This window comes from Rattus norvegicus, chromosome 18, assembly GCF_021556685.1.
Source record: "Rattus norvegicus strain SHRSP/BbbUtx chromosome 18, alternate assembly SHRSP_T2T, whole genome shotgun sequence".
Taxonomy (NCBI): domain Eukaryota; kingdom Metazoa; phylum Chordata; class Mammalia; order Rodentia; family Muridae; genus Rattus; species Rattus norvegicus.
In genome coordinates, this window is record NC_141551.1 from 24,100,144 (window position 1) to 24,243,587 (window position 143,444).

The following is a 143,444-nucleotide window of genomic DNA, read 5'->3' on the forward strand; positions in this document are numbered from 1 at the left end:
GTTATATTCCAATTTGTCTGTTTGTTTACTTATTTTACGTTATTATTACTTTTATACTATATTACATAATACTATATTATTACGTTTATATTTCTTAAACGCCTGTTTGTTTTCTAATAAGAGACAGAGAGGGTTTGGATCTGGATGGGAGACAATATAGAGAAGAAGTGGGAGGAGTAGGGGGAAGGGAAACTATAATCAGAATATAGCTTATGAAAAAATTATTTCAATAAAATGGAAAAAAGAAATGGAGGCCATGAGCGTGTGAGAGAGTGAGGGGAAACAGGAGGGGGAGACACGGCAAGGGCTGGGAAGACGAAAATGAAGGGAAATGTGATATGTCTATATTTTAGTTAAAACATTTAAAAAGTGGGTAAAGGTTGTCAGAATCTTTTTTCCCCTTTTAAATCTTGGAAGTGAGCCAAATTATACAATCTTGGGAAGTATATATTCAAGAGCAGTGGCTGGCTTTTGGTTAGAAGTGTAAGCTTTGATTATATCTTCCCAAGTAACCTTAAAAAGTCACAGCCCACATTCACAGTAAAATTATCATCTTAGCAACCGCCCAAGGGAATGGACATGCTCGTAGGGCTTTCAAAGTCCCGGTACCAAATGTCTACCGTTCCACGGCTGTCAAGCAGTCTGCCGAAAGCTCACTTGTGGGGATGTCTACCCATAACCTCTTTCTGGCTTGCACAGAGGGAAAGGCATTGTTGTTGCAAGGTGTCTGTTGAAAACAGTTGCAGGCACCTGTGTAACTTCCTAGCTGTCTGGCTCAGTGACTAATGGACAGCAGACTGCCCGATATCTTTGAGAGGAAAATCGGGGAGATGAGATGCCCATGGGCCATTGGACATCTTGGAAGTAACCTTGGTAACTGAGGAGACTTCAGGCTATAATAATAAAAAGTCAGACCACATCATCAGCTTTATAAAGTATGCAAAACAAAACAGCAAAACCAAAGCCCTCTGGGGATGCAGAGAATCTGGTTGTCAGAGTAGTCAACCATGTGCACTATGAATCACCCCATTTTAAACAAAGCAATACGAACACTGAGAGAGACAAAGGCACGGCCCATTGACAGGAAAATAAAAATCACCAGAAGACACTGCTTTCAAGGAAGTACAGATGCTGGACTTACCAGATAGAGGCTTCAAAGTAGCTGCTTGGATCCAGTTTGGTGCTCAGGAGGCTGAGACCGAGGATCTTTTGAAACCAGGGACTTTAGGCTCACTTAGGCATGAGTGAGGCCATGTCTCTTAAAATTCAACTATGTTTAAATGACGAAACCAGACAAAGCAAGAAGTTAGGCCATACTAACCAAAAGAGCAATATTCCGACAAATAGAAAACATCAATAAAAACATAAAAGTGGTCTATCTATGTCCATAAAGAAAATCCGAAGTCGGTGGTGACACCCTTGAAATCCCCGCATTGGGAAACTCGGTCTAGAGGAATGATAGCTCTGGGCCAGCCTGAGCTATGTAGTGAGACCCTGTCTCTCACTCCTCCATGAAAAAAATATTCTGGAATCAAAAAATATGGCAACCAAGATAAAAAACCTTATCAGTGCAACTTGACAACAGATGTGCCCACTCAGAAGATAATTAAATCCATGCCTTCAGATGGCAGCCCAGGGAGACAAACACATTTCAAAAACAGATTGAAATTAAGAAGGACTAAGCCACAGGCCAGAGTCCAGTGGGCACCATCAAACATGCCAAACTATGTGCATCTTGGGTTTCAGACAGGGGTGTTGATGAAATAGTAGGTGGAGCTCACAGGTATTGATGAACGTTGGCCTATACGTTCTCTGCACACTTCAAAGAGGATCGGTTCAGAGTAACCCACAGCAGTGACATCATAACCGAATGTCAAAAGGTAAGGACAGCAAGCCTCAAGCTCAAGAGGGGTCAGAGAGCAGCATGGATGAGGCCCCTGACTTCTGTAGGGCCAGCACCAGATAGCGTCATGCACCTAGGCCTCCAACCTCTCTCTGCAGGATCAGAGATGCACTGGGTAGTTTTATGTCAACTTGACAAAAGCTAGAGCCACTGGGGAAGAAGGAATTTATGCCCCCATCAGATTGGCCTGGGCAAAAACCCGTGGGGAATCGTCCTATTTGATCATTGGTATGGCAGGGCCTCTCCCACTGTGGATGGAGGCACACCAGCACTGGTGGTCCTGGGTTCTTCTGTTAGAACAGACTGAGAAAGCCATGAGGAGCAAGCCAGTCAGCAGCACCCCTCCATGGCCTCTGCATCAGCTCTGCCTCCAGGTTCCTGGCCTTGCTTGGTTGCTTGTTTTGAGTTCCCTCAGTGATATATAGACGTGTAAGCTGAAATGAATACTTTGCTTCTGAGTACCTATATTCCTGGTGTTTCATCCCCGTAATAGAAACCTGACTAAGGTAGAAATTAGTACTGGACAATGGACTATTGCAATGTCAGATTTGACTATGTTTGGGGAAAGATTGTAAGAGAATTTTTGACCTTTGGATTAGAAAACCCTTCAAGTGTTCACAGGTTACTGAGCCATTGTGGAAACTTAGAAGATAATTCTGAGTGCGGTGCAGATGACAGAAGCCTGGTTTGCAAAGTTTCAGAGGGAAGTCTGACAGTCCCTCAAAGACTCAATTAGGATCATTTTGAATTGAGGGTCACCAAAGTGAAACCTTTCTTTTGTGTGGACAAATGAAACTGGTCAGCTTGGGCTGAAGAATCAGCTGTGATTTAGAAGAGACCAGAATCACTGATATGAAAATTTCTGGGAAGTGTTTCCTCATGGTCAGCACACAGAAGCTGTAGTTTTGGGGTGACCAACATTTTACCTAGAGCTGGCAGAAGAACTGGATAGTGTTTCCCAGGTGGTCCTGGTTTTGAAGGCATGATGGGGTCATGGACAGCAGTTGAGGCTTGGTACTGAGAGGGGTCAGAAAAGGCCAATGGTGAAGGTACAGACTCAGTTGCAGTCATAGCCCCAGGTTTGAAGAGGTCATGGAGAGAAGCTGAGGTTCTGCACCATATGATAGGGATAGAGTCCTTGAAGAGAGCCTAGTAGAGGAGATTGGTGAAGGTACAGCTCTGTTGTGGTGGAGACCCCAACAGTTTGGAGATACCAGTCCTATCTTGGGACAATTGCCAATATCAGCATCATCCTGAACCTAGGGTTCACTGCCTATGCTGTGGATGTCAATCAGAGACACACTGCTGCCAGGGCCCTTTGGAGCCCGCATGATCATGAGTGAGTCCCATATGTCAAGCACTAAGCTTTCCACGATGTTTAACTTTGATTTTGCTTTGATCTCATCATGATTCTGCCCTGGTTCTTCCAGTACTCTTAGCTTGCTTGTGTTACTGGAACCTACAGAAAGCTAAGAGAGACTTTGGAGTTTAATGATACTAATTTTAATGAATTAGAGAATTCTGATGTGTGCCATTGAAACAGACGACAGCAGAACACAAAACATTATTAACAAACACTTTGCTAACTTACATCAGGAAAATCTAGATGAAATAGAAGAACTTCTAAATGTGTATCATCTACCAAAATTAAAGGCAGATGATATAAATAACTTAAACACACTCATTGCAAACAATGAGATTGAAACCATAATCAAAAGTCTCTCACAAAGGAAAGCCAAGGATGTGACATGATTCTATTAAAGTTTCAAGGAAGATTTCAGATCAGTTCTGGTTAATTTGTTCTTCAAAATACAATGTGAAATTTCTAGATGTAAACATAGCACATACTCTTGAAGACACTGGGGTAGGCAAGGACACTAGTAGCACAGAAACTAGCCCCAAGTATCAACAGAGGTGACTACATGAAAACAAGAAGCTTCTAGATTCACAAGAAGCTTCTAGAGTCTAATAAAAAACACCCTAGAGCACATACTTACAGAGTGGGGACCACCTTTCCCAGCTACGCTTCAGACAAGGGGCTATAATGTCTAGAATTTACAAAGAACTGCAGAAATCAAATGCAAAGGAAGTAAAACTGCCAATCAACAAATGGACTATGGAATTTAATAGATGGTTTTCAAACAAAAAGTTATAAATGGCCAATAACTACTTTTAAAAGTTTCCAATATCCTTAGCCACCCAAGACATTAAAACTATTTTGAGATATTGCCTCACTTGTCAGAATGGTTGTCATCAAGGAATTTCCCACAAGATTTGGAGGGGACACGTGGAGAGAGGAACTCTTATTCATTGTTTGGGTGGAAATGAATACATCTATTGTGGAAATCAGTTCAGAAATTCTCAAAAAAGCAAAACTAGAACTAGCACATGAGCTATTTCACTCTGGACAATATCCATAGAGAACCTCACCTTGTAGAGATGTTTGTACCCCTTGTTTATTGCTCTTTTAGTCACTGTAGCAAGGAAAGGGAACCGACCTAGCCTAACAATAGTGAGAATGAGATAATGAAAAGCTGGTGCGTACGTAAAATGTAAGAGTATTCTGCTCTAAGGAAAGTCGAAATCATAAAATTCACAGGGAAATTAATTGACTTGGGATGTGTAATACTGAGGTCACTCAATCTCAGAAAGAAAAAAAAACACTATATGCTCTTCCCCCATGTTGACCTAAAATGCATACAGGCATAAATGCAAACAAATATGTGTGTGGGCGTAGTGTAACATTTAGAAAGGAGAATAAGAAAGGGTAACCAAAGAAAGGCAAAATGCTCACAAGTAAATTCACATAAACAGTACACCTTGTGCAAGTCCGTTGAAGACTCTCTCAATGTCCTATGCATTTCCAATGTAAAATAGTCCTTAAATGGGTACTGTGCACATGTGATTGCATGGAGGGCTATTACATTATGACCTAAATGTTGAAGGTTTTTATTGACTATTCTTGTAGGATACAGTTTTTGAAAGTACTAATAAATGTGGAGTACTTTATTCTTTAAAAAAATTTTAGACATTCAAATTCAAATTATAGCATGTGAAGATTGTTAGAAGTATGCTTGAAATATAATTTTGAAAATTCTGAGAATAATTGGTAATACTGATCAATTGTTCCTTAGTCTCAGAATATCAGAATTCTTCCCTCTGCCCCCTGTATGTCACAATTCTAAATCATGTCACTGTTGGTGAATCAGCATACTTTCTTAATTGAAAAAAAAGGAAAGGACAAAACAAAGAGAGAGTCTTGAAGTCAATGAGGGAGAAGTGAGTCATGCGTGAGCTGTCTGCAGTGAGCTTAAAGGTGGACTTCTCAGCAGAACAGTAGCTGCCAGGAAGCAAAGGGTGACAGATTCAAAATGGTGAAAGGGGACGAGAAGGAGATAGATGACTCAGTGGGAGAAGCACTTAGCACCTAGCCTGATGACCTGAGTCTGATCCACGGGACCCACACAGTGGAAGGAGAGAACCGAGTCTTACAAGGCATCTTCTGACCTCCATATCATATGAGTCACACACACACACACACACACACACACACACACACACTCACACGAGAGAGAGAGAGAGAAGAGTAATTTAAACATTAAAAGAACCCCACCTTGTAGAACAAGAACTCTACACCCACCAAAACTGTGAATCAAAATGAAATCTCAAAAAATATAAATCAAACCACTCCCAGGTAAATAAACTTTATCACTGCGGATCACCCAGTGAGAGATACTGACAGGAGTCCCTCAGAGCAAAAGAAAAGAAACCAGAGGCAGTGAGAAGGAGAGTTCTGGAAAGAAGCAGTGTGCAAGGCTGGTGGACTGATCGAAACCTTTGTAGTGTGGAGTTTGGAAGGGTCCAGTCTCAGCCTAATTTACAGTTTACCTCGGGGTCTTTAGTCTAAAGAGCCAGTCCACCTGCTTATCACATCTAATATTCTGATAAATAGATACAGACCTGTGCAATGTGTTAATCAAACTCTAGTTTACACCAAATGGAAAGGCCGAGAACGTCCTCAGATAACAGCTGAGGGCTGTTTGCAGGTCGATGACTTGTTTTCTTCAGGGTACCCACCAGTGTGTTTTAAAACTGACTTGATTCATGACTTTCTGTGCTCGGCCACATGAAGCTTCCTGAAACTGCTTTTGTGTGGCAACATGGAACCATTTTTCAAACCGTGGTCTCTCGACCTTGACTCCAGAATAAACTCTCTTATTTCCAGAATAAATTCTCTTATTGTTTTGAAGCAAGAGCCTGTTTGTTTTGTTTTTTGTTTGTTTGTTTGTTTGCTTTGTTTAGTTTGTTTTTTCAGGGATTTGTTTTACAGCAGTAACTTGAATACAGGTGAGGAAATGAAGAACAGAGGAAAATTGAGAACCACAAAGGACAGGATGAGTCACGGTACAGCCTTTCCCTCTCTGATCTAAAAGAGGGCAGCATGAGGAGGCATCTGTTTGCAGCCTGGAGTGATGGGCACACAATGTAAACCATAAATAAATTCAATTCTATGAAAATAGCACCACAGGGAGAAGGGAACAGAGCTTTGTAAGGACAAAGATCTGGAAACTAACAAACGAAGACAGCAGTAATAAGAGATAGGTGATTTAAATGTAAGGAGTAGATATAGTGATCAGAGTAGACACTGAACAGAAGTCTTGAGAGAAGCGTTAAGGAAAGTTCTGCACTAGAGACATCGTCTTAATACAAAAGGAGACAGGGACAGAAGAACAACGAGACCAAAGTTATAAGAAATACAGGAAATAAGAAGGGAAATGATAGAGACAATCCTAATCATATCAGTGATAATATTTAACACACTGAGGTTAAACAAGTGAGACAAAAGACAGAAATTGTCAGGCTAGTTTAAAAGTTAAAACTAAAACCACTTCCCCAAACATGAGTGATTAACAATGACCCTTGACTACAGAGTGAGTCTTAGGACAGCCAGGGCTACCCAGGGAAATCCTGTCTCAATCCCTGCCCCCCCAAAAGAAACAAAAGATTCAACAGTAATAGTTTGAAACTTGTACAAGTAATATTCAGTCATGGACAACAGAAACCAGGAATGGCACAAATAGTTCTGAGCGTGCTTAGCAAGCACAAGGACCTAACTTGACTCTTCAGAGCCCATGTCAACTCAGGTACTGCTGTCATGGGTTTACAATCCCAGCATGCCTATGGTGAGACAGAAGGAGAGATCAGAGAGCCCCTGGAAGCTCACAGGCCAGATAACCTAGCATAAGTGACAGAAATCCAACAAGAACTGACACTCGATGTTGTCTTCTAAACTCCAGATATGTATACACACACACACACACACACACACACACACACACACACACACACAGAGGAAAAATAATTAGAGGTAACAGACATTTCTAGAAGTCGCCACCCAATAAGAGTAGAATCTATTTTCTTAAGGGTATATACAAATCCATTTCGGAGAACTGAGTATGTTTGGTCACAAAAAGAAAATACTAATTAAGCTTAGAAAAAACTGATACGCCCCTAAATATATTTTCACAGCAGAACGCAATGAAAGCTGAGGTTGTAGCTCAGTGGTGGAGTAGCTGACTTGCATGTGTGAAGCCCTAGTTAACCTATAGAACTGTCAGGAAAACAAACAAACAAACAAACAAACAAACAAACAAACAAACTATAAGTCAGCAACAGAAGTGCATTTGAAAATGCATAAATGTGTAAACAGCAAAAGAAGTCACAAGGGAAATTGGACAATGCTTTGAAATCAAAATCAGGATGAGACAAGGCTGTCCAATGTCCCAACTCCTTGTCAATATGGTGCTGGAAACTCAGCCTGAACCATAAGGGGAAGAAATTAAAGAACTACAAATAGGAAAAGAAGTCAAACCGACCCACCCTGTAGAAGGCATGATATTGTACGTCATATTCGCACAGAGGACAATTGTTCAGCCATCAGAACACCCTGACTCATGACAGCGCAGACGACTCTTGAGAACGCTATGTGTGTGTGATGTAAAGGAAGTGAACCAGGGAAGTTGCACAGTGTATGATCCCATCCTCAGGGATGGAGAGAAGGGCTCACTGGGAAAGGGCTATCTCACTGGGGAGATAGTTCAGTTAGCAAAGAGCTTGCCTTGCAAGCATGAGGACCCAAGTTCGATCCCAAGAAGACATGTTTTTTTTTTTAAAGGTGTGGTGAGGGGTTGGGGATTTGGCTCAGTGGTAGAGCGCTTGCCTAGGAAGCACAAGGCCCTGGGTTCGGTCCCCAGCTCCAAAAAAAAGAACAACAACAAAAAAAAGGTGTGGTGACACATACCTGTCAAGTAGCACTGAGGAAATGGAGACAGGTGAGTCATTGCAATTCACTGGTTAGTCAGCCTAGCTTACTTGGTGATGAAAGCTCCTGTTTAAAAACAAGGTGAACAGCAGAGGAAGAAGACCTGAGGTTCTCCTTCAGCATCTGCACACATGCACACATGCATACACCCCCCCTCTCCATATGCACAGTTCATGCCCCAGTACCCACAAGGCTTACAACTATCTAGCATGCATATGGGCACATATATACATGCAGACAAAACACTCATATACATAAAAAGGGGGTATATAGATGTTTCCAAACAATTCAGCAGAAACATCTAGTGTCTTAGTCTGTGAGGGAAAGGGTGTGTTTCAGAGTCCTGGCAGCTGACACAAGTTTTGTTGCAGGGCATTTGACATAATGGGAGCTAACGTGCCCAGCAGTTGGGCTAGAAAGCCTTTGGGGCTATCTGGATGTACGCGCTGGGACCGTGGCACTTTAGGCTCATGTCGGCTGGACACACTTCCAACTTGGGCATTGTTGGGATAGGATTCTTGGAGCCCATGAGATTTAATTCCCAGCTGCAATGTGAGCTAGGCTTGGATGTTAAGCAGGGCAGCGCAGCTGAAGGGCCGGCTCATCTTTCCCTCAAGACATGTAGCCACAGGGATCCTGAGCCCTTCCCGAACTCAGCATGCAACTAAGAATAGCCTGAGTACTGTATGTGTGCTCCAAGGAAGTCCTGAGTATTTATAGCTACCCCAGGAGACAGCGATCCATGGACTTGCAGTACCAGGGCTCTATGATTCAGGCTGGCCTTGTACTCACAATCCTCCTGCCTCATCTTTCCGAGCACTGGCTGGGGTTACAGATAAACACTACCATACCCGGAAGTTATAACATTGGCTGCCAATGACAAAAAAACATAAACCGAGCTTGGGCAGTAGTCAGGGTGATGGGAGCAGACACAGCATCACCAGGGTGTCTTTCCCCCTATGGCCTCTTCCCCTTCACTATGCCTGCTATACACAGGGTAGCACATGGCCGCAGACACTTCTGATGTACCTCATCTGTATTTGACACCCGATGACCCTCCTCCTGATTTCCGGTTCCGATTGGCTTATCCTGGGTCAGGTGCTTATTTCTAAGCCTATTACAGAAACCAGAGAGGCTGGTCAGACAACAAGGTAAGAGAGGGCAAGAAAGCAAGGGGGTAGAAGGGAGAACATCTTCAACTCCTCTCCTGATGGAAGAATCTTTGTAGATGAGTGAGACAGTACTGGACGGAGAAGTGAGAATGCCGGATAGCACTGCGCATGCTCCCTGGCGCTTGCTAGGTGCTCGGCTGCAGAAACTGCTCAGGATTATGAAAGCCTGGTTTTAGCAGAATCAGGATAGTGCTCATTATTTGTCATTTGCCCAACATTCCTTTTGTCACAGCAATCCTGACCACTGGGAGACACACTGCTCTTGCTTTCAGTCCGTGTCGTTGGTTGCCCCTCACCCCCAGGTATAGAACATGATCCAGAGAAACTATTCAGAAAAGTCGATTCCTTGCCATCCCAGCACTGGCTCTTGGTTGACTCAGAGAATCTCAGGGGAAGGGTTTAGAATCCCTCTGTAGGACAATGAACCATACCATCAGACCGAAGAACTGGTAAGGCTGAGCAAGCCTAAATCCTGGGAAATCTCAGAATTGAGAATGGTAGCCATGAGGCCAGCTCTCTGCCAAACTACCTGATCTGGAATACAACCATGACACCCCACTGAGAGGACCGGGCAATCGGTCACATAGCATAAAAACCTGGAGTTCTCCATGCTAATGAGGTGTCTAGATCGGCCCTGAGTGTTCAGCCAATGAGTTTCCCTTCCTGAGCATCCCTTCCTGCAAAAGGTATTTAATCCCTGGATCGCTCTAAGTAAACTGTATGCATTCACCGTCAAATAAAGAGGTTTGGATAAGCAAGGACCATCTCTGTCACCAAGGATCACCTTGGATGGAAGGGCCTTCATGGTAAAGAGCTGCGCCTAAATCTCCCAGAGAAGGCCTTCTCCCCCCCTCCTGCCCTCCACCCCCTCTCGCAGAACCAAACAGGATATGCCTCTGCCCTGGGCTCAGCTAACCCCTTCCTGACTGGCGCATAGGGAAAGCAATGACTCGCGGAGCCAAGGGCCCGTGGACCCCTGTCCCTGAGGTCCGCAGAGGCATCTGGGTACACAGGAGGTCAGGAACCACAACATCTGTCCCAGACCCCGCTCTTTCTCCTCCAGGAAAACACAGGCTGGGACCCCTATCACGGAGCGACTTGCTGGCCGCACTTGGGCACCCCAGTGGCAAAGCAGACACACAGCCCAACCAACATCCCTCTACTCTAGATCCTCCACAGCTGTGGTGCTCAGACCGCAAAGACAGACAAAAACCTAGGGGCCCTCGGCTAGACGCACAGAATCACTGTGCTGTTCCTAGGCATTTGGGGGTAGGTGTGTGTGTGTGTGTGTGTGTGTGTGTGTGTGTGTATCACTGTGCTGGTCCTAGGCATTTGGGGGAAGGTGTGTGTGTGTGTGTGTGTGTGTGTGTGTGTGTGTGTGTGTGTGTACGTGCGAGGGTCTTTGCCTTGACAGCACCAGGATTATAAGCTTCTTCCATCAGCCCTGTACTCTTGCTTTTGGAGACAGGGTTTCTCTGTGTAGCCACTGGATGTTCTGGAACTAGCTCTGAGGACCAGGCTGGCCTCCAATTCAAAGAGATCCTCCTGCCTCTGCCTCCCGAGTGCGGAAATTAAAGGCGTGCCCTACCACCACCGATGCTGACTTGTACTTTTAAAATATAGACTCTAGAAGTGTGGAACTCAAGTCCTTGACCTTATAAAATGCGTACTTTACTAACGTAACTATCCTTAGTACGGCTCTGTATTTAATTTTTTAGAACTCTGTGAGGGGGTTGGCGGAGATGGAGAGGATTACACGTGTGACATGATTTACATATGGAAGTCCTAGGACAACTTGTGGGAATCAGTTTTCTCCTTACAGGATCTGAGGCCTGGAGATCCAACTCAGGTCAGTAGGCTGGGTGGCAAGCTCTTTAGTCATTGACTTTAGTCACCTCCCTGGTTGAGTATTTGCATTTTTGGTGAGATGTTTATTGAAGGTGGATGATTAGGTTTGGGACTCTGTGCAGCACTGTTTACATACGCTAGGTGATTCATAAAGCCCTGGAGTGGGCTTTCTAAACACCACTCACCGGTTCCCTTGAGTGATAACAGGAGTGGAGCTGTTTTAAGGTGGTTGTGTTGGTTTTGGTGGTAGCTGGGCCCTTCCTGGTAGCCAGAAGGTACACACACACACACACACACACACACACACACACACACACACCCCAAAGCATGGCGATTTCAGGAGCTGGCAGAAGCTCAGAGGTCAGGACACTAGAGAAGACGGTGTTGAAATGGACCTGCTTATTCAGTTCCAATCAGGCCACATCAGAATGACTCAGATAGAATGTCAGAGTCTTCTAAAATTAATCACAGCCCATAGAGCCAGCCCCCAGCACGCACAGGGCTTGGGCCCTCGGGGAGGAGGAGTGGTGTGGACTGGCTCTATCCCTCAGCCCTCAGACATCTGTCAGATTTTAGATCCATTAGCCAGCACTTTCCCTTCTTCTTCCCCCGCCCCCCTCTGTGACATTCTCTCTGTCTAACTGCAAGCAAAAGGCTATTTTTATAAGGCCAGGGTTTCATCTCTGAAAAGAAGGAAGGTAGATATTTTAGTAGGGTGTCTTGAGCTTATTAATAAAATCTGAGGCCAAACTTTATCCAGAGTATTTAAGGCTTTCTCCCCCAACCAGATGAAAATTTAAGCCTTCAATAGGCACGCTACAATCTGTATAGCCATAAAGGTTGGGTGTAGAGTAAGGGAACGGGGAGGAGACAAGAATCTTGCAAGAAAGGGAAAATGAAATATATAGTTGTAGAGAAGCAGAGAGGAGATTGGAAAAGAAGGAGTCAGTGGAGATGGGAAGGGAAAGAGAATAAGGGAGAGAACATGGGGGAGGGACAGCTAACATTAAGGGCCATTTGAGGGACACATGGACACTTATTACAGTAGAAGCTTCTTAAGCTATATACAGAGTTGAAAGAAACCTAAATGGAATCTCCAAGCAATTGTGGGGACAAAGTCCCAATAAGATATCTCTTGACATCATGTGGATGGGTTACTTCTACTTGAGTTGTTGCCTAAAGGGGCCCCAAGGAAACCCCCAAACAACTCAGGTGACTGCTAATAAGGCTACAAATTGAAGGTAAAGCCCTATCACTGAAAACAGCAGTCACATATTCCACTGATCACAGAGAAGTTGTGCTGGTGCTGACCTCGAGCCTTCACCAGTAATGACTAGTGTTCCTGGCACTGGAAAGCACTCTGTACGCTACCAGAGGAGAAAGGTAAACACGAACCCAGCTACAGCCCCTGTCTACAATGATGACTTCCGTACAAGATCTGCTGGTCTAATAGTGGCACAAAAACTATGGGGGTAACCAACCACTCTTTGATTGAATGTAAGCCCCATACACGACATAGAATTTATGCCTGACACTGCTCAGACTAGATAGGTCATTGCCATAGGGGGAAATCAAATACTATTGCTATGTTGAAGGAATGTAGCAGTAAAATGACTCCTAATGACATTCTGCTATACTCATAGATCAATGTCTTTCTCAGCCATCATCAGAGAAGCGTCCTCCTGCAGGAGATAGGAGCTTATACGGAGATCCACAACTGGACAGTGTTTTGAGAATAAGAGACCTTGGATCACTCAGTCATAAACGGGATGTCTTCATCAAACTCCTTTCCTCGGGGCTCAGGAAACACTGCAGCAAAGGAGGCAGAACGGTTGTAAGAACCAGTGGGGAATGTAAGACACCAAGGAAACTATGCCTTCCAGACCTAACAGTACATATGAACTCAGAAAAACCATGCCATGTAGGGGACCTGGATGGGTCTAAGTCAGAGGCGCTCCTAGCACTGTGAGGTAAGTAAACATTAGCCCACATTCCTAACCCAGAAGCTATCTCCAGTTGTCAACAGCTCCTAAAGGAAAATTTAATTTTCTCCAGTGGAGTCTCACTGGGTATACAAGCTACATTTAAGAGGAGGCCACATGCCCAACAGTAGGTGGCCAACACAAACAAACTCAGCGGTATTTCTGGAGATGTTTTGTTTCATAATATACTTTATTTAGACATTTCTTACCTTTTCTTAGTTTTTTTAAAATATCTGTTTGTTTTGTTTTATTCTGGTTTGGTTTTTATTTCCCTGTCTTCTAACGAGAGAGGGAAAAAGTCATGGAGTTGGATGGGTGGAGAGGTGGGGAAAATCTAGGAGGAGATGAAGGAGGGAAAATGATGACCAGAATATATTGTATAAAAAAAGAAATTTATTATTAATAAAAAATGGCCAGTAGTTGGAGTTCGGGGAGAGATCAGATAGATCCATGAGGAGTTTGGGAGAGGTGGCTATGACAAAAATACATAATATGAAATTCTCAAGTAATTAATAAGATCACTATACTAAAAAATTGAGGCTGGAAAGATGGCTTAGTTAATAAAGTGTTTGCTCACACAAACCTAAGGACCCAGTTTTACTCCTCAGCACTGATGTTGAAAAGCTTGGCATGATGGAATATTCTTGTAATCCCAGCACTGGCAATGTGGAAACAGGTGGGCCTGAGTCTTGCTGACTAGCCAGTAGCTAAGTCACTGAGTCCAAGGATAGTGCGAGGTCTTGTTTCAAAAGATAAAGTAGATGGTTCCTGAGGAATGACAGCTGAGGTTGACTTCTGGCCTCCACATGCACGCATACAGAAGTGCACATAGGCAGATCCCCATGCATGTGCACCTGTTGTTGTAAAAATATAAAAAATAAAAAACTGTCTTTTCCCACTTTAGGTCCCGCACCACAGTGCCCCAAGATATCTGCTACATATCTTAATTCTCAGTCAGCAAAGCCTCTCACCCGCTTTGCTCCATCTCATACCACACTGCCGAAGGCCTCTCTCTGAGCCTGGCAGCAAGGTCTCAGAGTTCCCAAGGCAGGTTTCCATGCCAGAAACACACGTCTCCAGCCACTGCACACTTTCCTACATTCAATCCGTCACATAAAAGAACACACAACGCAATAACCTTTGACCCAATTGATAAGATATAATTGCCCACCTAAACATACAAAGTCCAGTCCACATCCATCCCTTAAGAACATTAATAACAACCTGTAAATACACAGAGCGGAATCTTACCATCAGCTTCCATTTTCTCTCTGTCTCAGCTACCCTCTCTATCCGTCTTGTCTCTTGCACTTCCCATCCCAGTCTCCTCCTCTTCCTTCAAACTTTTCTGCCACCCAGCCTTCCTTCTAGTCCAGTGACAGGCCTCTTTCTATCCTGTACCTGCCCTCACCTGTATTTTACAAATTAAAGGGGGAGAAGGTTCTGGTGAAGTCACCTGAGTCCTCAGTGACTAGGTAGCCATCATTGGGGCAGTGGAATTAGCATCAAAATACAGATAACTCCAGGGCAAACCACAAAATACACCCATACACATGCTCACATGCCTGACAGACACACAAACCCACACACAAAGTTTGAATGCAAATGTTGTAAAGGATTCAGATAATACAGAGAGATGTAGAGAAGGAAACAATTTCTTGGAGACTCCCATGTAGAGCAAACATTACCATGTTGATGCATTTCTTCTGAATGTCAGCATGACAAATGCCCAAGGTCTATAGATGAAAAGGAACTGAGCACAATTTGTATATGTGCAGACAAATAGTAATTTCAGGAACGTTCTTAGTTTCTTTACAACAAGGAAGTCTCGAAGGGAGGGTCTGGAGAGATGGCTCAGTGGGTAAAGCACACTCAGCAGTATTTCTGGAGATGTTTTCTGGCCTCCACATATACATCTGTGCTCATACACCTCCACGTATGTAAAATACACACATGTAAAATATATACACATAAGATATATACATGTAAAATACATCCTCATTCACACAAGATACTCAGTCAAAAAGGGACAAACATCAGCTGTGTGGATCTCTGTGTCAGTGTTACTTTTCAAATGTATTTGTTTTCATAATCTGATGGTTAGATTTTAGATGTTAATCTCTGGGCAGAAATTAGAATTTATGTATAGAAAGAAGTCAAACCCATCTGCCCTTTTATGGATCAAATGCCAGGGCAGGAATTTATCTGAGATCAGTTTTCCAAGTTGGTGTTTAACTGTTAGTTGCACAGGGTCACCCTCTGAGCCATGCTCTCTGCCATCTCAGGAATTCACCTGGGTCTCTCACCCACTGCACTGCCCCTAAGCTTAATTAACTCACCGGTCCCCAGAGTAAACTTTGGTGGACTCACACCTGGACTTATCAAGGGACCATACAAGGAGCAGGGAGATATTGTTACATCTCAGCCAGGAAAAGAGTTTTAGTAACTCTTGGCATAGTTGGCAGGACAGACAAAGCAGTGTGAGTTTGGGAAGAACAGTGGTGGTATACTGTTTTTGAATAAGACAAACAACCAAAGAGAAATAGCTTCTGTGTGTGTGTGTGTGTGTGTGTGTGTGTGTATGCCTCTGTGTGTGTGCCTCTGTGTGTGTGTGTGCCTCTGTGTGTGTGTGCCTGTGTGTGTCTGTGTTGGGGAGGGGGTGTTTGCAGAGTAAACTCAGACATGGTGGTCTGTCCCTGTAGGTCTTGTGTAGTAGAGGCAGAGGCATGGACAAGGCAGGGAGTAGTGAGTCGTGTAACTAAGGTGAGGCCACCCAGGAGGGAGTTGTCTGTAGGGGAACTCCAGGATGACAGTCTTCTAAGTGGTATGGTGTGAACATGCCCGCTTTACAGGTGGGGTCTACCTCAGAATATGGAGATTCTCTGGGACAAGCTGGAGGTATAGAGCAGACATTATGAGCCCTGGAAGTGGTGCATCATGGGTAGAGGAATCAGCAAGCGGCTGCAGAGGCAGCCTGCCCTCCACTATGAGTAATAAGATATCTATCAGAGGCTGAGCTGGCAGCCCAGAGGGAGTCTGCAAGGTGTGAGGGGGGAACTACAGCAAGACAGAGATATGAAGCCAGCAACTTCTGCACTGACCTCCAACTTAGGAGACAGATTGAATAAAAGGGAAGAAGAAACGGAAATGCTGGCCTGACATTTTCTTTTTTCAGTGATGGGGGTAAAAGGGGGAGAGTTCCTAGATTAGATAGTAATAAAGAGCCCTTCCTGAGACCCCAAAACCTAGTATCTGTACGAGGACCCAAAGAGGAAGACAGTGAACTAGAGGCAATAGAAGGTGTGCATGAGGCCTGACCTTTGATACACGAAAGGGAAAATCCATGATCCAGCATGTGGACAGGGATCATAACCACGGTCTGAGACGAGATTCCATGGTAATGGGAGAATCTTCAGCATTGGAATGACTTAGAGAAGCAACGAAAGATTCTCACAGCCTGACTTGTGATGTTGTGGGATACAGGGACAGGTGGGGCCGGTGTGAGTGATGCAGAAGCAGAGAGACTGAGGAATCTAACCATATACCCATCCTTGAGACACAAGCCGCATAGCCTGAGGCAGTGCCAGGGGACTCAGTCCCTGAAAGACTCACTCAGATGAGCGAGCAGAGACAATGGCCATCACCAGCCGATAGAAGCAGGTATGAGGGATGCAATGTGTGATGCCCAGTTCACAGAGCCCGACTTAAGGAAGAGCTGTTTTCAGCAAGGACCTGAGACGGGCATGGAGATTTAGTAACTGTGCTGCCCCATTGGTGGGGCAGGATCTTTATGAAGTAAGAAAGGCTCTGAAGGATCTCCGTGACTTAGGTCAGCATGTAAAGAGTGCCCATGATGTGTGAGAGCAACTCAGAGAGAAGAGAAAATGGAGAAGCAAGCATGAGAAAGAAGTTCACAACATGTACAAGGGCCAAGTGCAGCTATGCAATTCTTGGAAACTTAGGTTGGATAAGGCCCAGATGTGATGGGGGGGAGGGCTGTCAGGGGTGTGGGTGAGGGTGGGGAGCAGTCTGCCACAGCCTGGGTCTGTAAATGTTAAGAGTAAACAAAGGGTATTGTGTGAGGGGGAAAAAGCAGATGCTCCCAGAATTTATAAGGGTATTGGGTTACTAGGGGTGGGTTACTTCTCTAGACACTGTTGGCTAAGGAGGCCCTAGTTGTCCCTAAAGATAGACCCTGTTGACATTGCATTCCAGACGGTGAGACCCTTTAGCTAAAGACATCGTGCTTCGCTTGCAGGACCTGGAGAAACAAAGCTAGAGCTAAGCCAGCAGTGTCTCTTTCCTTCCTTCTAAGTCCCGCGGTGCCGGAAGTTGCTACTAAAGTTGCTGAGAAGGATTAGCACGGAAAGTCCTAACTCAGCTGTGGGTCCTGCTTGTTTCACAGTGAAAGCACCAGGCAAGCAGTGGTGGCTGTTGCAACAGTGGTATAAATGGTTATGGATAGAACCAACCTTTCCATCAGTCTGAAGGCCCACTTCACAGGGGGAAATTCGTAGTTGGTACTGGGAACGTAGACCAAATCCTGGGGTGAGGGAACTCAGGCTCCAGTGGAGAAACAACCACCATCGCTTTGTTAAACGATGTACTGGTTGAGGTGCTTCCCCACATTGGTGTCTCTAATCACAGGTTATTCCCACCATCCGTGCCCATCTGCTTATTTTCCCAATTCCCACTGTTTGTCTCTTTTCTCACTTGGGTTTTGTAGTAGGAGAAATAACCCTCACAGTGGCCATGAGCTGGCCAAGAACAAGGTTTGGTACCTAGCTGGTGAACAATTAGACTTGTATGTCGCTTCCTACAGCACTCAGGGATCCTTGCTCAAGAGGAAGCCAGAACTAATAGGATTGCTGAAGGAAGGGGTGGCTTCAGGATACAGGACTATCCATGAGTCAGACTACTCTGCTTTGGAGCTTGGCTGGTCCTGCTTACAAATGATCGTCAGAGTGAGACCTGTTTTGACCATTCTTTCATGCAAGGAGGGGATGCAGACCATCCAGAACCATCATCTGAGTACCTGGCCACTCCTCCCATCAGGTTGTATGCAATCCTTCCCTGATTGCACTTGGAGTTCTCATGGAAGGGCTAGAGTCTCCAGGTGGAGAAGGACTAGGGCTCCATCTACACAGGGAGTCATCATCTACGCTAGGTGCAGACCTTCCAGTGTGGATGCTTTAAGGCTGCCCGTGCTCTCACCAGTGACTCCTCCCCTGTCATCCAGCCAGTAAGCCAAATAAACTCACTGGTTCCCCAGGGTGGACCCACGCCTCAGCTAATTGTTGAGACCTTGGAGAGAGAGGGAGAGGGAGAGGGAGAGGGAGAGGGGGAGGGGGAGGGGGAGGGGGAGGGGGAGGAGCAGGGGGAGGGGGAGGGGGAGGGGGAGGAGCAGGGGGAGGGGGAGGGGGAGGAGCAGGGGGAGAGAGGGAGAGATATTACTTATGTCTCCCCCAGGAAAGGGATTTTAGCAGCTCACTGAAGGACTTTTTTCCCCCCCTAGGGTACTTTGTAATGTATGGTTTACATAAAATGGATGGTTTCATTTTCAAAGTAGTTATGTACAAAAAAAATAAAATCCTTTCCTCCTAATATCTTAATTATTTGAAAAATTATTTTCAAATCACATGATTTGATTTCTTTCTTCTTTCCTCCCCTCCCCTGTTTCTCTCCCTCTTTTCTTACTTTCTAGTCTGTTAAATACTTTCTTTGCAAGTGTGAAGACAAATTGGTTGTTGTTGTTTTTAGAACCTATTAAAAAACAAGATAGGTACTAGTAATCCCAGTGCTGGGAAGATGTGGGTCCCTAGGGTTCACAGGCCTGTTTGATCAGTAAGTTCTGGGGCAATGAGAGATCTTGTTTCAAAAGACAAGATGAATGGCTTCAGCAGAATGACACTTGAGGTTGACTTTTGGCCTCTACATAAATACAGGTTCCACTGTGTTCAAAGCATGTGCATCCACCTACTCCAAAACACGCACACACGCACGCATGCACACACACACACACACACACACACACACACACAGCACATGTACAACACATGCACATGCATACATGAAGAACTTGCTCTCTGTGGTGCTGACATTGAACACAGATCTCTGTTATCACTGATCACACCCCCTTTAAAGTTTGTGCTTGAGTGACATCAACTAGCAGTTGACGGAATGACATCTTCACTGTTCAGAGGGATGGCAGCTTGTAACCTGGAAGTCCATTCATTAAAAGTCTATGTGTGTTGGGCTTGGCATGGGGGCACATGCCTTCAATCACAGCCCTCAGGAGGCAGAGATAGTCAGATCTCTGTGAGTTTGAGGTCAGCCTGGTCTACAGAGTGAGTTCCAGGTCTGCCAGGGCTATGTAGAAAGAACCCATCTCAAAAATTAGTCTGTGTGATTGTGAGATTCAGGCCCAGGTTTTCAGTGCTTATCCTGAGTCTAGATCACTGTCCCTAATCTGTGAGGTTGTGCTGGACAGATAAACAAATGAATGCACCCACTTTGTCTGTCACTACACTTCCAGGGGGAATGAGTTCCGCAGCAAACTGGCATGGTGTCTACACTCCGTATTAATTATTAGCTATTGACATTAATGTTTAGCCTTTCAAGACTACCTTTGAGCTCTAAGACTTATCTGTGTGCACATTTACATATGTGCAAGAACATTTATATTAACAGGCACACACCAATCCATGTGTGTGTGTGTGTGTGTGTGCATGTTTGTGTGTGTGTGTGTGTGTGTGTGTATGTATGTATGTATGTATGTATGTATGTATGTATGTATGTCTATGTTCATTCATGTGTGGAGGCCAGAAGATAATCTCAGGTGTCCCATTCAGACTCCATCTACCTTCTTTCTTTGTTGAAATTATAATTACATCATTTTCCATTTTTCTCCCCTCCATTCAACCCCTCCCATCCATGTATCTCTTAGCTCACTCTCAAACCCATGGCCTCTTTTTCTTTAATTATTGTTTCATATATTTTGCTAAATACATAAATGCCACCTGCTCGTTCCTTATGATGTTGCTTATATCTTTATGATGACCATTTGGTATTGGGTGACCAGTTGGGGTGCTCTTTCCCAGAGGAGACCATTTCTCCTGCTCTCAGCATTCTCCAGTTGCCCATAGTTCTCTGTCTGAGGCTCAAGTCCTTTGAGCAATCCCCCTTCCACATCAGCAGGTCCGCTGGTGTCACTGCTGTTCAGGTCTTGTTTAGGTATCCATACTGATGGGACCTCATGGGTGTAGCTTCTCTGGTATTTCTAGGAGGCATTATCTATCTCGGGGCCGACTTCCTGTTCCTCTGTTTCTCACCGCCTTCCCTCTCCCTCTTCTGTGATCTCTGAGCCTTGCGTGCAGGATTCGTGCTGTGGGTGTGTCAGTTGAGCCTAGGCACTACGTGGTCATTTGTTTCCTGTACTTTGAAAGGTTGTGGTTTTCTTAATAATGGTCTCTGTTGCAAAGAGAAATGTTTTTTTTTTTTTTTTGATGAGGGGTGTGGGATACTCTTATCCATGGGTATAATTATGGATAAATGGTTAGATGGTCGTTAGGATTTAAGCTGATTTAATGGTTGAGGTGCTCCTTCAAGATCCATGACTTCAGTAGTCTTGGGTAGTTATGAAGATTTTCAGCACCAGGCATAAATTCCATCTTTTTGAGCAAGCCTTAAGACCAATTAGAAAGCTTTAGAGTGCTGCCAAGTTATGTTTGACCCAGCTGCACACCCACGGATTTTGTTCTGTGCTGGTCATTGTTTTAGCTCATAGGCATCATAGCTGGGTAGGACTATTGGCTACTTCCTCTCTTGGTTGGGGCATTACCGTTGTGGTGAAACACCGTGACCAAAGCAACTTGAGGAGGAAAGGATTTATGTAGCTTACATTTCCTCACAGCTCATCATCAAAGGAAGTCAGGACAGGGACCTAAGGACAGGAGCTGACGCAGAGGTCATGGAGAAGTACTGTTTACAAACTTGCTCCTCATGGCTTGTTCAGCCTGCTTTCTTATAGAACCCAGGACCATCAGCCCGGGGAGGGCACCACACACAATGGGCTGAGCCTTTTCCCATAAATCACTAAATAAGAAGATGTCCTACAGGTTTGCCTACTGCCCGATCTAATAGCGACAGTTTCTCAGTCAAGTCTCCCTCCTTTCTGAGGATTGTGTCAAGTTGATATAAAAATAGCCCGTATACTTTCTCCTTTGGAATCTTGCATGGCACTTTTTTTTAATAGACTCTTTGCTGGCCTGGAACTTGCTGATTCAGCTAGGCTTAGTAGCCAGCAAACTCTAGGAAGCTACTGGTACTGTGATTAAAAGCATGTGTAATCAAGCTTGGATTTTTTTCCCCAGTGTGGGTTCTGAGGATTAACGCTGGTCCTTGAAAAAGCAAGCACTTTATCAACCAACTGAGCTATCTTCTTATCACCAGATAAGATTCATGACATCTAACTCCCGGCTGAAGTTAAGCCTGTGGTGGCAGTGATGCTCAGTGGCCAGAGCCCCTACTACCTGCCCACTCTACCCCCAGCTCAAAACTGGATGACTCACCCCAGGTCCCTCTCTAACCTCTCTTCTAGTGTCTATCTCCATTCACTTTCTCTCCTGCTGTCCTGCTTTTTGCACCAAAGAGGAAGAGGAAGTCAACACTCTAACCTTAGAGAATTTATTTCAACAATTCTAAGTTGGGAAGACGACTGAGGTGAGGGGTGAAGTGACAGAGCAAGACAGTACCCAAGGAAGCCCAGGGTAGCACATGGAGAGGGTCTCATGGGAGTGGTCAATCTGAATATTTTTAAGTGACTATTTTTTTTAAAGATTTATTTATTTTATGTATGTGAGTGTTTTTCACTGTCTTCAGACATAGCAGAAAAGGGATTCAGATCCCATTACAGATAGCTGTGAGCCACCATGTGGTTGTTGAGAATTGAACTCAGGACCTCTGGAAGAGCAGTCAATACTCTTAATCACTGAACTATCTCTCCAGCCTTAATATTTTTTTAATTGTATGTGTGTGAGTATTTTCCCCGTATGTTTGTCTGTGTACCTCATGAGTGCCTGGTACCTGGAAAAGGCAGAAAGAAGAGGTATTGGACCCCCTGGGACTGGAGTTAGAGATGGTTGTGAGCTACCAATATGGCCACTGGGAACTGAACCCAGGTCTTCAAGAAGAGTTGCCATTGCTCTTTACTGCTGAACCAACTCTCCATCTCCCTTTCATTTGTTTTTTTGAGACTGGGTTTCATGTAGCTCGCTCAGGCTTCATGACATAGCTGAGGATGACTTTGAACTTGTGATCCTCCTGCCTCTACCTCAAAGGCATGGGAATTGCAGTCATGCACTACCATGCCCTGCGTTGAACTAACTTTGATAACAGACCCGCTTCTTTACTGATTCATTAATGGTTCATTTTATTCTTGGGGACAGGCCCATGACTCAACACCTGCCGAATCACTCCCACATTCCATTGGCATGTGACTTGAGGAATTGTGTTCCAACATGAGTGTGTTGGTCAATTTTTGTCAACTTGACCCAAACCTAGACATCCGATATGTCTTCCTAGATATGACTGTAGGTGCCACGGGACTCTCAACTGACGACTTGCTTTCATCAGATTGCTCTGTGGGTATGTCTGAGGAACATTTTCTTGATTTCTAATTGATGTGGCAGGACCCAGCCCATTGTGGGCAGTTCCAACCCTGATGTGGTCCTGGGAGGTAGCAGAATGTGTGCCTGACAGTAATATGGTAAGCAGAAGTCCTCCATGGCCTCTGCTTCAGTTCTTGCCTCCAAGTGCTTCCTAAAGTTCCTGCCCTGACTTCCCTGTGTGATAGACAGTGACCTCTAAGATGAGATCATTCAGTGTCTGCCCAGGTTGGTTTAGAGAACAGTTCGTCACAGCATAATTTAGCATAAGTTTAGGAATCAATAAACACCCACAGCACTGCAGGCTTTTTTATTCAAATTAGAGAGTGTCCTGCTGGGTTCCCTAAAGAGTCTCTCACCATCTTAGATTTGGGTTCCTTGAGGGTTTCAACAGGCGTTCCTGAGAGTTCTGTGTAAATTTCTCGGCTGGTAAAGCATGGGACTGCTTTACTTCCATGGCTACTCTAAAGTCAGATGCCACCAAAGGTGGCCATCCTTGCAAATGCTTTGCAACTGAGAGCTCAAGCTTGCATTTTCCACCCGTCCTTACAGAATCAGTCACCTTTCTTGTGGCTGTGACTAGACACTTGACGGTTTAGCTTGGCTCACAGTTTGAAGGTACAGCCTCCGGTACCAGGGAAGGCATGATGGTAGGAGCGACAGGCAAGTTGGTCACATCGCACCTGTAGTTGGGACGCAGAGGGGGATACGTGCTCGTGCAGCTCATGGTGAAACCCATGGGGTGATGTCAATCACCTTTAGGGAGGGTCTACCCACTTCAACCCAATGCAGAAACTTCGTTACGGACACACCCAGAGAACAGCCTCCTAAGGGACAAGTTGACAGTATTAAGCACCATACCTGGGCATTCCTCGATAGTGATAGGCGTTTGGTGGGGTCTCTGGGCTCGCCATCATCCAGGCAGTTGCAGTGAAGAACCGGGTCTGACAGCTTGGAGGTAGAATGTCTCCCAGTGTCCTAGGGAATAGAGGCTAGCCCCCCCGATTGGCACTCCTGGGGAGTGCTGAACCTTTGAGAGGTGGGACCTGGTGGGACAGTAGGGGGTGTGGAATTGTAGGGTCCTGGCTGCTCTCTTCTCTTCTTTACATTCCTTGGCCACATCTGCCACGGGGCGAGTGCCCTATCGTACACCTCCATCTTGTGCTCTGCCTCACCACAGCCCCGGTCAATGGGACCAACCGACCGGAGACTGAAACCGGGGACTCAAACAAACCTTTCTCCTTTTTAACTTAATTTATTCAGGCATTTTGATGTAGCAATGGAAATAAATACACTATCTCAGTTTGCTTTCTTTGGCTGCGATAAAGATCTCAGCCAAAGGCAAACCCTGTGTGGTCAGGGAGGCATTTGACCTACATATCCTGGGTCACAGTCCATTGAGGAAAACAGAAACAGGATCTTGAAGTGGGAACTGAAGCAGAGGCTATGGAGGACAATGCTTACTCCATTGCTCCCCATGGCTTAACTCAGCCCTTTTTTCTATACAACCCAGAGGTGCCTGCTCAGGAGGGGCACTGCCCATAGTGGGTGGGGCCTTCCCACATCAATCCTATCTTCTCAGATATGTCTATGTTTGTGCCAAGCTAGACGAATCAGACCACTATTCCATTAGATAACGACAAATCCGTATGCAACATTCAGCACACGATTCATTTCATTTTGTAGGTCAGGACAGGAAGACTTCAAAGTCGACTGCAAATCGTGCAGGGTAGCAAAGCTCATGTTGGCCACAGTTCTTATCTCATAATATGAGTTGGAAATCAATTTCGATTTTCAAAAATAAGGCATTGATTAGATAATATAGTACAACGTAAGGCCTGCAATGGGGCCCTATACAACAACTGAAAATGACGTTGTGGACAGACGAGATGACTCAGCAGGTAAAAGTACCTGACTGCCTGGGGCCCACATGGTGGAGGGAGAGGACTCGCTCCTGTAAGTTGTTGTGTACAAATAAACAATACACAAGTAAACAAATACAAGTTAAAAATTGAAGAGTAAATGTGGTATTTATTGACCTGGAACTACTTAATACAAATACTTTATAAAAAAGACAGATATGCACATGTCAACAGTCTGAGTTGTTGACCAGGAGTGGTAGGGTATACCCGAATCCCAGTACTGTGGAGGCTGAGGCAGGAGGATGGTGAATTTGAGGCCACTCTGGGCTATAAAATATGTTCAAAGCAGCTTGGGGAGTACAATGGGACCCTTTTCCATACGCATATGCAAAGGTGCTTGGTCCAAAGTGGGGAATACTCACTCTTACTCCATACACCATGCGGGTCTGGTTTTGCTTGACTTTTGCTGGTAGGTATTGAACCCAGGCAGTTGCACACTAGGTACACGTCCCTGTAGATTTTAAAGATTTGTTTTTATTTGTAATTAGGTATGTGTGTGTGTGTGTGTGTGTGTGTGTGTGTGTGTGTGTGTGTGTGTGGTGTGTGTGTGTGTGTATGTGTGTGTGTGTGTGTGTGTATGTTTACTGCTGCGTGAATTCTGGTGTGCTTGGAGGCCAGAGGCATCTAACCCCTCTGGTGGCACCGGAGTTACAGGTGGTTGTGAGTCACTGTGGGCCTCCATGAGGTCCTCTGTGAGAATGGTACACATTCTTAACCACTGAGCCATCTCTCCAGCCTCTCACATAGTTTTTACTCTGTGGAAAACACCTAGATCTGGGTCTACTTGCACAACCCAGCAAGTCTCTCATGTGTGTTCCGTTTACTTTCTGTTTGTTAACATGTTGAATTTCATAAATATAGTTGAAATTCATAAACTTTCTTTTATTTTCTTTTCAAAATTTGCTTTGTTGTTGGTTTAGTTTTTGGAGACAGGGTTTCTGTTTAGTCTTGGCTTCCCTGGGTCTTGCTCTATAGATCAGGTTTGTCTCAGACCCAGAGATCCACTTTCTGCCTCCTGAGTCCTGGGATTAAAGGTATGTGCCACCACCACCTAGTGAAATCCATTAAGAATTTCCATATGAATGTTTTAGTGAAAAAGAGTTACAGAACACATAGTTTACATGTATGAAGATACATGTAGAGCGGTAGGAGTCATACTCATGATAATCCTGTTGGAGCATCAGAGTTGGAGTAGTTGGTCTGTGTCACCATGCTCAGCTTTCAACGTATCCTAAGGAGAAATGACATGTAAAGTAAATGACTTCAGCTTCTGAAATAGTAAACAGATGTTCTAAGGCCTAGAAATACTGTTGGGAGACATATATGTAGTGTGCAATCTAGTTTTTCAACAATACCCACATATAATTTATTTTCAAAAGGCAGAGAGTATTAGGTACAAGTTTGTAAAAAGAGGAGACTGTCGGTCCTATAGTGATAATGTGATTTTTTCGTGGTGGAGGGGTCACTCCCCAGGCACCGTCTACCTTAATTTTTTATCACAGGGTCTGGGACTGCCAGATAGAGTCACTGACTGGCCAGAAACCCCAGGAACCTCTGTACCCCCATCTCCTCAACGTTGGGGTTTCAAGTGTGCGCCAGCTCACCCAGCTCTCTCTGCGCTTAAAATGTGAGTTCTGAGGATTGGCGAACTCTTCATCAGCCACACTGTCCCTCCAACCCCTCCCACTATGTTATCTTGGGAAGTCTTTTCCCTTTTGTTATCAGCATCTCCCTCTCAAAGATGAGGGACTGCTTGGCGCTTCGCTATGTGGCAGAGAGGTTCACAAGGATTGGAGCCAGGTCCCGCTTGCTCTTACAGAGTCTGCAACAGAGGCTATTCTCAGTGTATGATGTCATGAGCAGGGTGGACCAATAAATGGATGAGTGAATGAGTGAACGAACAAATGGAAATGGAGTGGTAGTGTTGGAAGGGCTTTGGAAACGTGGTGTACAGCCGGGGTCCGCATCTGTGTCCTAGGGCAGAGGATCCGGAGTTTGCAGGGACCTACAGAGTTAGATGAGACCACGCTTCACCCACCAGTGTGGGAGGTAGCTCGAGTTTCTGTACTTAGTAGCAACGCAGTGCTGTTCTTTGATCTGATCCATGACATCTTTCCCTCCCTCCCTCCCTCCCTCCCTCCCTCCCTCCCTCCCTCCCTCCCTCCCTCCCTCCCTTCCTTCCTTCCTCTTCTTCAGACAGAGTTTTTCTCCACAGTCCAAGCCATGTCCTGAATTCACCATGAATCAGGCTGGCTTCAGACTCATAGAGATCCACCTGCCTGGTATTGTGATTAAAAATGCATGCCATCATGCTCGTGGGTTTTTCCCCAGCCATGACATCTTAAACACACTACATACTTCTAGCTGTAACCTTGCCTTCTCACTGGTAAAACGAAAGTGATTATTAATATTTAATTCATAGGGTTGCGATGAGCATTCAAACAACCTCTTTAAAAATTAGCTTAAAATGGTAGATTGAATTTCAATCACCCTTTTTTTTTTTAAATCCCAAGTCCTTAAAACTGTTAGAGAAAGAATATGCACACACCATTACTCTGTACCGTAGAGAACAGGAAGGGGTGAGCTCAGCTGGTGCACATCTTGTTTTGTTCGAGCTTTGGTTTTCGGAGGCAGAGTATTATTACTATGTAGCCCTGGCTGGCCTGGAAATTGCTATTTAGACCAGGCTGGCCTCTGTCTCGGAGTTCTACTTGCCTCTGTTTCCTGCATGCTGGGACTGAAGGTAAGTGCCATCATGCTTGGCCTATCTTGGCTTTTTGAGACAGGGTTTCTCACTGGCCTGGAACTTACGAGGTAGGTTAGGCTGCTGACCAGCAAGCTCCAACTGGCTTCTGCTTCCCCCGTGTTGGGTGTACCATGATGCTCAGCTTTTGTTCTCAGATTTACTTTATTTGTATATGTGTTTGCCTGTATCTTTGTTTGTGTGCCTGGTGCCCATGGAGGTCAGAGAAAGTGCTGGAGCTGGAGTTACAGATGGTTGTGAGCTGCCATATGGGTGCTGGGAACAAAACCTGGGTCCTGAGGAAGGAAGAGAAATAAATGCTCTTAACCCTTGACCCATCTTTCCCGATCAGTTGACCAGCTCTTTATGTGGGCATTGGGGAATAATTTCTGGCTCTCCTGCTTGTAGAAGTAAGCACTTTGGCAATCGAGAAAGTGCCCATTCCTGAAGCTTTGATGATGCTCTCGTTTTAAAGAGAGGCAGTGTTGTTGGAGGGTGGATCCATTACAATCTGAGCAGGGACAAGATGTGGCTTTGCAGGTAAAATGATCGATGGGTGGGTGGTGGGGTTGGGGAGTTACAGACAGGGAAATGTGCTGGGGTGTTGAGATAGGAATGACAGAGACAACCAGTGGCCTTCCCCACCCCCACTTCCTCATTTAACCAAACAGTGTGCAGTAGTGAGAGGTGCAAGCTCTTCCCTTACAAAGGCCAAGCAACAGCCCTTCCCCCTCAGACAGAGACTGAGGAACAAGGATACATTGCACTGAGGTGCTGAGGACTCAGCAATGAACGTCAGGGGTAGTGGGCAAGCAGCCACAGTGACTCATCAGGACTTCGGTAGACACTTAGGGCTCAGAGGTGGCACTTGCTGCTGTTTCATGGTGGCCCAGAGGCCAGTGTATCCAAGGTCAGTCTATCAGGGCAGGAGCATCCACAACCTCCCTGAGGATATGGGCCAGACAGTGTGTGGAGATTCAACCTTCCTCTCCTTCCGACTGAGCTATGCAGATCTCTAACTGTTCCTCTCTGATTCTGCTGAAAGTAAAAGGAGAAAAGGGAACTTAAAAAGTGGAACTGGAATGTGTGCTCAAAAGTTTATCCCTATTTAAAGCTAAAGTCCCACCTCTGAGAGAAGTCAGCATACACGGACATCTCCTGAGAGGCTCTGCCAGAGCCCTACTGATACAGATGAGGATGCTTGCAGCTAACAACCATCAGACTGAGCATGGGACCCCTGTGGAGGAGTTAGGACTGAATGAGCTGAAGGGGTTTACAACCCCATAGGAAGAACAACAGTATCAACCAACCAGACACCTCAGAGCTATGGACGAAACTACCAACCAAAGAATACACATGGAAGGACCCATGGCTCCAGCTGCATATGTAGCAAAAGATAGCCTTGCCGGGCATCAATAGGAGGAGAAGCCCTTGGTCCTGTGAAGGCTGGTTTTTCCAGTATAGGGGAATGCCAGGGTGTTGAGGTGGGAGTGAGTGGGTGGGAGGGGGAGCATCCTCATAGAAGCTGGGGGGTAGGGAGGGGGTGGGAAAGGGGGGAACCAGGAAAGGGGATGACATTTGAAATGTGAATACATAAAATATCCAATATAAATAAATAAATAAATAAAAGAATTGCTGTAGCCACGGTGTCTCTTCAGAGAGAGAGAGAGAGAGAGAGAGAGAGAGAGAGAGAGAGAGAGAGAGAGAAGAGGAGAGAGAGATAAATCGGCATAAAGTTTGTTTAAGTGGGGATCAGCACTGATCCTAAAGTCCTTAAAGTCCTCCTATCCTTCCAGCTCCAGGAGTGCTCTTGGGGCTGGCCTCGGGGGTGGGGGACAGGATATGCTGCACTCCAGTTTTCCCTTGTGTCTGCAGGTCCATGTGCTCACTCTCCTCAACTCTGACTCTCTGCCACAGGCATAGCACCAGCCCGACTGAAAGTGCTGATGAAGCATGGTTTCACTTGTCACCTTGAGGTCCAGGATCACCTGAGAATATGGCCTCTGTTGGGGAGTATTTATTGGTTAATTGAGGTTAATTGTGAGTAGCATCATTCTCTGGGCTATCATCCTGGGCTGCATGAAGATGAGAAAGTGAACTGAGCATGTGCGTCCGTCATTCCTTCTGATTGTGTGATGTTAGTTACCAGCTGCTTCTAGCTCTTGAAGTTTGTCACCATGATGGACTGTCCCTTTGAACTGTGAGTCCGAATAAGATATGTCTTCTTACATTGCTTCTGTCAGGATAGTTTATCATAGCAAGAAGAAGAAGAAGGAAGAGGAGGAGGAGGAGGAGGAGAAGGAGGAGGAAGAGGAGGAGGAGGAAGAGGAGGAGGAGGAGGAAGAGGAGGAGGAAGAAGAGGAGGAGGAGGAGGAGGAGGAGGAAGAGGAGGAGGAAGATGAGGAGGAGGAGGAGGAGGAGGAAGAGGAGGAGGAGGAAGAGGAGGAAGAGGAGGAGGAGGAGGAGGAGGAGGAGGAGGAGGAAGAAGAGGAGGAGGAGGAGGAGGAGGAAGAAGAGGAGGAGGAGGAAGAGGAGGAGGAGGAAGAGGAGGAGGAAGAGGAGGAGGAAGAAGAGGAGGAGGAGGAAGAGGAAGAAAAGGAGCAACAACAAAAACAAATCAAGACAGAAGGCAGAACAAAGACAAACAAACAAAATTAAAGCCTTGTGCCTTCCAAGTATGACCTAATTATGTTCAGTAAAACATTCTCATTCAACATGTTAATTTGGGGAGAGAGGCACAAACATTCACTCTGTAGCAATGAGCTTGAAATGTTCGTGGACAAAAAGAAGCATCTGTGTTGGTGGGCTTTACGTATGGGGGGGTTGGACCCAGTGCTTTGTTAAACACAAGTAGAATCGGAGGAGAAAATTGTGTAGGAGAAATTGTATGACTGGCACACATAGTCAGTTGATGCCAATTACAAAGGCAGCCCATTGTAATGTGGGTGAGTCTCAGGTCAAGGCAGGGCTAGGCAAAACTATAGTCTTCTAGAATAGAAAACATTAGCTGGATTGTGACCAGAAATCTCAAAGGAATTCCCAGTCTGCTGGCCTACTCTAGAGATCTCAGACCTGGCCAAATCTAGGATAATTTGAGTATCAAAAGGATAAAGAACTAAATTGATGGAAAATGTCAAAGACAGAAAAAAAAGGAAAGAAAGACAGACAGACAGACAGACAGGAAGAAAGAAAGGAAGGAAGGAAGAAAAAAAGGAAGAAAGAAAGAAAGGAAGAGAGAAAGAAAGAAAGGAAGGAAGGAAGGAAGAAAGAAGGGAAGAAAGAAGGGAAGGAAGAAAGGAAGAAAGAAAGGAAGAAAGAAAGGAAGGAAGGAAGGAAGAAAAAAAGGAAGAAAGAAAGAAAGAAAGGAAGAGAGAAAGAAAGAAAGGAAGGAAGGAAGGAAGAAAGGAAGGAAGAAAGAAAGGAAGGAAGGAAGTTAGGCTAGGTGTGGTGGTGCAGGCCTGTAATCCCAGCACTCCTAAGTCTGTGCCAGGTCAGTCTGGGCTATAACAGGTGCTAAGATAGCCTGGGCTATATCAGGAGAATCTATCTAAAAAGCAAAGCAAAGCAAAGCAAAACAAAACAAAACAAAACAAAACAAAAGAAAAAATCCAAACCAAACAAAAAGCCCAAAGCAAACCCAAGCAGTCAATCAAAGAAAACAAACAAGCAAACAAAAACAAAACAAAATGTCCGCAGGGTAATAAATGGTAGTGGAAACTCTATTAAGGGAGGCAGCCAGGCTGGGAAGATGGGTGCAGCGTGCTCTTTGGTTGCAGGTCCCGACTTCTAAGTCTCCTATGTGTGTGTGCTCGTGAGATGTGAGTGTGTAGAGGCCAGGAAGCTAAAAGGGGTCAAGAGCCAAGAGGCTGGAAGGGAGAAGCTGGGGGGGTGATGATGTAGCATGTGACATGAGAGGGAATGCTGGGCAGAAAGCTTAAACAGGAACGAGGGAGCAGCAAAAAGGGTCAACTGAAACTAAGTGTGAAAACGCCAAAAGGAAACCAGCCACTTCGTAAGATTATTAAAAAAAATTGACCATACGTCAGTGCATTTACCGCCATGTTTGAAAAGAAAGCGAAAGTGGGGACACCCACTTCATCTGTCACCACTGGTGACAGTCCTCCCATTTCCTCATTCTAGGAATGAGGAGGCACAGTGGTGCATTCGATTTTTTGTTTGTTTTGTTTTTAAACAGAAAATGTAGAAAGGTGTTAGAGTTGGGAAATCTCTCCTCGTGGTTCCCAGTGAGAAATCGGGTCACAGAAGGGTCATTCTGGACACCGAGAGCTCCTATCAGAGAGTCACCGGGGGTCAGATTCTGTGCAGTGACAAACGACCTCCCCGCAACTCCACTGTTCACTGTGATGTGAAAACGACCCACCATGATGGAGCCAGGAAGTGTCATCACCTTAGCAACGGGTCCAGCCAGCATCAGACACTTCTCATGATGGCATGGCCAAGTGTGCCTGTTCGACGTGTGTAGCTCTATTTTCTTTTAATTCGGAAGTCGATCACTAGCGTTATTGATTTGTGTGTGTTGTGGAGGCAGGTCTGTGCTGTGTCATGTGTGTGGCAGTCAGAGGACAACTTTCAAGAACCCATTTTCTCCTGCCCCGTTGGTCCTGAGGATTGAACTCAGATTGTCAGACTTGGTGACAAGTGTCTTTACACAGACAGACCTATTTTCTATGGTGTGGTGATGCCAAGTCCAAGGCTACAGAACAAATCAAACCTTTGGGAAAACAGTTGTCTCGTGTTCAGAATATAGGCTACTCTGTAGATAACTAACTCCTTCCTTCCCCCTACCATTCCCTCTGTCTGTCTGTCTGTCTGTCTGTCTGTATGTCTGTCTTTCCATCCCATCCCTCTTTGTGTGTGTTTGTCTGTCTCTGTTGTTACTTCTCTGTGTATGTTAAAACAATAACAAACAAACAAACAAGCAAAAACCCAAAAAACCCAATAACACCAAACAAACAGCCAAGCTCAGAGGTGTGTCAGGTAGGTGGAGTCAGCTATAACCCTGGGGCTTGCAGAATCAGGCAGCCTAGGAAAATTAGGGACTTCCTTGTCTTACAAGCAAGGTATATGGCTCCGAGGAATGACATCTAAAATAGACCTCTGGCCTCCACAAGTACACACACACACACACACACACACACACACACACACACACACACACTTAAAAGAAGGAAAGAAAAGGGAGCCTTAAAAAAGGGCAAGCATTTCTTGGGCAGGGAGGATTGTGGGGCGAGCTACCTCTGACAACATCGCTGTGACCGAGGGCAGAGCCCGTTGAATTGGACATTGTCAGATGTTTACTCGGAGTGAACAAAAACAATGATTATGTTGTGTCCTCTTCTGTAAAATGCAAAATGCAAACCCCATGATTTCATTGCAAGAGTAATGCTGGCCACCTGCTCTTCGGTGAATGTGCGTCTGTCTGTCCCAGTGAGCCAGTCCTCAAGGTCCAGCAGGGCCAGGCCCAGCTGTGTCCCCAGAGCTCGCACCAGCGCCTCGAATTGTGTAGCCAGGCAGGATTAGTAGATGTTGACTTCAGAAGCACGACAGAGCATCAGGAAAAAAAAAAAACAAGTTAAATATGACTTAAAACCCTATGTCCTGTCCAGACCCACTTTAGCCAATGTTCCCAGAGAAGTAGGGAGATGGTTCGGGAGGTAGCTTAGTTGTTTGCAAGCCTGAGAACCTGGATTTACCCTTGAAAGCCCACATTAAAGAAACCCTGGGCCCAGTGGCTCATGCTTGTAACCCCAGCGTGTAGCTGATCCCTGGGGTTTACTGTCCTGCCAACCTAGCTTATTTGACAAGTTTAGGGCAATGTCTCTAAACATCTGACTCTAAAACCAAAAAAAGACAGTACTTGAAGAATGACACTGTAGCTGTCGTCTGACACCCACAGCACCCACACCCATAGGAATACACCCATACCTCCATGCCCACACACATATACATGCTCACACACATAAGCACAGGAGAGGAGGCCAAAAGAGCAGCCACAAATGAGAAGATGACTAGGTAACAAGGTTGGACAAATACACTTGCCATGGATGAGACCCAAGCTCTAGGGAGGCCATGGTTTCCCCATCTTCTGTCTAGTGCTGAGGGCCACATCTGAGCTTGGGCGAATGGTTCCTACAGCCTTTTCACAGCACATTTCCTGACCGCTTGGTCGGTGCCCAGCCCCAAGGATAGTACTGGGTGATACTGTTAACCAGACCCAGTCTCTGTCCCCCAACCTCAGAGTTGAAGGCTGTGGCAATTTAATGGATTCACTTCTCCTCAAGGAAAAACCAGTATTTTGCATAGTCTGTTAGAAGTTTTCAATATGGCACCCGGACAGGAAGTGATTTTCCCCCTAGGTGAGTGTCATTCCCTCTACGACTTTAACCATCACTTGGAGAAGAACCTGAATCCTCATTCAGTGTCAGGTTAAGAACAGGGCTGGAGCTGGGGACATGGATCAGTCACTAAGGTGCTTGCTGCTCAAACACGAGGACCTGCGTTGGGATCCTTGGTTGCTAAGGTGTGCATGTGTCCGCTTGTAGCCTCGGTGGTAGGAGGAGGGGCTGGGGCTGGGTGGAGGCCAGGCGTCCCTGGGGCTGGATTCTCAGAAATCTTAAAAGCCTCGTTCTTGCATCAGGACAGGACACCTTTCTAGTGTGTGGCAGGGGTGCTAGGTGAGCAGAGTACGGCAAAGAGTCACTTGTCCTAAGTTATGCAAGTCAAAGAATGCACTGGGGCATTGAGTTCCGGTTTTGCCTCCCAGTCCCATGATCCCAGAAATAACACTCAGGCTTAAATTATATTTACAAATACCTTGTTCCTATAGCTAGGCTCTACTCTGACTAGAGCATAACTAAATATTTATTTTACCCTACATTTCCCCCTTGGCTGGTTACCTGTGCCCAGGTACCCTGCGTCCATGCATCTGTCTCCTCCCCTCCTTTTTGGCTCCTCCCCTGCCTCCTTCTTTCTCAGATTTTTTTTCTTTGCTCCCAATGTCCCACCTCTATTTTCTGCCTAAGCCACAGACAAAGTGTGAGGTTGGGGAACCATCTCTATCCATCTAGGTGTGTTCCGACACACAGTCACTCTATCACACACACACACACACACGCACGCACACGCACAAACACACACAGACCCAGCTGCCTGGCATGACGTCTTTGGCTTTGGTATCAGCTCCCCCAGGGCAGAGAGATCATTTTGTGTATTGTGTGAATGCCCCACGTATCAATGAAAAAGCCTATAGCCTATGGCTTAGGCAGAAAATACTGACTCGAATGGCTTCATAATTGGATTTTGGATATATATGATGGATAGATGAAGAGACAGGAAAAAATGCTAAGAATGAGGAAAGACCCGTCCTGAAGGAAGCAGGAGGAACATGGGAGAGGGGAGGCTAGCTATGGTGGAATTCAGCTGAGCCAGGTTCTCTCCAACATTTGATGGTTTCAATCGTTTTCATCTAAGCTACTTCTTTCTGTGCATGCACGGTGTTAGCCCTTCTGAGTTTCAGCTTGACTTCCCCGGGAGATGAGGGAAAAGAGCCTCTTATATGTCTTAGCTATAGTTTATTACACCACAAAATATTCGACAAAAGCAACTTAAGGAAGAAAGGAATATTTATATTTTAGCTCATGGTTAAAGAGTACAGCCCATCATGGGGGAAGTGGGAGGAGCTGGTCACATCCAATCCTCAGTCAGGAAGCAGAGAGATGAATGGCGTATTTCCCTCCTTTTCTCCCTTTTTATTCAGTCCAGGCTTCCAGCCCATGGGTTGGTGTGGCACACATGTCAGGTGTGTCTCCCACAATAACAAACACAATCTAGACTCACTCACAGGCATGTCCAGAAATTGGCTTCTTAGCCGGTCCCGGATCCTGCCAAGCTGACGATCGATCAGTATTAACCGGCGTGCTGTGCAGACTGCTGGCTGCGAATCTTCTTTGTGGGAGGAATTATTCTTTGAATAATTTGCCTGCTTGTTTGTAGCAAGCTGTTTCTTCTGATTAGGGAATCGCAGTACATCCTTATGTATTCTATATACAACTCAGATCTACCTACCATAGGCAACTTATCTGTGTGGATTAATTCTTCATTTTCACAACAGTGCCTTGGGGAGGGAAAGCTTTCAGGGTTTTCAAGCTCCACTAAACAATCTCTTGTGACCTTGAACTTCCTTTAAAACCTTGATTCATGATGTGCGTGTGTGAGTACAGATGTGCCATGACTTGTGAAAGTCAGAGGGAAACTTTCTGGAGTCAGTTGTCATCTTTCCCCTTGTTTTGAGGCGGGGTCTCTCTTTTCTGTCACACTGCATGCTCCAGCCCTCAGGTTTCCGACCAGTTCTCCTGTGTCAGCCTGTCATCTGCTGTGGGGGTGGCGAGATCACACAATACCACCACACTGAGGGATTCCAAGGTTCCAGAGATTAAACTGTGTCATGTGTCATGAGGTTTTACCAGGCACATTCAGCTATTTTTAATGGTATTTTTCACCAAACTTAGACATAGCCAACTGCGACTTAGACATTTATATAGGTCTCACTTTTCACCTCAGTACTTACACTGTGCACAGCACAGCAACCCAGGACGCATACATTTGCTATAGACCCTGACGCTGCTGTCCTAAGGCTGCCGTGCCTTGTGCCCTGTAAGTCTGATCCAAGGAAGTGAACAGTCCTCTTAGATTCCCTATAGCTTATTGAGGTGTTTATGGATTAGTGAAATTTTAGCAATGCTTAGAAAGGGCAGGGGTAGTTTTGCCTCTGTGCTTTGTTTAAATAAACCCCGTTTTGGTTGTTTGGTAGCTAATTCAAGGACAATTGTAGTCAACATCCAGGAAGCATCTCCCGGGATGCTTTTTTGCCTCTATAGGATCTCAGCAGTGATTTGCTGCAGGAGTGCTGGGCAAAGGGCTGTTTGCTTTTCTGTACTTCTGTTTACACAATGCTAGAGCTGGCAAAGGTCGGACTCCCGCCTTACCTGTGAGCCAGGCCACACACTACACTGAGTAAAGAGACTAGGCATCGTGGTCATAATCACCATTCATTCATCCCCGAAGTATAGAGCCAGGGATGTTAGGTTAATTCCATCTCCTAACAACAGCCTGGTCAGACCAGTGTGATTGCTCTCTTTGAAAAGAGCAGGTAGTTATCGTCCCGGGGCCACATAACCAATGTGGATAGAAGAGCCATTCACCGTGCCACCAAGCACTGTTGTTGGGTAGTCTTCTTAACCTGCTACCTTTCAGGCTCACCACAGACTGAGAGGCCACAAAGACACAGAGGAGAAACGAGGAGACTGTCATCTTGAAAACTTTTCTTCTTCCGATTGTGTGCCTGAGGTTGATCTCATCAATCTCCTTACATCTTATTCTTTGGGGCAGGCTCTCTCAATCAAACCCAGAGCTCACGGATCAGGCTTCTCTAACTAATCAGCTTGCTCTGGGGTTTCCCGCTCTCTGCCTTCCAAGGCTAGAGTTACAGGTGGATGGTTTACATGGATTCTGGGGATCTGAATTCCTTGGGCTTGCATAGCTTTAACCATTGAGCAACATACTGAGCCCAGGCACCACCTGATTCGCCGCTCCCGTTCTCCTCCCACCCTCGCGCCCTTTAGAGGACTTCTTTTTGGTGGCAAAAGGACAGAACGGGTTTATATACTGTCAGAAGCTCTGTTGCTATCCTGGTGACCAAGTAACTGACGCACTGCTGAGACCCCTCAAAACATCTGTGCCAATGTCAGTAGGTTTGGAAGCTGGTGTGCAAGGAGAGAGGCTCTTCTGGAAAGCTCTTAGGATATTCATCTTCCCTCATCTATACGGATGGACACAAGGAAACTGGATAGACCCAGGGAACGATGTGTGGACAGCAGTGCTCAGCACCGACTATGAAGAGCTTGTCCTGAGCCCCTTTCCCCGCTCTGAGCGTCTGTCCCTCACCTGGGTGTGCGGGCACGCACATGACCCAATGTCTTCTTTACTTTTCTCTTTTATGTAACAAAATACTTCACAAAAGTGACCTAAGGGGGAAAGGATTAGTTTGCTCTCAGTTTGAAGGTATAGTCCATTATGGTGGGGGGAAGGCATGAAGGCAGGAGCTTGAGGTCAGCCTACAGTCAGAAAGCAGAGAGCAAGGGAGGGGTGTTTTCTCTGTTTTGCTCAGTTCAGGACCCAGCCTGATGAAATGGTGCCACTCACATTTAGGGTGTGTCTTCTCAGATCAATTAACACAATCTTTCTCATAGACATGTCCAGAGAGCTGCCTTCTAGGTGACCCCAGATCCTGTCAAGTTCATAATCAACACATCCTGTTTGCTTAGGATAATCAGAGTTGATGCGTACTTCTCAGGTATAGTCAATTTTCTTCTTATCACTAAAACCTGTCCCATGTTTGACATTACAAACAAAGAGCTGATGTAGAGGCACGAGAGAGAGAGAGAGAGAGAGAGAGAGAGAGAGAGAGAGAGAGAGAGAGAGAGAGAGAGAGAGAGAGAGAAGCTGTAGGACTAGGCAGGTGCTAGAGTTGCCTCTCAGAAGGACAGACCATATATTAATGGCATACGATGTCTCTTTTCATTACAAGTGACCTCTGATTGGATTTACCTATCTATCCATTTATTTTATTGGGACTGGGTCTCATGCATCCCAGGCTGGCCTAGAATTCAAAATGTGGTTAAGGATAACCTTGAACTTCTTATCTTTCTGACTTGACCTCCAGGATGTGTTCTCTCTCTCTCTCTCTCTCTCTCTCTCTCTCTCTCTCTCTCTCTCTCTCTCTCTCTGTGTGTGTGTGTGTGTGTGTGTAGGCCAGAGGTCAATGTTAGATCTTTGGATGTCTTCTTTAATCATGCTCCATCTACTCTTTTGAGCTAGTGTCTCTCACTGAACCTGGAACTCATGTACTTGAGCTATGCTGGCTGGCCAACAAGCCCCAGAGATTATTCTGTTTCTACTCAACCACACGACACTAGAGTTATGGGTGCGCACACATTTTTATGTGGATATTGGGGATCTAAGTCAGGTCCTCTTTCATGTGGCAAGCACTTTATTGACTGAGCCATCTCCTCAGCCCCTGCCCCCCAGAAAAGATCCTTAAACTCTCTGGATCACACACAGGTCCCTTGAAGCAAGGTATATATATATATATATATATATATATATATATATATATATACACACATATATATATATATATATATCAGGTGCAAGATATATATTTCCCCTAAGTCATACAATCTTAGTTGTTGTACAGCAACATACAGCAACATGTTACAGTGCTGTAATAGAATGTCCAATGCTGGGAAACACACACACACACACACACACACACACACACACACACACACACACACACACGGAGAAGCTTATGCAGTTCACAGTTTTAGATGGTGACTATGTAAGATTGGGCAGACCTGCCTGAATTGTAAGGCCATGGATTTGAGAGAGAACAAGGGCAGGGGGAGTACAAGGAAGGGTTGCTGGGGGGGTGGGGGAGGGAAGGAGGAAATGATGTCGTTATATTTTAATTTTGGAAAAAGAAGGCTTTTTGTCTTCCATGGCTTTCTTACTGTCCTTGTAAAGATGGGAACTCAGAAGTGAGTTTAACAAGGACACTTGGCTGGAAGATCCTGTGTGAGGATCTTTGTGGCTGTGTGGCTAGAAGCCACATAGGCACGTGACAGAGTCTCTTTATATCAACCTGCTCCCATGAGAAGTGACTAAACTGTGAGAGCACTACACTAATGCTTTCTAAGGACAGTGCTCTGTGAGTTAGTCACCTTGCCCTCGGCCCCGTCCCCTTAACCAGCACATGTCTTTCTTACCAGTGTTGCATTAAGCATGCTTCCAGGCCAAAGGTGTTAAGCAGAGGCAGGAGGATTGAAAGGCAAGATGGACTGGATAATATCTGGCATCTGCTATGTCTAGTCACCGTTTATCCTGTTTCCCACACTAAATTGAAAAGGACATTATATATAAAAAGTCCTATCTTACAGACAGGGTTGGAACAGATTGAGTGAGATTCTTATAAGTGGAATGGTAGTGCACAGAGAGTTCATTTCTCAACTCTTGTCCATCTGTCTATTCCTTCCACAAAACCTTTAGACTGATATTCGTGAAATTTCACAAACAAGGGAATGAGAGTCGTTTGAGCTCATGAATTCTTGAGCACCTTATCGAACTTTGATTCTCCGAAACAATTGACTCTGCCTGTAGATTAGCCTTGATCCTGGGAAAGATAACTCTTTCCCTATATTAAGAGGTTAATTCTACCATTCTAGTGTGAATGAATGAAGCTGGTCTATACCAGAGATGGCAGGGTACTGACTAAATTCACACAGGTTCTTCTAGCCAAGTGTCCTTGTTAAACTCACTTCTGAGTTCCCATCTTTAAAAGGACAGTGATAAAGCCACGAAAAGACACAAAGACTTCCTTTTCCAAAATTAAGATATAATGACATCATTTCCTCCCATCCCTTTCCCCCTCCAGCCTTTCCCTGGTACTCCACCACCCTTGTTCTTTCTCAAATTCATGGCCTCCATTTTTTGATTTGACCCTATGTTATACACTATAGAAATAAAACCTTCTCAGTCCATACAATGTTACTTGAATGTACATGAGTTTAGGGCTGACCACTTGTTATTGGATAGGCAGTCGAGGGTGGGGCTCTTATCTAAAGAAGGCATTTCTATAGCTCTCAGCATCCCATAGCTGCCTGAGGTTCTTTGCCTATAGACCTCCCCTGTCCATGGAAGGTAGCCTCTCCATTGGTGTAGTCCTTGTCCAGTCCTGCTTACGCAGCCATGTTGATGAGGCTTCATAAGGCCCATTCTCTGATATTCTAGGGGATGGACACTCACAGTAAACTTCCTGTTTCTCTGACTCTTTCTCTTCCCTACGGCCCTTGACCTTTGATGCAGAGGTTGTGTTACAGATGGTAACTTGTTCTTTGTATTTTAATCCATTCTGGTTTTCTGTAATTGTCTCTGTCTGCTGCAAAGAGACGTTTCTTAGATCGGGGTGGGATCTATATTTACATGTGGGTATAGATATTTAGAATGTAAGTAGGAATTATTCTGGTTTCGGCAAGTGACAGTTGTAGACTCTCTCTCAAGATCCATTTTCACCAGCGTCTGGGAGCTGGCTACTTGGTTCCCAGTACCAGGCATGATCTCCCTCTTGTCGACTGGATTTTAAGGTCAATTAGAGAGATGCTGGGTTCTGCAAAGGTGTGTGAGCCTCTATTGTACCCTTAGGGATTTCCTGCCATGGTGGTCACATTGTTTTAGTTTATAGGCATCAAAGCTGGCCTGAACACTTTCACGGCAGGTCCTGATACCACAACAACCTATTTTTAAATGCTCATTACTAAGTGAAAAAGGCTGAAAAGGTCATATGCTGATTATGGTTACATTGTGATAATCAGAGGGGTATAGATGTTGGTGATGCAGCAGTTAAGAGCACTGGGTGCAATTTCAGATGACCCAGGTCTGATCCCACTCACCCACATGGTGGCTCATGACCACCTATAACTCCAGTTTCAGGGAATCTGATGTACTCTTCTGGCCTCCTTAGGTTTCACACATGCATGTACTGTACAAAGTACACACTGGCAAAACACTTGTACACATAAACTAGAACAATATATTTTTAATAAAAATAGTATAAGTGGTAACAAAAGATGCTCAAATAATCTTCTTCAGCTCTTGAATTATAAAAGAAACAGAAGGAACACTGGAAAGACTACTCAGCCTTTAAAGGCTAGATTCACAACCTAAAGTATTAAAGAATCATAAGGAAACCCTGTTTGTCTGCAAGAAAAAATTACCGTCTTTAGTATGTCTACACAACAGACATCACCACATGTATCAGAACAACCAAACCCAGAGTACTAACAGCACCCACATGCTAGTGGAGGCGTGGATAGAGTGGTAGGATCCGGCCTTTGCTGGTAGGAATGCAAAGTGATTCAGCTACTTTAGAAGATAGCATGGGGAATTCTTTTAAAACTGAATTTATTCTTGCCACTTAGTCCAGCAATTGCATGTCTTAATACTTCTCCAAAGGAGTCCATAACTTATCTGTATGAATAGCCGAATACCAGGTACTTTCGGCTTCCTTATTTACAATTATCCAAAATTAGAAGCAAAAAAAAAAAAAAAAAAAGATGTCCCTCAGTAGGTGAGAGGAAGAGCTGTGGTGTCTCAGACATGGAGTGTTCGGGTGATGAAGGGCATGAGCTTCTAAACCATGGAGAGAAACAGGAACCTCACCCCTCATCTCCCATGCCCTGTGTGTACTATATCTGGGTATACGCGTGTCAGTGCATGTGGAGGGCTAAAGTTGATGTCAGGAATCATTCCTGGTTTCTTTTGCACCTTAGTCACTGAGGCAGGGTCTCTCCGTCAAATCCAGATCTTGCTGATATGGCTCACTGGCCAACCAACTCTGGGGACACTGTCTCTACTTTTTAAGGCTGGAATCATAGGCAGACTGCCCACCTGCCCAACATTTATGTGGCTTCTGCGATCCAAACTTTTCCCCTCAGTCTGTTGTGACAAACGCTTTAACCATTGAGCCATCTCTCTACCTATGTGACAGAAGAGAAGGAGGAATCTCAAATATATATTACTATACACATATATACATATATTATATACATATATATTACACACACATGTACACACACACACACACACACACACACACACACATATATGAAAGATGCCTAACTGTAAGAGTAACATACGTGCAGTTCCAACTCTGTAACATTCCGGAAGAGGCACACCAGTGCAGAGTGTGAACAGATCGTGTGTTGAGGGGAGGTGGGGATGAGAGGGGTGAATAGCTGGAACACAGGACACAGTGAACTGCACGAGGCTGTGATGGTAAAATGTTACTATACCCTTGTCTAAACCCATAAAGTGCACATCACCAAGAGTGAACCTAGTAGAGAAGTGAGGTTTTCAGGTTAATCAATGGTAATGAAGGGCCACTCTGATGCAGAGGTTGACAGAGAAGGCTATGTGTCATGGTTGGTGTTGTCAACCCGATACAACCTAGAATCATCTGTGAAGAGAGTCTTGGCGAGAGAGGGTCTAGATCAAGTGGGTTTGTGCGCATGCCTGTGGGACTGTCTTGTTTGCCTTAATTGATGGGACAAGACTCAATTCGAACATGGGTGGCACCATTCCCCTGTTGAGCCCTGGACTGTAAGAGTGTACAGAGCTAGCCGAGCACCAAGGAGACATCACTTTCTCTGCTTCTGATGTACTGGTTCCCTTAAGCATTTGCCACTGTTTCCATTGTATCCATATGTTTCCATTACGATAGACTGAAACTTGGGATTGCCAGATAAAATAAGTCCCTTCTCCCCACACTGGTTTTTGTCAGGGTAATTTATCACAACAGCAGAAACAAAACCAGGACTCTATGTCTGAGAGTGAGTGGCAGGAATATGGAGAACGACTGTGTCTTCGGCTCAGTTTTGTTGTAAATCTAAATCGTTGTAAAAGGAGCTGGAAAGATAGCTCAAGAATTAAGCATATTCTGCTCTGGCAGAGGACCTGTGTTTGGTTCCTAGTTCTTAGGTTGGGTGGATCAAAACTGCCTGAAATTCTAGCTCCATGGGATCTGAAACCCTCTTCTGACCTCTGTAGGCACCTGCAATCACATGCATATAGCCAGTGCCTGCACACACACAATTTAAAACAAATTAATCTTTAAGAAGCTGTTCTGAAAGTCTATTAGTAACATACAATGTTTCTCCGCCTCCTCTAAATTCAGGTCTACAGTGTATCTGTTCTCTCTCTCTTACCATATTTGTTACTCCCAAATAGGGTCCTAAAAATAGTTTCCTTGTAATTTTTTTGTGTTCAAAATTTTTGTATGTGTGTGTTCATATGTATGGGTGCACATGGAGACTGGACAACAACCTTGGATGCCACTCCTCAAGATACTGTCTACCTCCTGTTTTTGAGACAGGATTGCTCACTTTTACCTGGAATTTGCTAATTTGCTTAGGATGGCTGCCCTAACCTGCACAGTGCATATACTCTATCTCCTCTGCTGTGTGTGGGAGTGTGTGGTGTGCGTGTGTGTGTGTGTGTGTGTGTGTGTGTGTGTGTGTGTGTGTGTGTGTATGTGTGTAAGGGTGGTGAGAGGCTAACTGGGTATGATTCCTCAGGAGCTGTCCAGCTTGTTTTTGGGGTTGGGGGACAAGGTCTCTCACTGGCCAGCACTCCACTGTCAATTAGACTGGCTGGCCAGTGAGCCTGCTTCTTCATTTTCACTCTGAAGATGGAATTAGAGCCTTGGCATTCTTTCCTGATGTATGGTTGCTCTGAGTCTTTGATCCTGGGCACTTAATTCCTACATAGATTTGATGATAACACATGTGTATACTTGGCTGTCTTTTCATTTATAATTATGCCAAGGGCATCACTTTCCTCTTGTTTCCCAACTGTGAAAGATTCTTCAAAGGCCTCTCTCACTGCTGTGCTAGCATGGCCGGCCCTTTCCCAGTGAGGAACATTTCTGTTGCTTTGTATTTTTCTGTCATATTTTGAAATACCAAGAGTCCAATGAAGCAGAATCTTCTATTCCCAGGGGCTGACTGTAATAGAATTTGACTTCTGCTCATTCCTTTCCTCAAGGAGTGTTGGAAGAAATTGCTTTGACAGGCCTGGGGATGTGGATCAGTTGGTAGGGTACTTGTGTAGTATGCATGAAGCTCTGGGTTCTGTATATAGAACTTCATAAACTGGGTGCCATGGCACATACTTGTAGCCCCGGCATTTAGGAGACAGAGGCAGGAGGATCAGAAGTTCAAGGTCATCCCCAGCTACATAACAAGTTTCAGGTCAAGGGATATATAGAATTTGGGGGAAGGGGGAGGGGGGAGACGGAGGGAGGAGAGGGGAATGATTACTGAGGGAGGATGGTAGACAATTATAAAATTAGGAAAGAGACCATGAAGTAAAATATATACTTAGGAGAATGCTGTTTTAGAAACCCAGGCTGTTTAGATTTTGTTTGCTGGGCTCATAAATGGGGCATAGGTTCATAATGATAATTTGCATATCCACGTGTGTCTATGTGTGTGCATTTAAGTGTGTGGTGTGCACACATGTGTTTGCCCATGGAGGTCAAGGGTCAACCTTGGATATCTACCTCAGTTGCTCTCCATCATACTTTTACTGGTCTGGAGGTCAGTGACTTCAGTCAGTCTGGCTGACCAGCAGACTCCAGGGATCCTCCCGTCTCGAACACTGGCATGAGTCCTCCGTGTGCCAAGCTTGATATGCACTCTACTGTGAGTGTTCCATTGGTCTCACACCCTGGTTCCTGTACGTATGTTGGACACATCTAAGCTCCCAGGAGCACTCATTTCTCTTCAGCTCTACCTATATACGGTTGGCTCTCCCAGTTTGCAGTTCTGCATTGTAGGACTGACAATGTTCAGGGAAAATTTTTATCTGCACCGAATATCTGTATTGAATTCCATTTTTCTTTGTCCTTAGTCTCTAAATAATACTATAAACAGCTATCTACACAATATTTGCATGTATTAGACATCATGAAATCATAAGAAATGATTTAAAGTATGTGGAAGAAAAGGTGTTGGTTACATGCAAATACTGTCATGTGTGTATGTGTGCATAATCGTGTGTGTGTGTGTGTGTGTGTGTGTGTGTGCTGTGTCCACTCAAGGACAGAGTACAACCTGAGCTGTCATTTTGACACAGGGTCTCTGATTGGCCTGTAACTTCCCCAGTACAGTAGTCTGGCTAGATAACAAGCCTCAAATAACTGCCTGTTTTTGCTTCCCCGGGGGGTCTTTTGCATAAATACTCAAGTATTCTGAATTTTGTTGTTCACAGAGGTCATAGCAAGTCCCTCCCCCTCTAGTGATTACATCGTATGTGTCATAGGATAACCTTATCTTCAGGAATACTGAATGACTCTTAATCATTTTCCTACTACAGGATTAGGCAATCCTCCCCTCCCCCACCCACCGGTGGAAAGGCATGGATGCATTGGCTTCTTGGTGGTTTCATTTGTAAAATGAAAATGAATTGGAGCCTCTCCCTCATTGGACTGCTGGAGACTGTTAGAAATAATGCTTACCAAATCACTCAACTTAGCGCCGGGCACACATTAAGTATGTAGTTAAGGTTAGGTGATCTTTAGGATGATAGTTAAAGGCCAAACTGGAAAAACCGAGTGCTTAGATGTCATGGGGCTAGGCAAAGAGAAAGGGACAGAGAGACGTGCCCTAGGGTGCAGGAGGAGGCGGACGCTGGACTGCCAGCGGAGGGGAATCCCTGGAAGGGCATTTTCCCAGCCCGCGGGGACTCTGGGATTTCAGGGCCACGCACGCATCTATTCCCGCACAGAAAGCACCCAAACTCCGTCACCTGGTTACCTTTCTAGAGTTTCAGGAGGTATCTGCTTGGGAGGAGGGCGTACGCCTCAGGGTCGCGGTGGCGCTGAATTGAGGACACCTTAGGTAGTTCCCAACCCCAGGCGAAGTCGCAAGCTCGTCTGGGGAGTCCCTGACCCGCAGCCCCCAGTGCCCGCCCTCCAGGATCCCTCCTCCAGGGCGGTGAGATCCAGATCCCAGAATGGCCCTTTAAAAGGCAGTGTCGTGTCCGGAGGGGGCGGGCTGGGGGCGCTGACCCGCCCGCGGCTGGTCCCCTCTCCCCGCCCCCTCCCTCCTCCTTTGGCTCCCTCCCTCCCTGGATCCCCGCGTTGCTCACTCGCTCTCCCCGCGCACGCTCCGTCTCCGTCAGTCCCCTGAGCTGTTCTAGTGCGCGGCGTGGAGCCAGGCAGGGCTCAGGCTGGTGGAGCGACCGGGGCTGGAGGCTGGGAGTGAGGCGCTCACGGCCTCCCCGCGCCATTATCCGCGCTCGCTACGGGCGAGGCCGGCGCCAGGATGGCAGAGATGGGGAGCAAGGGGGTGACAGCGGGGAAGATCGCAAGCAATGTTCAGAAGAAGCTGACTCGAGCTCAGGAGAAGGTGAGTGAACGGTAAACCTGCCACACCTCTCACCCCTACCCCTGGGACCTAGCTGGTTACTTCCGGATGATCACCGCCAAGGAGTCCCCGGGTTTGGTCTCCTTGCAGTTAAGGTGCCCCCCTTCTCCCTACCTGGGCGCCGGCAGGGGAGAGCGCAGCTGTCCACCTTGTGTCCCCCTTCCCCCATCGTTTTGCACCTTCGGGCTCCTCTGCAGAAGTGGAGGCCCACGCTCCGGTTTGATCCTCGGACGCGGGGTCCATTCTTACCCTACCGTGGGGTCCAAGGGTCAGGAGGCCGGGAGGTGACCCCCAGCCTTCCAGACCCAGGCGGGCAATCCAGGCGGGGCTTGTATGGGGGTGGGGAGAGCCTGTCTCCTCGCCCCTGGGGCCGTTCGCGTCCCAGACTTCTAAGGCTATACTTTCTTTCCCAGCTGGCTAGTGCGTAGTACGCCCACTGCCCTCTTTTTCCTACCGCCTTTCTACCTTAGTCCCAGAAGGAGGGATCGCTTTCCTTTTTCCAAGAGGTGCCTGAGGCCTAGAAGGTCCCGCCCAGACCCGCCGGGTAGCAGATTCTGCACCCCTCTCCCCAACAGGGCTTTGGCGGTTCCTGCCGCTGGAGAGAGTGGTGGTGGGAGCTCAATGCTATCCGGTGGCCCAAAGAGGGGTGTGGAGGGCGCCGCGGGAAACCCTATCCCCGTGGTTTGAGAGTATTCTGGGGTTTTTGCAGGGGAAAGGATCAGAGCTTCCTGGGACACCCTGACTGTGCAGGAAATGCAGGGATTGGGGGTGGGGGTCCTTCGCTGGCCTGCCTTTTACCCCACGCCGTCCCTGGCTTATTGAATTGGATCACGCCAGCTGCTGACGCCACTTCCCCTGCCAATTCCGACTATGAAATCTGAGATTGTACAATCTGTGCTTCTGCCAGGGATAGCCCCTCACGGCTCTTATCTGGGCCGGGGCCTGGTGGGGACAGGGACAGGCTCGTCTTTTTTCTGCCGGTCTTGAGCTGTTTATAAACAATGACTTTTGCAGCTGAGCGAGCTCCCCAAGGGTGCAGACACGTGATGGGGGGGGCGGGTAGATCTTCCTTAGAGCCCTACTCCTCATCCTTGTGGTTACTAGCTAAGAAGAGGGTTACTGTGTCTGGGAAGGCTCTTGTTAATCCCCTGATCTGGCCAGCGCTCCTTTCCTCATCCAGCGCATCCAGGAGGAAAGGAGAGAGAGAGAGAGAGAGAGAGAGAGAGAGAGAGAGAGAGAGAGAGAGAGAGAGAGAGAGAGAGAGAGAGAGAGAGAGAGGAGAGACCTGAGTGACCCAACTGGAACAGTAGGCAGATATAACCACCCTGGCTCCCAGTGACCTAGTAATTTATCTAAGGTGCCTAGAGCCTGTTTCCCACTCCTAAAGGAATTAATTGAATGGAAATATTGGGAGTAAGCTGAGACAAGCTCCCTACCCCCACCACAGGAAACACCACTTCATTATGGCTGCTCACTATAGCCAGTGCGCACCTCTTTCCAGATGCATTTGTTTGTCCATCTGTTTTTGGCAGTAGCCTCCTTGATGCAACTCTGGGAGCCACGAGCATAGGCTATGTTCCTTTCTTGTAGATGGCCCGGTGTCACCGAGCCACTGAGCTGCCATCTCTCTTTTCAGGGCCCGCTCAGAGGCTTTGGACAGTTGGCTGACAGCTGGTTGGCTAGGGACCACGGCTGTGGCCAACAGCTGGCCTTGGCTGAGCCTGGACTTCAGGGACCTATACTCGTCTTTTGCCACGTTTGCTCTCTGTCCAATGGGCATTGATTAGGGACCCTTTGCCCAGGGGAAGCCAAGACAGACTGACAGACATCCTGAGACACCGGCCTGTTTCCCATCGTCTCCCTCCTTGGCCTGCTTCAGGGCCTGCTTCAGGAAGCCCTGTGCCTTACCTAGATGCTGTCCTCTTCCGTTTGTCTTTCTGCCACTTGGAATCTACATTGGTCACAGCTTGGGTCACCGATTGGACTGACTCTCCAGCATCTTCTGGTGGTGGTCCAATCCTATTCAATGGCCACTGCTAACCGGACCTCAGGTCCCTTGTCTTACAAGCAGTCCTGATCCTGGATCTACTTCCTTGGTCAAACTAGCCACAGGGCAATTTTAATCTTTTTATTTATATCGTCACCAAAGGGTGTTTTCTGAGCAAGGGTAGCTAGCATCTGCTATGGTGGAGAGCACAGAGACAGTTGGGGAGATGGCTCAGTTGGAAAAGTGTTTTCCACACAAATATGAAGGTCTGAGTTCCATTCCCCCGGAACTCGCATGTGAAGCTGGGAGCGGAAGTGCTGTGAGCTGTGTGATCCCAACTCTGGGATCACACCCTAGTGATAGGAGTGAGCTCCAGATTCAGCGAGAGACCCCGAGAGACTCTGGCCTTTGCACGCATGTGCACGCTCAGAGACAATTAGAAGAAAGCCTTCAGTGCATCTGCATAGGAAGAAGGCCCCATTCCCTCCGTTGTTTTTCTTCTTCCCAACTTCTCAGCCTTGACATCCATGGAGACTCAGTGACAAGAGAGGCCAGTGTGCCCTCTAGTGTCATGGGGTCCCATGTGGGTCATAGAGCCACCTTTCCGCTGTCTTCCCTAATGGGTTTTGGGTACCTTTGATTCATCTGCCTCCTTGGGTTTTGAGTACCTTTGATTCATCTGCCTCCTTCACGGTCCTGGGCAGATCTATTTGTACCCCTCTTGTGTCTGGCTCTGATGGGTGTTTAGTGGATGTTTATGAATGAATTCGGGTATTTGGGTGCTTGATCTGGGAGCCCTGGCTGGCCCAGACCAGGGAGTTAGCTGCTTGTGCTCTCCTCTACTTTCCTGGTTGCACACATGCCAGCTGCCTTGTCCTAGGTTGAGTCCCTGCGTGCTGCTTCAGGCAGGAAGCGTATCATTCAGGCCTCCATGGGACTTATTCAGTACGGCTGCTGTATGCCCGCAGAGAGCAAGTGTGCCTATGCCCATGGAATCATGAGGTCATCATCCCATTGCATTTGGCTTAGCTGACCCTCTATAAATGACTGTGTCCATTTTTGGGCCTCAGAAGGGTGGCTCGGCAAAGCCAGTTTAGGGTGGAGGCTGGGTCAGATGACAGGAGGATTAGAGGTTGGCCAGCAGGGGCCGTGGGGGATGGGGTGGTTGGGGAAAAGGACAGCTGGGGTGGGGGTGTGGAATCTTTGCCTGCCCTAGTCCAAGGCCTAGGAGTCCTCAGGGGAGAGTGCACGAGGGAGGCTGGGCTTCGCTCTCACAGTATTGGGCCAGTGGTTGAGCACAGGTAGAAGGTCTTGGGTTATGGTGGGAATGCACAACTAGGTAATCTTCCCTTGACTGTGGCTGTCCTTGGGCATGCTTGGAGGGGTGCGAACAAGAGCGTTTGGAACCCCAGTGGGAGTGGGAAGTCCGGGGCTGTCAGTGCACAGCACATCTCTGGCCTATGGAGCAGATGCTTAGCAAAGAAAGGGGCAGCCGCTGTCATCCGTAAGACCCTGACCCATGGCGGTGAACTGCAGCATCACGTCAGTCGCTGATATGCCGCCATGACACATGGCGAGCCATTGCACTGTGCTCCTCTGCGTGGTCAAGCTCTTCCCACGTGGAAGGCACATCAGACTTCTTAGTATGAGCTGGGTTTGAACATAACGCTTCTGGTAGTGACCCAAAGAGTAGCTTGGCTCCCTGGAGGAGCGTATGTTTGTTCCCTTTAACAGAATGGGCTTTTGCTGCATAATCCTGACTGCCTGCTCGAATCACGAATCACGTAGCCCTTGCAACTGAGGTCATCCGGGTCACTGGTTTTACTTACACCGGCGTCTCTCCAGTCTGAGGACCCAGGCTAAAGCTGCTGTGCTTCATGAAAGGCATCTTCAACATCCCCTTTCTATCTCTGTATTTCCCTCTACCCTGGAGATGGCTGGACCATCTCTTTTCCTCCTGAAACTCTCCGCACCGGGCCTCTCTCCTTGAGCTTGGGCACGCTCTGCTGAATCTTCCAGCCTAGATCAGATTTCCTGAAAATTCTTTATGTAAATGGTTTCTATTCTCTGCAAGGTCCTGCATCCTGTGTGGGGTGTTGGGTACTTGGGAGTGGGGTCAGGAGAGATGCTCTGGAGACACTGGGCTCAGGAAGGCGTTGAAGAGCTGTGAGTGTGTCCATGGGGTCTTCCTGAGCCCCGCCTCCAGGCCTGGCCGCCTCAGAACTCTACTGGCTGTGGCAGGTAGAAGTCAGGTAATTGCTATTATCTTGGGGGATGGTAGACAAGGGAGAGCCTGCTGGATGCTTAGAACACAAAGGCCTGGTGAGGTACAAAGGGCTAGAGAGGATGGAGAGAATTTCAGTGCCATGAGAGGGAAGGCGTGGCTGGGTAAAAATGAAGTTGCATGCTGGAGTGGGAATCTCTGCCCCCCCAGAAGTCCCCCAGCCGCAGAGGCAGACCACTTTCCCCACTGCCTTGCAGTTCATCTTCTGAGGTTCCCTTTCCACCCTCCTGCTCTGGCTTCTGCACTGGCGGCCTTGGGTACATTCTTTCCAAGTAGGGAAGCTGGGACAATACTGAGAAAGTTTCAGTCCTCTGTTGCATATAGCTCATCCCCTGAGGTAGATTTTCTATCCTGTATATCACCCTGGGTGGGAGCAGAAAGCATGGGGCCTCTAGGTCCCCCTGACTGGCTGCAGGACCTTAGTCAGGTGGCAGGTTCTTCCTGACCTCCCCACCGCCCTACTGGGCGATAAACTGGGGATAACAACAGCTCTCAACAGCTCTCATCATAGGCATGATTGATTGTGAAGAACAGAAAGCCTTTGACAGATGCATGGCTATATAGTACATGCTCACTACATGTCAGCTAAGAGGTAGACTGATGCCACAGAACCTCCTTGGAACCCTCTTTCCCTACAAGGCTCACTACTCAGATCGCTCCCTGGGAGTGTCTATTATAGGCCTCTGTAGACAGCTAATCCCTGCTGAGTTGTTAGCCGGTTAGGGCTTAGGATAACAGTCTGTGTGTGTGTGTGTGTGTGTGTGTGTGTGTGTGTGTGTGTGTGTGTGTGTGTGTGGTGTACATGCACACGAATAAGTGTTGTGCAGAGAGGCAGTCTTGAAGGTAGAAAGCTTGTACTTTGAATCAGAGTATTTTAGAGTTAACTCAGCTCCACTAATAAACTAACCTGAGTCCTTTCTCTGTCTCTTGACACTGTTGGCATGGTGATGAACTTGCACAGGATGGGACACGTAGCGCCCACTGTGCGCTAAGCACCCTAGCTGGAGACATACCTGGCTGTCACACAAGTGGCTACAGCAGGAGTGTGTTCCATTTATGGAGACCTATGCCTGAGCTTGGGTCTTTAGGTGTGACTACAGATGCAGGTGGCTGGCTAGATGGGAAAGGCTAGGGAGAAGTTCTGGTCTCCAGGTGAGAAGCCACCTCTGGTAGTGGGGACTTCCTGGTGGATGTCTGGTGTGTTGTGTTTTCCTAAAAGCTGCCTCTTTGGCCAGCTTCCACCAAGTCTTAAGAATGCAAAGAAAAGGATACTAATCCTAAAATGTTATACCACAGAGGGACAGGCTAGGACAGATGTGTGTCTTGGCTTGGGTGTTTGTGCAGGGCCAGGTGGGCTGGGGTGCCCGTTCAGAGCAGACTTTGGGAAGCATGGGAGAGGCACCTCAAAATGCTACCAAAGGTAACTGCAGGGGTCCCACACAGGCAATGTTGCAGTGGATGATCACAGGCTGAGTCATCGCCCCATAGCAACACTGTTCTGTCCTTGGGCAAATCACGGCAGTCTCTGTAACCTCAGGCTCCCCTTCTGAAACCGGGTTAATGAAACCTGCTTCCTCAGAAAGCCAGGCCTCTAAAGCCCCCTACAAGAGGTTGCCACCTCCTAATTTCATATGCCATTTAGCCATTAAGGGGCGGGGCTGATTAATGGAGAAGAGAAAGGCTGCTTTTCCTGCCCAAGGGAAGCTTGATCTAATATCGTTAATAATAATAGCCACGAATCATAACTACCTACGTCCTGCCACCATTGTTGCAGTGTTGTGAGTCCCAGTGAAGAAACTAAGGGGCCGGCAAGGTGGCTGGGGAAATAAAAAGGCACTTGTCATCAAGCCTGACCTCCAGCGTTCTATCCCAGATCCCTGGGGATTCCATAGGTTGGAAGAAGAGGGCCGACTTCCACATACGTGCCATGGTACATATGCTCACATGCACGTGTAGGTACACATGAATGAATGAATGAACGAACAAATACACAGATGTAATAAAATGTATTTTGAAAAGAAAGAAAAAGATGCTTGGTCCTGTGGTTGACATTTCAGACTCTGTCTCTGGCCCAACCAGACTTGCGGGTGACCACCTACCTCTCTTGCAGTAGAAAGGAGAGGAGACATATATAGGTGAGGTGGACTTTAGCCCCTGAAGCACTTGACCCTTAATTAAGATGTAGCCCTAATCCCACCTGGAGTGGAAGTTTGTACTGTTTGGTAGGTGGTGGAGGCCTGCGTTTCAAGAGCAAGACTGAAGGTGACAACTCAGCCTCACAATTGGTGCTGGAGGCCAGAGAACCTTAGTCTTGGGAACGAGGTGTCTCCTGGAACCCGGAGCTTGCTGTGCATGAGACCCCTGCGTCTGCCTCCTCCAGTGTCGGAGTTACTGGTGCGCAGTGCTGTGCCCCGGGATTTACGAGGAAGCTCGGGACCTGAGCTCTGGCCCTTACACTTGCATTCGCTTGATTGAGTCATTTCTCCAGCTCTGAAACACTTTTTACTCTAAATTATATACGGTGTATTTTATTTTCCATTATTTCTACAAAATTCCTCTTAAAATCACTGAGATACTAGGTTTTAAAAACTGTTCTAGGGAGGAAACAGCTATGCTGTTGACCCTATAGAAGCTAGAAGTTATTTCTCCGCGCCTGGCACTGCGCCCCCTGTGGCCTGGGCCTGGCACTGCACCCCATGTGGCCTGGGCCCAGGCTGCAGAGTAAATCCTGTCTCTATTCTCAAGGGCAAGGTACTGCCTCCTGCCTCAGTGATGTCTAGACCTCCAGCCCAGCACACAGAAGGTATTTTAAGCATGAAATCATTCCTCAAGGTCCTTAGAAAATGGATTTGAGGATACCCAGGGTGCCAATGTCCAAGTCTTCCAGCGGTCAAGCGTGTTACATAAATTAATGTAATAGTTGCATCAAAACTAACTACACACATCTTCCTATATGTGCCAGCTCTCTCTAAATGGTTTATGGTGGTCAATTTGGTGTGAACACATGCTACTCCGTTTATCATTCGGATACAACAGCAAGCAAAACCATCTGTGTGCGTTCAGACACCATTTTGCCTTTTGAAATGTTTTTGGTATTCAGTTTGTTGAATCTGGGGTTGTGGAATCGGAGGACCAGTTTGCCTATTGATAAAGGATGTATGGCTTCTGACACCAGGGGACAGTGCTGATGCCTGACAGGCCTGGAGGCTGTGTTTCGTGGTGGAGAAACTCACTGCAGGACTGGGGTTATCCCACCCTACTCTGCCACAGTAGGCTAATCTAGGCCTCCCTTCCTTCGTGGTCAGATGGATGAGTAAATAGCTTAGGCATGTGGTGGAGTCAAATCTCGGCAAGTGGCGCAGATCTGCTGCCTGGTCAGATGGTTCTCGTGGCTGGTCAGGGCGGTGTGTGTGTGAGTGTACGCATGTGCGTGTGCATGTGTGCGTGCATGCCTGTGTGTCTATCTGTCTCTGTGTGTGTGGTGTGTGTGTCTGTGTGTATCTGTCTGTCTGTGTGTACGTGCATGTGTGCCTGCCTGCCTGTCTCTCTCTCTCTCTCTGTGTATGTGTCTGTGTGTATCTGTGTGTGTGTGTGTGTGTGTGTGTGTGTGTTTGTGTGTCTGTGTGTTGGGGGGCCATTGCTTGCTTTTAGGTCAGATAACAAACAGGACCTTGGTCCTCAGCAGAGAAATGCCCTATATGAGCAAACTTACAAGAGACAGACGTACTTGGCTGTATGGACCAAGGGCTGGGGCAGTGTGGTTTGCTAGGCCTGAGATCTCATCTTGCAGCTACTGTCTCCATCCTTAGAGGTGGTTCTTAGGCTTTTTTTTTTCCTTCCAGACCCTGAACTTTTGTCCTACTCCCTGCCCCAGATCCCAAGTTTCACAGCAAATGGATTGGGGTCACAACATGGGGCTTGAAGTGAGCCTCACACTGTCTCCGAGTATTTCTGTGTCCCTAGTGTCCTTGGGAAGGATGCCCAGCTGCATCATCTTCCCGCTGCAGCGTGAGGGCCCTGCACTATGCTGAGCCCCAGGTCATCATGGGAGTGAGTGGGTGGCCACAGACAGCAGCTACTACCGGTCTAGTTAGGGAGGTGTCCCCCCTGTCAGAGTTGCTGCACGTCCCAGACCTTTCATTCTACCACAGGCTCTGCTCCTTGTACCACCACCCTGGCACCATGTCGGGACAGCCCCTGCGGACTCTTCACTTTGTATGCATCACATCTGACCTCAGTTAAAGTCTGGGGACAATGCAGCTCACTTGGTCTGAGGCTCTTTCTCTCACTGAGCATCTGGCCATTATGGGACAGGAGGCTGAGCGTGAGGAGCTGCCCACCTCTCACAGTGTCCCCTCAGGTCTGGATGATCTGCTGAGGCTGCGGAGAGAAGGGAGACCTGAGCTGAGCTCCAGGGCAAGGTGCCAGGTTCCAGGCAGTCGTCAAAGTAGACCTCTTATGGCTTGTTTGAGACGGAAGTTAATGCAGTTGGGGAGGATAAGGCCTAAGGCTGAGAAGAGATAAATGGAGGCCAGCTTGGGGAGGTAACTGGCTTTGCCTCAGACTAGGGCTGGCTTGTGCTAGCATGTGCGTGCGCATGTGTGGAGGTCAGAGGTCAACTTCAGGACTCTGTTCATCTTTCTTTAAAATTAACTTTTAAGTTCATGAATTAATCTAGAACTCGTATGTGTGTGAGTGAAGGTTTGTGTCAGGGGTGTGTAGAGGTTTGGAGATAACTTTTGGGAGTTGGTTCTCAACTTCCACTTTGTTGAAGATGAGTCTCTTGTTTCTGCTGCTCCTATGTGTCCTCCAGGTAGCCAACCCATGACCTTCCAGACACTTCTCTGTTCTTTTCTCCTCTCACTGTAGGCATGCTGGAATTACAAATATACATTACTACATCCGTCTGTCTGTCTGTCTGTCTGTCTATCACTTTATCTGTAACTATCTATCATCTATCTAGCAGTCAATCTATCTATCTATCTATCTATCTATCTATCTATCTATCTATCTATCTATCACTTTATCTGTAACTATCTATCATCTATCTAGCAGTCAATCTATCTATCTAACTATCTATCTATCTATCTATCTATCTATCTATCTATCTATCTATCTATCACTTTATCTGTAACTATCATCTATCTAGCAGTCAATCTATCTATCTATCTATCTATCTATCTATCTATCTATCTATCTATCACTTTATCTGTAACTATCATCTATCTAGCAGTCAATCTATCTATCTATCTATCTATCTATCTATCTATCTATCTATCTATCTATAACTCTATCTATAAGATCTATCTATCTATCTATCTATCTATCTATCTATCTATCTATAACTTATCTATCTATAACTCTATCTATCTATCTATCTATCTATCACTCTATCTGTAACTGTATGTATGTATGTATGTATGTATCCATCCATCCATCCATCCATCCATCCATCCATCTATCTATCTATCTATCTATCTATCTATCTATCTATCTATCTATCTTGTCCAAGGGTTTCAGGTGGCTATTGCCTTTAACCACGGGCCCATCTTCCTGGCTTGCTCTCATCTTGGTTTTTTGAGATAGGGTCTCGCATGGTTTGGAACTAGTAAGCCATGTGGCTGCCTAGTGAACCCCTGGGAACTGCCGGTCTCTACCTCCCAGAGCTGGGGTCATCAGTATATTCCAGTGCATGGGCTTGACACTTTTACGTGGGTTTCGAGGATCAAATTCAGATTCGTTTGCTCTTGTGGCAAACACCTCACCCGTTGACCTGCGCTCCTAGCCTCCCAGGTCAAGCCCTTTAGCCCCCTTCCTCAGGTGCATCCAGAAACATTTTATCTCCCCAGCTTGTGCTCGCCCAAGTATTCAATGTTTTGGTGTCTAATTGACTCCAGGCACAGGGACCTCAGGATAGCTGGGGAGAGGAAGTGGGCTCTTCATTCCCAGGGGGAGTAGCTTTGGCCAGAAAGAAGCTATTTCTGAGAAGCCTAAGGGCTTGGGTCAGGTGAGGCTAGTAGGCAGCCTCCTGTATGTTTGGTTCTGCTTATGCCTTCTTAAAGGCCTGTTGGAGAGGTGTGACGGTATAGGGGCAGGAGGTGTGTGACGAGGGGGTGGCACAAGTGGTTCTGGTGAGCAGGAATGTCAGGACCCATTCACCTTCCTTAGCCATTGACGTAGAAAGGCTTGGGCCTGTCTCTCACTCTTGGGTCCCGTTAGCTGTGACCATGCCTGGCTCTCGATGCAGGTCTGGGGGAGGAGGGAGAGCGGTGATGCATTCTGTTGTGTATGGGCTATAAAGTTGTTGGCTGGTGACAGGGTGGAGATTTCCATGGCCGCCTATGGTTAGAGGAGCTTTGCCGGGGTTTCAGGGCCGGAAGGGGGATAGGGTGCCAGGGCAACCTTCAACCTTAACAGTTCAACCCCCTTCTAACAGCTGCAGCTTCTTTCTTTGGACCTTTTTCTAAGTTCAGCCTCTCCCTGGGGCTTCAGCCAAGATGCCTGAGCTCTGGCAAACCTGGGCCTCACCACTGAGCCCTGGGCACTGGCCCGATACCCAGAGGCCTTCAGAGGACCCCATTTCCATGCTCTGGATGGCTCTGTTTTCCCTGCTTCTTAGGACTAAGAGTGCATGAGTTATTCTATTCCACGGGACTGGCTCAGTGGTCAGACATGTGTGGTGGGGGTAGATAGGGGCTCTGATTTAGGTGGGACAATGGGTGGGGAGGCCAGGGGATGGGATAAAAGGGAGGAGGGAAATGTAGTGACAACTGAGAGATAGTTGAGAAGCTCAAACTCTCAGAAAGGGGAGAGAATGTCTCCTGCGGATTTGCGCACTCTCTAAGTTCACTTTGCCTCTAAAAAGGGAAAGGAGAGAACCTATACCCCACCCTACCCTGTCCCCCTTCTCCTGACAGGATTCATCTGCTCTACCTGACGGAGTTCCTGGGAAGGCTGCCATGGTCTGCAGGTAGCTGCCGCTGCAGCCTTGCGTTGTCTCTGTGGTTGTGGCTGTCTCTAGGAATTGAACTCTGTGCTGTATGTGGCTCAGGCTGGGGCTGCAGGTGGAGGAGGCAGACGGGCGCTCAGAGTATGGTCTCCCTCCTTCCCTTTTCTGTGTAGGGAAGCCCTGGGATTTCCTTCTTCCTGAGTCTTATTTTGGGTCCAGGTTGGTTTTGCCGAGAGAGAGAGAGAGAGAGAGAGAGAGAGAGAGAGAGAGAGAGAGAGAGAGAGAGAGAGAGAGAGAGAAAGAGACATGGAGGTCAGAGGGAGGACATTGGGTGTCCTGGTATATCATCCTCAGCATTATTCCCTTGAGACAAGGTCTCTGAACTTAAAGTTGGGTTGGCAGTCAGCCTGCCCAAGTGTTCCTGCCGTATCTTCCATAGCCACCCACCCAGTGCTGGAGTTAGGGATTGGAACTCTGGTCCTTACACTGTCTCCTCCTGAGCTGCCCCCTTAGTCCTGACCCTGCCCACTTTGTGCTATCCTCTTGAATACAGGGGGTGAGAGGATGGGTGAGGGGAAGTGTCTACCCTAGTGCAAATGACAGAGCTTCTATGTTTATAGATGGAACCCCTGTGTGGGCTGCCTTTTTTTTCTGAGGCCCTGGTATGTGTTTGGGATGTGGGCTACCTTGGAGGCTAGCTCTCCAGAGAAAGTGAACTGCATGCTGAACTGTGTCAGGGATTTTTCCGTGAGGATCTCCTATCCACTCCAGAAATGTGCCAGGCTGAATAACCCGGGGTTTTCTTATGAATAAGGGTCCCCAGAGGTTCAGGGTTGGATATGAATAAAGCTGGCTCGATCCCTGATGTGGGGGTAACAGCTGGGTCAAGAAATACCCACCATCTCCTATGAAAGAAAGATGAGAAGCTCTAGGAGCCATTAGTGGCTGGCAGGAGACTTAAGGATGAGTTTCAACAGTACAGAGGTAGGAGGTCAGTGGCTTTTCTGGCCTCTGCACTGTCTTTAGTTTTCTCTTTGCCTACCATGCTTTCTAAGTCACTTTCTTTGCCAAGACAGGAACAATAGGGGTCTGGTATACAGCCCAGGCTGGTCTTGAACTCATGGTCCTCCTGCCTGAGCCTTCCAAGTATTGGGACCACAGACATTACCCCCACACCATTGATTATTGCCTTATAGGAAGAAATTATGGACAGTTGGAAGGAAAATATGAATTCCCGTGACTTTTCTTTCCCATGTGTTTGTGTGTTCACATGTGTGTGCATGCATGTATTGGTCAAAAGTCAACCCCAGGAGTCATTTCTTAGGTACCCTGTGTCTTTGAGACAGAGGTTTTCACTGGCCTGGAGGTCTCTGATCCAACTAGGCTGACTGGTTAGTGAGCTCCACAGGTCTCCCTCTTCTGCCCCCCTCCCCATGCTAGAACTATGGCGTGTACTACCATGTCGTATAGTTTTGGGGGAAGGAATTGAACCCAGGTCTTCATGTTTGCAAGGAAGCACTTTACTGGCTGAGCCATCTCCCCACGATTCACTCTTGTTGAGAAGGCAGGAAAGAAAAACAAAACAAACCAAAAAGCACGCTTATTTTTTTTTATGGAATAACGTAAATTTTCAGTGCTTCTGTTTGTGTTTTATAGTGCTGGGAGTGGAACCCAGGGCTGTGTGCCTGCTAAGACAGCTGGCACGCTGGGCCCATTTGTGTTCTTCCGTAGCAACCCAGGCAGCAGGTGCTGAGGGGGTGGGAGACGGTGGCTTAAGAGGCAGTTCCACCCCCATGCCTGGGCTGAGAATAACGCCACCCTCGTGTTGGGGCAAGGAGCGGTGGCTCTGATGACATATCTGGATAGGTGGGTACAGGGCTACAGCCAGGGGTAGGGCATGTGCCTGTGGGGACTGTGCCCCACCCAACATGACAGGTCCTGGGGTCACCTCATGCCATTCACATTCCACTGGCCATGCCTGGTTGCCAGCCTTTTGGCCCAGCTCTAGGGCCAGACTATTGAGGCCCAGTCAGGACTCCACACAGTGGCTGCTGCCGGTTCTGCAAGACTGTCCCTATGGGGGCAGTCCTTCAAGCTTCCCTCTCAATGATCTCTGAGGACTACCGTCTTATCTGTGTGTGTGTGTGTGTGTGTGACATGTATGGAGGCCTAAAGCTGATGTTGCCCTCTCTTCTACCTTATTCTTCTAAGTCAGGATCTCAGTCAAACCCAGGGCTCACCCATCTTCCTAGCCACCTTGCTGTGGGGAATCCTGTGTCTGCCTTCTAAGACTGGGGTTGCAGAAAGCTGCTTTGCCACCCAGCAGATACATGGGTTCTGGGACCCCGAATTTCCAGGCCTCTTGCTTTCATACTTAGCTCTTTAAGCCCTAGCCCATCTCTGTTCTTTGAGAGAGAGTCCTTCACTGACCTGATAGTCTAGGCCGACTGGGGAATCCTTTGACTCTGACCTTCCAGTGCTAGGATTACAGTGTTCCATCATGCCTGTCTTTTTGTGTGGGTTCTAGGATTTTAGGTCTTCATGCTTACCTTCATAAAGGAAAGCAGTTTATTAGCTGAGCTCTATCTCCAATCACTTCACCCTTTTAACCGAGAAGCAAAGGGCAAGAAGCTGGGGGTTCTTGCAGGACCCCGGAGAATTGCAGCCGAGAAGGCTGCTGCTGGAGGGAGCTCGGTCTGTGAGCTGTGGGCTTAGCTGCTGTCTATCCCCGAGGAAGGCTAAGCATGAGCTTGAGAGAGTCGTAGAGGTGTGTGGCCACATTTGGAGAGCTGGGTAGGGAGGGGGCTAGGTGGATTGGGATGGCTTGGGGAAAAGCAATCCTACCTAGGTTAACAGGAGGCGGAGATGACAGGTATGGAACCAGCCGTGACTCCTAGGGTGAGCCTTATGGCCCCTTAGACTTCTTGGCATCTCTGGGTACTTCTCTGCCCCATGTATCACCATCCTGGGGAAATGACATCCTTTCTCTAATTGTTCAAACCTGGATCCCCTGCCCTCATTTTTCATATCATATCTGGTTATTCTCTCCGTTTCCTGTCCATGTTCTGGCCACTGCAATCTCACCTGAATGTATTCCCTGACTTATCTACTCTTTTGAAGGATATCCCCACATAGCAAAACCTGACAGAACAGAAGTCAATCAAAATCAGGCTTGATGGGTGGGAGGATGGCCCAGTTGGTACAGTGTTTACTATACAGGCCTGAGGACTCGAGTTCCTTCCTTCAGAACTCAGTGCTCACTGATTTGGCTAGCAAACTCCTTGTCACTTCCCCAGTTATCTGCCCCTTGTGAAAGTCGGTAAGAAGAGAGAATGATGTTGGAGGGCTGGGAATGTGGCTCTGTTGGTAGATTACTTTGCCTGCGCATAAGGTCCTTGGGTTTTCTCCTTAGGACTGGTGGTACACACCTGTAATCCCAGCACGACAGGGGGGAAGAGGCTCAAGGATGGTGACTTAAAGAGATTCAGGAGCTGAACTGAGAAGACTCAGGTCTATCCCTTTAGGTAGCCTGAGCCTGTATATGGGGGAGACCCTTCTACCCCAGGTACAAATGTATGAGCTCTATCTTATGGGTGTCCATTACTTTGGGTCCCTCTGGTGGGGGTGGGGGGCTGTCTGAGGGTGGGTGAACGTTCTAGTCTTCTACAGATGGAACTCTGTCTCTGGCTTCTTCCCAAGACTGGCATCACAGACACTTGTGTTAACTTTGAAGATGGAAGGCAGCGCCAGATGGTGGCTGGCCAGCCGGTGCTACACTGCAGAAAACATCAAAGGTTGTTCCTGGCCAGGGTCTTCTCCATCCTGGATTTGCTTTCAGAGATTGAGCTCCTGCGTGGGAACTCGATTCTCTCTACTGAGACCATAGCTGGAGCAGGTGCAAGGCCCTGGGCCCAGTAGCCTGGCGCTCTCCCACAGGCTAACCCCAGTTGAAACCTTTCTCTCTTTGGTTGCTTTCCCTTCCTTCTTGGAGTTGGGGGTTAGGCACAGCAGTGGCTCCTCAGGCCTGAGCTGTCAGTCACAGGCTCAGTCGCTTTTGCTGGGGCCGCTCTGAAGGGACGGAGCATGCATTTGTTATGTACTGGACAAAAGCAACTTAAGGAAGGAAGGGAGGGAGGGGAGGAGGGAAGAAGGGAGGGAGGGAGGAAGGTAGAAAGGGAGGGAGGAAGGGTTTATGTGGTCCATTGTTGTGGAAGCAGCTGGTCACGTTTCGTCTGAGGTGAGGAAGCGGAGAAGTGAATGCTGGTGCTCAGCTCTTCTTGTCCTGTCTCTCTGGGATCCCAGCTTATGGGATGGTGCTCCCTGCATTCAAGGTGGACCATCCTACCTTAATTAGCCCAGTCTAGAAAAGTCCTCCACAGACACACAGAGGCTTGCTGCTGGTGATTCTAGATCCTGTCAATTTGACAGTCAATATGAATGTCACAGAAGGCTTAGACCTCAGTGTTTGAACTCAGGCTCTGAGGAGACCTTGGCAGAGCTTGGTGAGATGAGAAGCTACCCCTCAAGCAGTCAGTAGCGCAAGTCACAAGAGGCAAGAGTCACCTCCAGGGGCCACCTGGTGATGAAGCTATGTCCTATGTCACCCTGCTTGGTGCGACTCTGTCTGCTCTCTCACAAAATGGCTACCATAAGCCTGCTTGTTCCAGAGAAGAAGAGTGGAAGCCGTGGTTGAAGGTGGCTCAGATGGCAGCTTGGAACAAGAAAAGGGTCTGGACAGGCCTGTGAGCATCCCTCGGCCAGTCTCCTGTTGGAGGAAAATGACCTCTGTTGGAACTTATCACGCTAGCATTGGCCAGCGAAGCCTGAAGAAGCTGCTGCTTGGTCTTAGCCCCAACTGGTGACAGCCTGGTGACTGCTGATCCTGGTCTGTCTCTCTTCCCACACTGATAGATCTGAGCTGCACTGACTCATGTCTGCTTCAGACTCCTGGCTCTGTTCTGCTTAGCAATGTGCCCAGTAGTGTCTTTGCTTTGGTTCCCTTTTCTTGCTTAAAAAAATATTATTCGTGTGTGTGTGTGTGTGTGTGTGTGTGTGTGTGTGTGTGTGTGTGTGTGTGTGTGTTTATGTCCACTCTCTCCTACCATAGCTTCTGGGGATCAGATCCCCAGTCCTTAAGTCAATGCTGCAAGAGGTTCTTTCCCATCAAGCCCTTTGGTCTACCCTGTCTTGCTCTTCTTATTTCTGGCTAAGTTACTTCTTTCATTGGTGTGATAAAATATCTGGAACTTAAGGAAGGAGAGGTTTATTCCAGCTTATAGTTTGAGGAGATACAGTTTGTCATAGCAGGAGCCTGAGGCAGCCGGTCACATGGCTTCCAAGTCAAGAAGCAAGGAGAGATGAATGCTAGTGCTCAGCTCACTTTCTCCCAAGTTCAGCACCATAGCCTAGGGGATGGTGCCGCCCATGATTAGGGTGGGTGTTCCCACTTCAGTTAGCCTAGTATAGAAACTCTGTCACAGCCACACCCGGAGGTTCTTCTCCTAGGTTATTCTATCTCCCATCAAATTGACAATATTAACCACCCCAGAGGACTATAATCAGGAGCGTGAGACATGAAGTGAAGACTAAATGCCAGGGATTTCCAGTTCAGCGATACCTAATGGGAAGAAAGGACTGATTCTAGGGCGGAGGCAGGGCAGGATAGGAGGAGTCTGGAACATTTCGCAATGCTAGAAAAGAAGGTCAGGAAGATAAATGGGGATATGTCAGGAGGCTCCCACTGGTCACATTTGGAACATTTGAGCATGAAAAAAGAATCATGATGGGAACAGATTTGTGCCTCAGTGAATGCAGAGTGAAAGCATGAGTTCCTGACACCAGCCTTCCCACTTGCAGAGAGGTAAGCAGGGAAGGGCTCTTCAGAGAAGGCCAGGGTACATGGAGGAGGCTGGGCCACAGTTACAAGTGCTTCTCAGGCTTGATACATAGAACTCAGGGTGGAGGAGGGATTGCATGGAAGGGCACCTAAAGCAATTCAGCAGGATAGGATGGAGTCTGGAATTGCTTTTCTTCACCAGGCTTTTGGTTAACAGTTATGCAGCTGATCCATAGACTTCTTGCACTGACTAGTTTTATGTCAACTTGCCTCAAGATAGGGTCATTTGGAAAGAAGGAACCTCAAATGAGAAAATGCTCTCACCAGATTGGCCTGTTGGCAACCGTGTAGGATTTTCTGATTGATAATTATTGTGGGAGGTCCCAGCTCCCTGTGAGTGGTATTACCCCTGAGCAAGCAGTCCCGGATGCTATAAACAAGCAGGCTGAGCAAGCCACGAGGAGCAAGCCAACAAGCAGCATCCCTCCATGGCTTCTGCTTTAGTTCCTGCCTTGAGTTCTTGCCCAGACTTTCCTCAGTGATGGACTGGGCTGGAACTATAAATGAAATAAATCCTTCCCACCCTAAGTTGGTTTTGGTTATGGTATTGTATCACAGCATTAAAAAACTCTGAGATGCCTCCCTTTGATTAGCAAACCTGTGTACGTGCACCTACATGTATGCTTGAGTGTGTGTTTGGGTGTATGTGCATGTGTGTGTGTAGGCCAACACTAATCTTTTTCTCAGTTGCTTTCCCCCCTGTTTGGTGAGTCAGTTACTCACTGAACCTGGGGCTCCCGGATTCTGCTTCTCTAGCTCTCCAGCTGGCCAGCAAGCCCCAGGAATCCATCTGTGTCCCTGCCTCCCCAGCGCTGGAATCAGAAGACATGCTCTTTGACGCCCTACTTTTCTATGTGGTTGCAGTGGATCTGAACTCGTCTTTGATTCCATAATGGTGTGTTGGCCACAGAAGTAATCTTAGCACTTGGGAGGTAGAGGAAGGAGGATCAGAAGTTCAAATTTACTCTTGGTTACATAGGGAGCTTGAGGCCAGCCTGAGCTACATGAGACACTGTCACAAACAAACAACAAACAAACAAACAAACAAGGAAAAGGTCAGATGGCGGGTGTGGAGGAGGCGAGCACACAGTGAAGTGCTGTTCATTTTTTTGACAAGGTCGGTTCTTTCAGAATGAGAGTTCGAGGGGGACCTGTGGAGGCTGGTGTGACGCATGGGCCTTCATCCTCTCTTCAGAACTCCCTCCTTCTTACTGTCAGGAGCCTGGATGCTTGGTGGCTGCGTCCCGGCTCCTTGTGAGAGCCAGCCCAGGTCGCTCCAGTGTCCTAGCAGAGAGGGAGAGGAGAACCCCTCATCTTTAGGGCACAGCCAGATGGGCATGGGTGTAAGAGATGGGCTGGGAAGGATCTTGGACGCTAAGGGTCCTTGTAATAGAGAATGGGCCCTGTGGAAACTGTCGCTGGTCATCTTCACCATTGCCACCCCACCAGAGAGCCCTCTGGGACAGAAGGAGGAGGGGGGAGGACCCTGCACCCCTTCTCCTCCTGGGTACCCACCTCTGGCCACTCCCACATCCCTGGTCTGTCTTTTCATAGCTCTGTATTTCCCTGTAAGGCTTGCAGCTGTCATTCTGCCTCTGCCAACCTGGGAGACCCTTTAAGTTTGGGGTAGAGGGAGGCCCCCACTATGCTCTGAACCAGAGCACCTAGCTTGCTGATCCTAGCTCTGTGTGGTAGAGGAGTGTAGGGGTGAGGAGGGACCCATAGAGGAGTATCCTAGAGTATCAGGGAATCAGAGTAAAACTCAGGGGTACCTGGACAGATGGATAAACCTTTGGCCTGATTCTGGGGTCCCTTTCTCATTTTCGCTTCGCACAGGGGAAACCTGTCTGGTTTCTCACAGGGCCTTTTGCTTGCCTTCCTGTCCGCCCCAGTGTGAGTTTGTGAGGGCGTTAGAGTGTGCATCCTGTTTCTGTGGTCCCCAACCACAGCCTCTGCCGTGTGAAGATCGGCGGGGAGGGTGGAGGAGGCACCCTACTGACTGGATGAAACTCACTTGGAGACAGTTTCTTCCTGAGGCTCAGACTTGCTGCCCGCTGGGGAGGAGATGATGAGAAAGGTGAAGGCCTGAGGACTTTTTGAGGGTCTCAGCAAAGGAGTGGTGGGTCCTGGGAGGAAGGCTGGTGAGTGCATGTGCCCATGTCTGTCAAGATGGAGTCAGTGGTGGGTGGAGTTCCTCCTCTGCTTCCTACAGCAGGTGGGACGGCAGAGACCTTCAGCTCTCCCGTTCCCTTATCTTTCCTCCTGGAAATGGCTCCTGGATTTGACCCTGAGTTCTGGAAAAGTGCTTATTCCTGCCTAACCTCTACCATTAGACTGTGTGTGTGTGTGTGTGTGTGTGTGTGTGTGTGTGTGTGTGAGAGAGAGAGAGAGAGAGAGAGAGAGAGAGAGAGAGAGAGAGAGAGGGAGAGAGGGAGAGAGGGAGAGAGAGAGACAGACAGACACAAGCATAGAGAGAGAGGGGGGAGGGAGAGAGGGAGGGAGGGAGAGAGAGAAACGGAGATAGACAGACAGACAGACAGACAGACACCACAGAGGGAGAGAGAGGGGGAGTGAGGGAAAGGAGAGAAACAGAGACAGACAGACAGACAGGCACGCGCGCGCACACACACATACACACACACACACACACTCACACACACACACACTCACACACACACCACCCTCAGCACACCAAGGGAGAGAGGGAGAGAAAGAGGAAGAGAAAGAGGAAGAAAGACGGGCTCTTGCAGAGTTGCTCCAGTCTTTGGCAGGGTGTCTTACATACACCAGGAGAATGCTGAGCCCAGGGCCTCTCTTCTTACTCTTAGGGCTTAGGGAGGACTTCCTCCCTTCTCAGAAGCACAGGTGGCTCCAGTAGGCACTGGCCGCCACCCAGCCGCTCATCTCAGCCCTCCCAGGGAAAGTGGGCCGTCTCCTTTTACGGCTGCGGGGGGCTTTCAGCTGACGTTTGCGGAGGGAGGCCTGGAGCCCTTGCTGAGGTGTTCAGGCAGCTGTTGACAGACACTTCAGCCCCACTCACATCTGACCAAGGGCTGAGGATGTGAGGAGAGGAAACCCTGATAGGAGGTGGCATTCATTGAGTAGCACTGATAAGCCTTCCTGGACTGATGGCTCTGAGCCTATTAGTGACCTCCTGTGCTGACAAGCACATACATGTGGAGGTGTGGCCAGTCTGAGTCTTATCGTTTGTCCCACGTGAGAGCTCCTCTTTGTTCCTTGCTAAGTGCGACATTCAGGGTGAGTGTGTGGATCTCTTAGTGACTGAAGGTCTGGGGCTTCCCTTTATTATGTGCGTGATTTAGAATCTATATGACAGCCACGGGGATTTCCAGATATGTCCTACGACAAGGAGTTGAACCGGGATAGAAATAGACGGTTCACGAAAGACTAGAAAGATGGGGCTAGGGTGGTGGCTAGAGCTCGCACTACTCGAGCGGGGTGACCTGAGCTCGGATCTCTGGAAGCTGTGTAAAGCCCATGTCTGTGATGCCACTAATCACAGGGGCAGAGACGGGAGAATCCCTGGGAGCTCGTGGGGGTCATCTGGCATCCAAACGTGGCACCCATAAGGTCAGCTTTCTATGACTTGCAGGGCAAACAGTTTACCCACTGAGCCAATTCCCCATCCTCTCATATGTCAGTTTGATGTTCTGGGACCTCCTCTCTGCCTCATTTTCCCACTTCTCCAGTTCCATTTATAACTGGGGAACCTGGGTACCACCCCGCACCCACCATCGCTCCACCCTTCTCATCCTTCAAAGCTCAGCTTAACGTCTGTGCTCTTCAGCCTCTCCTGGTCCAGATACAGAGGGTCTCTGCTTCCCCAGTTCTCTGTGTCTGTGAGCTCACCACAAGAGACTGCAGTGAGTGGGATGATTGGGCTCTGTCTGTGGGAAGAGGGGTGTGTGTGTGTGTGTGTGTGTGTGTGTGTGTGTGTGTGTGTGTAAATATGGGCTATGGAGGAAGAAACATAATGGCTACACCTATGTCACTCTAATGGTCTACTCAAGTAGGAAGTTGATGGTAAGTGATTTCAGCCAGGACCAGCAGCCCTTGCTACCCTCTCTGGTCTGTGGTGGTCTGTTCTGTGTTTATTCTGGGCTTCCCTGCAGTGTCATGGGCCTTGGCCGTGGCAGCAGAATCGTCTGGGTATGTGAGGACACCCTGTTTGGCCCCTTTCCTGCTCAGCCCATGTTGAGTGGGTGGGTGGGGTTCCTAGCAGTGTGGTGAGATCAGTGGGGAGGGGCATTTGGTCTCTTAGGCTGTTTCTGAAGCTTTCTTCTTGGTGACATCATGACAGCCTGTCTGAGACTCCCTTCTTGGCTGTTCGTAGAGCTTTGGATAGAAGGTAAGGAGTCCTGGGTGCTCCGGCTTCACTGTCTTCGTCTATTTCTTGCTGGTATAATACAGTCAGGGTAACTTATAAAGAGAATGTTTTGGGGTTGGGCACAGTTGGTGAAGTGCATGCTGTGTTACCACGAGAGCCTGAGTTCAGATTCTTAGCACCCACATAAAAGAAAGAAGGAAGAAGGAAAAGCGTTTTAGTCAGTTTGCTATCATTGTAAAATATACTTTAGACAATCGACCTGAAAAAGAGGAAGAGTGAATCTCTCCCTTAGTTCTGTAAAAGCCTGCTTGCAAGTACCCTTCTCAAACCCTACCTCCATTTGCTGGAAATTCTGCCTCTTGGTTAGCTCTTTCCCATGGACCCTCCCAGCTTTCCCTTCTAGCCTATCTACATTCCTTTGTGTCAGCCACAGATGCCCAGAAACACCTTCAGTGCTATCAGAGACCCATAGAGGCCACACTGAGCACATGGGCAAGTGATTTTGAGTAGCCTTCTGGTCTTCTATTGTGTTCAGTTCAGACTTATTCTGAGTCCTTCATGTAGCAGCCTGCTTGCAGGAGCCTCTCCTCCCACCAAGTCTCTACTCCCTGGGGACTTACCTCTTGGTGTGGACCAAATCTCCCTTGGCCTTTCACATAGTCCCCACCAGCCTTTCCTCCTAGCCCACCTCACTCCTTTCTGTCACCCACTACCAGTGTCCCTGAGGCCACATTTACCTAGATTCTAGAGAGGGCAACAGAAACCAAAATACAAAATACCTACCCAATAAAGATAAGACTCGATATATCAACACCTAGAAGAATCCCTATCATGATAACTTCAGATGCCCAGACTCCAGTGTGAAAACACAGCATGAATAGCCAGGACAGTAAACCTTCACCAGTGGGCCCTGAGAAATTCAATACGGTTAAAACTCAAGTCAAGGACTTCAGAATAGCAGTTATGAATATGTTCAAGGATACTAGACAGGGTATGAATAAATCCCGTGAACACAAAGAAATAGTTGAATGAACTAATGGAAACAGTTAATGAATGACATAAAAATATAAATAGAATCACTAAACCAAACCAAACCAAACCAAAACAACGACAAAAAAAAAAAACAAAAAAAAAAACCAACCAACCAACCAAACAAACAAACAAAAAACCCAAGACGGAAACAAAGCAGGAAATGAATTTAGAATGTCAGACAAAAACCTCAGATGTAAGCCTCATCAACAAGAGAGGAAAAGATATCCTCAGTCATTGAAGACAAGGTAACAAAAATGGATACTTGAGTCAAAAAAAAAAAAGGCTCAAAACATCCAAGAAATCTGGGACACTATGAAAAGATCAAATCTAAGTGTAATAGGGATAGAGGAAGGAGAACAAACTCAGGTCAGATAGACAGGGCCAAAAAAAAAAAAAATCCTACAACAGATAATAATCAAAACACTAAACATACAGAACACAGGAAGGGCATTACAAGCTGCAAGTGAAGAAGATGAAATAACATAAAGAAAGGCCCATCAGAATAACACCTGGCTTCTCAATGGAGACTCTGAAAGCCAGAATTGTCAGGCTGGATGTTCTACAAAGTCTGAGAGACCACAAATGCTAACCCAGACTATTATACCCCATGAAACTATTGATCATAATTGATGGAGAAAGAAAACCATTCCATCATAAAACCTATTTAAACAGTTTCTATCTACCAGTCCAGGTCTACAGAAGGCCAACTATATCCAAGGAGACATAAGGACTAAACAGTACCCGAAAAGTCAATTAAAGAGGGAGAGAAACCCACGCCATAACAACAAACTAACAGAATCAGTAAACACAGTTCCCTGGTAACTGTGATGGCTATTCTTGGTTGTCAACTTGATTATATCTGGAATGAACTATAATTCAGAAATGGAGGGCACACATGTGACCCACTTCTTGAAGCTGGAAGACACATACCTTTAATCTAGAGGCTCACCTTTAATAACCTTTTCCATCCTTTTACCCTGAGATAATGGTGAGGTATATTTCCTGTGAGGTATGTTTCTTGGACGCAGCAGAAAGATGGATCTGACTTTCTAATCCAATCTGTAAATCTATCTGAGCCGTACCTTCTGCTGGAGGTCTACGTAAGGACAGTGGAACAAGAAAGGGTTTGTTCTCCTTCCTCTGCTTGCACTTACTTGCCAGCACAACTGTTGGAGCTGGCCTCTTCAGGATTACAGTTTATGCAGAAGGCCAGCTGCAACACCCAGCCTCATGGGGCTGAGTAACTTCTAGACTCTTGGACTTCCCATTCACAGCTGCCTGCTGCTGGGTTAGTTGGACTGCAGCCTGTAAGTCATTCCAATAAATTCCCTTTATATGTAGACTCATTTCATAAGTTCTGTGACTCTAGAGAACCCTCACTAATACAGTAACACTCAATATTAACCATCTAAATTCCCCAGTAAAATACAGGCTAACAGATTGGATTAGAAAGCAAGATCCATCTTTCTTTCTAATGCATCTTTCTGCTGCACCTCACCATTATCTCAGGGTAAAAGGAAGCAAAAAGTTATTCCAAGCAAATGAACCTTTGAAGCAAATAGATGTAGCCATTTTAATATCTTACAACTCACTCTTTAAACCAAAACTAATCAGAGGTGATAGGGAAGGATACTACATGTTTATCGAACAAAACATCCTCCAAGAGGATATTGCAATCCTAAACATTTAGATATCAAATACAAGGGCATGCAAATCCATAAAAAAGAAACACTACTACAGCTAAAATCAGTTAACTTTCACACAGTGATAGTGAGTGACTTCAGTACCTCACTCTTACCAATAGATGGGCCAATCAGACAAAAACTAAACAGAGAAATAGTGGAGCTAACAGACGTTATACACTAAAGGGACTTGACATAGTTACAGAACATTTTGCCCAAGCACAAAACAGTTTCCTTCTCTGCACCTCATGGAACTTCGTCCAAAACTGACCACATACTGGGACACAAAGCAAGTCTCAACAGATACAAGAAGATTGAAAAACACCATGCTTCCTTCAGATATGACCACCACGGATTAAAGCTGTGTATCAATAACAATAGAAACAGCAGAAAGCTTACAAACTCATGGACACTGAACAACTCTACTAAATGAAAAATGAGTCAAGTCAGAAGTTAAGGAGGAAATAAAAAAAAAAACATTTTAGAATCGAATGAAACACATCCAAAACTATGGGACACAGTGAAGGCAGTTCTAAAAGGCAGGTATATAGAACCATATATATATATATATATATATATATATATATATATATATATATATATATATATATATATCTCCCCATATTAACAACTTAAAAGGTCTAGAACAAAAAAGGAGAACTTACACTCTCAATGGAGTGGTGACAAGAAATAATCAAATTAGAAACAAATATATGAAATCAATACAAAGAGTCAATGAAATGAGTTGATTCTTTGAGAAAGATCAGTAAGATCGATAAATGCTTAGACAAATTAACTAAAAGATGGAGAGAGAAAATCCAAATTAACAAAGAAACAAAATAGAGAGAGCATAACAACAGACACCAAAGAAATCCAGAGAATCATAAGGACAAACTTTGAATATCTGTACCCCATTGAACTGAAAAACCTAAATGAAATGAATAAATTCCTTGATATATATGACCCACCAAGGTAAAATGAAGATCAGATAAGCAATTTAAATAGACTCATCAGCCCCAGTGAAAGAGAAGTTGTAATTAAAATCTTCCCAATGGAAAAAAAAAAGCCCAGGGTAAGAATGGACTAAGCATAGAATTCTATCAGGCCTCCAAAGAGGACTTAGCATCAGTACCCTTCAAATTATTCCACAAAATAGAAACAGAAGGGACATTGCTTAATTCTTCTTAGGAGTTATCCTGTTACCTAAACCAAAGACTCAATAAAGAAAAAAAAAACCAACACATTTCTCTTATGAATCATGGGCCTAGGGGAAAATCAAATACTACTACTCCATGAAAAGAATGTAGCAATGAAATGACTCCTAATGACATTCTGTAATAGTCCTAGGTCAGTTGCTTTGCTCAGCCATCATCAGAGATGGGAGCCAACACAGAGATCCACAGCAGAACAACGTCCAGAGAGTGAGACATTCTGGAACACTCAATGCATAATTGGGAAGTCTTCATCAAACTCTCTCGCAGGACTCGGGGATCTTTCAGGAACAGGAGGCAGAGAGATTCTGAGAGCCAGAGGGGATGGATAACTCTACCAAAACAATGTTCTTTAGACACCACAAGTCTGATGCACAGACGAACCCTTCCACACTGTGGTGGCATGCCCAGGCTTTGCACAGGTTTAAGCCCAAAGGGGTCTGAGTGCCGAGAAGGGGCGTTAGACAGGGAATCCCACTCGGAAGAAGAAGTCCTCGGCAACTGCTACCCACTTGCAAAGGAAAAACTAGTTTTCTGCAATGGAGTCTCACTGGGAACCACTTCAGTGCAGGCTCCATGAGCAGCATGTTAACTACACTTCAGGGCAGGCCCCATGCCTAGCACATGGCCAACAGAAATCAACCTCAGTGGTCCTTTCGTATACTTTTTGTGCCATATTGTTTTTTGTTTGTACTTTTTTTTTGTCTTATTGGTCTTTGCTTGTGTATTTAGATTATTGGTTTGTGTGCATGTATGTGTATTTCTTGGTTTTGTTTTTGAAAGACAGAGAAAGAACGTGTGAAATTTGGTGGGTAGGGAAGGTGGGAGGTTCTGGGAGGAGTTGGGGGAGGGGAAAGTCTGATTAGAATATATTGTATGAAGAGATTGTTTCCCAATTAAAATAACAGGCACGTCTCAAAAAAACCCCAAGCTAAATCAGAACAAAAGAGGATAGGTCTGTTTGGTTAAAATCCTTAGTTGGTTTGACTTGTTGTTGCCTTTGGGCCCTGTGTGAGCCATACGTCATATTTGGAAGTGCACACGGTTGGAGAAGTCTCTCATCTCGTAGCAGATAGGAAGCAAAAGAGAGAAAGCGAAGGGCATGGGGTCCCAGTAATCCCTTCAAGGGCATGTACTCAATGACTTAAGTCTCTCCCATGTCCTACCACATCCCATTGGCACCAAGTCTTGTGACCAAGTCTTCAACATATGGACCTTTGGCAGGTGGTTGGAGAAATGCTTGTCCAAATTGATATGTACAAGGGAGGGTGTGTGCATCACTATGGGATACTATGTAATTTTACACAGGGAGATTTGGTATTGGGTCAGAGTCCTGGAACCAATCACGCGTTGGTATTGAGGTGCACCACACAAGTATGTCACTTGTAAGAATTGACCTACTCCCTTGAAAATGGCGTCATTTTCCACACATGACAAAAAAGCCCTCTTGGCCTGGTTACCTTCCATTGGTTTTACCTGCCCACACTGCCTTGTTAGGATAAACCTTCCAACACAGGGAGTGCGAGCATAGATTCTGACCACAGCACAAGGGGCAGTCTTCATGATCCTTGTGTCCCAGCCCTTCCTGACTGAGCACCCTTGTTCCTGCCACCAGACTTCTCAAGCTGATGATCCTTCCTTCTCTGTGCCGGCAGGTCCTGCAGAAACTGGGGAAGGCGGATGAAACGAAGGATGAGCAGTTCGAACAGTGCGTCCAGAATTTCAATAAGCAGCTGGTGAGTGTTTGTGTGGAACAGCACTTGCCAGGTAGGCGATGGAGAGAACCATAGTTGTGGGGTAGGAAAGTTCAGAGGGGAGAATGGTGTGGGTCGGCGAGGTTGTGGAGGACCCTTTCGTAGATCACACAGTGAGTCTCCGAGCCGAAGGGTCAGTTAACCAAGGCTTTTTTTGGAAGTAGATTCAGATTGCACTCGTCTGGATCTAAAGCCTGGAAACACTCCCGGGGCATCCTTATCAGGATACATCTCAGGCTTAATTATGTGGGCAGCGTGGAGGCACAGTTAGATACAAGGAAGGACTTTTCTGAAGGGAAAATCCTGAGCATCCCAAATGGAGATGACTTCACCATCCCCTGGCTGAGAGTTGGGGAAAGGCAAGGCAGCAGGAGGGAGGCTGAGCTAGCTGGGCCATAGCCTATGGCTTCTTCAGGATAGACCCATGAGAATCCGAGGTCACAAAGAATGGGGCAGGGCATGGGAGATGAGGTTAGGGCTCTACTAAAAATAGGGTGGGGTAAGGGCCAGGCTGTAAGACTCCAGCTTCATGGTACTCCTAGTTTATAAGGGGCCTTGGATAGCATTGAAGGTACCCATTGAAGCCTCTGTGGCGGGTCTGGGACTCAGGGGAAGGGTCTCATTGACTTGGAGCTGGGATCTGGGCATGACAGCATGCTGGGAGAAAGCTGGAGCATGCTGGGAAGGCCATAGAGCATGCTGGGAGAGGATGGTGAGCATCAGGGAGAGAATGGGAAAGCATGTCAGGAGAGCGCTTGAGGACAAGTCACCCTGGCCTGCCACAGCTATCTAATACAAGAGGTTCCCCAGGGCATGAGTGGGAGCCACCATGGCTACTTGTCCCTCCGGCCAGTAATGGGAGATGAGTATGTCCCCTGACAGGGGGCATCTTCTACCTTAGTTTCTTCATCTGCGAAATGTAAGCTCGAACAAGAAATTAGGAAGCCTCAGCCTCTGAGTCTGTCTCTGGTGAGGCAGGGCATGTCCTCTCCTTAGCTGTTTCCTTCAGGCTGTGGGCAGCTCTGAGGCCCCTTTGGAGACTGCCATTACCTTTGTACTCTGTGGGCCATGCGTAGCCTTGTCTGCCCTGCAGGCTTGCTCTACCACACAGTTTACGTAGTGCTTGGGATGGAACCCAGGGCTCTGTGCTCTCTACCAACTGAACTAAACCCTTTGCTCCTGGTGTTTTCTTCATTGTCAGGTGAAACACTGGGGTGAAGAGCAGTAAAAGCCATGGGGTGAGTTTAGGGGGCTCAGAGATTGAGATTTGGGCTCTAGGCCGTTTCACTTCCTCTAAATTCACCCAACCCTGAGGTAGGTGTTGCGAGCTTGGAGTGGGGCTGCTCATGTCTCTTTAAGGCAGACTGGGCTGGTAGGGGGAGGACAGGAAAGCACAGAGGCAGGAGCTGAGGTCCCTGTGGCCTGGGCCAGCAGAGTGGCACTTCCTGTTCTAACCATAGTGTTTATAGGCGTGGCCTGGAGGGCACCTGCTGGGATTTCTAAGTTCTTGTGTTCCTGAACGAGGAACTGAACCACCAGCACATGGATAGAAGCAGAGACCTTTTCTGAGTGAGGGGTGGTTTTGAGACTGTAGTTTTGAGGTGTCTTTGGCATTACAGTGCCCTTCACTTGGAGGTTATACAGGTTTGGACCAGCCTGGTGTGTGTGAGCGATGGCTTGGCAAAGGGTTGGGGGTGTGGTATGGTGTGGACAGGGTATGGGGACTGTTCTCTATTCTTAAGGGAGAGAATCCAGGAGCTGTAGTGAGCTTGGTCCTTTGCCAGCCGACAGAAATAGGATCAGAGAGGGGTATAGGAAGCCCCATTTCCTCCTGCAGCTCTGGCTGGGGCCTTTAGCATGGTGAACACAATTCTGTTAGTATAAGGCTGATGATGTGGAACTAGATCTCCTACTCCTTCTGTGTCCTCTGGAGGAGGCAGAGGTCGCCTGCTGTTACTTACTCAGGTAACCCAGGTGGATGGCTCTTTACTGACCCAGTTGGTGCCAGTCACAGGTAGTCACGGTCACCCTTGACTTCTGCCTTGTCCTGAGTGACTGCTGTGAGCAGAGCTGGTAGGCTGTGAGGCACTTGGCACTTAAGACTCAGGTTTGCCTTTCAGATATGCTTTTTTGTTCACACAAAGATTCCTTACAACACCACACTATACAAAGGTTATGGTAGTCTCATTTAAACAGACATCTCACCGAGTTGTGAACTGTTGGGCAGAAAATGCAGGCTATGGCTGGAATTCATCTCCAGCGAGGACTTTTTGGAAATAGGCTTGACCCATGCTGTTGGGTCCTTCAGCTGTGGCAGACTGGGAGGGTGGTGCTGTTGCAAGTTTCATATTGTCTTGGAGAGCAATGGCCAGGGCTGACGGGTGCAGCCAAGGTGTTGGAAACTCGATGGTTACTGGAGCCAGAGTCACACTGTGGCCAGTCTTGAAGTCCCCTTGCTAGTGGGGATCAGTGTAGAGGCTTGAGTTGCCATCTCAGGAGCACAGCAGTACAATCCTGGGGCCGCCTCCAAAGTTCTAATTTTTCTGTATTGTTCCAGGGGGTGTGAGATCTGGGCCATCCAGGCTCACAGCTTAGGGCTGATTCGTTAACATGTAGGAACTGCCTTAGGCTTGGCTCATATCAGAGTTGGCCTGTGGTTATCTCATATCTTGTAGGCATTACTTTATTCAAAGTCACACAAAATAGTTTCATGTGTGTCCTAACTTGGATCCTAGGGATCCATGTTGCTTTCAGTGTCCAGTACTACATACTCCATTCAGCTCTCTAGAAACTATCATGGGCTTCCAGGCTGGCTGGCCTCTTATTTGTAGGGTTGCTCTAGACTGCTGGGTCCTAAGGCTCACTGAGGTGCGGAAGCCCTACTCTTGGCTGTTTAGAGTAAAATGCTGTCCCTGGCACTGAATGCCTAGCAGCAAGAGCTGGAGCTGAAGCCAGCTGTCCCCTAAAACCACTAAGAGATGGGAGTCTGAGTCTGCAGGCTTAGGGTGGGACTGAACAGAGGAAGGCCTAGCATGGGTGTGTGGAGGCTGGCTGGGCTCGGCCTCCTCTGGTCTAAGGTGTTAGACCCTTACTAATATTCATGGGCCCAGCTGAGCAATGGCCTAGAACACTCTTCCCTAGCAGGGCTCTAATGGCCCTGTGACTGGAACTCAGGAACTTCTAGAGAGTTATTGCTCAGCCATTCTGTTAGGTGCCAAGGAAGACAGTTCTGGGCAGTCCCTTGCTCAACTGAGTGGTGTTTATCTGCTCAAAGCCCAGAGTCTGGGAAGCTCAAGGAGCCTTGGTACAGGGCAGGCACATGCGTTGGAAGACATAGGAAGGGGGTTGAAGTTACGGCTAGGGTGAGGGATGCTTAACAGGAAGAGAAGCTGGGTCTGGAAGGTTCTATGGCACTGGGCAACAGAATAGCATTACCCCAGGAGCACACTTTAATTTTCATCTCTAACAGGGAAGGATTTTTTAAAAACAAAAAAGATTTATTTACTTAATATATATGAGTACACTGTAGTTGTCTTCAGACACACCAGAAGAGGGCATCAGATCTCACTACAGATGGTCGTGAGCCACCATGTGTTTGCTGGGAATTGAACTCAGGACCTCTGGAAGAGCAGCCAGCGCTCTTAACCACTGAGCCATCTCTCCAGCCCAACAGTGAAGGGTTTAAGGTGTCCAAGTGTGGATGCTTTGGAGTACTGGATTCTGCCCGTCCAGTGCTGCAAGCCTCTGCATCCGGTCTTGGAACACTTCTAAGTCGGGCTTTTGTTTCCTTATTTAATCTGTTCCCAGTGAGCCTTGAACTTGGGTGTTCAGACTTACATCTGACCAGGGCTACACACTAGGCAGTCAGCCTCCCTTATCTGCATGATGCTGGTCTGAGGATTTAACTGACTGCAGAGTGAAGATATTTATAGAAACAGCAACAAGAACAACCAAGATTATACCAACAAAAGCAATGCAGTAAGCTGCTCATGTCACTGCATTATGAACGATGCAGGGATAGATGGTGTACAGTGCACAGGAGGATGCATGCGGGGTCCATGTGTATTCTCTGTCATTTCATGCAAAGGGCTTGAGCATCGTGGGTGTGGGTGTGGGTGTGGGTGTGGGTGTCCGACAGGGTTCCAGGACGGGCCTCCAATTTTCCTCAAAGTACAGCTGTCCTCTAGGGGGGGAACTGAGAGAGTTTTAGAGAGAGATTTTGTCCCTTTCACTCTCTCTGGTTTATTTTGTGTGCTTTTCTTAAACCACCGCTGCTGGGGTCCTGGGCTGTGAAGCCGAGTACACACGAAAAACAACAAAAGGATTCCACCCAAGTCTAGCGTAGTGAGTTTGTTGGAGCGCGCACGGGTGACTCAAAGGCAGCTGTGTACTGAGAAGCCCACCCAGGGTGGGTTATGACTCACCAAAGCTGCACCCCCTAGAGTGTCCTGACTTGCAGGCAGTGTGGCCAGCTGGAGAGTCCCCTCCCCCACACCCCCTGCCATTGTTACTGTTTATGTAACCTTGCGGAGGGAGCTTATGGATCTGTACATTCAGGCTCTTCTTGGGAGCCATCTTTACCGGTTACTGGCTAGCCTGAGCCCTCCCTCCACTCGGAGGTGCTCCCTGAATCTCCCAGGCTTTGTACGATGCTCAGCGCATTGCTGACCTCAGAGCACCCGTGTCAAGCGGTGACAGTGACGGTGAGAAGATGGCATACGGGGCCGTGGGCACCAGGGGAGAAGTGCCGGGCCTAGCGGAGGAAGAGGGCTAGGCAATGGAGGGTGGAGCACGCTGGGTTGAGCCAGGGAGGTGGCCAGTCCCTGAATGCCCTTCCTGGAGGTGGACCAATATGGGCAGAGATCATCTTCTGGCAAGAGTGCTGCACCCTCTAGGTGTCCTGTGCCCATGTCATGGGCCTGTCTCTATCCCCTCCTCCAGAGTGGGAGGGGCCAAGACGGTTCCTTCCTGAGACACAACCAGTCTCAGCTGCGTACCCCTCTCCAGTATGAAACCCACGCCTGGAGGCCTGGGGCCTGCTGGGTCGTCTGAGCTGTTCCGGAATACTTGTAGTATGCCAGGCAGGGTCATTGTTTGTTTTGTATTCTCAGGGCTCAGGAAAGTAAATTGACTTGCTTACTGCACGAACCTCAAACTTGTTTGTTCTTTCCCTTCCGCTTAGCACTTTGGGTAGTTTGAGGACTCTCTCCTGTTGTAACCCTCCTGGTACCCTGGCCTCAGCATTCCTGGTCCGTTTCTCTCACAGGGACTTGAGGTCTAGCCTGTGGTTCCATCCTTTCTGCTGGTTCTGCTGCCCCTGGGAATCTGCTACTCTGCTGGCTCAGGAGACTTCTAGTCAGCTAGCTCCTTCTCTCAGCCTTCCCTGGGCTGCAGGGCCTTGGGGTTTGTGGCAATACCTCTGTACTTCTGTACTCTGCTAACTCTGGGCCTTTCTTCTTGGAGTCTGCCACCCTCTGTCCATCAGCACCGTAGTCCCTGTGAAGACTCACAGGAGCTCTCTGTCCTTACTTTGGCACTGTGGGAGTCTGTTCCTGGGCGCCACGTAAAGTTGAAGAACAACGTGCCTGGTTGTCCTTGAACCCACCTGACATGTTTCTGTGCCCATTTGTCACAAGTTCACTGTCATCCAAGATCCGTACTGCTGCATTTGGGTACTCTGTGTGTATAGTATTCAGCAACACCCCGGAGTGATGTCATGGGGCTGGGGTCTCGTCTTCTAGCCATTCTTACACTACTGAGTGGTGGCTGACAGGTGGGGCTGTGGGGCTCCCAATGAATGGAGTAACAGTGACAGTAACAATAGCCAGAGGACTAGAGCTGCTGTTCTTTGAGGTTCCAGCTTGTAGGGGGAATACAGGTTGATGGCTGTTGGCAAGAGCTAAGACCGGTTTGCCATGCGATTGATCCGTAGTAGGAAGGGGAGGGTTGGTGACCGATGTCCCCAGGACCTGAACTTGTTCTTGGCTTTTCTGGCAGACAGAGGGCACCCGGCTGCAGAAGGATCTTCGGACCTACCTGGCTTCTGTTAAAGGTACGCCTGTCTGTAAGGATTTGGGGCTGTCGAGCTGAGGCGGGTGAGCTGTGGGTCAGCTAGACCACATCTGCGGTGGTAATGGCTGGATGGGCATGGCATGTGAAGCCCATGTACCTCCTCCCTACCCCACAGCCATGCACGAAGCCTCCAAGAAGCTGAGTGAGTGTCTCCAGGAGGTGTATGAGCCTGAGTGGCCTGGCAGGGATGAAGCGAACAAGATAGCAGAGGTAAGTGGCTTTCATCCCTCCTCCAGGGCCCTTTTGGTGTCAGCTCCTGTCCCCGCAGTGTCTCTCGCCTTCCGATGCGAGGTACCCCAGGTCTCTGGCACTCACATGCTACGTAGCCTTGGCCAAGTTGCCTTCCTCTTCTGCAGGCTGTGCTTCTGGTACTCGTCACACTGGCCTTTGAGAAAGTGGATATGGTTGCTTCTGTGTGTTAGTGTCAGTCACACAGCCTCCCTTGCCCACCCTGTCAGTCTGTACTGTATTCGGACCTTGCTGTCATCCCAGGGACACTGCGGCCTCAGGAAACCAAGACACTGAGAGTCCATAGAGCTTCGAGGCGGTGGGCTCTGGGATGAGAGAGGTGGACTGTGCAGCTTAGCTCTACAAAGCACTCTCATTCCTGTTTCAGAACAATGACCTGCTATGGATGGACTATCACCAGAAGCTGGTGGACCAGGCTCTGCTGACCATGGATACCTACCTGGGCCAGTTCCCTGATATCAAGGTAAGAGAGGTCTGGGCCCATTGTCTTGCTTGGGCTTGGAGCTTGTGGAAGGAGCTGGAGTCTGGGAGAACCCTATGATGTAGGACTGGCTCAGGTTGGAGGTGACTGCCCTGTGGTCAGGTATCTGCTCAGCCAGGCGGTTTGTCTGTCTGTGACCAGCCACTATCTGGCTGTATCTCCTACAGGAGATATAGGGCACTGATGACACGCCGAAGAAAAATTTTACCCAAGTCTAGTTGAAGTTTCTTGGGGTGATACCTACCCTAGCACGAGTGACAGCTTCCAAAGCTGCATCCCTGTCGCTCCTGCACAGCTTTCGGGCAGTGTGGCATGGGCGAGCTTCTCCCTTCCAGTAATCATTACTACTGATCTAACCTCAGGTAGGGCCTTAGGTGTGAGCATGTGTGTAAGACCAAGCACACGTAAACCAAAGGTCCCTCCCTGCATTTGTACTGTGTGTGGTAGGGTGTGTGTTGCCCGTTGGCTGTGTGGGTGTGTTTATATTTTCCAATGTTTAGAAACCTGGCTGCTTTGGCTGGAACTGAATCTGTGCTTGGAGCCTTGTATGCTAACGTCTCTGCTCTGGGTGCTGTGCCCAAGGATGGTCAGGAGTCTAAGGAACCTGGGATGTTTAGCAGGGCTATCTCCGTATAGGCAGTGCAGATATATAAAGTCACTGATAAGAGTGGCTCTTCCTGGCTGAGGAAGAGGTTTGGCTCATATGGTCCTGGCTAGAGGGTTCTGACAGGCGAACCCCATTGTCAGGAAAGTGGGTGATACAGAGAAGACAGAGTGCCCTGCAGGGTGAGCTTCCTGCCTCCAGAAGGCTCTGTTGCCAGATTGGAATCTGGACCTAGATATGCCACTTTAGGCCTGCTGTGTTTCTCTTGCCTGCTTTCTCTGGGCCCATCCCGGGGATCTTGGCATCAGGCCCCACTGATCCCTCGTCTTTCTGCTCGCTCCCTAGTCACGCATTGCCAAGCGGGGGCGGAAGCTGGTGGACTACGACAGCGCCCGGCACCACTATGAGTCTCTTCAAACCGCCAAAAAGAAGGATGAAGCCAAAATTGCCAAGGTAAGGAAGGGCTGGGACAGGGTCAGGGAATCCAAGAGAGGTTAGTCCAAGTTTCCCAGCCGTGGGTGGGGATGATGCTGAGCCCAGTGCCAGACAGTCGAAGACCCTGGGTACCTAGGCAGGCGGGTGGGGGCTGTTGCTGGTCTCTTTCTGCCCTTTGCCTGCTCTGAGGCTGTTTTCCAGAACGAGAATAGACCCAGCTTGGGTTTCCCTGGTGTGGCACTATCTTGCTCAATGCACTGAGTGGAATTCTGTCATGGGATCCGATGTGACTTTGTCTTGCTGGAACAAGCCCGTGGGCTGGTCACATAGCCCTGTGTGCTAAACCCCTCTACCCTGACTACTTTTCTCATAGTTGCGCAGCTCAACGGCCCCTCTCCATACCCACTTGGGTGGAAGTCCCCTCATTTTCTCAGCCTTGGGGGTTGGGTTGGGGAGAAGCTAGACCTGCCCTAGGCCGGCCTCCAGATGGGGGCTGGCTTGTCTGTCTGTGCATGGGATTGTGGGCTTGGTGTTTAATTATCTATGTCTCTGTTTTTTTTCTCCTACCTCCCTCCTGCCTCTCCATTCTCCTTTGCCTTGACCTCTCCTTCCCTCCCTCCTTCCCCCAGCCTGTCTCGCTGCTTGAGAAAGCCGCCCCCCAGTGGTGCCAAGGCAAACTACAGGCTCATCTTGTAGCTCAAACTAACCTGCTCCGAAATCAGGTGATAACTGGCTTCTAACCTTGCACGTGCTAGCGCCTTCTGGTCTGTTGTCCTCTCCTGGGTGTCTCTCTGCCCAGTCTCCGAAAGCTCCACAGGGAGGGCCTATCTTCTTTCTGGGGTTTGGAGGCAGGCAGGGCCAGAGCCTGAGCTGGAGGCGTGTGGCATGGGGTGAGGTTTGGTGGGGCTTTTAGATTCCTTTGAGACTCCTATTTTAGAGGAGACACATGACCAAGCATCTAGAAGTTGTGGCTGACCTGGGCACCTACCCAGATCTGTGCTCCTTGTAGATGACTGGCAGCCTGTTCCAGGAACACCTTGGAGCATCCCACTATCTCTGGGGCTCCTGCCCTGTTCCTCTAGCTGTTCAGAAGCTCCAAAATTATTTTGAAGAAGCATATCTGCTCCCAATGGCACACCTACTCCCAGGGTCCCAGAGCAGACTGTAGCTGAGTGGGCCTTTTAACTCAAGCCCTGGGGTAGTTTACCTGGTCCTTGGTCTGGGCTCCATGAAGGTGGTCCTTGCTAGACAGGACTCGGAACCTGGGTCCTCCACCAGAGGAGACTCCGGGAAGCCTCTGTATTCTGGCTGGGATGCTAAGACCTATCAGGGAGACCTGGGTCCAGAGAGGTCATCCTTCGGAGGTGACATGAAGGACAAAGGTTGTAAAAGACTTTCTACCAAACACTGGGCCACACCACCACCCTGCCAGGGGATCCTACAGTCTTCTTGGTGTCCTGAACCTGGAACTGGTCAAAGTTTGGCTGGGGTCTGCTAGAGATGAGGCAGGTAGATCAAGGTCATTTGAACCATATTTTTTTTTGTTTTTCTTCCAACCTTGCTTGAGACTCAGGAAACCCTTTGTAGTGGGGATGAGGCTGGTAGCCAAGACTTGACCCAGGAAGAGGTCAGATTTCTCCTGGACAGTGCCCCATTTTTCCGGGGCCACCTCCCGATAGATTTCATCATCTCCAACCGCACGTATCAAATGTGCAGGATGGGGAAGGAGGAACTGACAAGGCTAGCTGCCTAATTTCTTGTTGTGAACCCACTGCCTAATTTCTTGAGGGCCAAGACTTGGGGCTACTTTGGGGGCACTGAGGGCGATTGATTATTCAGAGCCTGTGGGTGTGGACTTACAGGTCTGGAAAATGCCCACTCAGCCTTGGGTGGGTAGAGCAGGAGAAATATGAGGACACATGTGTGGCTGAGAGGGAACAGAGCTGGAGCCTGGGTTGCGTTTGGTGTTCCTTCCCCCACAGAGTGTAGTACTTTGAATGAGTTGGAGAGGCCCCTGGGACACATTAGTCTCTGGGACGGGGCCTGCATGGTGGATGCTTTAGGGCTTCTGAGATAGGTGTGGGTTGGGGGTCCAGCTGGGAAGGATCCTTGCTTCACTGTGGGGGAGTAGCAGGGGAGGCTGAACCACAGGGTCACCTTTTCAGATGCTAGGCTGTTTCACCTTTTCCATAGGACATCGCCCCCTTGTGTTCCTCCCCTCCTAGTGCCTAGCTGGAAAACCGGATAACTTAATACCGCCTTTGTTCCCAGTAGGCAACAGTAGTAAGCTGTGAACTTCAACTTGGGACCCTAATCCACCCTGAGGGAAGGCTTGACTTTAAGGGACAGTGTATCCTCTGCTGGCTATGCATGTAGAACTAACTGGCTTTCCTCCAGCCCTGGCTGGTCCTGGGAGCTCTTCAGACTTGCTCCAGCCTCTTGGGCTTGCCTGCGAGGCAGGTCCAGATTCTCTAGTCAGCTCTTTGTCTCAGAACGGAGAGGGGGATGGGGGCTGGGAGGCCTCCTGTTTTACCCACGGCTCTCCCCTGCTCTGTCACTTCTGAGTGCTTCCTAAGGTGCGGTATTTGTGGTATGGTGTGCATAGTTGCTGTCTAAGTGTTTCCTAAAAGGCCAGGGTATGAGGCACATATCAAAGGACTCAGGCCCTGACTTCGAGGAATTTAAAGTGGACCCACCCTTGTTCTATGTTGTTGGGGCCCTGGACCTATCCGTACTGAGAGGCTCCCGGCTTTGGTCTCACCAAAGGGAACCATTTGTCTTTATGCCACCCTCCTAGTTCATCTTTAAGTGTGTGTGAGTGTGTGTTGGTCAGAGGACAGCCTCAGACTTCGGGAGTTGTTCCTCAGGCACTGTCTTAGGGTTTCTGTTGCTTCGATGACACAGCAGGTCAGTGAGGAAAGGCTTTATTTGACTTACACTTCCACATTGCTGTTCATCATTGGAGAAAGTCAGGACAGGAGCTCAGACAGGGCAGGAACCTGGAGGCAGGAGCTGACACAGATGCCGGTGGAGGTGTGCTGTTGACTGGCTTGCTCCTCATAGCTTGCTCAGCCTGCTTTTGTATAGAATCCAGGACGACCAGCCCAGGGATGAAACCCCTCGCCATGGGCTGGGCTCTTCCCCATCAATCACTAATTAAGGAAATGCCCAATGGGCTTGCTTACAGCTCAGTCTCATAAAATGATTTTCCCAACCGAGGTTCCCTCCTTTCAGATAACCCTAGTTAGCATGTTAGTTTGACATAAAACTATCCAGTGCAGGTACCATCTACTTCAATTATTGTTGTTATTTACTGTGTAGGGGCATGTATATATGGAGTTCAGTTTAGAATGAAATTAAAAAACAGAAAAAGGATCAAACAAAAGCCTTAAAGATGAGGCTGGGAAGACAGCTCTCGAGACTCTGGGTGGGCAGGAAGCACCCCTTAACCTAACTACGCACCATAAGGACTTCTCTTGGAACCCCGAGAACCACTTTAGATTTAAAGTTCAAATGCAAAACTCCGTGGAGCCATTTTGTCTTCTACCTGTACATGGGCCTCAGGGATTGGGTTCAGGTGTTGGCTTCTGTGCCTTTCCTGGCTGAGAGTTTCTGTGCCACATGAGACAGGTTTTCTCACTGGCCCAAGACTCACCAAATAGGCTGGGCTGACTGGCTAGTGGGCCTGTCAGATTCAAGTGTCTCTTTGCTGGGACAACACACACCGCTAGACCCTGCTCTGTGTGTGTGTGTGTGTGTGTGTGTGTGTGTGTGCGTGTCTCTGTGTGTATGTGTGTCTGTGTCTATGTATGTGTGTCTGTGTGTGTATCTGTATGTGTGTGTATGTGTCTGTGCGTGTGTGTCTGTGAGTGTGTGTCTGTGAGTGTGTGTCTGTGTGTGTGTCTGTGTGTATGTGTCTGTCTGTCAGTGTGTGTGTCTGTCTGTCTGTCAGTGTGTGTGTCTGTGTGTGTGTCTGTGTGTCTCTGTCTGTCTGTCATCTTTGGGAGGGTACCCTCAGAGGTTAGAAGAGGTTAGTCAGATCACCTGAAACTGGAATTAGAAGGGATTGTGACCTTCCCGATGTAGGTGCTAGAACTGAATCTGGGTCCTTTGGATGGGTAGGAAGCACACTTCAACCTAACCATTAAAACATCTCTGCCCCTGGCCCCAAATTTAAAGTTACTGTTTTTTGTCTCCCCGCCATCCATTTTGAAATTAGACACTAAAAAGGCTCCTCGGGAGCCCATGTGTTACCTGATCAGGTGCTACAGCGGTTCCTTCGCTTATCCCATCCAGGCTCCAGGTTGGGGCATACCAGGGCTGGGTGCTCAGAGGACTGGTCCTTAAACTGGATGAAGTGTCCAGCTTGGCCTGGGAGGGGAAAAAAGGTACTTTTGTCTGAGAGGTGCTCTGCCCAGCTGTGGTCCCAACACTAGTCTTAGAATGGTGCAGGCCTCACATTCTCCCTGAGCCTGATGCCCCAAGGAGCCTGGGTTGTGAGTCAACCCTGTCTGTGTGACTCACACTCTGCTTGGTGCACGGGTCTAGTGCCTCTTGGTAGAGTAAGAGATGTAGGAAGTCATGGGCACCAGACATGAGCACCATGTTCAGTCCTCCCTGCCTCAGCTTAGAGGTGCTGACCCACTGCCACTGATCCTTGGTTGGGACAGATCATAGGAGAGGGATTCATGGGAAAAACTTTCTCATGAAAGTAATGAGAAACTAGACACTAAAGGGAAGCAGGCTGTGGCCCTCAGAGAGCCAGCAGGAACCTTCTGAAAGGGTCATAGAAAGCAGTAACAGGCTAGCTGAATCTCAGGGCTGATGCTTGGCTCAAGGGAGTTGATGTGGAAACAGGATGGGTTTGCCTGAGTCTGGAGTCTGCCTCTGTGCTCTCTAGGTTGTTTGATTTCAAGCCCCCCTCCCCCGCTTGTATTTCTATGTGTGTTTAGGCTAAGAGTCAAGTATTGTCCCTGAGAAGTTGTCTGAATTACTATTTGGAGGCAGGATCTCTCCTTGGGATCCGAGGCACATTGGTTTAGTTTGGTTGGCCAGTGAGCTCCGGGGATCTTCCTGTGTGCACCTCCCCAGAACTGGGATTTCTAGGGTGTTTCACCACACCTGGCTTCTCACGTGGTTGCTGGGGATCAAACTCAGGTCCTCCTGCTTATCCCGAAAGCACTTTTTCAACGGAACCATCTCCCCAGCCCTTGTCTCCAGCCTCCTGGAGAAACCCTCTTTTTGTAATGGCAGCTCAACCCTCCCATTTCCAGAGTGTCCTCTAGGGCTCCGGTGGGAAGTTCTGGGTGGGGATCCACATCCAGTCTAGCCTCTATCCTGTTCAGGCCCTGGGGCCTACATCCAGGCTGGAGAGGGAACGGCTCTGGGGGTAGGTCTGGCGCTTCTCCCTAGGGCAGAGTTGCACCCAGATTCTAACGTCCCCCACTGCCTCTCCATCCCAGGCAGAAGAGGAGCTCATCAAAGCCCAGAAGGTGTTCGAGGAGATGAATGTGGACCTGCAGGAGGAGCTGCCATCCCTGTGGAACAGGTGAAGTCAGGAGGGATCTAGATACCTGGCGGCCAGCCTGGCCCTGTGTCTACCGACTCACTTCAGGGCTCTGTGTCTCTGAGGATGCAGCATGCGGTCGGTCGCATGTGGTTCTCACCACGTCCCCTCCTCTCCCTCTGGCAGCCGTGTGGGTTTCTATGTCAACACGTTCCAGAGCATCGCGGGTCTGGAGGAAAACTTCCATAAAGAGATGAGTAAGGTAGGCCAGGGTGACCGGACAGTGCAGAGGGTCAGTGAGGCAGGGATGGGGAGCTTGGGTACTCTGGTGGCCATGCCAACTTTTCTACCTGGGGCAGCTGCGGGTGGTCCAGTCCAGCCCCAGCCTGCTATACCAAGGCCTGTACTGGGAATTGTGATCAGCTCCTCCTCAGACTATGATCGTCCCCTCAGGCAACCCCGAGTGCTCGGGCCTAGAAATGGTGATAAGTATTTTCCTCAATCTGAAGGAAAATAATAAATAAGTTACCAGAATTTTCTTAATTAAAAAACAGTGTCCTGTGTTTCTAAAGGTGGGGAAGCAGGATGTCTCTCTTCTCAGATCTGGCATAGGAGGCGTGATAAGCTCACACGTTTGTGCTGTATTAGAATGGAAACTGCTGCATGGCGGCTGGAGACGCCTGGTGTGACAGCTCCCCCACCCCATAGGGTGCCTGCTCCGACTTTGTCCCTTGGACCCAGAGCAATGAAGTAAACGATGATTCCAGGCTTTGGGGATGAAGAGAAAGAACTGGTTTAGGGCCTTTTCCTGTCTACAACCCTCGCGTTTAAGGCCTCTCTTTCCTTCCTGTTTTTCCTCTCCCTTCTTAAAGATCTGAGGCGAGACTGTCGAGATGGGAACGGTGCCACACAAGCCCGGTCAGGGCTTCAGGCTTAGTTCCTGGAACTTAAATAACAGTGGAAGGAGAGCCTCAGCTCTACAGAGCTGTTCCCCCAATGGGAAATATGTAAATTGAAAAAAAATCAAACAGGTAGGAATGGACTTAGGGATGGACACCTTTATGCAAAATTAGTTCAAGGTACCAAAGGCAGAATTTTGTATAAGTAGGAGAAAAATTCATCTCCGTGCTTCCTAGTGGCCTAAGTAAAATGACAAGTGTTTTCTGCAATGAGCCCCCACAGTCTGCATGGAACGGCTTTTCTGTCACGTTGCGCTTTTGAGGAATTTCTGGAGGCCGTAGTTAGGTTTGGCGGCTTCTTGGCACAATGGCCTTAATAACCAGGATTAACATTGAATCCTGCAATCTTCAAAAATGAGGTTTCAGAAATAAAATGTTGATGTGCCGTATGCCTGAAATCCAGCAAGCAGGAAGACAAAGGTAAGATAATTTCAAGGCTGAGGCCAGGGCAGTTTACTGAGAGATTGTCTCAAACTAAAGCAAAAAGAGCTGGGGACGTGGGGACGTGAAATGTATGAACAGACCTCTAGGTTCCACCAATAAAAATACTTGCCTAATATGTAAAGCCTTTGGTTCAGACAAAGGTTTTGCATAGGTTAGACCAGTATTCTACTTTCCCCTCCCCTGAAACAATAGACGCTTGTGTGGCATTCAGGATGGCCCCCAGAGACAGAAGCTGTGAGCATTACAGCTCACATCCCCTGGTTTCTTTGCCATCAGTTGGTTTTCTGGGTTCATTGTGCTGCTATCATCTTCCATCGGTGGAGTGAGGGAGATTGGTCCTGGCAGAGGCAGGGGAAGGAGTGAGAAGCTATTCCTGCAGAAGGTGTACTCGTCCAAGCCCGTTTCTCTTCACTCTTCCTCCTGCAGCTCAATCAGAACCTCAATGATGTCCTGGTCAGCCTAGAGAAGCAACACGGGAGCAACACCTTCACAGTCAAGGCCCAGCCCAGGTGGGTTAAGGCAGGGAGGGCGAGGTCAGTGGGGCCCTGTGACTTAATGGTCAGCCCCACAGAGGCAGCTTCTTCTGGAGACCCCTCCTTGTCCTTCTCGGTCTCTGTGGGTTGGCCTTGGGCCTCTGGAAATCCTCTGGGATCTGCCTCCTGGCATCAGGGAAACAGAGTCTTTAGTCCTGTTCTGTGGAGAAAGGAATGTGGCTGGGTAGCCTGTAGATCCCCGAGTCTTTGTAGGGTAGAGGGCAAGATGGAGACAGGCTCCATTGTTGACACAAGGATGTGGCTCCTGGCATGCAGGACTTCCTGCCTCTTGCTCAAGGTAGGGTCCAAGAATGGTGGCAGTGTCTTGGTACTTTGTCCTTTGCTGCCTTTCCTGGGCAGGTGCCAGGACATCCTGTCACCTGAGGGAGATCATGAGGGGAAGGAATAGAAACAATCTGGAGTCTGAGATTGCACCCTTTTCCTCCCTCCCTCCCTCCCTCCCTCCCTCCCTCCCTCCCTCCCTCCCTCCCTCCCTCCCTCTGTCCGTCCCTCTCCTTTCCTCCCCGCCCCCCTCTGTGTGTGGATAAGAGTTGGAATATGTGGTATCAGTTGTGTATATTTGTGTAAGTTTGAGTGTGTGCACGCTGTGCACACATGTAGAAAGCACTGTAAGCGTCGTTCCATTGCTCTGCAAAGTCTCTGCTTCTTGGGTAACTGGTCTGCAGCCCAGAACTTTGGATTGTTTCAACAAACAGTCTTATTCCTTTCCCTCCTCTGAAAATGAAATGTGGGATGGACAGAGAGCAGCCTGCAGGTGTTCTGGGAGGCATGGGGGAAGGGAAGGGGAAATGAGGCTAGTCTGTCTGTGGTCACTTTAGAAAGACCTTGCCCAGTTGGAAATATTGTCAGGTCTAGGCAGGATCAGTAGGTTCTTGACCTTACTCTGCACTAAAGTTGACCATTTTGCCCCGCCCTGGCCTCCTATAGCCTTCTAAGATCTTTTGGCAACTATAGTTGGCAGGCAGGGACACAGGACAGACAGGGACATGGGGGTGCAGATTGAGGGCAGAGGGAGGTCCTGGGAGGGGAGACTAGAAGACATAAAGGTAAAGGCTGGAGACATCAGGGCAGGCAGCAGGTAGGAGGAAAATCCCGGGGGAGCAACAGAGAGAGGAAGGCTGAGAACAGGTAGAGGACACGCAGGCTGAGGTTAGTGTAGGAAGGTGCAGGACGGGCTGGGTGGAAAAGGTCTGAGACAGGCTGAAGGGCAGGCAGACTAAGGACAGGTAGCGGCCATTTGTTAGCAGCCCCTAAGCAGGAAGGAAGGAAGAAGGTGGCAGAGGAAGGCTAAGTTCCCCTGGCTCATCCTCCAAATGAAGCATCCACACCCCACCATTCCCACAGAAAGAAAACTAAACTGTTCTCACGGCTGCGCAGAAAGAAGAACAGGTACCGCCTTGAGTGCAGTGCCACGGGCCTCCGGGCCCCGCCCTGACTGCGCATGCGCCTTGTGACTGCGCCCTGTTGAAGGGCCCACTAACCTCTAACCTGCCCGTGTGTCCTGTTGCTTGGGGACAAGTGTCAGGAGGGCATGGTGGACTTGGGATACTAGGGAGGTTGAAGTTACCGGGCAGGTTGTTTGATGGTTAATGTAGCCCTGTTTTTCGCACACCCGAAAGTCAGCCCTGGGTTGCTGCTGACCACCCACGGGTGGAATGAGTACTGAGCAGAGACCAGGAGCCACACTGCTAAAGAACATCCCCCATGTATACTGTATTTTACATTGCTATGCATTCTTTAGGGAGGCAAGTGTACCCCCATCAAACAAGACTGCCCCAGACCAGGCATATGGGGTGCCAGTTCTAGTGGTCTTTCTAGAACATTGTAGATCTTCACACGTCAGCACCGTAGCTGGTTGCTTCACTGGCCCTTGAGCATCTGAAATGTGTCCATTGTGATCCTGGAAGCCGAGCTGGTAGTGTTAATTTATTTAAATTAAGTAAGCCTACGATAGCTGTTGACTGCTGCCTTTTGCACGCACCGATGGATCCCCAGCCCCTGCGTATCCAGTGCATCCCTCTCCAAGTAGACTTTGCTGCTCAGGACTTGGCAGCATCTGTCACCTCTGCGGTGAATCGGCCAGTCCATCCATACCAGCTTTGCCTGGGGATGTTCCTCCAGGGTGTGCACTAAGCCTAGGAACCACGGGAAGAAAAGTGTATTGGTCGAGAGGGCTCGTGGGTTGTGGTCAAATCTGCACAGTTAGGGAAGGGACAGGCGGGGAGATGGTGCAGAGCTCGGCCAAGCAGGCTAGGGAGTAGGCTGAGTGACCAGGCTGCTGTCTGACAAAAGAGACTCACTTTACCTCTAGGATGTCTGGCTTGCTTGTGCTATGAGGCCCAGGCGGGGAGGAGACTGGTTCTCGCTGGTGCATCCCTGCTTCCAAGGCAAGCCTCCTGTGAACCACAGGAACATGTCCTGGTCCACACACGTCTACCCTGTCCATGCACACGGTTCCATAACGGGATTCAGAAGGGCTCACATGCACACTTAGGTTTCATATGTGGATTTATAGACATACTCATACTAATATGTATATCCATAGGACACATGCTTCAGCACACTATTTTTTTACATGTGTGTCCATGGGGCTCACACATGTACACACGGGTTTACACATGGGGTCATCGTGCTCTCACATGCATACAACTTTGCACGTGGGCCTCACACACGTACACACGTGTCCTCATGTGGCTCCATGGAGCACACACATGCACACACAGCTCTACATGTGGATCCATGCGGTACACACACACACACACACACACACACACACACACACACACACGTACGTAACTCTCTGTGGGCACCCACCAGGTGTTCATAGACTGTTCCATGCCTTTCCTGGTTCTTTGTCCTGCTGATGTCACTCTCTGTTTGTCCATCTTCTATAGTGACAGCGCCCCTGAAAAAGGGAACAAGAGCCCTTCACCTCCTCCAGATGGTTCCCCTGCTGCTACCCCTGAGATCAGAGTGAACCATGAGCCAGAGCCGGCCAGTGGGGCATCGCCTGGGGCTACCATCCCCAAGTCCCCATCTCAGGTAGGCACAGCTGTTATCTCTACGTCCTGGTTTTCTTCTCTTACTTTTTTTTTTGCTGTTAGCCTCTCTCTCCATCATTTCCTGCCTGGGTCTGAACGGGGTTCCAGCCTAAGGCTCTGCTCCACAGAGGACCAGTTCTGACCTCAGTCTGCACAGGCTACCCTGAACTTGGTGGCCCTGGTCTACTTCACAATGGTATTTGTAAATGTTCCCATCCATAGAAGTGCAGGACTTCCCCTGTCGTGTCTCCCTGATTCTCTGTCCTGTTTCCTTGACTTGGCACCTTTTCTCCCCAGACAGTTGCTCTGGGTATCAGACCCTGAGTATCCCGTCTCTCTCCAGACTCCAGATCTCAAGCCTTTTCTCTGGTAGGGCCTGAGGGAAGAAACCTATCAGGTGGACTCACAGGCATCAAAGGAACAGAAAGAGTATGGTCTCAGTGAGGAAAGGGTGGGGGCAGCCTAGGCAAATGGCCTCAGTCCTCTCCGTCCTGTCCCATTCCTTCAAGCCCTCTGGGTTCCGGCAGAGGTCTCGGGAGCTGCAGCTGGGTAAGGTTGAAAGGAGCGAGCTTCTGTTCCTGGGAAATGAGGTCAGCGATGCCTGCTGAGAGCAGCAGTAAGAGCCCACATCTGAGCAATGTGCTGCCATTGGTGAGGTCGGATCCCAGGCCAGTGCCGGCCTCACTTCCGTTCACTGGCTCTTTTTGACTGCCCCGGGGCAAGTGGATAGAAACCAAGGTTAAGGCCTTCCTTCACCTTGTCTGCTTATGTGTGGTCCTCGTGGGGACCAAGCTCAGGCTGACTTCTCTTGGGGCAGTCTGAGCCTGAACTGGGGCTCCTTTCAGGAAGTCGCAGCCTAGGGAGGCAGAAGGAAGGCCTGTGGGAGGGTAGAGATTAGCAGGGAGTTGACCTTTAACTCCAAGCCCCTTCCTAGTCAGGGAAGACGTCCCCCAGCGGGCTATGGGAGCATATCAGGGGTCAGACCCTCTGTTTGCCTTCTCTGCCTCTATCCACTTCCTCTTCCTCCTTCTCTTTTGCACAGTGGTTCTGGACTGCCTGTCTTGGAGTCTCCCTTGGGGCGACCTGTCATCTTGGTGTCATTTGTTCTCCCGAGTGGCCTGGGTGGGAGCGACTAACTTAACCATGGCTTTGTCTCTGTCTCCCTCGCCTCCCACGCTTCCCCCTCGCTGGCCCACAGCTCCGGAAAGGCCCACCGGTCCCTCCGCCTCCCAAACACACCCCATCCAAGGAGATGAAGCAGGAGCAGATTCTCAGCCTTTTTGATGACGCATTTGTCCCTGAGATCAGCGTGACCACCCCCTCCCAGGTCAGCCGTGTCCACCGCGGCCCAGCCTTCTCTCTCCCTTACTATCACTCTTCCTCTCAGAGCATGCATGGCCTTTCATCTTCCACCCTGAAACTCTGAGCTTCTCTCAAGAGCCAAGAATTTGGCTGGAGAGACGGGCTGGAGCCGCCATCTTTGATCCATCCATCTCCTCTTTCCATCGTCATCATCATCATCATCACCATCATCCCCATCATCATCCCCACCCCACCATCCCCCCCCCCCATCAGAGCATGCACCATGGCTAGATAAGGGACAGGTGATTGTGACAGGTCATCCTCCTCGTTTCCTGGTAGGGTTGACCAATGGCAGTGGTTGTTGCTATAATGGGGGACATGGAGTGGGTGGGCAGCCATGGGATGTTTCCCTGTGCAGGTGACGTTTGCCTGGGAAGGACTCACAGAGACATTGTTTCAGCTAGAGATAGCAGGGCTAGGCCAGAAGAGACGGGCTCGCTACTTGGTACAGGTGTCTGGCAATGCTGGGAATCAGGTGGAGCCCTGTTGAACTCTATAATGACCAAGACGCAGAGACTTAGCCTATCAGGAGGCTGTTTGTATCATGAAATGCCCACCCTCAGATGGAGATGGGGTGGGGGTGTGCCTTTTGGGGTGGAAGAGCATCTCGTTAAAATCGGAGTAGGCCGACAGACACACCGTCAGATCGGCTGAGGGTGATCAATTCCCTGCTTCAAGATGTCCTTAAGTCTCCTAGCCTCCTACCCCATGCAGGGCTTCCCTGTCATGGAGGTGGCTAGTCCAGACCCTCGGGGACTTAGCCAGAGCCCTTGCCAGGTCTCTCTAGACTCTAACTTCCCCAGGGTCATTTGTATAACCCAGATTCCTGGAGAAGAGGGACAGAGCCTGAGGGTGGGAGTGTGGAAGAAACAACTTGGAAGGGTGAATAGTGGCCACTTCAACAGGCAGCTAGGAAGGGTGGGCCTTCAGCTCCCGCGGAAGGACTACCTAGAGGAACCAAAGCCCCTGTGCGGGAAGGTGGTGCAGAGGCAGGTAGGGATAGTCAGTGTGGGAATGGACTGATAGTCCTCAGGCTGGGTTGTTGCTGGGATCCTTCCTTTTTTTCCTGAACATGTCTGTGGCTTGAGGGAGCCTGGGCAGGTGACTAGCATGTCTTTAAGATGAGAAAGATGGGATACCATGGGGGCTAGTGGATGCTGAGGGGAGATGGGATAGCTACTTACGTACACTGTCTTGTTTGATTTCCAAACGCTCCCCATGACATACCCCATTTACCTGGCGAGGGACCTGATCTACAGCCAGTCCCATGGCCATGTGTCAGAGGGAGCCGTACAGAGGCCAGCAGGCTCCATGTGTTCCCTTTTCCATGACATTGCATGGCTTGTTTGCTGATGTTTGCGTCCATCCTCAGGGAGCTGGTGCTAACGGTCTGTTAGGGGTGGAAGAGACGTCTGGCTTGGCATTGCACGAGTGGGAGGTGGGCTCATGTTGTCCATGGTGCCTCGGTGTGATGTGGCGAGCAGTGTGCATCCCTTCAGTCTCTTGGTCTTGTGTGGGAAAGAGTCCACTTGCCTCAGGCAGGCTTGAGAGACGAGCGGCTCCCTGATTGGGGGCCTCTGTGTATAGCACCTCGGGTGTATTGCTGTCTGGCCTTGGGTGACTTCTAAGTGTGGAAGGGGTAAGGTTGGTGTCTCTGAGGCAGAGGTGCCTGAATCACATGGACGGGATGCAATTCAGAGTCCTGAGGCTGTGACATCTCCAGCCCAGCTTTCAGACAAGGTTGGCCTGGGAGGAAAGAAGGAAAGTTTCTAAGGTCAACCCGAGGCCACTTGTTCTGGGAAGTGGGTCCACTTGACCTGTCCCAATTGAAGGGGAACACATGCTCTCTCAGTGTCCTCAGGACTGCAGAGGCTCCTCTGAAGAGCCACAGGCCACCTCACAAACTTTCCAGCCTTCCTCGATGGGAGTCTTTGATGGGCACAGGCCTGGGACGCCCTCTCTCAGAGTTGGCCTCCCATGGAAATCAAGCGGAGGTCAGAAGAGGCACCCTGAGCCATCTTCCTGCTTAGACTCGGATGAAGTCTTCCATAGCTCTGAGGAGAAAGGCCACAGGCAAAGCAAGACTGCGGCTTCTTTAAGTCAGCGTGTCCTCACACACTGGTGTTGTCCAACATCCTCTCAGCCTTGAACACTTATCCTAGTCAGCTACGATCGACTCGTTCGATATCGACTGCAGCCAGGGTCCCTAAAAGGACATGGAGGCAGCTGTGGGTGTTGTCTGTAGCTGTCATGCAGGTACCCCAAGGTCTCCTGACACTGGGGTCCCATTCTGAAGACACCCTTGGGGTGCGTATGCTGCGAAGTCTTTCCTCATCCCTTGAGCTGAATGACAGGTTGAGCTGTCTCAGAGGGTGACTTGGCTGGGTGCCAGGCTCTTGACCTGGGATTCTCTTGGTTGGGAGACCGAGGTGGCCATGTCCAGACCAGGCCAGAGTCTTGAGCTGCTCTTGATACACAGGGGCAAGGTCAGGTGAGCTTGTGGGTGTAAAGGGAATAGAAAAGATGGGAGTGGTCTGATCTTGACTGCAAAAAACAAAAACAAAAATAAAAACCAAAACGAAAGAGAAAACCAAAACAACAACAACAAAAACAAAACCCAAAACAGCCAGTAGTTGGATGTCCTAGTTGCGAGCAGATATCTTCACACAGGTGGGGGCCTGTATTAGTTTGTGTATAGATGCTATTGTGTGTGTCTGTGTGTGTGTGTGTGTGTGTGTGTGTGTGTTTTCCTCTGTGTGCACAAGGCACAGGTCCAATCTGTTACTAACTGCTTCCTTCCTCTGCTATGCTGTCACCAAGTTTGAGGCCCCTGGGCCTTTCTCAGAGCAGGCCAGTCTACTAGACCTGGACTTCGAGCCCCTTCCACCAGTGGCAAGCCCTGTGAAGGCACCCACACCCTCTGGTCAGGTTGGTTGTGCCCACCAATGCCCATCCATCAGCCTCAGGACCAAGCCTTGTGCTTGTGTGAACCACATAGGCTCCAGTCTTTGTGGGGGTGGGAGGTGTGAGGCCTTTTGCCCAGTGACCTAGACCTTATCCCAGTCCTTAGCCCGCTTGACTTCCTTTGGATGTAGAACAGATGTGGGCTAACTGGGTTGCTCTCACTCAGGGCATATCTCACAACCTCTGGTCATTCCAGCATCCTGCCCCTTCATTAGCTACCCTGTGGGCCTCCCTGAGCTGGGGTCTGAAGCCATTAGAGTCAAGCTTGGAGCCTGCAGGATTGGGTTGTGAGTGGGGTCCCTTGGTGAGCTTGCTACCCTGTCTCTAACCTGCTAACTGACTTTGTCCTTTTCCTGTTACTGCTGCCCTTAGTCAATCCCATGGGACCTCTGGGAGGTAAGCCACACACTTGTTCTGCACCAGTCCTGCACCCCTGGGGGCTGTCTCTCTTTGTGCAACACCTCCCTCACTCCTTTATCCAGTCTCTCTATGGCATGCTTGCTTATCTGTGCTCGTGTACACAGGGTGCAGGGAGACTGCATCCCTTTATCAGGACCTTGGTAATGGGGCTCCTTGGTACCTCAAGACTGGGTCTTACATTGGTTGGATTTCTGGTCCTGCTGGTGTTCACCTTGTCAAGTAGCCAGCTGGTCACCTAAAACGGCCATCTGGTCAAGGCGTCCTGACTATAGTGAAGTATTAAGAGAGCTGTTTTTCTGGGGACCCACCCCTGGGATCTCAGAGACTCACACTTGGAGGAATGTGTCCACAATTGGTGATAACAAGATCAGGCTTCCAGAACACAATCTGGCAAGGGCCAACGGCAGCCAGGACTCTGGGGACTCAAGAGTTTCTATGAAAGAGCTTCGTTTCTGTAAAGTGCTAGCTGAGTTTGATACTCAGGTAAAAATGCCAGGCATCGGGCTGGAGAGATACTCAGTGGTTACAAGCACTTACTGTTCTTACAGAGGACTGGGTTCCAGTCCTGGTACCCATATCAGGTGGTGCACTATGGCCTATAAGCTCAGTTCCAGGGGGTCTGATGCCTTCTAGGCTCTGCAGGCCTCTGCACACATGTGGTGCATATACACTTAAACAGGCGTGCATGCGCAAACACACATGAACATGCGCGCACACACACACACACACACACACACACACACACACACACACACACACACGGTCTTTCTGCAATCACCAGAGAAATAAGGCTGGACTGGGCTGCCAGGGCCATTTTGGTAGATGCTGTGCTGTGCGGTGACGTCACACCTGCCTGACTCCTTCGTAGTGGCAGGACTAGAGGAATGGGTGGCAGTTGACCCCACAAAATCCTGATCGCGCTGCTACCCCAAGCCACATCCCTCATTAACACCGAGCACTGAACACCGCCCTCTCTTGTCTCCTGCCCTTGTCCAATATGCCTTTCCCACCTGGCCTTCTTACCCCTCCCCCATCTTGGTGGCCTGTCACTAGCCCACAGAGAGTCAAGCTGGCGTCCTGCCTTCCGGGGAGCCCAGTTCTGCTGAGGGCAGCTTTGCTGTGGCCTGGCCCAGCCAGACAGCCGAGCCAGGGCCTGCCCAAGTAAGTGCTTCCCTCCTCCTGTCCCCATCTGGTGGCTTCCCATGTCTGGGGTGTAGCAGAGCCAGAGTACTCCCAAGGCATGGGTTCCCTAAGGTGGGTGATCGTGACTCAGGTCCCACCTTTCTCCTACTCTCTTACCTCAAGGTAAACCCCTGCAGAGTGGAAGGGGGAGGACATTTTAGATGTCCTAATAGGCTGTTCTAGACATTTTCTAGAATTTTCTTGTCTTCATCCTAACGGTATGGGCTGGATGCTTTTGTCTTTGCTACATTTGAGGAAGTGGAGGGCGGGAAGGTTGAATAACTAGGGCCCAGTGCTCAGAAGTGACTGAGGCTGAGTGTTGGTAGAGGTTAGCCTACAGTGGGTCCTTTGTCATGGTCTACTGCAGTGTTCTGTGGAGAAGGCAGTATCCAGAACTGGAGATCATGCCTGATATCCTAAGCATACTCCGTGGGTCCAGGCCGTCCAGCAGGCCCTAGCTAGCCTGTCAGGGGCTGGCAGAGTGAGCAGGATGAAGCGGGGTATTTAGAGGAAAGGGCTTGTAAGGCAAAGGTAGGGGTATGTCATTCACTGAGGTGTAGATCGTTCTCTATACACCCGTCTTCCTCCCTCCGTCAGCAAGCATTTGTTTTCTTTCCACCTGCCGGATGCACCAGGATTGTGCGGGACACGTTTGTAGGCCAGGCGGGCCAATACCTGTGACTCTCCCACGTGCACGCTGCCCTCCTGTGGTGTGTTGTGGATACATCCTGCTCTGTATCTGATCCCTTGCTGGCATTTTATGTTGCAGCCAGCAGAGGCCTCCGAGGTGGTGGGTGGAACCCAGGAGCCAGGGGAGACAGCAGCCAGTGAAGCGACCTCCGTAAGACGGCAGGGACCGTGCCCTGTTTTTCCTTCCCTGTTGTCTGTCTGCCCAGTGCTGTCTGTCTTCTGCCTGTCTGCAGCTTCCCTGTGTTCCTCACCCATGCTGGTGCTGGTGCCGGGCCCAGTTCCCTGGAAGAGCACAGGGCAGGGTAGTTTGGCACAAGACAAACGAACACAACTCCTTCCTTCCTGTGGCTTTTCCCACATGGCCATTGGTCCAGCTGACTCATTCCCTATCCCCAGAGCTCTCTCCCGGCTGTGGTGGTGGAGACCTTCTCAGCAACTGTGAATGGCGCCGTGGAGGGCAGCACTACGACTGGACGCTTGGATCTGCCCCCGGGATTCATGTTCAAGGTGAGCGTAGGCTAGCTAACCCTGTATAGCCTTTGTCCCAGGTGCCTTGGTGTCACCTTTGTTTACAGGATAAGACACATAGCCCAGGCACCCTGTGGCCCCCTCAGAACGTAGCCGCTACACTGTAGCTGGTGTACTCTGTAGAGTAGCATGTTCGTCCCCGCAACCTCCATTTGCAGACTAGATGGGGGACCTAGCCCCCTGACATGCTCTCCCAACTTTTGCAGGTGCAAGCCCAGCATGATTACACGGCCACTGACACTGACGAGCTGCAACTCAAAGCTGGCGATGTGGTACTGGTGATCCCCTTCCAGAACCCAGAGGAGCAGGTGAGCCCAGGGCGCGGGGATTCCCCGGGCTGCTGATGCGATGGTGGGCATGGCCAGCAGGGGGCAGCAGAGCCCCACTGGAGCAGGGCATGTCTAGGTGGCTAATTACCCGCATCTCTTCTTTAATCTCCTTTATATCCCTCTCCCTGTCCTCGTGCTCTCTTTTTAGCCGGTGGTAGTGCATTTCATTTCTTCCAGTTGCCCTGCCAACTTTTGCATCCGAGTATCTTTCTTGTCTTTGCCATGCTCTTGGCTTTGAGGCTTGCCTTCCTTTTGCAAGGTACCCGCCTGCAGTGACAGAGTGCTAGGCTCACATTGACCTTCTGCACTGGGTCTACTCTGTGTGGTTGGCCTCCTGCCTACAGTAGATATGGGCTGAGCTATAGGGAGTGCCCAGGCTTTAATGTAGTGAGAGAGAGAGAGAGAGAGAGAGAGAGAGAGAGAGAGAGAGAGAGAGAGAGAGAAAGAGGGGAGGGGAGGGGAGGGGAGGGGAGGGGAGGGGAGGGGAGGGGAGGGGAGGGGAGGGGAGGAGAGGAGAGGAGAGGAGAGGAGAGGAGAGGAGGAGAGGCGAGAATGTGTGTATAGACTAGAAGACAACCTTAGTTTTTATTCCTTAGGAGTTTTTGTTCCTTATACTTTTTAAGATGGGGTCAGCCTATATCTACCTCTTCAGTGCTGGGTTCCAGTACATTCCTCTATATCTGGCTTTTTACATGGGTTTTGGGGTTGGAACTCAGATCCTTATGCATAAGTGGCAAGGACATTGCTAACTGAGCCAATTTTCCAGCCCCATCTACTGCTGCTTCTAAAGCCCTGGGGATCTACTGGCCACTTCGGTGGGTCTTTCCTAGCTGGATGAGATTCTGAGAAATATAAACCAGCCGCCAGCCAACAGGGTGGTTGTGTATGGGTACTGCAGGGGTTGAAAGAGGGTATGTAGAAGAGATGGGTAAAAAGGCAGAGATCTGTAGGACACAGATAATGTTAGAATAAAATTGCAAAGGTCCAGGGAGTTGCCAGCCATGGCCCAGCATTTGGGACAGTCACCGTAACTCCAGCAGTGAAGGCCTGCACAGAAAACCCCTGAGGGCAAGTGTCAAAGGAAGAGTAGTTGGCCTTGGAGGCTGTAATCGAATGGACTCAGGACCTCTGGCAGGCATGCCTGGCTTGTGTCCTGGGATAGCTGTGAATGCAAACCCAACGTTAAACTTATTTAAAACGTTCTGAGCTCCTGCTTGTTTGTTGTTTTGAGGAAAGGGCTCCTGTTTTTAGGGCTAGCCTAGAACTTACCGTGCGTCTGAGAATGCTCTCCCCGCCGTTGCCTCCATAGTTCTGGGATCACTGACGTGCACCACCGTACCTGGTTCATGGGGTGCCAGGAATTGAACCTGTGCATGTCGGGCTGGTACCCTGCCAACTACCGCATCCCAGTCCCTAGTAGTATGCGATTTGTTTGTCCGCTTTTGTTTTTATCTTCTGGACTTGTTTGCACAGTTCCCAAGCATGAACTTTGTAGGTGGCAGTAGCTGTCACAGCGTCTAAATGTGGAGCACATCTGTTGGAGGTTTTAACATTTTTATCACATTATTTTGTGTGTGTGTGTGTGTGTGTGTGTGTGTGTGTGTGTGTGCACGTGCCTGCATGTAACGTGCTACATGTGGAAGTCAGAGAACAACTTACAGAGAACAATCCTCCCATCACATAGGATCCAGGGGCCTAACTCAGAGTTTTAGATTTGGCAGCAAACCATGGGATCACCTCACTGTTTTTCTTTTTGTTTTTGTTTTGTGTTTTTTTTTTTTCAGTGCTGGGTAATTATAATTTATTGAATCAAGGGCCACATGCATGCTCTACCACTGTTATATCTCCAGCCTGCTCTTTTAGTTTTTTAAAAAAGATTTATTTATTTATTATATGTAGGTACACTGTAGCTGTCTCAGACACACCAGAAGAGGAAAACAGATTCCACTGCAGATGGTCGTGAGCCATGTGGTTGCTGGGATTTGAACTCAGGACCTCTGCAAGAGCAGTCAGTGCTCTTAACCACTGAGCCATCTCTCTAGCCCTAATTTTAAATTTTGGGTCAGACTCTCACTAAATTGTCTAGAGGTAGGCTTGGACTCATTCTAGTCCAGGCTGGCCTTGAACTTGCAGTCATCCTCCAGAATAGCTAGGAATGCAAGTCTATGTGAACAGATCTGGCTAGATGTTCTTAACTACTAGTACTTAAGGAACTTTCCAGATGTTTCCAGAAGTCTGAAGACTTAGGTTGATAGTTGGGGCCCTCTTGAAGTTGTTAGGATTTGGGAAACCCAGGTCCAGAGAGATACACAGGAGTCTGAAGACCCTCCAGATTTCCTAGAATTGACAAAGCAGTGGGCTCTGAAGGAAGCTTCAGCGGGGGTGGGGGGGTGGGGGGGTGGGGGTGGGGGGATGGGGAGGTGGAGTGAAGGGAGTGGGGGGGTGAAGGGATAAGACATAGGGACCAGAAGAGGAGAGGAGAGGGTGTGTTGGAACAATGGAAGGTGTCCAGGATTATTTGCCATCAAACTAGGCTATGAGACCGGATATTAGCTTGTTTTTCTGGCTGAGGCAGGTATTTTAGGTCCCACTGGAAGAACAGTGGAGTAGTTAGTGTGACAGCTATCATTTGTCACTGCCTTCGTTGTGGACCCCATGCTGGAACAGGTGAAAGAGACTTGGCTTTTGTTCGGGCTGCGACAGGAGCGGCTGGCAGCTGGGTGTGGCAGGTGCTGGCCTTTGCTGGATCTAGAGGGTCTGGATTCTAAGAGGGACGCATCTGCAAGCAGCAGATGGTCATGGGCCAGGACTGAGGACACAGTTCAGGTTTAGACCAGCGCAGTGCCCAGGCACAGGGGATTCCAAATAGCAGGCAGGCTGGCTCCTCCGAGGTCTGCTCCTCCCGGGTCTGCTTGGGTCCTAGTTTATTGGAGGGTGTTGTGAGGTGCGCCTGTGTTACCCATGCTCTGTTGGCCCCAGGATGAAGGCTGGCTCATGGGTGTGAAGGAGAGCGACTGGAATCAGCACAAGGAACTGGAGAAATGCCGCGGCGTCTTCCCGGAGAATTTCACAGAGCGGGTGCAGTGACGGGAGAGCCTCTGCAGCCTTCCGGTGTGTGAAGAACCTTTTCCCAAAAGATGTGTGCTTTTCTTTTCTTTGTTTTTCTTCCTCTTCTTTTCTGTTTTTTGTTTTGTTTTGAAACTCTTGAAAAGTGTCGGGAAATTGGGGAGCGGAAACCTAAGCCAAGAGGTGTACCCCCAAAGATGAGGTGGTTTTCCAAAAAGCCGTCCGACCCAGTTCAGTGGACTTCTCCAGTATTCCCGAAGCTGCTGTGTCCCCCTCCTAGTTGAGTTCCCGATGCCCGCATGTTCAGGGCGGGCCGGGGGTGCAGAGCCACCGCCGCACTTGCCTGACGCTTGGCCGCGCCACCGGACAGGGCTTGGGTCCTCTTCTGGCAGCTGCCCTGGGCAGGGCCTGCACTGTGGCCCAGCCTGGTCCGCTCTGCAGACCAACCGTGTGCTGTTTGAAAATAAGCCCTAGTGTTCAAAATGCAGCGAAACAAACAAAAATGAAAAACCGGACAAACCCACCAGAACAATGCGTGTCTTTCTTTGCTTCTATTGTGTGAATGGGATCTAGGCCAACTGAGGCTTTTTTTATTGCTGGTGTCCCTGAGGTAATGGGTCCGGGAATTCTGCGTGGATAGCATTTCCCCTAGACTCATGGTGCGAGCCCCCTGGGGTTTCCACTAGTGGTGGGTTAGAGGTCAAGTGGTGGACACTCTCAGAGTACAGTCCTAGGTCACCTTATTTAACACACGTCAGCACTTTGTGGGATGGGTAGATGGATGGATCGCGCTCAGTGAACACTGGCCCCAAGGACTAAGGAATGGAAGGAATCTGTAAGGGGCGATGGGCTATGATGGGAGCCTCAGACCCCATGGGGATCCTGAGTCCCGCTGGGAAAGGCCAGGGTGTACCCTGAGGTGAACCAACTGTGTGATTTCCCCTCTCCACTCTCTCCCTGTGGCTCCTCTGGACCCAGCTACTGCTGTTTACCTCATGAACAGATGGAGGAGTTCAGTACCTAGGACTGCAGAAATACCCTGGCCTCCAGAGAAGGCCAAGTAGGTATCCTCAGGATTTGGGTTTAGCATGAAGTCCCGTGCCTTGCTAGAGGACTGCTTGCTGTTGGCTCCAACCTCAGCCTTCAGTCAGGTGACAGATAGAGCCAGCTACATCCAAGTAACACTGTGTAGGCCAGAGTGTCCAGCCTGCAGCCTGTGGGCTACTCAGACCCCAGGACAGCTGTAAACGTGGCCTGACACGGAAGTGCTTGCTTAAAGTTGTGTAAGATTTCTCGTGCAGAGGAGTTTGGCAGCTCAAGTCATGGTTCTCAGGTGTGAGCTTCCTAGAAGACTTCTTTTTTGCCCCTGATGTCTGAAGGCCGAACGTACCTGTGGAACAGCATTTCTGGTCACCTGCTTATACCTTTCCTCTCCCTTCTTCCTCCATGTCCTTTCCCTTGGGGGACATGGGTTTGGAGCCCAGATCTGAGCCTAGGATGCAGGGTCCTCTGCTCTATGGGGGTTTGCACTCAGGGTCTTCAGTATGGAAGACTTTCAGTCGTTTTCACTAAAGACTAGTGCAATTAGGACGAATTTGCAATAGGTTTCACTGTACTTCAAGATTCGAAGGTCGTAAGGGCTTCTTGCCCATAGTACCCCCACCTGCCCAACCCCCACTATATATTTTTTTAAACAAGTTCTATTTATAGAGCCCAAGCTGACTATGCTCTTCCTGCCTCAGCCTTCTGGTCCTGAAATTATAGGCCTGTCCCACTATTCCTGATGGTGGTCGTGTACCTAGGAGCAGGGTATTGCAGGGTTCCTGTCAATCAGGGATTCAGAGCCAGGCAGCCAGTACTATTGTCTCAACAAACTACCTGATGAAAATCACTTCCGGAAGAAGAATTTATTCTAGCTCACAGTGTCAGGGGCTACAGTCTGTCACGGTGGGGAAGGCATAGCGGCAGGAGCAGGAAGTATCTGGTCATCTTACATCCATGGTTAGGAAGTCAAGAAAGAGGGATGCTGGTGCCAAGCCTGCGATCTCTTTATTCAGTCCGGGACCTCAGCCCATGGAATGGAGCTACCACATAGGGGTGAGTCTTTCTACTTAGTTAATTCACGCTAGAAAAGTGGGCCACAGGCCTTAACTTAAAACCCAGAATGCTAAAACTGCTAGGGGAAAATATAGGAAATACTTCAAGATACCACAGAAGCAAGAAACGGGGCTATTGAAATAGAAGCTTTTCTGCCTGCGGGGCTGGAGGGATGGCTTAGTGCTTGAGAGCCCTTCAGAGTCTCTCAGAGGATCTGAGTTGAGTTCCTCGCACACATAAGAGGGCTCAAACTGCCTCCAGCCTCTGTCCGCACTTACGTATACATACACACACAGACATGTGTAAAATAAACTTAAAAATATTAAAAAGTTTCTGCTCATCAAGTGGGACTATGGACAGAGTAAATAGTCTATGTTACAAGAGGACATTCCGATGCTAAACCTCAGATAGGGGCTTGGTGTCTGGAATATGTAAAGAGCTGTGAAAATTAAATACCAAAACTGCAAAACCAAAAACTAAACAAACAAACAAACATAAAAACAACTTAAGCTATTGATGGAAGAAAGGGGGAGATATGTGTGTGCTAATGACAGTTCCTAAAAGAAACACAGATGGCCAATGTGTACTTTTAAAAAGTCTTAAATATCCTTAGCGACTATGGAAACGTCTTTAAAATTCCGTCGATGGGCCTGTGGGTTGGATGGCTTAGTAGTTAAGGCCACAGAGCCTGAAGATTTGAATTTGATCTAGAAGGAGAACCGTCCCCTGTGAACTGTCCTCTGACCTCTGAATGCACGCTGTGGCCCATGTCCCTCCACCCTCATCCATCGCCTTGGTCAGGATGGTTAGGATCGAGAAAGCAAAAGACAACGGATGCTTAGTGAAGAGGTGTGGGAAGAAGTCACTTAGTCTCTGTGACGGGCGTGGGAACTGGCGTGGCCAGCAGGGAGGTTTCTCAAAAGTTAACAGTTCCGTGACTCATTTCTATACCTCCCGGGTATAGCTGCACATCCGTGGTTAATGTTGGGTTCTTCACCGTGGTTAGGAAACGGAAGCAGCTTGCATACCCATCAACAGAAGAGCAGATGATCAAGTACGCACGCCATACATGCACACGGTGAAATTTCATTCAGCTGAGAAAAATTAAAATAACAAAGTACACAGGACAGAGGACGGATCCGCAAAGTATATTGAGTAAGGTAACCCAGACTCAGGAAACAGAAAGACAAACACGGTGAGCTGAGGCTGACCCCAAACCCTCCCAGAACTAAGAAACCCGTGCAGTGGGAGGAAGGGCTCAACAAGTGACCATCTCCCATGCAGCAGCGAGGGCTCCTGTTCTACCAGTAGCCGTAGTTTCCCAAGCATGAGCATCCTGAGGAAAACCAGCCTGGGTGTTGGGACAGCATGACCAGTTGGTTAACTGGTGGAGCACAGGGCATGGCTGGGGTCGGTTAGAACCTCCAGCTACCTTGCCGAGATCCTTTAAACCCTTCCACCTGTGTGCTGGTGTTCAGTGTGGCCCTGTCTCCTGTTTCTGTGGATGACCTAACAGCACTCTGCCGTCCATGAAGCAGCAGCAGAGTCCCATGACAATGAACTGTAAAATGACTGTAAAAGTAACTTTTATTCACCTGAAGTCATTGTCTCCGAGGCTTACCACCTCTGCCTACCAACCTAGTCCTGGTCCTGGAAGCTTCCAGCCTCCGTACAGTCTTATCCAAGCCTAGAATGTTTGCAGCCCCTGAGACTTACCTGCTGAGTAAGCTCACCCTTTCTAGCACTTTCTGGCCTCTGGCTGTCTGGTCAGCTCAGTTGTTCTGGCTCAAAGCTACTTTCTACGCTGCGTCAAACTAGTGTCTTTCAGCTTCTGACTCAGTTGCTCTGCTAGGCCTCAAACTAACGCTATGTTCTAACCTTCTGGCTCCTTCTCATTCTTTGGCTTGTTCTGTCTCCACCTGTGTGTAACTTGTTCTCTCTGCAACCAGCCTCTGAAACTCAACCAGTAAAATTGCCTCCTCTCTCCTCTGCACTGCTTCTCTTAAATAGTCTTCTCTCTCTCTCTCTCTCTCTCTCTCTCTCTCTCTCTCTCTCTCTCTCTCTCTCTCCCTCTCTCTCTCTCCCTCCCTCCCTCCCTCCCTCTCCCTCTCCTCCTTCTCCCTCTTCCTCTCCCTCTTCTCTTTTCTTCCCTCTTCCCTCTTCCCTTCTCTCTCTCTCTGTCTCTCTCTCTCTCTGTCTCTCTCTCTCTGTCTCTCTCTCTGTCTCTCTCTCTCTGTCTCTCTCTCTGTCTCTCTCTCTGTCTCTCTCTCTCTCTCTCTCTCTCTCTCTCTCTCTCTCTCTCTCTCTCTCTCGCTCTCTCTGTCTCTCTCCTTCTCCCCCACCTCTCTGTTTCAAACATGGGCGCTTCCTCCTACAAACTAACTTCACCTTCATCGTTTGGGATTAAAGGTGTGTACTAAGCTCATGTCTGTATTCCAGCCAGAGTAACCATATTGCTGGATTAAAATCCCCCTGCAAATGACAACTTGGGAGATGGCTGCATAATGTGGAGGCGCAGGGTTGAGATCTCCAGTAACCAAGTAATTAGCCAGGTGGTCATGGCAGCCTGCCTGCAACTGGAAAGTGGGAAGAGGAATGGATCCCTTGAGGCAGCTGGCTAGCCCGTCTAGCCTGTGTTGTTGTGCTCTGGGTTTGCTAAGACCCTGCCTGTTTTTGTTGGGTTTACTATTGCTGCAATGAAACACCATGACCAAAAGCAAGTTGGGGAGGAAAAGAATTTATTTGGCTTGCATTTTCATATTGCTGTTCATCATCGAAGGAAGTCACGGCAGGAACTCGGACAGAGCAGCAACTTGGAGGCAGGAGCTAGTGCAGAGGCCATGGAGAAGTACTGTTTACTGCTTTGCTCTTAATGGCTTGCTCAGCCTGCTTTCTTATACAACCCAGGATCACCAGACCCAGGATGGCCCCACCTACAATGGGCCGAACCCTCCCCCATTAACCACTAATTAATAATGTGCCATACAGGCTTACATACAGAGGTATTTTCTTAATCGAGGTTCCCTCCTCTCAGATGACTTTAGCTGTGTCAAGTTGACATAAACTTCCAGCACACCACTTCAGTCAATAAGGTTGCGAAGAATCAAGGAAAATTCTCAATTCAACCTTGGGTTTCCATGTGCATGCATACAAACGTGCATGTTCACCTTACATGTGTGCTCACACACAAATGAACATAAACTGTACATATGCTGAAGATAGAAGGGAAGGAAGGAAGGAAGAGAGAGAGGTACGGTCCCCCCTGTCTCTGAGCTTTGGGCAGCCGTTGGGCATTCTGTCTGTCTTTTCACTGTTAGGTGAAGCTGTTCACTGCTTCCAGTGCAGTAACGGGCATCTGAGTTCAGAAAACAGGACAAAGTCAGGCATGGTGCACTCCTGTACTCTCAGCACCAGGGAGGTAAAGACAGATGGCTTCCTGGGGCTTGCTGGCTAGCCAGTTTATTCTAGTTGGCAAACTCCATGTAAAGAAAGACCCTGTCTCAGAAAAGCAAGTTGGCTAGCTTCTGAGGAACAACATCGAGGGCGACTTCTGGCCTCCACGTGCACACACATACACCTGGAATGTGCACCTGTGCACATAGAAACATGTATGCACACATGCACATATATGACAGAGACCAGTGTTATGCTGGATTTATTGAGTTGTATTTTAAGCATGGATGATGCTCATTTTCCTGTAAACAAAGGTATTAAGAGCTATTTGGTTCCCTAATAGTAGCCACTGGACTCTCTCAGTACACTTGCTGGTCGAGTGAAAGGATTGCCAGACTACCCTTGTGCCAGCACTGGCCACTGAGTCCGGCAAGCGCTGGCTCACGAAGGTTTGATGAACTCTAACATGCACCCCCTTGTTGTCGAGCTGAGGAACTACTACAACTAGGAGTAAACGATTAAGACGGATGAAGCATAAGCTTCTGCGGCCTTGGCTGATGCTAAGAGAAAAAGACTGTGAAGAATCCAAACACTACTTCTCAAGCCACACAATCAGGCTGCTGAGGCTCCCTGAGCGAGTCTTCTGGGAGAAACCCTCAGTGGTGCCTTCCCCGAGGTTATAACAATAGGCTGGAGGAGAGTCTCTCTCTCTTAGGTAGTTTCTCCTTTGCCACTTTTAGGAGTGAGCTGAGTGGGAAATGGGAAGGAAAAGAACAGGAGGGAGCCCAGACCAGTCCCAGTCAGCAGCAGCTGAGCCACTGGCAGGTCCAGCTGAGCCCTGAGCTGAGACAGGTTCCTGCTGGCTGAGTAGAGGCAGCTGGACAGCTCAAGCCTGCTGGGTAGCAGAGGTGGGGGAAGCAGAGAGCTGTGCTTCAGGGTTGATGGCTCTGAGGAGCAAGGGAAGAGAGACTTGAGGCTAGAGAGTGGTGAAGTTTTTAAGACCAAAAGACTTGCACCCTGAAGCATTTGACTTCCTGCAACATTTGACTTCCTGCAGCGTTCGACTTCTTTTTTTTTTTTTTTTTTTTTTTTTGGTTCTTTTTTTTCGGAGCTGGGGACCGAACCCAGGGCCTTGCGCTTCTCGACTTCTTAAGTTCACACACTATTCATAAGATAACACCCATAGACCAAAGGGTCTGCAGACCCAAGTCCCACAGCACCCAGGGTGCCACCAGCTGTGATCCCACCTACCCTACCTAGCTGTCTTGGTTGCTAGCATCAGACAAGAAGGGAACTGGAGGTTGCCCAGAGATGAGAATTTCTTCTTATCTGCTCTGATTTGGGTGTCAGACAGCTGCTGACTGACAACATTCTCAGTGTTGATGTTGCCTATTCAGCTAGTTAGCTATCCAGCAGGTCCCGGACCCCCATCTCTGCATCCTCAGTAGGTACAACCAGCTTTTTTAATGTGAGAGCTGGGAATTAAACTATGGATTTTTCAGGAAACTGGATAGATCTGAAAAGCATTATATTGAATTGACCTAGGCTTAGAAAACTCAAATGAACAAACAAACAGACTCTATAGCTCTTTTCAAAGGAGAAGTAGACTCACACTGAGCTAAGTTTGACTCAAAGCCATCCCAGATCTAAAAAGTCTGTGCATGGCTTTTGTCCATTTTCCATACCCCCCTCTTTTTTCCTTCTCTCCTCTCCCCCTCCTCTTCTCCTCCCTCCCTTCTCTACTTCCTCCCTCCCTCCCTTATTTCCCCTTTTCTCTCCTCTTCTCTCCTCCTCTCTCCTATTTCCCTCTCTCCTCTCTCCTGTCTCCCTCTCCCTCCTTTCTTTGTCTAACAAAATTTGACTTTGTCCTCAGTACATATTCCACCCCAGGCTCTGATGTGTTTTCATGGAGGGCACATGGAGGGCTGGTCTCTGGAGACGTGCTGTCAGGGCCCCTAGCACTCTGGCTCTTTGTGGACTCAGCTCTATTTCTTCCGTCACAAGAAAGGAACATAAAGAAAAGTAGCAGCCAGCTTGTGAACAATGGAAAGTGTGTGTGTGTGTGTGTGTGTGTGTGTGTGTGTGTGTGTGTGTGTGTAGAGTTCAGAGGTTCTGGCACTTTCTGCCTTACAAAGTAAGTTTCCCATCTTGAGCCAATCCAAAATAGTAAAAGCTTCACAAAGAACAGCCAACCTCATAAAGATGTCTTTTTAGAGAACTCCCAGGCTCTCCCAGTAGGACAAAGGGGTCTCGCATGGTTTAGGGAGTGGTCTCAGAAGTTGGGTGCTTCCAAAGCTAACACAATTAAATCTAGAGAGCAAGGAGCAGGTCATGCCTCAAAAGAACAACAGCAAAAAATACTACTCTAAACGGAAGTTTCCATAAAAAAGTAACATCTACGCAAACATCCTATAGGACTGATTTATTAAAACTTTGTGGGGCTGGAAGAGGGCTCAGATTGCTGCTCTCGTAGAGGATGTGGATTTGATTCCCGTGAGTCTGGCAGCTCACAAGTACAAGCAGCTCCATATCCAGAGGATATCACTACCCTCTTCTGGGCTCTGTGGCACATGCACTCAGGTGTACCCCCACCCCCAGATACACACACACACACACACACACACACACACACACACACACACACACTAAATAGTTAAAAAAAGATGTCAGTGACTGTTAACAATAGTTGGAATTGGATATGCCTTGTTCTTTTCAATTACAGGAATAACAAGCACTCATTTCCTCTGATCAGGTTTCCTAGTTACTGGCTCAGAAATAACAGTTGCCACACAGCATGAGTTCTTCGTTCTTTCTCTTGACTGGGTCAAGATGATGACCAGTGATGACATTTCTCAGACTCAGTAAGAGAAGTTTTTAATACTATCATTGGTTTCACTGTGGGATGTTATCAACTTCATGCCAGTTTCTTCCCCGACAGTGACTCTCTAGGGCTTGTGTATGTTCCAAGAGTCTCATAGTCACTCCTTACAGATGAGATCAACAGTGGATGACAGGAAAGGCTGCTTTCCTGAGGCCTTTGATGATGGGAAGAACCTGGTGAATAATGGTGCTATACTTAGGGGGATACGTATGACCAGAAGACATGTGTAGGGGCTTTGAGGATGGCTGTCAGTAAACTGCTTGATGAACAACCACAAGGAACCAAGTTCCAGTTCCAGAGCCTATGTGAAAAAATCTGGGCAGGTACATGTATATATGATCCCATTGTTGGTTAAGACCAGCTGATCTCTACGGCTTGTTGGCCAGCAAGCTTACATAAAGAGACAAGTTCCAGGCATAGTGAGAGACTCTATCTCAGAAAACAAGATGAATAGAAAGATATCCAGAGGTTAACTTCATGCACATGCATGTGCATATGCACCTGCTACATGCATGGCTGGTCAAGGATTCTGGAAATTCATTTAATTCATTTGGTGAGTTTCTGTTTAGTGAGAGACCCTGACTCAAAAATCAAGGCAGAATAGACTCACAGCTCCAGGGAAGCACAGTCAAGCTCACACCAGTACAGCCCTATGTCCCATCTTCTCTTCTGTGCCCTTTTCCACATCCATCCATTAGGCAAAGTGCTCAGTCCATGCCACTAATATACACGGTAGAGTGCCCTTCTTGTGTGCCCAGGTGGGGAATATAGACTCCATTTATTTCTGCCAACTGCACCTATTCCAGTTGTACACACTTGGTTCCTTCTTGAGGCAGACACTAGATACACACACACACACACACACACACACACACACACACACACACTTAACTTGAGGATCAACATTTTTCATCGAAGGGCACTAGATTCACACCAGTGACTCCACTTACTCCCAAGCTTACCTGTCACTTGCTTCTGCTTCTCCTCTGAGCCCCCTCTTTTAATAGATAATTACAGATTCATATCACCAACTCCACCAACACTCCTTACCTAAGTTCTTAGCATCTTCCCCAGACTGCTGAAGATTGACTCTGAGTATCACTTCTGTAACTACAGGAGGTTTGCGCCTATACTAGAAACCTGAAAACTAGAAAACTGAGCCAGAACTATTTCTGAAACTACATTTTAATCCTAAGTCCCGTATAGCTGATCAACCAACTGACAAGGTATCAGGAAACAGTTCCAAGTGCCTATTTAACAAAAGAGAGGCAGGATTTCCACACCAAGAAAGAGTATTAACAACCTATTTCCAAATGCCTATGTCCAATGTGAGTAATTAAAATAAGTTTCCTCCAAAAATTTGTACTCCATAGCTGTCCCCAAGTAAACATACTGAGATAACTTACAAGACGATTTCAAAAGAGTAATAATAAACATGATCAAAAACTCAATAAGAATATGAATAGATGCTAGGATGAAGACCGTGGAAAATAAACAGTTGAATGAAATAACAGAAACAATTCAAGATATGGAAATAGAATTGGGTAAAGAGAAGAAAAAAACCAAAATGAAACAAAACTGGTAATGACAATGACATACAGATCAAAGGCAGAGGAAATATTATCAATGAAATCATAGAAGGAAACTTCTGTAATCCAAGGGAAGAGTTGCCTGTAAGAAATCAAAGTGGAGTACAGATCATCAAATAAGATTATTAAAGAAGCTCCCCAGGTTTTATAAAAGTCAAAAGAGTAAATGTAGAGAAGAAAGGGTATTGAAAGCAGCAAGAAAGATCAAGTAATATATAAAGAAAGATCTATCAGAATAACAGATTTTTCAGTGGAGACTATGAAAGCCAGAAAGAACTGGACTGATAGTCTACAAGTTATGGAAGATTATATATGTCAGTCCAGACTACTATACCCAGCAAAACTGTCAGTCATACTTGAAAGGGAAAGGAAACACTTCCATGACAAAACAGATTAAATTTATGAATATTAAATCAGCTCTACCTTTGTGCCCAGATTTCAGGGTCCCCAAACTGATTCTGGATGCAAAAGCAAAGAGCCTTTGTTCAAGCTTAAGCTCGGAACTTCAGACTCCTCTGATGCAGAGGATTCATGCTGAGAGCCCCAAGCCTCAATTAGGCAGGGTTTTTATTTATACTAGTTGAGCAGGGAATGGGGGTCCCTAATCTAGCAGTTGTCTTATCTGGCAAGGGTTAAACAGGAAACTGGGGTCTCCATCCTTATTTGGAGGTATCTTGGCGCACGGAAATTGGTCAGTGATGACTTCAGCTGGCTTGAGCAATTTGTTTATAATCTCTGGAATTTTAGGCACTTTTCCTCTATTCCCTGATTGGCTCAGGCCCAGGGTAGTTGTTTTCTGGAATTGTTTGTGGTATTTCTATTAACCAGAGTTCAAACTGGGGACAAGCAGGCTCAAGATGGAGTCAGCTTGCAAATCTGAGTTTCTCCCATCACCTGTGTTCCTCACAACAAAAGATACTGGAAAAAATATTTAAGTATGAAAAAATGGTAAAACACACTCAAGAAGACATGAGGAACAAATAAATAGTTGTTGAACGCTGAATCAGAAGAGGCTGAATAAAATACCACAAAAAGCAACAAAATGACAGGAATTAGCACATATTGTTCAATCATAACTCTGAATATTAATGGTATCATTTTTACAATAAAGAGATCTTTGTCTAACAAATTATATCAGAAAACAGGATCTACCTTTGTGTCTGCCTCAAAGAAACATACTTCATCACTGAGAGTTACCATGTAAGGCAAATGGATGGAAAAGATATTCCAAGCAAACAGAACAATCAAGCGTAGCTATTCTAACATCTGACAAAGTAGACCAAACCAAAACGAATCAAGAGAGACAAGAAGGGACAGTTAATTCTTATTAATGGAAAAATATACCAAAAGGATAGACCAATCCTAAAGGTACCAAATATAGCAGTAGGCAACTTCACAAAAGACACACTATTAGACTTAAAACCACACTAACACAATGATAGTGGGTGAAGTTTTTGAATGTTTCCTTTTACAAAGGTTGCTGTGGTAATGGTGTATCTTCATAGCAATAGAACACTAAAACAAAAGATGGTACCAGTGAGGTAACACTGTCACCACATTGCTTTTTGGCAGAATATGGACTTTGGTACTTTAGATTAGGAAAGCAATGGAATGCTGTGAGTGGGGCTTAATGGACCATTCTCATAGAGTGTGGAAACAGTGGTGCTAAGAGCAATGTAGATTATGATGCCTGGCTTGAGTGATTTCAGAGGAGAATAAGATTAACAAGTGGCCTACAGACTTTTGTGATATTTGATGAAGCATATGGCTTTTTGCCTTTGTCCAAAATATCTGCTTCAGGCTAAATTGAAGAGTTTTTGATTAATGTCATTGGCAGAGGAAATTTCAAGACAGTCTAGGATTGACTCTGTCATGTTGTTATTAGTGGGTACTCCTATACAGATCTATAATGAAAAGGAACAAACTGAGCAAGGAAAAAATTCAGAATGTAGAGTTTGAGAAGAAAAGGAGTGCCAGGAAACTTAATTGAGTTAAGTACAGTGTCACAGCAATTAAACGTTTTAAGGAAATACCTTAGGCTAAATGGAATAAAGGGTGTGGCAACCTCAGGTCAAGACCCCATCCAGCTAAACTTCTAACTTATGAAAAGGAATTAAGTAAAGTCTTAAATGAAGGAAACCATCAACAATAGAAATTTGATGTATATGTAATTGAACAAGAGAACCATGTTCTACACCCAGCAAGAAGCATAACTTAGAATCCTCAGCTAAGTGGTTCTGGATTTAGAGTCAAGGATACAGGAAAAGGGTTGTGGAATCTTCCTCCATGGCTAAAGAAAGCTGCTGAGGCCAGGTGTGTGTGTGTGTGTGTGTGTGTGTGTGTGTGTGTGTGTGTGTGTGTGTGTGGCGTACCTGCGTGGAGGTCCAAAGAGGCCATTTTGTTAAGCTGTGAAGGTCAAGACTGAATTACTTTGGAAACTTCAAAATGTTGGAGATGCCAGAGTCATGGGGTACTTGACAAGGAAAGCTGCTAACAGGTGTGGAGCCAGCCCAAGAGAGAGAAGTGTGTTGCAATCAACAAAGGTGACAGGCATTGGAGAGCTGAACAGTGTTTGACATCATGTATGGAGATTCAGAATTTGGAGTTTGCCCTGATGTGTTTCAGTCTTGCTTTGGTTCAATGTTTCCTCATTATGTTCCCTTTCTTCCCTTTTGGAATAGTATCATATATTCTATACCATTGTATGTATGTGACTGGCTTTTTAATTTTAACTTTACTTAGGGTTACAGTGAAGAAACTGCCTTAAGTATCAGAAGAGACTTTCAACTTTGGACTTTTAAACAATGTTGAGATTGTGACAGACCATGGGGACTTTTGAAGTTGGACAAAATACATTTTGCATCATGATATGTATGTAAGCCTGTGTAGGTCAGGGAGTGTAATGTGGTGGTTTAAATGAGACTGGTCCTTACAGGCTTATAGATTTGAAGACTCAGTCATCACATAGTGGTACTATCTGAAAAGATTAGAAGTGTGTCATTAGGGGGTGGGTTTTGAAGTTTCACTAAGCCCATTCCTAGCCCTGGGTCTCTCCCTGTTGCCTGAGGATCTGGATGTGGATCTTGCAGCTACTTCAGCACCATAACTACCTGCATGCTTCCCATCATCATGACAGGGGACTGAACCTCTGAAATTGTAAGTCCCAATTAAATGCTTTATTTTATAAAAGTTGCTGTGTTTGGTGTCTCTTCACAGCAATAGAACATTGATTAAGACAGCAGGTGATTTCAATACTCTATTCTCACCAATATACAGGTCATCTGGAAAAGAAACTAAACACATTAACTTTGAAGTTAAATGACATAATAAATCAAAGGGACATAACAGATATCTACAGAACATCCCACCAAACACTATAAAAACATTCTTATCAGCCCATGGAAAATCTTTCAAAATAGCCTACTTATTAGGATACTAAACAAGTCTCAACAAATAAAAATCAGATTATATCCTGCATTCTATCTGATCACCATGCATTAAAGATAGATATCAACAACAAAAGAAAAGAGTACACATATTCATGGAAACTAAAAATACATCACTAGACCACAATTGGGGGAAGGAAGAAAATAAGAAGGAAATTAAAAATTCCTAGAATTGAATAAAAATTAAAACACAACAAAAATCTGTGAAACAATAAAAGTGTCATAAGAGAAAATTTCATAGCATTATGTATCTAAATAAAAAAGTAACATCTCAATTAACTTTATGGTGCAGCCTAAGGTCCTAAAAAATCCTAAAAGAGCCAGTGGGAAGAGCTAATCGAATCCAGAGCTGAAATTAATGAAACAGAAATGGAAAAAAAATACAAAAACATAAATGAAACAAAGGATTAATACTTTGAAAAGATTAAGTCTTTAGCCAAACTAGCCCAAAGAAAGAGAAAATGATTCAAAATAATAAAATTACAGATAAAAAGGAGATAATACAAGACACCAAGGAAATTTAGAGTCATAATGATATAGTTTAAAAAAGAATCTATATTCTACCAAAGTTGAAAATCTAAAAGAAATATATATATATTATTTCTTTTTAGATTTATATATATATCTGCCAAAATTAAATCAAGATGAGGTAAACAATAGATCTAAAACACCCACTGAGATAAAATAGTTAAATATCTCTCAACTAAAAATGCCCAGAGTCATATACATTCATTCTAAAATTCTAGTCTCTGGCTCAAGTTATTATAGGGGAGGGAGCCTCAATTGAGAAAATGCCTCCATAAGAACTGACTGAAAGGCATTTTCTAAATTAGTGGCTAATAGTGGAATGCCTAGCCTTTTGTGGGTATTGCCGTCCTAGTGCCAGTGGTCCTGGGTCTATAAAAAGTAGGTAAAGCAAGTTATTGAGAGCAAGTCAGTAAGCAGCACTCCCAAATGGCCTTAGCATCAGCTCCTACCTCCAGGTTCCTGCCTTGCATGAGTTCCTGCCCTCACTGCTTTTGATGATGAACCATTACATGGAACACTGTGAGCAAAATATACCTTTTCTCCCCAAGTCACTTTTGTCATGGAGTTTCATCACAGCGATAGAAACCCTCTCTAAGATAAGTTTGGGGTGGGCCTTCTCCATTGATCATCCCCCCATTGATTACTAATTAGAAAATGCTTTGCAGCCAGATCTTATGGAGGAATTCCCTCATTTGATACTCTTTCCTCTCTGATAATTCCAGCTTCTCTTGAGTTGACACAAAATGAACCAGTGCAAGGCCTTTGACAAAATCAACACCCATTCCTGGTAATAGTTCTGGAAGGGTAGGTATACAGGGGATATACCTGAATATAAAAAGGCAAAATGTAGAAATTCCATAGCCATCATCATTCTAAATGAATTTCCACTGAAATTAGGAACAAGGCAAGGATGTCTACTCCCTACGTTCCTGTCCAACAGAGAACTCAAAGATTTAGCTAGAATGATTAAAACAATTAAAGGAGATAAAGAGATACAAATTGGAGAAGAAGAAGTGAAAAGTATCTCTCCTCATAGATATGATTTTATATGGTAAAGACTCTACCAGACAATTCCTACAGCTGATAAATACATTCAGGATACAACATCCACATTCAAAAATCCATAACTTTCATATGTACAAATGACAAGTGCATTGAAAAGGGAATCTGGGCAGGGCACAAAGTCCTTGTGCTCACAGATGAGTACTAGGAAAACCAGGAATGTTAAACACACAGTGGCACTGTTAGGCTGGAACCCCTGTTCATCCCCTGCACAAACTGGGAACACCCCTCTGCCCTTCTTCCCCCACCCCTAACTGTACAGAAAAAACTTCCCTCCCTGGAGAAAACTCTGGGCTAATACGTCATTACTCCTTGTCTCCCTGCTTCTGACAACCTACCCAAGAGTGCGCACCCAGGGGATCAGTTTTTGACCATGTATAGACACAAGGCTCCTAGCTGGCACATCATCACTCCTCTCCTAAGCTCTATAAAACTCTTTTGCTTTAGCCTGGGTGTGTGACGTCACTGACCTCCATCTGTGAGATTAGTGAACCCACGCAAGAGCTGCTTTGTGATAAACCTGCCTTTATCTATTTTTAATCTGGTCTAATCTGGCCTGTCACTGCATCGCTGAGGAAGAGAAAGTGCCTATTAGGCTTCTCCTCAAGGGAGGAGATGTGTATCTGTGTTCCACCTGGAAATGGATGTAGTAAATAGCCCGGTGATCTGTGCTTCCTGTAGGATCAGGTATCACTTGAGTCCCTCAGACTGTTAGGTTGGTTTATCCCAGACTCTCCTCCCCTAGGCCTTTACCTTGAGCATTATTTCTCAGTCAACAGAACCTATCCTCATTGGAAATGTCCCATGTACTTTACAACAGCCTAGCTAACCTCTGTGCTGTCGCTAAGGCCAGGCTACTCCCAACTTTCACAAACTTTTATGTTTATCCCAATCATTTTCCCCAGACCCTTACCTTGAACATTCCCAGTCAATAGAATCCATCTTTATGGAGGAGGTTATATGTACTTTGTAGAGTTTCACTGTAAACATTTCTTAAGCTTTGCTGTACACACAGGACTGAGTTAATTATGACCATGAAACTTTTTCAAAAATTATGCTGTGCTTAAATATAGCTTTCCAGTGTCAGACTAGAAGTTGAACCAACACCAGCTACTGAATTGTGTTGAACTGGATTTCCTTCTTGCCTAATGAGGATTGCTATTCTGTTAGCCCTGGTGTTGGCAAAGAAATCAAGGAAGCAATTCTGTTCACGTTTTTTTATTTTTAATCTTGGAATCTCACCAAGGAGATGAAAGATTTGTATATTGAGAATCTTAAGACACTGAAAAAAATGAAGATAATATACGTACTTGTGTCATAGAACATGGAGAATTTAAATTGGTGTGGACTTAGATGCTCCATCCAGATGGCTAGCTTTCATAGCACCGAAAGATGCCATGCAAGCTATCAGAAGAGAGGAATAATTTTCAGTTATACCCAGATAGGCACTCTGTAAGCTACAACAATGACTGGTCTGTCACGACCTGCCTAATGGAATTGTTATAATTCCAAGATTAAAACAACCATGAATAGAATTGCTTCCTTGATTTCTTTGCCAACACCAGGGCTAACGGAGTAGCAATCCTCATAACATTATTCATATCAATAATAGCTTGAACATCATGGTAACAAACAACTACTTTCTGATTGGATTTAAGTCTACTCTACAAGATAAAACCCACACTTGACACTATTATCAGTCTTCAAACCTATGGCTAGGCCCAGGGAAATATTCCTCCACTAAATGGACAATATTAAAATGTCTCCTAATGATTTATTATATATGATATATTAGACCAATGCTTTTGTCAGTCCTCATCTAAGAAGCTTCTATTTGCAGTAGATGGTGACTAGCCTGTTGACGGGCCAAGGTGCAGAGAAGGAGTGATTACAGAATGCTGTCATTAAGGGAGCATATGTATCAGAGTCACCTTCCCGAGGCTCAAGGATCACTGTGGAAAGGGGTCAGAAAGAATGTGCGCGTCAGTAGGTGACTACAAGGCAGCAGCTGAACACAGCAGGACAGCTGCACATAAGACCTCACAGTGTGTGTGATTGTGCACACAAACAGTGAAAGCCCACGCCAGACCAAATCCCAGCATAGAGAGGGGAGTTGAGCACACAATCTCACTCCCTCCATGGAGTAATTAGCTGCAGATATTATCTGGGAAAAGGAAGAACAGTTTTCTCTGAGAGTGTAGCCTCCTGGTAAGTTAACCAGGCTCTACTGGAAGATCATTTCTGCATACAGTAATAATTCGGGTGGTGAAAGTTAGTCTTGGAGGGTGTTTTTAAAGGGCACAAAGTTGGGTGGATAGGAAATGTGGGGGTGGGTCTGGGAATGCAAATATGACCAAAACACAGTGTGGAAATTCCCAAACAGTTAAAATACTTAAAAAATTAAAAAAAAATGTGGACAGTGCATGAGGAAATACCGCCCATATTGTCATCTGTCCTTGATATGCACACACATATGTGTACATCCATCTCCAACAAACCTATCTCATATATCTGAACATGTGTCCACATAGACAAATACACAGATGAGCATGGAATTAACTTTTGCTTGTCATCTGTACATGTTTATTCCTTGGTTTCAATGAATGCTTGGTTTTAGGAACCCATGAACCCTTACATGAGAAGTGGACCTTTGGTGACTTCATCATAATGTGACCATCACAGGGGGGAATTTACATACAGTACAATAGCTATGATACCCCTGGGTGATATGCTCTTATGGGACTATCCTTGCCTGATCTTTTGCCGACTAGAAATCTCATTATGTAGTCCATGACTACTACAAAAATACATGCTTGTGTAGAGTAGAATGCATATTAAAATGTGGAAATAACCCCAAACTGGCAAAACCTTAACTGGCCATCATCAGTAGAAACTACAAGCAGATAGGTAGACAATGGGATAGTACAACAACCAATTAAAGATGCTCACGTATACAAATGGGCACTGGAAAACATTTCAAACATAACATGGGAAAAGTCAGACACAGTGGAGCGACCCTGTAACTATGTCGTTCAAAGTTCAAATACGGTAAGTTGATTTATAATATTAGTGGTTGTACTAAGTACTTTCTTGGTACTGTGACCAAAGACCTGAGAAAAGACGATTTAAAATGAGGGTTTATTGTGGCTTTCACTTAGACAGGATCATTCCAGCCTAGCAGGGAAGACATAGCAGCAGTCGGAGAAGGAACCGAGGCAGAAGGACACACTGGTTAGTCACACTGCAGTCACAGGAGGAAAGCACAGAGTGAAGGGAGTGCCCTGGGCTAGAAAGCCTCAAGTCCTGCTTCCGATGACCTTCTTCCCATGATCCTCCATCTCTTAAAGGTTCTACACCTTCCCGGACAATGTTACGAGCTGGGAATCAGGTATTTTAAACACATGGACCTGTGAGAGATACTGGATTCTAAAACCACAATAGTGATAGGCTGCATCATTCAGCAGATTAGTCAATGATTGATAGGGTGCATGTGTACACCAGGGACTCTCCAAGCTTATCTTACTCTGTGACACTGTACCCCCTTAGTCTGGGCTATTCTTTGTGTTGTATATACAGTGATGAGATAACCCATGATGCATTTCTCAGAGTCCATTTTCTTCATTTACATCATACTGATTGTATTTGCATGTACACTGTGGTCATCTGCATTTCCTTAGGTCTTTTGGAGCGGAGAGCCAGAGTTTACTGTAGCACCCAGGACCACCAGCTGTGGTCTCCTATCTCATCAGTCAAGAGAAGGTACCACAGACTTGCCCATGGGGCAATCTAATCAGGATGACTTCTCAATTGAGGCCTCTCCTCCTCCTCCTCCTCCTCCTCCTCCCCCTCCTCCTCCTCCTCCTCCTCCTCCTCCTCCTCCTCCTCCCCCTCCTCCCCCTCCTCCTCCTCCTCCCCCTCCTTCTCCTCCTTATCTTCTCCTCCTCCTCCTCCTCCCCCTCCTTCTCCTCCTCCTCTCCTCCTCCTTCTCATCTTCTCCTCCTCCTCCTCCTCCCCCTCCTTCTCCTCCTCCTCTCCTCCTCCTTCTCATCCTTCTCCTCCTCTTCCTCCTCCTTCTCCTCCTCCTCCTCCCCCTCCTTCTCCTCCTCTCCTCTGCTTTTCTCCTTCTCCTTCTTTTCTTCTTGTTCTTCTAAAACGATTCTAGCTTGTTATAAGTTAACATAAAATTAGCCAGTACATGATGATTTTAAAAAGCCTTCACATACACCTGGAAGTGACTTCCAGGCCTAGGGCTGAGTTGTTGACAGAGTGCTCCAAGGTGATTTTTATTTTACTAACTAATTTATTCACTTTGCATCCCTATCACAGCCCCACTCCATCCTCTCCTCTCACTCCCACCCTCCTACCCCTTATTCCACTTGCCTCTCCGCCCCCATACTCCCTCCCCACAAACTGCTCTAGTACATCTAGTCACCTCAGGACTAAGCAAATCCTCTCCCACTGAGGTCAGACAAGGCAGCCCAGCCAGGGGAAAGGGATCCAAATAAAAAACAAGGACATCAGATGTAGAATTGGTAAAGATCTTTTGCCAATCTGTTGGCTGCCATTTTGTCCTATTGATAGTGTCCTTTGCAATTTTTTTTCTTTTTTCTTTTTTTTTTTAACTTGAGTATTTCTTATTTACATTTCGAGTGTTATTCCCTTTCCCGGTTTATGGGCCACCATCTCCCTAACCCCTCCCCCTCTCCTTCTTTATGGGTGTTCCCCTCCCCATCCTCCCCCCATTGCCACCCTCCCCCACCAGTCTAGTTCACTGGGGGTTCAGTCTTAGCAGGACCCAGGGCTTCCCCTTCCACTGGTGCTCTTACAAGGATATTCATTGCTACCTATGAGGTCAGAGTCCAGGGTCAGTCCATGTATAGTCTTTAGGTAGTGGCTTAGTCCCTGGAAGCTCTAGTTGCTTGGCATTGTTGTTCATATGGGGTCTCGAGCCCCTTCAAGCTCTTCCAGTTCTTTCTCTGATTCCTTCAACGGGGGTCCTATTCTCAGTTCAGTGGTTTGCTGCTGGCATTCGCCTCTGTATTTGCTGTATTCTGGCTGTGTCTCTCAGGAGAGATCTACATCCGGCTCCTGTCAGCCTGCACTTCTTTGCTTCATCCATCTTGTCTAATTGGATGGCTGTATATGTATGGGCCACATGTGGGGTAGGCTCTGAATGGGTGTTCCTTCTGTCTTTGCCTCTCTATTCCCTGCCAAGGGTATTCTTGTTCCCCTTTTAAAGAAGGAGTGAAGCATTCACATTTTGATCATCTGTCTTGAGTTTCATTTGTTCTAGGCATCTAGGGTAATTCGAGCATTTGGGCTAATAGCCACTTATCAATGAGTGCATACCATGTGTGTTTTTCTGTGATTGGGTTACCTCACTCAGGATGATATTTTCCAGTTCCAACCATTTGCCTACAAATTTCATAAAGTCATTGTTTTTGATAGCTGAGTAATATTCCATTGTGTAGATGTATCACATTTTCTGTATCCATTCCTCTGTTGAAGGGCATCTGGGTTCTTTCCAGCTTCTGGCTATTATAAATAAGGCTGTGATGAACATAGTGGAGCATGTGTCTTTGTAATATGTTGGGGCATCTTGTGGTTATATGCCCAAGAGAGGTATAGCTGGATCCTCAGGTAGTTCAATGTCCAATTTTCTGAGGAACCTCCAGACTGTTTTCCAGAATGGTTTTACCAGTCTGCAATCCCACCAACAATGGAGGAGTGTTCCTCTTTCTCCACATCCTCGCCAGCATTTGTTGTCACCTGAGTTTTTGATCTTATATAAGCAAACTGAAAGAACAAAACCACATGATCATTTCATTAGATGCTGAGAAAGCATTTGACAAAATTCAACAGCCCTTCCTGGTAAAAGTCCTGGAAAGAATAGGAATTCAAGGCCCATACCTAAACATAGTAAAAGCCATATACAGCAAACCAGTTGCTAACATTAAACTAAATGGAGAGAAACTTGAAGCAATCCCACTAAAATCAGGGACTAGACAAGGCTGCCCACTCTCTCCCTACTTATTCAATATAGTTCTTGAAGTTCTAGCCAGAGCAATCAGACAACAAAAGGAAATCAAGGGGATACAGATTGGTAAAGAAGAAGTCAAAATATCACTATTTGCAGATGATATGATAGTATATTTAAGTGATCCCAAAAGTTCCACCAGAGTACTACTAAAGCTGATAAATAACTTCAGCAAAGTGGCTGGGTATAAAATTAACTCAAATAAATCAGTAGCCTTCCTCTACACAAAAGAGAAACAAGCCGGGAAAGAAATTAGGGAAACGACACCCTTCATAATAGACCCAAACAATATAAAGTACCTCGGTGTGACTTTAACCAAGCAAGTAAAAGATCTGTACAATAAGAACTTCAAGACTCTGAAGAAAGAAATTGAAGAAGACCTCAGAAGATGGAAAGATCTCCCAAGCTCATGGATTGGCAGGATTAATATAGTAAAAATGGCCATTTTACCAAAAGTGATCTACAGATTCAATGCAATCCCCATCAAAATACCAATCCAATTCTTCAAAGAGTTAGAACAATTTGCAAATTCATCTGGAGTAACAAAAAAACCCAGGATAGCTAAAACTATTCTCAACAATAAAAGGACTTCAGGGGGAATCACTATCCCTGAACTCAAGCAATATTACAGAGCAATAGTGATAAAAACTGCATGGTATTGGTACAGAGACAGACAGATAGACCAATGGAACAGAATTGAAGACCCAGAAATGAACCCACACACCTATGGTCACTTGATTTTTGACAAAGGAGCCAAAACCATTCAATGGAAAAAAGATAGCATTTTCAGCAAATGGTGCTGGTTCAACTGGAGGTCAATTTGTAGAAGAATGCAAATTGATCCAGGCTTATCACCCTGTACAAAGCTTAAGTCCAAGTGGATCAAGGACCTCCACATCAAACCAGATACACTCAAACTAATAGAAGAAAAACTAGGGCAGCATCTCGAACACATGGGCACTGGAAAAAATTTCCTGAACAAAACACCAATGGCTTATGCTCTAAGATCAAGAATCGACAAATGGGATCTCATAAAACTGCAAAGCTTCTGTAAGGCAAAGGACACTGTGGTTAGGACAAAACGGCAACCAACAGATTGGGAAAAGATCTTTACCAATCCTACAACAGATAGAGGGTTTATATCCAAAGTATACAAAGAATTCAAGAAGTTAGACCACAGGGAGACAGACAACCCTATTAAAAAATGGGGTTCAGAGCTAAACAAAGAATTCACAGCTGAGGAATGCCGAATGGCTGAGAAACACCTAAAGAAATGTTCAACATCTTTAGTCATAAGGGAAATGCAAATCAAAACAACCCTGAGATTTCACCTCACACCAGTGAGAATGGCTAAGAACCTTTGCAATTTTATGAGGTCTCCTTTGTCGATTGTTAATCTTAGAGCATAAGCCATTGGTGTTCTGTTCAGGAAATTTCCCCAGTGCCCATGTGTTCCAGGCTCTTCCCTACTTTCTCTTCTATTAGATTCAGCGTATCAAATTTTATGTGGAGGTCCTTGCTCCATTTGGACTTGAGCTTTGAACAAAAAGATAAGAATGGGTTAATTTGCATTCTACCTGCTGCCTGCCAGTTAAACCGGCTCCATTTGTTGAAAATGCTTTTTCCCACCAGATGGTTTTGGCTCCTTTGTCAAAGATCAAGTGACCATAGGTGTGTGGGTTCATTTCTGGGTCTTCAATTCTGATCCATTGGTCTATCTGTCTGTCTCTGTACCAATACCATGCAGTTTTTATCACTATTGCTCTGTAATACTGCTTGAGTTCAGGGATCGTGATTCCCCCTGAAGTCCTTTTATTGTTGAGAATAGTTTTAGCTATCCTGGGTTTTTGGTTATTCCAAATGAATTTGAAAATTGCTCTAACTCTATGAAGAATTGGATTGGTATTTTGATGGGGATTGCATTGAATCTGTAGATCACTTTTGGTAAAATGGCCATTTTTACTATATTAATCCTGCCAATCCATGAGCATGGGAGATCTTTCCATCTTCTGAGGTCTTCTTCAATTTCTTTCCTCAGTGTCTTGAAGTTCTTATTGTACAGATCTTTTACTTGCTTGGTTAAAGTCACACCGAGGTACTTTATATTGTTTGGGTCTATTATGAAGGGTGTCGTTTCCCTAATTTCTTTCTCAGCCCGATCATTCTTGAGTAGAGGAAGGCCACTGATTTGTTTGAGTTAAATTTGTACCTAGCCACTTTGCTGAAGTTGTTTATCAGGTTTAGTAGTTCTCTGGTGCAACTTTTGGGGGTCACTTAAGTATACTATCATCTGCAAATAGTAGTATTTTGACTTCTTCCTTTCCAATTTGTATCCCTTTGACCTCCTATTGTCTAATTGCTCTGGCTAGGACTTAAAGTACTATATTGAATAGGTAGGGAGAGAGTGGGCAACCTTGTCTAGTCCCTGATTTTAGTGGGATTTCTTCAAGTTTCTCTCCATTTAGTTTGATGTTGGCTACTTGTTTGCTGTATATTGCTTTTACTGTGTTTAGGTATGGACCTTGCTATATCCTATAGAGGGCTAATATCCAATATATACAAAGAACTCAAGAAGTTAGACTCCAGAGAACCAAATAACCCTATTAAAAATGGGATACAGAGTTAAACAAAGAATTATCAACTGAGGAATTTTGAATGGTCAAGAAGCACCTAAAGAAACGTTCAACATCCTTAGTCATCAGGGAAATGCACATCACAATGACCCTGAGATTCCACCTCCAACCAGTCGGAATGGCTAAGATCAAAAACTCAGGTGACAGAAGATGTTGGTGAGGATGTGGAGAAAGAGGAACACTCCTCCATTGTTGATGAGATTGCAAGCTAGTACCACCACTCTGGAAGTCAGTCTGGCAGTTCCTCAGAAAATTGGACATAGTACTACCTGAGGACCCAGCTATACCTCTCCTGGGCACATACCCAAAAGATGCTCCAACATATAACAAGGACACATGCTCCACTATGTTCACAGCAGCCTTATTTATAAGAGCCAGAAGCTGGAAAGAACCCAGATGTCCCTCAGCAGAGGACTGGATGCAGAAAATGTGGTACATTTACACAATGGAGTACTACTCAGCTATCAAAAACAATGAGTACATGAAGTTTGTAGGCAAATGAATGGAACTCAAATATCATCCTGAGTGAGATAACTCAGTCACAAAAGAACACACATGGTATGTACTCACTGGTAAGTGGATATTAGGCAAAAAGCTCAGAATACCCACGATACAACTCACAGACCATATGAAACTCTAGAAGAAGGAAGACCAAAGTGTGATGCTTCAGTCCTTCTTAGAAGGGGGAGCAAAATACTCACAGGAGGTAGAGGGTGAGAGGGACTTGGGAGGAATAGAGGAGTGGGGAGGGCAAAAGGGGGGACAGGATCAGGTTGAGGAGACAAGGATGATATACAGAGGGTTAGGAAATTGAACAGAGATGTGTAGCAATGGGAGATGGGGAACTGGCATTAGCCACCAGAAAGTCCCACATGCCAGGAAAGCAAGAGGCTCTCAGGACCCAATGGGGATGACATTCCCCAACAAAGGGGAGGGAGTACCTGTAGAGACCATATTCAGAGGTTAGGCAAGGTCTCCTGGTTGAGTGATGGGACCACCCATTTATCTCCAAATTTTAACCCAGAATTGCTCCTGTCTAAAGGAAATACAAGGACAAAGTGTGAAGCAGGGACTGAAGAAAAGGCCATCCAGAGACTGCCCCACCTGTGTATCCATCCCATATACAGTCACCAATCCAATCACTATTGCCGATGCCCAGAAATGTTTGCCGACAGGAGTCTGATATAGCTGTCTCCTGAGAGGCTCTGCCAGAGACTGACCAGTACAGATGTGGATGCTTGCAACATTGGACTGAGCATGGGGACCACGATGGAGGGAGTTAGGGAAAGGACTGAAGGAGCTGAAGGGGTTTGTAAGCCCATAGGAAGAACAACAATATCAACCAACCAGACTCCCCCCCCCCCCAGAGCTCCCAGGGACTAAACCACCAACCAAAGAGTACACATGGAGGGACCCACGGCTCCAGCGTCATGTGTAGCAGAGGATGGCCTTGTCGGGCATCAATAGGAGGAGAAGCCTTGGTCCTGTGAAGGCTCAATGGCCCAGTGTAGGGGAATGCCAGGGTGGTGAGGTGGGAGGGGGTGGGTGAGCACCCTAATAGAAGCAGGGGAGGGGGTGGGATAGGGGGCTTTTGGAGGGTAAACTGAGAAAGGGGATAGCATTTGAAATGTAAATAAATAAAATATCCAATAAAAACCCAACCAACCAACCAACAACCACCACCAAGGACATCATGAGATTTGCAGGCAAATGGATGGAAGTAGAAAATATTCCAAGTGAGTGACCAAGACAGACAGACAGACATGGACATGGTATAAATGGACAGTAACCATAACATACCATAAAGTGCAGGACACTCAGCCTGTAGTCTACAGACCCAAAGAAGCTAAGAAGGAAGGCCCAAGGGAGGGTGCTTGAATCTCACTGAGAAGGGGACATGGAAAGTGGATTGGAGGGAACTGGGTGGGAGCGGAGATGGGGAGGGAGAGCAGGGCAGGGGTTAGGTGTGGGGAGAGCAGGGCAGGGGTTAGGTGTGGGGAGAGCAGGGCAGGGGTTAGGTGTGGGGAGAGCAAGGGATGAGAGGGCTGGGAGAAGGGAAAATGGTGGTGGGGTATCTCTGGGACAAACCTGGACAGGGGAGCATCCTGGGATGACTCCAGTGAGGCTCCTAGCAGCAGGGGATACAGAGCCTGAAGTGACCACTTCCTGAAGCCAGTCAGGGCAAGACCAGTGGAGGGAGGGAGGGAGGGAGGGAGGGAGGGAGGGAGGGGGACACCAGCCTAGGTGATTTTAAATCCAGTCAAGTTGATGACAAAAATTGACTATTGAATGCACGTAAACCAAAACTCAAAAAACAAAACAAAACAAAAAAACCCAAGAAAAATGTTTTTAATAATTATTTACAAAGGGGTATGTATTAGGAGGGAGGAGAGAGAGAGAGAGAGAGAGAGAGAGAGAGAGAGAGAGAGAGAGAGAGAGAGAGAGAGAGAGATATTTTTTTTTTTTTTTTTTTTTTTTTTTTTTTTTTGCTGAGCTGCAGAGCCTCAAGAGTTCTCCTGGCTCCAGGGAGGAGTGCTTTGTGCAATGGAGTCACCAGGGCCAGAGGAAGTTAGCTTTCAAACAGGATGGGCTTTGGCGACTGCTCTGATTCCGGCTCACTTTCTGGGGAAGATAAATAGCTTTCTCTTCCCTGCAAAGAGGAAAGAAATGGGACTTTACAACGCAGTGCAATCCCAGTCTGTCCATCTCCCTACTGGGAGTCCCACTGGCCAAAGCCACCAGGAGCCATGCATGACAAAGCTATTACTGTGCTGGCCTGATGAGGTCAGTGTGCAGGGCAGAGAGGGAGGTGGCTCTGCAGGGCCACTCTGGTGAGAACAGGAGGCTTGAGGAATTTTGCTCATCTGTGTCCTGGACTCCAGCTTCCATGTTTCTGCATACAGCAGACCCAGCGGGCCTCAAGACCTTATTAGCCCCAGACAGGAGTGCATTTCCCAGTACCTCATCAGCCTCTGCAGCCTTCTTTTGGAGCCAGAAAAAGTAGCCACTGAGCAAGAAAACGGTGAGAGACAGGTCATTCAAAGATTGGGCATTTCCTTAGGGACACTGAAACTGAGAGGAGTCACTCACCCAATGCCAGCCACAGCCAGGAGCATCAAGACGGTGACAAGGATCACAACCCACTTGTAGCTCCGCATGACCCTGGCTGGGATGGAAAAAGAAAGACTACCTGTTTGGAGACTCGGGCGGGGCACGTGAGATTGTAAAAGGGTGTGTCCTGTGCAGATGTGCCCTTCAACAAAATGTTTTCTTTACCTGGAGCTGCTAAGGTTGTAGGACACAGCAAGGATAGGTTGCTGCAGTCAAGAGACTTGAGAGATGCCTGAGGAAGTGTGGCGGGGGGGGGGTTGCTGAGGGGCAGGGGAGGTGGGCTGAGGTCAGTCAGCCAAGTGCTTCCCTTGAACCGGAAGGACCTGAGTTCCGTCCCTGGTGGGATGCACCTGAGACCCCAGAGCCTGGGAGGATCCCGGGCAGAATCCTGCATCCCACTGGCCAGCTGACCTAGTATATTTGGTGAATTTTAGGCCAATGAGAGGAGACTTCAAAAAGAAACCGGGCCACTAGGGAGGAGATTCCCAGGCAAAATGCTTGCCACACAAGCCTAATGGCTGGAACTGGGTGTCCAGCACCCAGGTAGAAGTCAGATGCGATCTCTCTCTCTCTCTCTCTCTCTCTCTCTCTCTCTCTCTCTCTCTCTCTCTCTCTCTCTCTCTCTCTGTGTGTGTCTGTCTTCCTCCCTCCCCCTTCTCTCCCTCCTTCTTTCCCTTTCCCTCTCCCTCTCCCTCCCCTCCCTTTCCCTCTCCCTCTCTCCCCTCTCCCTCCCTCCCTCCCTCTCTCCCTCCCCCCTCTGTGTGATGAAAAGTGAATATAAGAGGACCCTGAAAGCTGTGGGGCTGCAGGTCTGGCTGTGCAGAGGTGAAGAAGAGATCCCAAGTCTCTGAGAAGGTGGAAAGTGAGGGCAGATGCTGGAGGTTGATTTTTCATCACCACACTTACACTGTCATACATGTCTCCATCTCTCTCCCTATCCCAATCTCTGTCTACACACACACACACACACACACACACACACACACACACACACACACACACACACACACGGCCTTTATATTTTAATTTGCCTTAAACAGCACAATAGCTGGCCACTGCCTAAGCCCCATGCAGTTAATCCCACGTTATTACTAAGTCTATGTTCCACCTTGGCTGCTCTTAGATCCATTAGACAGTCATCTGGGCCACACTTTCTTGGCCCAGAGCCTGGGGTGCTTTCCTTGCTTTTCTACCCCATAGCGGACTCTCTCCTAGGTCCACATTCTCCTCCAGCATGGTAGAGCTTTCTCCTCTGCACTCTCCCAGCATGGAGATCTCTCTTCCTCCATTCCTCCTGGTCCCAAGCCTGGGCATACTAAAATCTCCCCTCTGTCTGTCCTCCCCAGCTATTGGTTGTTGACATTTTTATTTACCAATCAGAGCCAACTGGGGTTAGGTTCCCAGAAGCTGCGTGCAGACACAGTAGTTGTGCAAGCAGGATTTTGGGGAACCTAATTAGCATTCACAATACAAGCAGCTACAGTAGCCAGGACTAAAGATGGGGATGGGAGTGTTCCAGACATGCGGAATCCGAGGACCCAGAAGCAAGTGTCTCTCAGGCTTTGAAGCCAGGCACAAGGACATCAAGAAACCTCAAAGATTCTGCTGTCCTTCATCCACCAGGAAAAGAAAATCTAGAAACATTGTAGACTGGATAGAAAAGAATGAAGAGATGGCAAACACAGGGGTGGAGGGTTTGGGAAAGCAAGGAGGAATGGAGCGAGGTCCAGCGAGTGCAGTGGACGTTACTGACCTGTGCACAAGGTAGGGTCATTGCAGGACAAGTAGAATGTCTGGCAGTCGGTACATGAAGTGACTTCCATTTTGGAGAGGATGTCTGTCAAAACAATGGGCAGGAGCCTCAGACATGGCAGAGTCTCACGTCCCTCCCTCCAGCTCAGCCCTGGGCGTACTCACCACAGGACTCATTGCAGACTGTCCGGGAAAGTGAGATGATGGAGAAACTGAGGCACTAGAGAGGCGGCAGAGCTGGGAGTGGTGGAGAGTGGAGGTGGGGCATGGGACGAGGGGTCTTTTGGAAGGAACTTAACCTGTGGGTAGGCCAGAGCTCCTGGGGAGATCTTAGGAGGGATTCAGTTCTACAGGCCACAGTCTCAAAGGTAATGGGTGGAGCATGAACAGGGACAGCCCCATCTCCTACCCTTCTGCATCAGGTCCTTGGACCTCTCCTTCAGCCTCTTAGCCAGGGAGATCTTCTGAATACGAATCTCTTCAAGCAGTGCTGGCTTATCTGTGTGCAGCAGAAGGGAGTGGAACTCAGAGAGGAGAGAGAGAGAGAGAGAGAGAGAGAGAGAGAGAGAGAGAGAGAGAGAGAGAGAGAGAGAGGAGAGGGAGAGAGAGAGGGGGAGAGGTATATATGAGTATGCATCTATCTCTGTGTTCCTTTGCGTGCAGGTGTGCACTTGTCATAGCAAGCATATGGATGTCAGAGAAAACCCGGGGGTGACAGTCTCACTTCCCATCTTAGTCCTCGAGACAGGGTTTCTTGTTTCTTGCTGATGTGTTTATGCAGTGAGCTGACCCAGGAGCTTCTGGGAAAATCTGTCTCCACCTCCCATCTCCCTTTAGGAGTATTGAGATTACAGACATGTGCTACTACGCCCAGCTTTACCTGGGTGGGCTGTGGGATCTTCATTCAGATACTCATGCTTATATAGTCAAGCGATTTTTCCATCTTCCCAGTCTCCCCCCACCCCAAGGCCTGATCTCATGTATCCAAGACTGATCAATATGAGGTTGAGGATGGTCTAGAATTTATGAACCTCTTGCCTTCACCTTAAAAGTGCTAGAATTATAGGGCTGTACCACCACAGAACGCACATCTTGGCACAGTAGCACAGTGCTCTTCAAAGAAGTGTCTGTCCACCATCGATGCTGTGTAGGATGGGTTGGTAAATCCAACTCAATCCCTGGGGTCCTGGGCATTTGTCCTCCTTACCATCCTTCAGCTTTTTAATGGCGTTGTCTACGTGGGTGAAGAATGTAGCTGTTTCCTCATCCAAATTGTCTTGAGCTGGGGAATAGGACATGGAACAGAACGATGTTGGGGACAGGATCAGGTCAGGTCAAAGGGTGCTCCCATCCCTGCCCAGCTGTGCCTCACCAAGATGCCAGGGCAAGAGTAAGGTGTTATTCTCCATGAAAAAGGAGTGTATGCTTTGTGAGAGTTCTGTGGGGGGCCCTGGGCTGCCCCAGAGCACCTGCAGGTCATAGTCTATCAGGGGGAACAGCTCTGGCCAGCAGCGGAGGCAGCTTTTCCCAGTGGTTCCTGTCAGGAGGCAGATCAGTAAGACAAGACGCATCTTCTGGAGTCCTTTCCAAGTACTCACAGTCTCATACAGAACTCTGTTGCCCCGGAAACGGCATTTCTTGTGGCAGAACAAAGGTAAATTCCATGGGACACAGCAAGGGTCAGCTGAAGTGAAACCAGGCTTTGGCTCCACAGCCAATATAGAGGGAGAAGAGAGACTGGAGAAAGCGACATTGACGGGGCAACCTAAGAAGCCTAAGAGGGTCATGGGGGCTCGGGGGAGGGGACACTGTGATGCATTGCCTATTTGGGTAAAAACTTGTTAAAAGTGTTATTAATGCCATTGACTTGCAGACAGGCAGACAAACACAGTATGGCCAGTCTCGGGTCCAGGAGGTGGTGTCTGGAGGGAAGGTTTCACAGCATAAGGAAAGGGAATCCTGAGAATGTATGGCTGTGAAATTCGAGGAAGATGAAGAGGAGAGTCACATCTTGGTGAAGTGTAGCCATTACACTGTAGGATGTTTGGCCTCAGGATGTATCCCCCAGCCTCTGCACTGGGATCCTGCAGTCTGGACACCTGATTTGTAAAGGTCCCTGGGTGGGCCAGTGAGAGTGGCTCCTGTTCTTCTGGAATCTGGGCAGGTGAGGAGTCTGTTTATATGCACTCACAGGTGGGCTCTCAGGAGCAGGTCAACCAGACCCAAACTTTTAGACACCAGGAAACAATAATAAGTAAATGTTGTCGTGAACCACTAAGTTCTAGTAAGTGTTGTTCATCAGTGGAAGACTCACTCCCGAGGGAATCTGTATTTGGTGGGTATGATGATTAATCTGGTTACAGTTACCATGGAAACAAACTTCTGAGCAAGTCTGTGAGGGGCTTTCCGTATCAGGTTCATTGAGCAGCTGTAGGGAAGAGGCCGCCTCTGGTGAGCATTGGCTGATCAGCCAGGGAGAGAGAGACTAGAAACCCTTCTCCTCCAGGGCTACGTGTACATTCCCGTGCCCATTGTGGTGGTTGTGCCAATAGTCAAGATATGGAACCGGTGTGGATGTTTCTCAGTGAATAAATGGACTAAGATGTAGATTGGGAAAATCTTGAGATATTGAAATGAGAGGAGGGTGCTATGTCAATGACCTAAAAGGTCACAAGTCCCATGATTCCGTGCGTTTTAAGAACCTGTCTTTGATCCCACTCACCGGCCCGCTCTCATTCACATGCGTGCTTCCTTTTCTTTTTTTTAATAAATGGAAAATTTCATTGACTGAAATAAATATTCACTCACACTTGGCTTCTGCAGTGGAGTAATCACATTGCACTTAGACTAGTAAAAGTAGGTTGGGCACAGGAGCAAACTAGGCTTAGTAATACATTAATTTATTTAGCCACTCTTTTATTTAAATGTTCACATTAGCATTCAGATATTAGATTTAGTTATGACATTTCCACAAAATGGGTTTCAGGACACTCTGCTTCTTCCTCATTTCCTCCTCATACCCCTCCCAAATCTCCTTCCTCATCTCACCCCTTGCCCCTTTAAACCTCCTTTGTTTCCTCAGCCAGTTTCCTTTTCACTCTCCACAGGTCTTTTTGCCTTCTCCCTTCCTCACACTTCTGTTAACTTAGTCCACTTTTCACATCCCCCTTCCTTAAAAGGACACGCAGACCCGGAGTGGCAGTTCGTGCCCAAAATGACCGAGTGCTGTGTGTCTCCCGTTTTGAGTGCTGTCTCCTGGAACTGTTACAGCAGTCACCAGCTAAAGCAAGTCAGACTTTCAACTGTGTCACCTTCCACATGGCATTCGAAATCCTTTTTCCTTCTGGGCCAGTTGCTTGTCTCTGTGTGGAAACAAAATACCCAACAAAAGCAATTGACGAAGGAAGGAAGCATTTGTGCTGGCTCAGAGTTTGAGACACAGTCCCTCATGGTGGGGAAGGAAGGCATGAAGGCAGGAGCTTGAAGCAGATGTCACATTTGCCTCCACATCCAGGAAGCAGAATGCTGTGGCTTGGCTCTCTTTCTTCTTTTGAATCAGTCCAGGAATACCAGCTAATTGAATGCTGTGGACCACACTCAGGGTGGGTCTTCCCACCTCAGTGAACCTGATACGGAAAGCCCCTCACAGACATGCTCAGATGTTTGTTTCCATGGTAACTCTAAATCCCACTAGATTGACAATCCAGATTAATCATTACACCCACCAAGTACAGATTCCCTCAGGAGTGAGTTTTCTGCTGTTGAGCAACACTTATTAGAACTTAGTGGTTCACGACAACATTTATTTATCAATATTTTCTGGTGTCTAAAAGTTTGGGTCTGGTTGACCTGGACTCTCTGCTTAAAGGGTATCAGAAGTCTAAATCTACCATGCCATCTGGAAGACTTGAGATAATGGGAGGTAACCGACTTTGACTCTGTTATCATGGCTACTCTTGGGTGTGAGACCTGCCCCTGGCTGTGGCTAAAATATTCAGTGAGCCTCCACTGGAGAAAACTGATTTTTCCTTTGTATCAATTACAGATAGCTTCTTGGTTACAAGTGGGAACCTCTGCTCTTCTCCGTGCTGGGATCCCCATCTGGCTTGGACCTGTGCAGGCTCTCTGTGAATTCATCTGTGTATTAGTTGCTATGTCTGTAAGATACTGCTTCTGTGGAGGCATCCACCACCAGGCCCTATTCCTGTCCTTTTGTTCCTCCTCCCACAATAACTGAGTTTTCTCTGATTAACTCATTTAAGTTTTGTACTGCCTAAATTGGAAAGTAAAGACAAATACATTTTTTTCACTTTTTACCCCATGGAAGATTAATGATGTCAACTAACTGAAAAATTAAAAGTATGCAGGATACTCACGTTAGCCCATTTACCCTTTGTAGTGCTCAACCAAGGTTGTATTCCTAGGGCAGCTGACCAAGTAGAGCAGATTTCCAGCTATAGTGAGCCTGGATAGGAAGCTCACCTTATATATATGTTCCTGATGCTGATTTCAAAGGGCCATGTGCAGTCTGATTTATGTACTGGTTATAAAACTAATCCCATTACTTCATATAACCCTTTATCCTTTATCATTTATGAGCTTCCTGTGGATGCTTATACAGAGATATTGATTAAGTCAACAAAAGCTTTCATTATTGATACGCAGACGATTAATTATATAAGTGAAATGTCTCCTGTAAATGAGGAAGAGCAGTTTATACAGGTCTGGCATGACCTGGAAAAAGGAAACAGCACCTGAGAACACTCCTTCGCAGAGTCTAATGTGACTTTGAGATAAGCTTTGTAGAGTTCAACAGTCTGTACTGTCTTCTCCTTGAGGATCTACTCAAGAGTCACAATGATACTGACTCGTCTCACATCTGAGAGCACAGGGGTTCAATGTTATGTGTGTTACTAGAATTTTAAAGAAAAAGATTGATGGCCTCTTTTTCAGACACCAAACTAATGAAAGAATTTGCAGGGGTGGATTAGATGAGTCAGATTGTTCTGACCTTTGATCTTTATATTACTTTCCTTTCCAAGAACTAAAACCAGATTTCTTGTTTCAAAAAAAATCAGACTATTTTAAGAGACTACTTCTATACTCCATTAAGTTGGAAAATCTGAAAGAAATGTACATGTTTCTAGGTTCACTGAGACCATGAAAGTTAAACCAAGAAGAGATCAACAACCTGGGCAGACCCATAGCAAGTACATTGAAATAATAATAGAAGCCTTTAAACTAAAAACAGCTTGGATGGATTCACAGAAGAAACCTACCAAATGTTCAAAAAAGATCCATAGCCAATACTTCCTAAATTATGAAAATAATACAAACAGAAGGAACTCTTCTAAATCCTTTCTACAAAGTCAGTATTACTTGCATACCAAAGCCAGGTAAACATGACAGAAAAAGAACACCACAGACCAATATCCTTGATGAAGATAGATGCAAAAAATTCTCAATCCAACCCTTGAAAATTGAATACAAATACATATTGAAAAGGTCATCCACTATGACTAAGTTGGCTTTATCCTAGAGACCCAGAAATAGTTCAGTGTATGTGTCCTGGCTAGTTTAATGTCAACTTAACACAAGCTAGAATCATCTGAAAGGAGGCAATCTCAATTAAGAAATGCTTCCACAAGATCCAGATGTAAGGCATGTTTCAGATATAATTAGTGATTGATGGGCAAGGTCCAAACTATTGTGGGTGGTGCTATCCCTAGGCTGGTGGTTCCAGGTTCTATAAAAAAGAAGGCTGAGCAAGCCATGAGGAGCAAGCCAATAAACAGCATCCCTCTATGACCTCTGCACCAGCTTCTGCCTTCAGGTTCCAGCCCTGTTTGAGTTCCTGTCCTGAATTCCTTCAAAGATGGACTATAATGGAGAAGTGCAAGCCAAATAAGCACGTTTCATCATGGCAATAGGAACACAAACCAGGTTCCCCGTGTGTTCTCTTTTCCAGCCCACAACTCTGCTTGCATTCCCTGAAACCTGCTGTCACTAGGGACAACCAGGTGAGATTCCTTCCCCTCCCAATCCCCTGCCTGCTATGCCCAATTCCCTGTCCCCTGAGTTCCATTTTCTTTGGCCTACAGCTCTGCCTACATTCCTGGAGACCTATTGGCTCCAGGGATAACCAGGTAGGACCCTAGCCAGGTTCTTGCCTGTTAGGTCCCCTTAGAGCACATCCAGGATCAGTGCCCCTGATGCTGCAACTGCCCCTGCAGTTTTATGGCCAAACTCTGTCTGCACTCTTGGAGGCCTGCCGGCACCAGGGATAACCAGGTAAACCCCTCCCCCAATCCCTTGCCTTCCAAGTCCCACTAAAGCACACCCAACATCGCCCACTAACCCATGCTCCTCTTTCCAGTCCACAACTCTGCCTGAATTCCTGGAGGCCTGCTGGCACCAGGGTCAACCAGATGGCTAAAGGCCAGCATAAGAATGCAACAAGAGCCAGGGCAGCATGGCACTGCCAGAGCCCAGCTAACCTACTACAGCAAGCCCTGGATGTCCTAACACAGCTGAAGCACAAGAAAATGACCTTAAATCCAATCATATGAAAATGGTAGAAGCCTTTAAAAAGGAAATGAGTAAATCTCTCAAAGAAATGCAGGGAAATACAATCAAACAGGTGAAGGAAATAAATAAAACTAAGACCTGGAAATGGAAGTAGGAGCAATAAAGAAAACACAGACTGAGGGAATCCTGGAGATGGAAAACCCAGGTAAGGGAATAGAAACTACAGACACAAGTACCACTAACAGAATACAAGAGATGGAAGATATAATCGCAGGTGTAGAAGATACTGTAGAAGAAAGCAACATAGCAGTCAAAGAAAACATCAAATCTAAAGGGTTTCTAAACACAAAGCATCCAGGAAATATTGGACACTATGAAAAGACCAAACTTAAGAGTAATAGGAATAGAAGAAGATCCCCCAGCTCAAAGGCCCAGAAAATATTTTCAACAAAATTATAGAAGAAAACTTCCCCAACCCAAAGAAAGAGATACCTATAAACATATAAAAAGCTTACAGAGCACCAATAGATTGGGTCAGAAAAGAACCCAACCCCGCAAAATAATTAAAATACTACATGTACAGAACAAAGAATATTAAAAGCTGAAAGGGGAAAAGGCCAAGTAACAATAAAGGCAGACCTAACAAAATTACACGTGACTTCTCAACAAAGACTATAAAAGCCAGAAGGGCCTGGACAGACATCTTGTAGTCTCTAAGAGAGCACAGATGCTAGCCCAGACTACTATATCCAGTAAAACTTTCAATCGCCATAGACCAAGAAAACAAAATATTCCACAACAAAACCAAATTTAAGCACTATCTGTTGCAGTAAATAATAAAAATAGAAGTCACCAACCCATGCTATTGCCAGCACCGGTGGGCCACATGGCATCTGCAGGGTATTTTCATCTCAATCAGCAAAATGTCTCAATCCAACTCATCCAATTTCCATCTTGTGCTGTCACCAGCTACTCTCTGAGCTTTGTGGCAATCTCATCACCATGGCTAGCCCCAGAAGTGACTGCCCTTCTAGTTCTAATGCCATGGGTTGCCACCATGCCAGCCCCATTCAGCCATCCATCCCCTGTGGTTATAGTCACAATTCCCAGTATCCTGTTAAAATCAAAACTCAATATGCTTGTAATTTATCAATTAGATTTATATCAGAAAATTCTCACTCTACAAAACATCTACACAATAAACTCAGAGCCAATTAATAGTGATATAAACTGCCCACCTAGATAAGACAAATTGTCCTGTAAAAATCCACCCCTTATGAAATATCCATAGCTACTTGTGGCCACTTAAAGCCACACAGATCTGGGTCATCCTTCTCTGCCTCCATCCTGGTTCTTCCTCCCCCTTCTCCTCTCTCTCTTCTCTCTCCAAAATTCTGTGCCTGCCTTACCTTTTCACTGTCCAATCACAGGTCTCCCCTTATCTTGTGCCTGCCCTCACCTGCATATAGACATCAATCCACATCTATCCACATATCCAGCCCTACAGAAGAGACTAGAAGAAAAACCATACAAGATTGTTTTAGCACAGAACTCTTCTAGACTTTCAAAGGAGAGATAATGTTAGTACTCCTCAAACTATTCCACAAAATAGAAACAGAAGGAACATTACCATATCTTTCTGTGAGGTCACAGTCTCCCTAATACATAAACCACATAAAGACCCAACAGAGAATTTCAGACCAATTTCCCATAGGAACATTGATGTAAAAATACCAGGGATGCAGGGTTGGTTCAATATATGAAAATCCACCAATGTAATCCACCATATAAACAAGCTGAAAGAAAAAAAGCCCACATTATAATCTCATTAGGTACTGCAAAAACCTTTGACAAAACCCAATGCTTCCTCATGATGAAAGTCTCAGAGAAATTAGGGATACAGGGCACATACCTAAACACAACAAAGGCATTATACAGCAAGCTGATAGCCAACATCAAATTAAATGGAGAGAAACTTTAAACAATTCCAGTAAAATCAGGAACCAGACAAGGCTATTCACTCTCTCCATATCTCTTCAATTTAGTACTTGAAATTTTAGTTAGAGCAATAAGAAAGGAGACAAGGGGAACAAAATTGGAAAGGAAGAAATGAAAGTATCTTATTAGCAAATGATATGATAGTGTACATAAGTTATCTCTATTAGCAGGTGATATGATAGTATACATAAGTTATCCCCTAAACTCTATCAGAGAACTGCTACAGCTGATTAAAAACCTTCAGCAGTGGGTGGATACAAAATTAACTAAAAAACAAACAAAAACAAAAAACCAGTAGCCCTCCTTTATACAAACAATAAAGGGCTGCAAAGGAAATTAGGGAAGCAGCACCCTTCACAATAGCTCTTCTAGATCCAGCAGGTGAAAGGGGTAAGCTGTCCTTCATTTTCCTCTCATGTTGTATATCTACGGTGTGTCAGGCACACTTCAGATGCAGTGAGAGTGTCTGTTAGCTACAACCTGGCAGTCACAATGCATAGAACCTAGAGAAGACACTGAACACAGAGGTTTGGGCATGTCCAATACATAATCCAAAGATGAGACAATTATGTTTCCCCAAGAGGACAATTATGTTTCCCCAAGAGGAACGGTTAGAGACACTTGCTTACTCTGCTCATTGCTGTTTCATTCATAACAGTGTCAGTGGAAAAACACATCTCACCTCTAAGGGGAGAGTAGAGAGTTTATTCTGGGCACAAATATGAATGACTTTGGCCCTGGCCAGGGAACACAGATTTAGGTTACCATAAATGCCATGTTCCATTGTGGAAGCAGGTTCACAAAGTTTATACAGGAACAGAACAATGAATTTTTTTTTCAAATATATTAAGTAGGCAGTTACAAGAAAGCTGAAAGTCTCCCTGTAGAGCCCAGATTCTGTGTGATGACTCTCAGCCCTTAGATTGGCAGAGACCATGGTTTTGTTAATACATTCCAAAAAGTTCTTTACCTAGTAGACATAGGATGTTAGGTTGGACACAGAAGTAGACAGGTGTGGGGCTCTGGTGCCTGGGGCTTCTCCACGGTGATCTCTCATCCGGCTAGGTACATGGGTCTAGGCGAGGGAGGAGAGAACTCAGTCAGGGAGGGGGACTGCTTCTGCTGCCTCTGCCGCTGGTCCTGCTCCTTTCTGCCACTGCTGCCTTGGTTGCTGGGGTCAGGATGGGCCAGCAGGATTCCAGCCAGTTTTGCATCCCTTTTGTGTGGACTTTGCTCACATTCCCAGCATCTGCCCCTTGGGATTATAGTCACAACTCCCAGGAACCCATTAAAATCAAGACTTTTGAAACTTGTAATTTATCAATCAGATTTATATCAGTAAATTCTCACTTCATAAAATGTTGACACAATAAACTCAGAGCCAATTGATATTGATGTAGACTGCCCACTTAGATAAGACAAATGTCCTGTAACAATCCCTTATAAGATATTCATAGCTACCTGTGGCTATTAAAGCCACATGGGGCTGGTTCATATTTATCCTCGTCCGTCTTGGTTTCTTCTCTCTCTCCCACCTTTCAAAAACTCTGCCCCCACCTTTCTTTTTCACTGCCCAATCACAGGCCTTGCTTTATCTTGTGCCTGCCCTCACCAGCATATAGACATCAATCAGACCTTTCTGTCTAATTTAAAAAAAAAACAAACCAAACTTTTCTTTCGGGTGTAAGCTGAGCACAACTATTACCATTTTGTAATTTACAAAGTACAAAATAAGCCTAACACCCAGTTCATCACTTTCGTCAATTAAATACAACATTCTGTTATCTATTCTAACTTAAGAAAGGCTAAAAATCTATATGTTATGTCCTGGATAGCTTGTATATTATTTGAAAACTATCCAATTAAATATGTTTTCTCAATGTTAAGTAGCCTGGGTGGGCTATGAGACTATAATTAGTCTTCAACCCTGTCAGAAATCTGAGAATGACCAATATCTGAAAATGAACTGAGACAAGTTGTAGAGACAACTGCCTACCTGAACAATCCCCTGTTAGCAACACATAAGAGCATCAGTCTTCAGCCTTTTAGCCCAGAATCATCGGACAGACCTTTGTAACATAGAACTTTGAAGGACCGATTATTCTGACTCGGCAGAGATTATCAGTCAATTATTCTGTATAGTGTGTCCTTTTCTGGACAGTATTTTTTCTGTAGATGAAGCAGGCAATTTCTGCCCAATGGCTACCTAGCCACAATGTATTACTTCACCTGGAGGTAGAGACACTCAATTTCTTCTTTGAATTCACAAAAGGAGAGCTGCTAGGAACAGACATGACAATGCAAAGGCAGGCACTGGACACTGGAGGGCGCACGCGGATCGCTCTTCCAGTCCAGCACGTCCTGTGGCACGAGGGTGAACAAGAAAAATTCCTCGTGAAGTGTGTCTAGCCAGTCAGTCCTTTGTTTTCTATCAGCCAAGGTTGAAGAACAGAGGCCAGGACAATCGGAACGGCTGGCCCAGGGTCACGGGAGAGTAAGAGGCTGAACAGGAACGGAAGAAATGGCTAAGGGAAGTGTAGACAGTGGAGAATGCCATCGGGGTACCTAGGAGATGAGAGCCCATCTTTCTGTAAACGTGAAGGAGGGAGGGAAGCTTGGGCACCATCAAACCTCTCTGCTGACCCCTCGCTGAGGGAGATCAGCTGATCCTATGGGAGACCTCCGTTCTCGGGGTACTCCCTGCCCCTTTCCTCCTACCATAGGAACAGTATTATTCCTACACAGCTGTGCAGCCCTGAAGGCTCCAGAGGCAGTTCCAAGGCTGCCCAATAGGAAAAGGCCAAGCTTTTGAACTTTTTGGACGTCCCAGCCATGCCTATAGAGTTTCTGCAGGGGCAGTAGGAGATGGACTCCGATTCAGAGTAAGGTCCCAGGAGCAGCTCCAGAAGGGCTACGATCTTGAACTTCTGCATCCATGGGCCTATCTCTCCTGGGAATACCTAAAGTTGAGAAATGGAGTTGGGAGAGCGGAGGGAGTGCCTGCTGCCACAGGAGGGCAGCAGTGGCGGTGGGTGGCTGGCGGTGGGAGGACACGGTGGCATCTTGCCCTCTTCACGGCATGCACTAGTTGAAAAGCCTCCAAGGTGCTTCCCTCCCCTAAATCGTTTTGTCTAGAGTCAAATGTCATAACAGGGTGATCAGACTTGAGAATTCAAAGCAGTGTCTAGGAAAGTCAAGGATGGAACCTACCCAGGGTGCTGTCGAATCGAGATGGAATATGGACCTGGCTTAGGATTCTCTAACCTTGCTTTTGGACAGCCTTCATTTTTTTTTTTTTTTTTTTTTTTTTTTTTTTTTTTTTTTTTTTACTGAGAGCTTCAAGCATGTATATAGTGAATTTTGGCCATATCCTCCCAGTCCCTCTTTTATTAGGGGACCTCACTCTTTCCTTCGCCTTCCGTCTCATATGCGGATTTCCCTTAGTCTCTTAGCTTTGTCTTTATACTTGCCGGGGCTTCCTTAAAGAAGAGGTTTTCCCGTCTCTGCACTGCCATGAGTAGGTTGAGTCCCGCTCCAGGGGAGGCAATCAGATGGAAAGGTTTGTGAATATTTATTGTCCTCTTGACAGCATCTGGAATCACTTAGGAGACAAACCCGTAGGGATGCAGGAGTAACTGTCTAAGTTGGATTAATTAATGTGGGATGAGTCACCCTAACTGTGAGTTTTCTGATCTTGCCAAAGCCTTCTGAAAGAACAGCAAGATCCCCACACTCTAGTAGT

General features: G+C 47.2%; 2 protein-coding genes across 40 annotated transcripts; one reads left to right on the plus strand and one right to left on the minus strand.

The window, feature by feature from the left end:
- The first annotated feature begins 46,338 nt into the window (after positions 1–46,338).
- On the plus strand, positions 46,339–103,176 carry Bin1 (bridging integrator 1). 37 transcript variants are annotated; one of them, XM_087592024.1, is made up of 20 exons: positions 46,372–46,600; positions 73,663–73,743; positions 79,759–79,813; positions 79,949–80,043; positions 80,450–80,545; positions 81,513–81,620; positions 82,232–82,324; positions 87,065–87,150; positions 87,295–87,370; positions 88,938–89,020; positions 90,410–90,454; positions 91,960–92,107; positions 93,305–93,433; positions 96,289–96,396; positions 96,805–96,828; positions 97,906–98,013; positions 98,804–98,875; positions 99,121–99,231; positions 99,459–99,560; positions 102,561–103,176. In XM_087592024.1, exons 1-20 carry the CDS (start codon positions 46,517–46,519, stop codon positions 102,666–102,668), a joined length of 1,812 nt encoding a protein of 603 aa, XP_087448150.1. In that variant the 5' UTR covers positions 46,372–46,516; the 3' UTR covers positions 102,669–103,176.
- Positions 103,177–128,646: 25,470 nt separating this feature from the next.
- On the minus strand, positions 128,647–133,026 carry Tex51 (testis expressed 51). Of its 3 annotated transcripts, none has more exon segments than NM_001432581.1 (8): positions 128,647–128,963; positions 129,275–129,320; positions 129,404–129,479; positions 131,178–131,261; positions 131,342–131,359; positions 131,586–131,675; positions 132,384–132,458; positions 132,549–132,774. In NM_001432581.1, coding segments are annotated over 8 exon segments (669 nt in total). In that variant the 5' UTR covers positions 132,748–132,774; the 3' UTR covers positions 128,647–128,882.
- Positions 133,027–143,444: the final 10,418 nt, after the last annotated feature.

What these genes read in the sequence shown, in the direction of transcription:
- Bin1 (XM_087592024.1), top strand. Translation starts at nt 46,517, where the DNA reads ATGGCAGAGATGGGGAGCAAGGGGGTGACAGCGGGGAAGATCGCAAGC. An exon ending in CTGCCATCCCTGTGGAACAG is followed by an intron (nt 87,151 to 87,294) that starts GTGAAGTCAGGA and finishes TCCCTCTGGCAG; the next exon opens with CCGTGTGGGTTTCTATGTCA. An exon ending in TCCAGAACCCAGAGGAGCAG is followed by an intron (nt 99,561 to 102,560) that starts GTGAGCCCAGGG and finishes TGTTGGCCCCAG; the next exon opens with GATGAAGGCTGGCTCATGGG.
- Tex51 (XM_087592002.1), bottom strand. Translation starts at nt 132,963, where the DNA reads ATGACCCTCTTAGGCTTCTTAGGTTGCCCCGTCAATGTCGCTTTCTCC. An exon ending in CATTAAAAAGCTGAAGGATG is followed by an intron (nt 131,676 to 132,383) that starts GTAAGGAGGACA and finishes TGCTGCACACAG; the next exon opens with ATAAGCCAGCACTGCTTGAA. An exon ending in TGACCCTACCTTGTGCACAG is followed by an intron (nt 129,480 to 131,177) that starts GTCAGTAACGTC and finishes TTTCCATCCCAG; the next exon opens with CCAGGGTCATGCGGAGCTAC.